This window comes from Poecile atricapillus, chromosome W (assembly GCF_030490865.1).
Source record: "Poecile atricapillus isolate bPoeAtr1 chromosome W, bPoeAtr1.hap1, whole genome shotgun sequence".
Taxonomy (NCBI): Eukaryota; Metazoa; Chordata; class Aves; order Passeriformes; family Paridae; genus Poecile; species Poecile atricapillus.
Genome location: NC_081288.1, coordinates 23,675,126 through 23,814,298, shown reverse-complemented (window position 1 = coordinate 23,814,298; position 139,173 = coordinate 23,675,126). Strand labels below are relative to the sequence as shown.

The 139,173-nt window shown below is 41.4% G+C and overlaps 3 protein-coding genes across 9 annotated transcripts; 1 reads left to right on the top strand and 2 right to left on the bottom strand.

The window, feature by feature from the left end:
* Window positions 1-52,796: 52,796 nt before the first annotated feature.
* On the bottom strand, window positions 52,797-92,043 carry LOC131591520 (cryptochrome-1). Of its 2 annotated transcripts, XM_058862315.1 has the most exons (14): window positions 91,570-92,042; window positions 69,293-69,401; window positions 65,912-66,054; window positions 64,342-64,526; window positions 62,871-62,959; window positions 62,159-62,299; window positions 61,752-62,063; window positions 59,191-59,342; window positions 58,881-59,083; window positions 58,027-58,128; window positions 56,894-56,986; window positions 55,656-55,727; window positions 55,449-55,556; window positions 52,797-53,467 (listed from the first exon to the last, which is right to left on the bottom strand). In XM_058862315.1, exons 1-13 carry the CDS (start codon window positions 91,725-91,727, stop codon window positions 55,453-55,455), a joined length of 1,863 nt encoding a protein of 620 aa, XP_058718298.1. In that variant the 5' UTR covers window positions 91,728-92,042; the 3' UTR covers window positions 52,797-53,467; window positions 55,449-55,452. The 2 variants fall into 2 exon arrangements, with proteins under 2 accessions (XP_058718298.1, XP_058718299.1); XM_058862316.1 differs by lacking the exons at window positions 55,449-55,556; window positions 55,656-55,727 and having other exon boundaries at window positions 91,570-92,043.
* Window positions 92,044-95,501: 3,458 nt separating this feature from the next.
* On the top strand, window positions 95,502-101,066 carry LOC131592048 (transcription termination factor 2, mitochondrial-like). The gene is made up of 2 exons (XM_058863299.1): window positions 95,502-95,750; window positions 99,664-101,066. Exons 1-2 carry the CDS (start codon window positions 95,687-95,689, stop codon window positions 100,869-100,871), a joined length of 1,272 nt encoding a protein of 423 aa, XP_058719282.1. The 5' UTR covers window positions 95,502-95,686; the 3' UTR covers window positions 100,872-101,066.
* A 3,141-nt stretch (window positions 101,067-104,207) lies between these two features.
* Window positions 104,208-118,590, bottom strand: LOC131592047 (transmembrane protein 263). Of its 6 annotated transcripts, XM_058863295.1 has the most exons (5): window positions 117,976-118,216; window positions 116,452-116,550; window positions 115,043-115,112; window positions 109,820-109,889; window positions 104,208-106,074 (listed from the first exon to the last, which is right to left on the bottom strand). In XM_058863295.1, exons 4-5 carry the CDS (start codon window positions 109,881-109,883, stop codon window positions 105,788-105,790), a joined length of 351 nt encoding a protein of 116 aa, XP_058719278.1. In that variant the 5' UTR covers window positions 109,884-109,889; window positions 115,043-115,112; window positions 116,452-116,550; window positions 117,976-118,216; the 3' UTR covers window positions 104,208-105,787. The 6 variants fall into 6 exon arrangements, with proteins under 6 accessions (XP_058719278.1, XP_058719277.1, XP_058719275.1 ...); XM_058863294.1 differs by lacking the exons at window positions 116,452-116,550; window positions 117,976-118,216 and adding an exon at window positions 118,446-118,586; XM_058863292.1 differs by lacking the exon at window positions 116,452-116,550.
* Window positions 118,591-139,173: the final 20,583 nt, after the last annotated feature.

Sequence of the window (139,173 nt, the reverse complement as noted above, 5' to 3'; positions counted from 1 at the left end):
ACAATACTATGGTCCGGCCACCTGGGCGAATGATGGCAGTTGGGGTTATAGAACCCCCATTTATCTTCTGAATCGGCTCATTCGACTGCAAGCGGTAATGGAGGTAGTTTCCAATCACACCTCAGAAGCCCTGGAACTCCTAGCAAGGCAACATTCTCAAATGAGGGCCTTTGTTTACCAGAACAGACTAGCCCTCGATTACTTGCTAGCTGAGGAGGGAGGGGTGTGCGGGAGATTCAATGAATCGGAGTGTTGCATGGAAATAGATGATTATGGCGAAACTATAAAGGGACTAGCTGCGGAAATCAAGAAAGTGGCACATGTGCCCGTTCAAAAATGGAATTCTATTCTACAAGCCTCTTGGTGGGACCAAATTTTCGGTCAAGGGGCTTGGTGGAAAAAGCTAGTGTTCTTTATAGGATGTTCAATAGCCGGAATCATCTTTTTACCTTGTTTAATTCCTTGCCTGATTAGGCTAATACAATCTGTAGTGCAAGGAATGCAAATTGCCGCCCTCCCAATAGATCCAGAAAAATCACAAGATAAAAGTGCCCTTCTTTCTAAATTACTGGTTTTAGAAGAAGAGAAAGAGAGTAATAAGGCATTAAGGGCCTTAGAAAAATTTGAAAACGAACATATGCTGACCACCAAAATTGACAATTAGACAAAGAAAAAATAATGATGGAAAAAGAATAAGAAAAGGATACTTTTCTTTAAAAAGAGTGTAAAATAACGAATTTTTAAATGTGATAAATTATTAGGTGGGGGACTGTAATAAATTATGGTTGTATTAAAAATTCGGAGTATATAAGAAAGATATGTTTTGTAGAAACAAAACAAAATATAAAGCATGGAAAAGCCTCTCCCCCCCCCCAAGTGGGATGAGGCTTTCTGCCGAGGGGTTGCTGATTACCAGCAACGCCCAAGATAACTAACCAAAACCGGCCCATCAACCCAAACAAACACACAGGACACGGACCATCAGGAAAACAATGACACTAGCTCGGGAAATTATCTACCTCCGGATCCAAGCAACGCCCTGCGGATTCCAGTGGGTAGAGAAACTGATCAATCGAAAAAGACAAGTTCCAAAAGAAAAGCTTCGCCAGACTCAAACATCTCTGTGTCGAAAAAGCAATCAGGGAAAACAAAGGAGGAAACCCGGCCAAGATATTCATCGGCACCAACCCGGATTCCACCACCCTGTCATGAAAAACTTAACTTTGCAACACACAGAGTCTCCTTTGCATGAGAGGAGACTCTGGCCGGACACAAAAATAATGTCATCATTCTAGGTCAGGAAATCCATTCACTGGACAATCAAGGACACTTGGTGAATGGAACTTGCCTGGAATTTTGGCCTGAGGACTTAAAAATCCTATAAAACCCCAATCCTGAGGATGCTCAGACGTGGATTTGGGAAACCTATACCTCCGGTGTAGACCCCTGTCCACCCAGCGCTGCGCTGTTCTTTTTATTGTGGGTTTTTATCGCTGTTTCTGTTTATTATTGTTTTTTTAATAAATTTCTCTTTGATTTTATCCCAAAATTGCCTTTGCATTTATAACACTCTACCATTTTAAGTAATTGCTTCTCTCTGTCTGTCACCAGTGAAATCCTCTTCCTACTTGGTAGTTCAGCAATGACAGTTTATCTTCTCAAGGAGCAGAATGCTCAGACTTGCTGGCTGTTTGCAGGGGTTCAGCCTCACAGAGTAACCATGCTTGCTGCATCCTGATGCTGTGAGGAGATGACAAGTGCTGTGGCCTCACTAGGCCCATGATGTGTCATGCCGTGCATCTGAATACAATCCCTAAGGGGTTGTAGTCATTTGTATTTGTTTTCAATTTAAAAGTCAGTTCTGATTTTGGAAGAAAATAAATATTTTGTAGGTTTTAAATACTATTCTTCATGGTACTGTTGTCCATGCAATTTTAAGAGGAACAGGTTCTACAATATGACATTTCCCTCTGGCACGTGTGCAAAAGGAAAGGAAAGATATAAGCCATAATGCTCTCTATTGTCCCGTCTCATGGGGTCTTCTTTTAAAACAGAGCAGAAGAAAAAGACTAGAGAAGGTTATCTTTAAATCCATTCACACCTCTGCTTCTTGCCAGCACTTCAGGCTTTCTTACATTTCTGCTATTAAAAAAGCATGATGTCTTATTCCCAGCCAGCACTATTTGACGATGGAAACTCCCAGGTAAAGACTTTCTCAGTTTTCCCATTTAATGCTTTTTTTTGCCATAAGGGTTTCTTTGCAGGTAGACAAAAACATTGCCATTCACATAGCTCTCCTCTGCACCACAAGCTCCCATCTTCACCGTGCACACTGCCACATCTGAGGTCCTGCTCCCAGGATGTCTGGTGGCCTCAGTACTACATCCACTCATGGGTGGGTGGGCTGCAAAACAAGCAGCCTCAGCCATCTCAGCAGGGAACAGCTCTTACACCACCACCCTCCAGGCCAGTTCCAGGAGAAGGGGATTTTGCAAACACGTTCCCTACATCACTCTTTTCTTATATAAGCAGGCAAAGATTTTTTTCCCCCCTTCCCCGTGCAATAACTGGGGGAGGTGTTAGTGAGCTGTAGGCCTACCCTATTGCAAAGCATGATTAAGAGACTAATAATTCCCTGATATAAAGTGGGAACTTTCTATTTGTAGACAAATCAAAAAAGAAGCCATTTTAAGATGAAGTTTTTTGTGGATTTTTTTTTTTCCTTCTGAAAATAAGAAAACAAAACCTAAAGATTTTGGCATAATATTTAAAGAACTGAGCAGTATAATGTAGTGTCAATCCCTTTCCTTTGTCCTAGCACTTACAACTTCTTTTGCTTGATTTCTCTTCAAAAGTTGATCAAAGCTCTGTATTTTTTTAGACATTACAGCATTCTGTTCATTCTTTGACTGACCAAAAGTATTGCTGAAATGCTCATAAATAAATTAGGAAAAAAAAAGCCTACACCCAGCTCGCCTCAAATCAAGTAAGAACCAGCTCCAGAAAAACTCATATTGTTTTAAATGCTTTTTCTTGCAGAGGTATCACATCACTGCAGTCTACCAGGTTCAACAACAATGGTACATGTAGCAACATATTATGCAAATTATTTTTTTTTCTAAGATTAATAGTAATTTTTAAAGATTAACAGTAGAGAACACTAGGCAACGAGAACTGGCATTTCTGAACTCTGGCATGAGGTGTGTTTCATCATTGTATGGGGCCCTGACATGGTGCAGTGAGGTCCAGGACAGGTCCCTGGTGAGTCAGAAATTAGGGGCACAGCAAGATGGGAAGATGGGAAGGGGAAGGCCAGGTCTGTGCTCTGGGGAATGCACTTGCACGAGGTTATGATTGGTTTCGGATAATTGAGGACTCACCCCGCAAGGGTGGCGGCCTCCACAGGAGAGCAAATATTTCCTGTGAACCCAGTGTGGCTTCTGAGTAGCTGTTTTCAGGAACTGGAAAGTTATTACAGACACCTGATTTCACACATGGTGAAGGTGGGAACAAATAATAAAATGTTTGTAGGAAATCTTTCCCTCTAATCAACCCATAATCCTCACTTTTCTCCACCCTCTCCCACTCTCTCTCACATTACTGGGAGTAGACAAACCGTTTATGTGGCACACAGATATTATGCTTTTTCTACTTTATACAACCAGCTACCTACTGTAGTTTCATGTAGTTTCATGTACTTTAAGAAATATGAGCTACCAAACTGCCTCTTCCAATTGTTGTAATTTCAAGTATTTTTTGCATTTGCAGATGCCTGAAGGGTGGGAAACAAGCGCTGCAGAAACAGTGAGAAGGGCTGGAAACCATTTTTCCCTCACATCAGAAGCTCTCAAATGACCTGTATCTCATTTAGAAACCTGTCAAAACACCTCTCCAAACAAGCAACTTTTTCTCCTTTCAGAGTTCCCTATTGTACATCTTGAAATACCTCAAGGCTGATGTCAGTTGCAAAGATAAAATAACATTTCCGGTACCTGAAACAGGGGCTGGCAGGGGCTCGCACTTGACAGCTGCTGGATGCTTGAAGGAGACTGTAAATAAAGAACAGGAGTTTACCCAGGTCGGGGAGGAGGTGCGGGTTAAGCACACACACGGTTTTATCCTGTAGTTACAAGGACTGTGGCTAATGTCATGAGGCTAATGATACAATTTGCCCTTGCTCCTGTCCCCCGCGGGCAGGGCTTGTGTGCTGGAAAGTGCCTGTAAGTGGCTGCTGCACACACGCTGCACAAGCTAGGTGGGGCCCGGTTTGTAAGCACAAATGGTTGAGGCCCTGGTAAAGACTAATCCTGTGATTTTCTTCAGCTGAGTTTCCACAGACTACCACAATGCCTCTCCACAGACTCACAATGCGTGAGGTTTGTTGACCCCGAGCACAGAAGCTCTGTGGTGATGGTGACAACCCATTGCCTGCATCTGGACTCCCATCTAAATTTCAGTCCCTGAAATAATTTAGGAATTTCCCTCCTTAGGAAAGTCCCTTTCCTTAGGAACTCCCTGAATCCTCACACGTCTTGGTGCTCATGGACCTGGACAAATCACTTTGTGTCTCTGAGCCTATACTTTCCAACAGTAAAACCGAGATAATTATCTTGACCTTCTTCATAAAGTGCCTTGCAAACGCTGGACAACAGCTGAGTACTATCATTATTATTATACAAAATAATCCATTATGGCCACCGGATGCCAGAGAAGAAATGAATGATGGCGGGAGTCCACATAAACACTGTGTGAGATCAATGCAGGCACTATTACAGTGTTGATCTGGTCTCCTAGTGTGTGTTCCCACAAATCCACATGGGGATGAAAAATCCAAACATATCTCTTGGCTGACAACTGAGTGAAGCTATGTTGCAGGGAGGAAAAAAACATCTAACCCCATTGCATTAACCAAACTACATAGTTTCTGCTTTGATCACAGAAGGAAAAAAGTTATTTTGGCCAAGTTTTCTGCATATGAAGAGAATTGTTTTCAGTTTGTTTTGGGGATTACTTTTGCAGATGAGCCATCTGAGTCTGATATTAAGAAGGCGCATTTAAATGTTTAACACTCTGTCAAAGTGAGGCACTCATCAGCTTTAAAAATTAAAAATTGTCTGGGAACAAAAGCACTGTCCTGCTTGCTGACAATGGGAAAGAAAAATCCCAAACTCCATGCAAGCTCAAAAGAGCACCTTCTATACTCCACTGAGCAAAGAGGCAAACAGGAGAATGAATTCAATGTTTTTCTAGGAAAGCTTCAGAAGAAACCTGCTTAATTCCATGCTGTGCTAAAGTCCAAATCCATTTGCTACTTTGTTGTTGAGAAAAATGTCTGCTTCCAACCCTCCCTCTACACACCCCAGACATCACCAGTCAACGCCCATTAAAGCTTTAGAGGATCTACCACAAAAGTAAAAGACGCTTAAGTGTAGTCAAAGAGAAGTGCATTGCTTTAATTCTTATAATGGCCCAAGTCTTGCATTTTTAACAAGGGTGTGTGACAGATGTGCTTCACCCACTGGTGAAGAGAGCAGCTGTGTGCCACAGGCTTGCCCCAAGTGGTGGGTACCAGGGTCTGCTGTGAGTACCAGCAGCCGTGATGACCCTGTTCTGCCCAGGAATGGAGCTGTAGGGATGGTAGACACTACTTGGCCTTTTCCAAAGTCCTACACTGAGGAAGAAGAGGAATAGGTATATATGGATATTTTCTTCTAAAAAGAACTGGTGGAGAAGCTTGGTGCACAGCCTCTGCAGTCACAGGGTGCTGCACACACTGCACAGCCCCACTGGCTTGGGCATCCAGATCAGCATGTAGAGCTGGACTCCCTGGGGTCACCATCTGTACAGCACATCTGTGGTACACTCACCAAGTACAGTGAGGCTGGCGTGGTGGCTGTCTTGAAGGACAACCTCATCAGAGTCCACACGACATTGCAGTTCAGGGAGCACTCACAGCTTGACACAGGCTGGTTCCTACGTGCCAGGGTGGTTATTTGTTCTTCCCGGGGCACTTCAGCTGCTACCTATGACTTTTCCAGAGCTGCAGAGCACAGCACTTAACTAATCTCCTAATTACAAGCAGAAGCCTTTATTTGAATGTGATTCCTTCTTCTTTATACTCTATGCTTTAAGCCTCATGATGTATTTCTTGAGGAGACTTGTTGCTCCTGGTACATTCTCATTTTGTGAATGAAAAATGCCCCAGTGACAGAGCAGCAGATAGAAGGACCATGTGTCTCAGTGAGGCTTTCAGTTGTAATAACCCATCACCTTAAACAAAACAGCATATAGCCCAATCATCCTCCAGAACAACAGGGGATGTGGGGAGTAAAAACCCAGGATTCAGATTTTCAATCATGTGGCCTAAAATCAGAGGTCCAGCCTGAGATTTTGTAAAAGCCTTGCATATTCTTCTTGGTCTCAGCTGTGGTTTTAAAAAGACAATTCATACCAGGAAAAAACATGCCCAGTATTGGACAGTTAAAACCTGCCACATTAAGAAATACAATGGTGTTTTGTCTGCACGTATCTGAGCATCCCTTCCCTATGAAGGCACCAAGTTCCTGCTCAGGATGTGTAGAATGCATTTAAACACTGAAATAATTTTCCTGCCATAGCCCAAGTTTCTTATTTGGAAAAGAGATGACATTTATTCAGTTGGTAAAATAATCCAGCAGCACATATTGTGCCCCCCTCACAAGTTCTGGAAGAAAGCCCAATATACACATTCTTACGGGTAGGAAAGCTTTTCTGCAGTCACTGTCAAAAGTATTTGGAAAGGGTTTCAAAATACTGGTATCAGCAAGATGCATATGCAAGATTTCTGTTTGCATGGCTCCAATTGCAGAAAGTCATGTAAAGTGGTAAAAAGGTCTTTAGTTACATGTTAGAAAACAAAGTGGTTGCAACAGGATTTAAAAGTGGCTTTGCTAATGGGAACCAGGCAGCTAATGTCAGTCCTTTCAGTTGTTTGACAATAGCTAAACCAGGGAAATTAGATCCAAAGGCAAATAAAATAACCAGTGCTTCACACACTCACCCTCAGGCACAGAAAATCTTCTGTTCCCTAGAGTATGTCCCTGCCCCAGCACAGTAATCCCCCAGCCACACTGGGGACACTGGTTGCACCACAAATGGCAGCAGAGAGCTGAACTGGTGGGAAAAATAGTGTGGAGAAAGCAAAAGGGGAAGGGGAGGGCATGAGCTCCACTCTGTGATAGAGTTCAGACCTGGGTCAGCCTTCTAGGTGGATATAGGCAGATGAGGAAAAGAGGGGAGCAGGAGTGAAGGCACAAACCTTCATTGTTGTTAAAACCAACGCTCAAAGCCCCAGCAAGTGCCACTTCTTGGACAGCCGTAGGTGGAACTAGGTGGAACCTCTTTTTGCAAAGCTGTCATCTCAATACAGATGATTTTGTCTCTCCTCTGATTTTCCCAGGTCAGGCTAGACCATGTTTGGAGGCTGAAGAGTGCTCAAGGAAACATTGCTCTCATTCATGGCTGTACTTTTCAGATCCTACTGTTACATCCATGCAACTACATTGCTAATGTAAAAATTCTCTCTCCATAATCATTTCTTCTCAGATGTTGCCACAGCAGCAATTTATTTTTTTTCTTTTCATTAAGAGGCACCCCTGTCATATTGGCTTGAAGCATGAGACCATTTAATTGAATATCTGATTTCTGGCAATGTCTGATCTTGGCTTCTTCCAAAGAAGTCTTAAATATGCTTTGTAACACATGCTACTGGGCAGCAATATCTTGTGGAGGAAGATTTTATTTCAAAGATGACTAGTGCTCAACTTGTTTTTGAGTCAATAGGATAAACAGTGTAATTGTGCATTTATTTTTTCTATGCAAGTGTCTCAAACTGACATTTCCAAAATTTAAACACCCTAAGCAGTGACCTTGGGGCAGCTAGGAAGAGCTAGATGTTTTGCAATTTTCTCAGCATCAAACATCTTTTGGCTGGCACCTCTACAAATGACCATGCATAGAAACCTAGAGGCAAATTGTTTAACAAATCAGAAAAATGGCTCAGCAACCTCCCCTCACCCCTGCAATGCCTCAGAATTATTTCTGTGTTTTTTTAAGGTGAACTGCAATATTTTTAAGTCTCATACTTCATCAAGGCTTTGCTCCTCCTTGATTTTGTATTAATGCAGAGAGTACTCAGTAACACTTTCCTCACTGTCTGCTGTTTGTTCCTCCTCTTATTCTTGATTTCACAGACTCTGGTTTTCATCTTCTGCTGAAATCTACAACACATTTTGTCTGATATACTAATACATATGCATCTATCTATCTAATCTATCTATCTCCCATGTTTTGCATTATCCTTCTTATGAGGAAACCAAGACAAATGCTCTATTCAAAGCAGTGCTGATTTTCCAAGCAGTATTAAGTTTCCTCTCTATACTATGAACAACGGATTTGTTTGCTTTTTGCTCTAATATAGCCACATGCTCTGTTTCCAACATTGACATACCTGTGTTCTTTCTGGGAGACTGCCACTAATTCCAGCACAGCCAGATGAGACTGCAGTGAATATTGTTCCTGACAGGGTTATTACTTTGTACTTAGAATGCTGAAACATTTAGAAAAATTATCCCAATTTCAGTGTTTATTCATATGGTATGACATTATTGTTCCAGAAGCAACACCACACTCTGCCATTAATCCTGTGTGACAGGGCTGCTCTGCTGTCCATGCTGATAGCATCTGTATGAAAAGGAAGAACAGAAGATCAAACCACACATAAACTGACTCCAGGGCTGAAATTAAGAATAATCCTTCCAATGAAACAATAAAGGTTTGGAAAGAGTTGACATTTTTAATAATGTACAGCCGATAAGACAAAAATGCGACAAAAGCTTCTCAGTTCAAAAATACACGGAGGAGTGCTGAAAGCTATAATGTACTGCTTGTTTAGATCATCCATAAAGGATCCAGCTTCTGAGAGAGGAGGTTCTGGTGAAAAAGCTAATTTTTCTGCTTAAACACTTTTCAGTTCTGTCTCCAACTTACCCAGATGCTGTAGGCAACCAGAACAGGGTGAAGAATAGATTTTCAGCTTGAAGCTAGTTCTAAAAAAATTTTAAAAATTATAAAATAGTAGTTTGTGGATGAAGCAACTATTTTGTATTGTTTAAACATTTTGGCTTTGAGCATTTAAAACTTTCAAAGTGAACCTGAAAAATTTTGATATAAAGTTGTGGCAAGTCAGAGGATGTTGAAAATAATGGTCCAGCTGCTTTGAAGTTTGGGTGCTCATTTCTCCTCCCATTTTGTGCATATGAACAATTTGACTAAGCTGATAATTCAGTCTCCAAAATATTTTTTTTTTTTCCCCAGAGAACCTCTGGCTATCAAAATGTCAACTCTCTGTGTAGCAAGCAGATACAAAGGGAAAGGTCTCCCACTTGTGTCCCTTTAAGTTGCTCAAATACTCCTTAAAACTGTGATACCTAAAACCCATCACTTCAGTTGAAGTACATACAGTGAAAGCAAAGTTACAATGACTGCTTTATACTGACAGTAATTTCTGACTACTGGTATCCACTTGCTGAGCTGATGTAGAAAACCATAATGCTTCAGGAGGTCCGTTCAATATAAAGCTCTGTAAAGACTAGTTCATAAAAATCCTCCCTTTCAAGAAAGAAGCTTCTTGTGAAGTCCACAATGAAGAGAACTTATGCCTAGATGGGCAGAACAATTCCTGTTACAAACACCATCCCGACTCCATCCTATCCTCCTCCTTGCACAGCTCTCTGTACCCTGGGAGAGCAGGAGATGCAGGGCCAGGTCAGTGCAGCCACCTCTCTCCTTGAGGAGTAGCAAAAACAGGAAAGTCCCTGACAGGGAGAGCTCCCTAAGGCACATCTAACTGTAGGAATCATGTACCTCCTGGCTGGATGTGGGCAGAGGTAAGGCAAGCATACATCTCCTCAGTGTACCCTAAATAAGCACCACTGCTGTGCCTCGCCAGTAACATCCACTGCAGCACCTGCCTCCAATGTAACAGGCCTGAAAGCAGCCAAGTGACTCTATTTAAAACTAAAGTGGAAAGTACAAAGCTTTGAAGTCAGAAGGCATGTAACGAATTCAGCAAAACTTTATATTTCAAAGCCAGTTCTATTTGCAGAAGCCATCTGCCCAGAGAAGAGCTCGAACATGCACCTCTGACAGGAGTCAAAAGAGTTGAGAGAAACAGATCTCATTGAGGATGTTTCAGATCATCCATTCCCATAATATCTGAAATGTCACTTTGTAGTGGAGCAGCTTCCATCTTTATATCAATTACAACATTTACATCCAGCTCCCGCAGTGTTGCTGGCATTTGAAGAGACTGTCCAGTCCAGTAGCTCCCAGCAATTTCTAATTAGATATGCCAATAAGACATCACTGCTTGTTCCTCCTAATGGTAACTGTGAGCTCTCTGAAGCTTTACGTTAAGCTACTGTCTTACTTATCCCTCCAATGATCATTGACCTTCCTCTGTTCCCTTGCCAGCACTCAGCTTTTAAGCCACAAATCCAGAGATAGCTCCATCCAGAAGGACAAGGGGTAGTGTGATGTGCAGCCCTTTCTTTCACAGGGCAGGAGCACAACCCTTGAGCTAGGTTGTCTTCACAGGCAGCAAATGCAAACCCACCCTTGGAAAGAACCAGCAACAGAGATAGCTTCTCCCAGCACCATCTTCCCAGAGCATCCATCAGCCAAACTGTTCTGCAGCATGCAGGGGCTTATATTTCTACTGCAGGCAAAATCATTGTGTAAAGCTCAAAACAAGTCTGTTTAAGAATTCCCTCTGATGTCTCTGGTCTTTCATATGACCCATAAGAGTCATTAAAATTCTTTCTGATAACTGGTTTCCCGAGAGCATAAGAGCCAGGCAAGATCAGCCAGCCTCAGACTCTACCAATATTTCTCGTGGCTTAACACAGACACTAAGATAAGCCTGGAAGTCATCTCTGAAGCTAACCTATGTCTTAGACTTTGAAGATTATTCCATTATTCACAAGGAAGCAGAGAAAACCAGAGGTTATTCCCCTGAGAAAAGGTTGAAAACCATCACTGGAAGTTTACATCAGCCAAAAAAAAAGTTTGGCCATGGCTGATGGTTCTAGCATAACTTGGAACTGTATGAATGCTGACTGTCCACAGGCAGTGTCTCCCCAAACCTCTCCCCAGATGCACTGCTGGCATTTACAGACCTTGTAGGATCATTGCTGTCTTTGCTAGAGAAGAGTGACCCTAATAGAGACAAAAGTTACCATGGAGAATGGGGAGGGTATAAGCCAGCAGAGAGAGAGAGATAATATGACTCTGTAAGCCTTATTTTATTAGAAATCATCTTAAAAACAGTTTCCTCTTATTCCCAAAATCTTTACTTTCTTTTACTGCTCACTGGATGCAGTCTATTGCAAATGTATACAGTTCCCAGTGGTGTAGTGTTTCAGCTCATCAGAATATTTAGTGTATTTCACTTCAATATATTCCTGTCAAGCAGCTATTTCTTCACCCATGGGTTTGGTTAAGACATTATCAGCCTTTGCTCACCTGCACTCATATTTATGCCTGTGGGAAACCAGGTCTAGAGCTCTGCTGCAGCACATCACAGAGCCCTTCTAGGAAAGGCTCTCTAGGATGTGGAGGAAACAAAGTGCAATATGCATCCTTGATAACCTTGAAACAGAAGCTTTTAGCCTCTGCAGCTTTGTCAGTCCAAGAGACTGCTTTTCTGTGACTGTAGCTGTGGATGAATGGGGGGGTAGAGATCCTCCACACTGTGACAGCAATTCAGAGGGGTGCATCAGAGCCCCTGTGGCACACAGATAAACGTAACAGTTCAGTGCATATAACCAAGAAGCTGAAATTAGGTTGCAACCACTGGCAAACAATCCCACCTCTGATCTTACTGTGACTCCAGGAGAGCAAAAACTTCACACTTACACACAGCTGCTCTGGCTTCAGCTGGGCTCTGCATCCAGCTCTTCCTGGGTCAGTGCCTGCACAGCAAGAGGAACAAGTCTTCCAAGTCAGCTTTTTCCTAGTCTCAAAATAGCTGTTGTAAAAGAAAAAGCAGATTCTTTACAAGCAGTGACAATTATTATAATAATAAAAAAAATAAAACACCACAATAAACCCACTGGTATTCACATAAAGAAATTCTAACTGCAGCCTTTCATTAATACTGCCTGAATTAGCATAGCATCCCAACAGGATTGCAGACCCCATCTGAGCCACGTGGTGCCTTCTCTACCTGGTGTCTGTCAGGACAAACCCACACAGGTACAATCACCTCTAAAATGCTGAGGCTCAGGTGCTTCTCACTGCTTCACAATTTCTATGTCCATCTTGCTGGAGGACCTCCCAGGAGCCGGTAGAAAATCTGCTGTGTTGCTGCTGATGCCTAGTGATAATTGCCCACAGAAGAGGCTGCTTAACACGGCATAATCCTCAGCCCTTTATCTTAAATTTTTGGGCAGTAATTTCTTTCTTGTTGTTCTCAGTTTTTTGGGGGCTAATTTATTATCTGGACACCTTCACTCAGCAGGTTACCTCCTTCCAATTTTGAGGCCAGCTGTTGTCTTCAGAGGCACTGGACAGCCAGATGGACTGAGCGATGTGCTCGCCTGTTTAACACTGTGCTCTGTCAGCACTGCTTTTGGTGAAGGGTAAGACAAGGATATGGCTAACACCAGTGCCTGCTTTTTTCCACCTTTTCTTTTTGAAATGGCAACCTCACACATGTTATAGGTTTATTCCAAGCTGAGCATTTTTTATTTTTCCTTCTCAGAAAAAACCTGTGGCAGAGCAAGCTGATGCCTAAATTGTCATTTCTGGCAGTTAATGCATTGCTGGGTTTTAATGCATAGAGGTGGGCACTAGAAATAGGCTCCTTTCAGCCTCTGAATTTTATGTGGAAGGATGGGAGAGGGAACAGGAGCACAAAAACCTGAAACAATTTCTGAAGGTGGAAAACAGTGGCAAGTCCTAGTTCAATAGTCAGACCACGGCTGTAAGGGGCAAAGGACACTTTTCCCAGGACAAAGCTGTCTCACCATGGATGCCGAAATGTTGGATTTGGAATCCAGAGTACTTGCTCCCAAAACTTTTTAAGCACATACATCAAGGAGTCAAGCAAGTAAAATCACAGCTGCCAAATTATTTGTGTTCCAGCAATATACAACCAAAGTGCTAATACATACCAGCTGTACCTACATGTCAGCTTTTTTGAAATTGAGGTAATTTCTTTGCTGTAGCGAGAGGAGGAGAAGGTCAACAAAGACACATTTATTCCAAGCTCTGCACTGATAAGAGGTCTAGTGCAGGCTGTTAGTTCTTTCCTGCTTCAGAAGGTCTGAAAAAGCAGGAGCTGGACTCTTCTTCAGCATAACCTGACATTAAAATGGCATTCTTCAACTAGTGCCTGCAATAAAACAGCATTTTATTACTGAGAAGGTGTGCTCCCAGAAAGGATCAAGGTCATATGTGCTGAATTTAATGACAGAAAATGAGCTTGTGACATATTACTTGTGCAGAGTTAACTTGGCCAAGAGATAATTAATGGAAGATGTGTAGTTGAGTTCCGTGTGCTGCTTTGAAAGTCTCAGGCTTTAATTGGTACCGTTGGCTCTTGTAAAATAAACTGTGCTTCTGATCCAGCTCAGAAATCAAAACATGGCATTAAAAAAAAAAAAAAAAAGAAAAAAAAAAAAAAAGAAAAAAAAGAAAAGCATTTTACTTTAAGGAACTGGCCTTCTGATAAAGTGGTTTTAAAATTCAGAGTGTTTTAAATGGGTTTCTGGCTTCCAGAGCTGTTACTCTCCTCAATGTTGTGTTATATACTCTCTGATTTCCCTGCCATGGCTCATACTTTATGTAGCTGGTGACTCTTGGTGACGCATTTTGATGCATTCAGCACAACCACACACTAGCATGAACCAGAGCTCACCATATTTCTGGATGTGGAGCTTGAGTAAACATGGACCTGTGCCCAGACAGAGTTGGCAGTGGCTGGAAAACCAATACTGAAAGTCTAACGAGAACTGGCAAAAAATCTGCTCTACTTGAAAACATGGCACTGGAGCAAAGCTGTCATCTTTCAGTGTACTGACGGCTTTCAGGCAGCCTAGTTTTGGTGTTGGTAGCAGGCTCTTCCCATTTCCTTGGCTCCTTCCCACTCTTCACAGTCACTCAGGAGCCATTTCCACAAATCTTACTTGTGCACCCAGATCAGACAGAGCTGATAAGGAAAGAGAGGAGGATCTGATAGCAGAGTATCTCTGCTGCTGACTCCCTGTGTGGCCTCATCACACCACAGCTCAATTTCTTCCTATAAAATGAGTAACAGCACTTCCCCACCTCCAGGGGGAATTGGGAGGATAAAAACAGCGACAGCCACAAAGTGCAAAGTTATTACAGCCATCCATCCAGAGTGACTGTCAGTTTCAGCACGTAGGCTGCCCTCAGACACAGTGCTGAGAGCATTCCCAGCAGCTGCCCTGTTGGATGGAGCATGTGTCATGCTTCTCTGGTATAGGTGCCCCTAGGCTCAGAGGGTTGAACCTCATACTAGCTATATTCTGTCTCAGAAAGTAAGCCTCTTTCATTAGGTTTCTTATTTTCTTCCAGGAGAAGGCAGCAAAGGAAACCTCCACCACCTTGGACATACTGGGAAAAACTGAGCATGGGATCACCCCTTGCTCTGTGACCGCCCCCTCCCCTGATGGGGAGAAGCTGAAAAGCCATACTGAGAGCCATACTGGAAGTCTCTGCTCCTCCCTCCTCCACAAAAGCAACAACTAGGTGTGGAAAGATGCTGTCAAGCCCTACACCACATCAGCTCTTGCCACAAGTGCTCCCTCACTTCTAACCACCCTGAAAGGAAGCACAGTGTAAACAGTGTAGTAAGATCTATTCCAGATGCCTGCTGTGGTATATCAGGAGATTAACATATTAACTCTTAAAAGCCTTCTAATTTTAAGGAGAACTCTGTACTTCAACTGAAGTTTTGCAGAGATCAGCAAGTTCCTCTGATGGTAGGGAACCAGGGAAACCTGTTAACAGCAGACTCTATGGATAATTGAGAATATTCAATGCTACTTTTAAAGTACTTTGGATTACAATATTACATGGGTTAGTAATACTTTTCTCTTAATCTTTTCAAGCATACATTTGCAATGGTTTGTTTATTGCTAGGTTTTGCCTTGCAATCTGAGATAAACACAGGCTTTGCTCCAACTGGAGCTACAACTAAGCAGATTAGGCCAAGTCAGACATGGCAAGAAAGACTGTGGTCAAATATGTCTACTTGATGCAATAAGTTTGGGGGGGTTTGGGGCATATTGTATTACCAACAATCTGTCATTAAAGTACTACTTGTTAAAGAAACAGAAAATGAAACAAACAGCTCTAATTGTACAAGGACCTGAGGCAGACACCAAAATGACCCATGGGGCAGGGTGAGGCAGAAGCAAGTATACAACAGAGGTCAGCACAGAGGACAGGAGGGATAAACCTCCTGAAATATCCAGGACTGGCACCATGCCCAATATATGTATCCTGAAGCCTCGCAGGCTTCTCCTAAAAACAAGTTTCCCAAGTGACGCTGCATCAGTTGGACTGTGCTGCTCCAGGGCTGAGTAAGGAGAGCAGCCTGCCTGTGACCAGCTGCATCTTCTAGGCAAAGGGAAGGAAGAGGCACGTGTTACACCTTTTACACCACAACTGATTTGTTTCCTTGTCTTCCACCATGCCATGTGCATACTCTGACCGAACCCTGCAGAAACAGGCAGTGGCAATAAATGCGCTTTCACAGCCAGCCGCTCCCATGCCCCCTTCACTTGGCCAAACAGACAACATACATGTCTTTTTAATTATCAAGGAGCAGTCACAAACAAATGCTATAAAAATCTGGCTCTGAAACAGTGCTCAAAGCTAAAATTAGCCCCAGAGCAATTGGGTGTTTAGGCGTGTTTCCCACTTTTTTCATGTAGCTATACTAAGCAGCAAGAAAGCTGGTGGAGCCAGAGAGCTGGGAACATCCCTGGTGGAGCAAAGATCTGGCTGCTAGGGGTCTGCAGTGGTGGCTCTGGAGGAGCTTCTCCATGCTTCTGGGCAAGGAGTGCTGGACTAAAAAGGGACACATGTAAGGCAGGCTAGGCTGTCAGGGAGCCACAGCAAGAGTAGCATGACATGGCTTACAGACACCAGAGTCCCAGCTTGCCCTAGAAACCCTGCTCTTGGCCAGGTGTGCATCTGCACTCATTCCTGAGCAGCACCACACAAAGCGTCCATGTGGGACAACCACCTCAATTTAAAAACACAAAATCCAAACCAGTCAACAATTCAGGAATCCAGAGGGGCTGCTCTTCCTCAAGGCAGATTTCTTTTGAAGAGAACTATTAATATTTCCTCCCCAGTCTTGTCAACAATGGTCCAGGCAAAAGCTGTTTGGTTAAAGTAGGTTGTTGCCCTGGTTTTGTCCTGTCCCTTTCACCTTTACATCACATGAGGATGATGCATATTCCATTTCACATAAGCCCAGAAGTACGCGAATGATTATGTATGACCAGCGACATATATAATTGTCTTAGATGTAGGCCTATAAATGATTCATTAAGATCTGTATCAGCTGATTATTTAATGTGTTCTGCTAATTAAAACTTTGTGATAAAGACAACTACAGCTCTCTGTAATTATGCCTCTGGACAATGCGATGCACTTCCAACTAGTATTTGAAATCCTGGGTGTAAGTTGACTCCTAAAGTAGGGTAGAAAAATATAGGTTAACTACTTTGCTTAATTGCCCTTCGTTACTAAGATTATTGTAGAATTTCATTGTACAACTCCTTGAGACTCTTCTGTGCAGTGCACATTACAGTCACCGTTAAGTGACAATGCTGTACACTGCATTATCCTTTTGTATACCTGAGAAGCTTGTGCGGGGGGGGGAAAAGGGAAAAAAGGACTACTTCAGCTAGAAGGAATGTGTCTGGCTTGGCTTATCTGGAAGGGAGTGGACCAAAGAAATATTTGAGGAAATGCAGTATTTTACCCTACATGATCAAATTTGGTATTTCATGCTCAGGCTAGAGATCCTGCTAAGCTCAGTGTAAGCTTCTCCTGAGTAAGGTCCACAGATCTGTGGTCACCATATGCTGGATACAGCTTCCAGACGGAAGAAATACAGTGACTCAGAAAGCACATTAGGCCCTGTTTCGTTGGTCAAAAAGGAAGTTTCACTAAGTTTATGTCAGCATAACTAAGCAGGTCTAACTCAGGCTGTCTAGTCTTTTTCTCTCAAAGTATTTTTGATGTTGAAGGGAGTATGTCAATATATGAAACAGGTAAGAACATTAAAATATTTTTAAGGATGGCTATCAATGTAATGAAACATTGGTTACAAGTGATAAATGCTAAGTAAAAGAAGCTTTTCCTAAGAAGCTTATGCTAAGAATGTAAGTCTTGCCCCACTACCAAAGGACTTCATTAAGTGTCATCCTTCTAATCTCATTGGCAGTCTGATATCACCACTAGGATAAACATTAAGATCAGTCACCTCAGTGGCTCTTCCTCTGCAACTTCTGCTTAGTTAGACGCAATGGGAGATGACTGCCCCTGTGTCGACACTTGTCATCTCCCGTGAGGATGCTCAGCTGGCTCCTGTCATTGTCAGTCCAGAGCATGTTTCACCCAGGGGAATGACTCAGGTATAACTTGTTGGCTCTTGTTAGCCATAGAACATTGCCTAAACCCTGAAGTCTGCATCCCGTGGGAGCAGTGCACTGATCTCATTTCTGGTTAGTTTCTATAAACACTAATTTGTGAAGACAAAACAAAAACTGTGGAAGATGTATCTATCAAAAGCATTTTGGTCCCCAAAGATGACCTGGTATAGTCCATACCACTGTGGCCAGTACCATTAACTCACCAGTGAAGAAAAAGCAAGAAGTAAACTCTGTGCTGACCATACATGTTTTCTTCTCCCTGCTGTTTTTTTCCAGCTTCTCATATCCAGCCTCATTCATGTGGTACCACATCCTTAAAAGCTACTGAAGCAAAGAGCTAGAATGCAACAGAATGGTAAAGTCTTTGACTATAACTTTGCTTTGGCTATGAAGGCTTTTACTGACTGATTTGTGCCTATAATAGCATAGGAGTAGTATGTAAAAACCTTGAGCATATTGTATAAAAAAAACTGATGAAGCCAAGTCTCCTACCTGTGTCTTGGTCCACTTTACAGTGCCTTCCCTGTTTACTTTTCAGTTACTCTCAAGATAGAATGGATGTCCTCAATCACTGTTGTCTCATCTTTTCCATGTGTTGATGTCTAAGTTTTAAGTTAAGCTCTTCAGTCATTTCTGATTACATTGCTGATAGCAGCCTATGGTGATTACTCAGGGGAGCACTCACAGTGTAGCTTTCTACACCATGGGAGAATTTCACAGGGGCTGTCTCTCCGGTGATCTTCTTTAATTAAACTGATAGGAACTTAACTCTGGTTGAGACTCCTACTGATAGTTTCTCAAAAGTGATTCAGACTGGTCAGTCTCAAATAAAGAGGTGCAGACCAAGTGAGTGTTTAAGTCTCAATTTTCCCATAAGACAAAAAAGTTTACAACAGGATAACTCCGTGTGTCCCAGCTCCAGCCTGTGATGGCTGTAACAATGCCAGCATATTGTAATAGTTTGGAGAGAAGGATTCTGGGCCTAAAAATGAGAGAGATGAAGCTGAAACTGTTCAAGAATTCCTCAGCAAGTACCAGCCTTGCTCCGGTCTTTGAAAGATGTCTCAGACAACTTTGTTCTTTCTTAGGACCATCTTGCAGAGTGGCCCCACTGACCAGCAGTGTTCCTAGCAAGAAAAATGATGTAGTGGACAACACTCCAAGGTTTTACCTGTACACAACTCGGCGCCATTTTCCAAGCTATTTGTATGACCACCTTAGCAAACCACCCAGGACAGACAAGAAGCAGGTTTTATGGGGTGATAAAATCCAGTCAAGTCCACCCTGACCTGAAACTATAAGGTCAGCCAGAAAGTGTAAGTACAGCTTATCCCTGTCAAGCCTCACACTTAAGCAACATTTTAGAGCAGTAGGTGCCAGTGAGTGAAGGGCAGGCACAGACGAGGATCAGGCCTAGCTGCAGTCACAGGTGCATGGCTGGATGTGGCAGTGCACAGATGGAGTATAAACAGGGTGTGCTGGCACCTGGAACAGCAGCAGGATCACCTAGAGCCTGAAAAGACAGGGAGGAGGAGAGTCTGAGGAAGAGTCTGCCTGCTACACAACAAGGGCCAATCACACATAGAATGGACACGTGCAGCCCTGAGAGGGAAGAAGGGAGATTCTAACATCATTTACGGAGCCAAGGGCTCAGCGAACAACTCACAGCTGCAAACAGCCTTGGTGCAACTCAAGACTTGCTGTGCTTTTCACCTTGCATATCCTCTGGGTACCGCAGCACTGTTGGAAAAGCCTCAAATTTCCATTGCAAAACCATTCCACTGAATAGCAGTGGCACTCAAACAGAGAAAATGCTGGTTCCCACTTGTGCTGCAGCATTTACCTGCAGCCTCTGGGTGACGTTATCCTGGCATTCTCCTCCAAAAGCAGGTGGTTACAGACATTGACTGATGGTACAAAATGAGTTATCATCTCCCCTGAAAATATATGGAAACAGAACAGGATTAGCTGTTTTACCCCAGGGGCCATGAGAAGAAATGGGGTCTAATCCAGAATTAGAGTGAGTGGACTCTAACAATAGTAGGCTACAGGCTCTAGGTCTGCATGCTGTCTAGTACAATGTGGCCATAATCCTGCTGAGGCCTCCAGGCAGCACTGCAATATGCATCATCATAATAATGAGTTTCTAATCCCAATCAAGTGCCCAACCCAGTAGGCACCGCCTGACTCACAGGAAGGATTAGCTGACAGATGTAAACAGTAGTTGTGGGAGTCGCTGTGTCCATTATGCAATCCTTTTATGCTGAGTTTACAGAAAGAGCTGAGAAAATTAGAAGCTTTTGCTGAGAACATAAGTAACTGAGATTTTCAAATATAAGTAATGGGTAGTCTCGTTCTTCAGCCCTAGGGATAATCCATTGATACAAGTGCACCCCATTTCTACCTCTTGAATCAACCAGATTAACAAGGACAGGGATTCATGTTCATACCATGAGACAATAAAGACAAGCTACTTACAAGATGATCCTCTGAAGCATCCAGATCATGACTGCCTCTTCCTAGGTCCTGATTTCTTTTATCACAGAAGCATCTCTGTCACAAGTTGGAACGTGTGGGAGAAGCGGGGGTGCATGGGGAAAAAAGCAACAGAAATTAGAGAAATGAACATTTCTTTATGAGAATAAAAAAAATTTGAGATCAAATAGATGTTTTTCTATTAAAATGTGTGCTACTTGTCTAGAATTTCATTCCAGGAATATATGAGAGCTGGCATCTAGGAGACAACCAGAATTGCTTGAGTTACTGTAATGCAAGAAGAACTCATTTGAGGACAGACAGCTCTATTGCAGACCACATTCAGAGACCACACTGTGAAGTTTCACCAAGCTTGGGCTTCATCATTCACCTCACAAGGGAGCTGCTTAAACTATCCCCCCAGTTTGAGTGAAGGTGTATTAAAAAGGAGTCAGTTAGGAACAGTCTTCAGGTCTTACTTTTAGATAATTACGAAAAAAAAGAAAAAAAAATTGTATTTATTAATTGCTCTTAGTGTTCAGCTTTTGTAATTTATGATGTTTTCATATAATTTGTTTCTAATTTTGACATATTTTCCATAAGAAAAACAAGATATACAATAATAAATCAGACCTAACACTTACCATTCCAGATTTTTTGGTTGAGGAGACAAAACAAACTCTTACAAACCAGGGGTTGCTGCTACCTTTGTCTGCAGGCATAAAGAAAATCAAGGGGAATTATGTGTGCTAATTTTGTTACCTTTCTAAGGTTTGTGATCTCAGAAATCCTTAGGGGTTTTTTGAGATGCTCCCTCTCTGTCAGTTCCAAATAGGAAACGTGCTCCATGTGCTTTCCTCAGATGAACAGCAATTAACAGTGAAACAACAATTATGATAAATGATGAACAATAATAAAACAATGAAAGGAGCAGTAGTTCCTGCCTCTCCATTTGCCTTTTATGCACCATCACAGCTTACTCCTTTTTTTGACCAAGCAGGACAAATACTCCAGCACAACTGAGGGCAGAGCATTTGTGCCATGGACTTCAGCAGCAGCAGGACAGGGGAAAAGCAGAGCTAAATGAAAGGATTTCAGTGTGATCTGGGGCCTGTCAAAGAGCCCTTTAAGCTTTGCATTCTGGGTGATACTGGAGTCAACAGCAGTAATGAGCACTTTGTTGGTCACATAGTTGTGGTCATGCCTGTTGGATTTGTGTGGGGGCTGCTGTCCTGCACCAGCATCCTTGTCAGCCTCTGATCCATGGGTCAGCCCATGAACAACAGAGTTGATATTAAACTCAAACACGCACCGCCAAGGCAATAGGGGGAAGGGATGACAGCAGTGCTCTCCCTGGGAAAGTGCCCCACCACTCCACAGGATGGACCAGTGTAACTGTAGCTAATGGAATTAGGTATTGAACTGATGTAAACATTGCTTACTGTTACAACATGATGAAGTTAATATTGCTTTGGGAGGAAAGATTCAATTTGCTCTTCTCTTTGTGCTTCTCTTGTCACTTTTCTCATATGTTCACGTGCTCACAAGACAGGCTTTACATAGCTATCTGGTTTTGGTAGGTTTCAAACGACAAGTTTTTGAGGTGTATAACAAGCCAGAGACTGCTGTTTAAAGCAAGAGTACTTTTGCAGAACAGAAAAAAACAGCAAGAGAAGCATGGGCTCAAGTAGCTGTTGCTGGATTGAGCTGTTGGCCCTACTTGACCCAAGTCAAAGGTTGCTCCCGGCCAGTCCAGTACAAAGCCTCACACTGGCATAGTGCTAGGCTCAAGTACACAAAGGTTGTTGAGAATACCGAAAGAAAGGACTGGGGTTGCTCATAAAGATCTGGAACTAATATACCTAAAAGAGCAAGAGTAATCAAATGTGCTGTAAGCATCCATCAGACCTGCAGACCATTTTCATACCTGTAACAGCAAGAGAATAAGAAAAGAATTTTGTCATTAACTGTGAGGTTTAGCAAATATTTCCTTTGCTTCATACTGAACAATGACAGTGATTTACTCACACTTGAAAGCAGAGAAGTTGCTCCTTACATGTAGTGCCACCCAACACAACAGGTACTTTGACCATAACTCTGTACACCAGAGCATCCTGTAATTCATTTGTTTTCCAGAGAATGAAGTTGAAGGTTGTTGCTGACTGTGCAGCTTATTCCCTGTGCCCTTTTCCTTTCCCTGTGTCTTATTTCTAGGTAAGTAATAATGTAGATTATTTTTGCCATTGCTAGAATATCTTTGTAATGCAGAAAAATTAAATCCATCCATACCTGTTTGGTAAAGCAGAAGAAACCTTTAGAAACAAAGCAGGGCCTAGTGGTGGGAAAAGCCAAATATTTAGCTCTGATCACAAGGCTGCAGAAAGTCAAAGAACGTGAAACCAGACTCCAAGAAATGGTCCTTGAGCAATGAACAAGAACAAGACAATGCCAATTCACCACATGAGGAAATTCCTTCCTATCCCAAATGTAGTCAGAGCTTCAGCAGCATGTCTGGGAGCAAATATCATTAGGGCTGATCCAGCTTGTTTTTATCCAGGCATGACACTGGCACTCAAAAGATGATGTTGGGTTTTGATCTCGCCTTTTAACAATTACACAAGGAATCTCCCACGGCAAAAAAATTCCAAATAGTGATTAACCTTCTAGGGCAAAAGCCAGACTTTCCATGTGTTTGATCTAAATTCAGTTATTTTTTAATTTCCAGGAGTGGCTTTTTTTCTTCCTGTCACTGCTTAGTTCACATATATTCAGGACCCTGTGTGGGTCCTGAAGACCTTCAGGAGATGTCAAATCCTAAATAGAGATCTGAGGTTCAAGAGGGGTGAATATATTTAAGCTGTGAAAACATGTTTCTGTAAGTGACAGCACAGCTACGCAGAAATCTTGAATATGAAGTAAATTCACATACAAGGAATGTCTTGTGGTTCTCAATGGAGTCAGGTTGCTCTTTTAATTTCCATTCTTGGGGTGGTAGTCGCTGCTCCCTGGCAGGGAGAGCAGCTTGGGGCTACTACTAGATGGGCCTCCTGGGGAGTCACTGAGCACACTAGCTTTCAAGGAGTGCAGCTGGAGTCGAGGATATTCAGCACTACAAAGGATCTGGTCTTTCAAATGTTTTTCACTGATGCAGGCCAAAATAATAAAAAAAAATCAGGGGTATCTTGTTTATATATTGATGTTTCCCATGTCCAGGCACTTTATGATACTTACAATGGTCATATAAACTGCTCCTAATCTGATTTGGCAAGCTGGTCCAATGATTCCTGCTTCTGATTAAAAGTGTTTCCACGCTCGCTGAGTGAAGGCTTAACTCCAGTTAAGCCCTTGTGTTGAAGTGATGAACAGCAGACCCAAGAGATCATTTATAGATTCCAAATCTGGTTATTTAGTGGTACTTGGCAGAAATCAACTTCACTGGCAGCAGCCGTCTGCTGCCTACCTCTCTGGATCCACCTCAGAAGACAGATAGAAACTTTCTGGAAGCACTGGTTGTACCAAGAGTATGGGAGCAGCAAGCTGGGTCAGAAATTCCGTCTCCATAGTCATGAGGTAAAAAACAGGCCTCAGTTCTACTAAAATAAGCAAAAACAAAATAAGCAGCATTCTTCAGTCTTCTTGTAGTTCATCATGTAGCGTGGCAGCACTGCTCTGTGTAACGAGACTTCTCCCAAACCAAAGCTGCACTAAGGTATAGCTGTAGGGAGACAGCTCAAAATAGCAATTTGGATAAAAAGCTACAGACACTGCAATAATCCAAAATCTAAGTAATAGATGTTCAGCAGGAAAAATGCAGTGAGAAATAACACAAGCCTGACTGAGCACTGAAATAAATTGTTACTGCAGTCAAACTACCTTGCCTCTGTTTTAAGGTGGTTCAATATCATGACCAGGAAACAAATCTAAAACTGTGGGCAGGTAAGTGTGATCAGGGTTATAGTTGGCTTATTTTACAAAAATTTAAGGTTTAGAGATGTAAGCATAAATAAATAAATGCAGATCCCGAACATTAGCTAGCAGGTCAGAACAACATTACCCTACAATATATTTGTAACATGTTTTGACAAGGCTCTTCTCAATTTTTTTTCCATTGCCTGAGTTAGTGTATTTTCTAATTAAAAAATAAAATATCCTGGTGTACGGTGGGGAAAAATCTGATTAAGTCCTTAGGAGATCAGGAGAAGGGGATGGGTGAAAGAGCAAGTCTGCTTTCCTACGTATTTTATTCCATTCTTGATCCCAAATATAAGTTATATAAGAAATATATAAGTATGTGATCCCTCATCATATTAGCTATCTAAATAACAGGATGGATGAAAAGGAGAGAGCAGGATGGAGCCTCTACCTTTGACTTGAGGAGCAACTCCAACTATGGAGTTGTCTGGAAGCTGGTAGCAAAGAGATGTCCATGGAAAAACACATCCCCTGGGGATGACACTAGTGTCATGGCCAACAGCAGTGTGGAGAGAGGAAGGAGAGGGAAACATTACTACCTGAATTCAGGAGTGCAAGTAATCACAAGTGTTGCCTCTCAAGTTCTCAAGTGCATCCTGCAATAGTATCTCCTTAAAACCAGACACACTGAAAGAGCCACGGTTCCCTTGCTCTTTTTGGGCTCTGCCTTCTTGCCAAACTCCCATGTGTGCTGAGCTTCTGCATGTGCTAACGTCTTTGCTCACCACCAAACCGGCAGGAGATGGGAGCAAGAGGGAACTCAAGGGCAAAAAAGCTGATCACAGCTGTACCAACATGGTCAACAATGGATGCTGAATCTGCTTGTTGTATACCCACTTAGCCTCCTATGAGACCTCTGTGTCACATTGAGGACATTGTCCTATTTCAGCTTAACGTCTTTGTTTTCATTGCACAGAGTGGTGGATTTTAAGATATGGGAATACTGCAAATGTCACCCAGGATCTTTCTGCATCACTGGAGTTCCAACATAGGAGAAATCCTTTCCAAGATATGGATTCTTCTAATCTTTTTTTGCTCTTCAGAGAGGAATACATACAGAGCTGAATGTTTTATTATATGCTAAAATAAAAAGTACATTAAATACTTAATTTGTGCTCTAGGATTCATGAATTCCATTTTAGTCCCATGCTGTCATTTGGAGCCAGCCTGCCTTGTTCCTTCCAGGGCTATGAGTAACACTCAGGTCCAGTTTGTAATCCTGGTCTCTTGCACATGTTTCCTGACTGGCATCATTGGATCCAGGAGCTTCAGCCTCCCCAGGGTGCAGAGTCCTTAGATGTTCATATTCAATTTAGCTATCCAGGAAACCAGCAGGGAGAATTGCAGACGCTTTTAAAAGTGTCTTCCAAAAAACAAAACCAAGTTGTTTATAAATTACAACAAGGAGGTGTGCAGCCATGGAAAAGCAGAGCACTGAGCACATCTGCCTCCCACCAGGTACCCATGCTGCCAGGTCCCTGATATTTACAGGAAACCCAGGGAGTCCAAGTCTCCTACTTCTGCCTCTTATTCCAGAGAGTCCCAGTTCCTTGGTGGAATCCTTTTCTCTCTAAAACAGTCAGCCTGTGGCACTTCTGCCCACTCCCTTTCTACTGGGATTTTCCATGTGCCAGCCCTCAAGTGGAAACACTGACAGAGTTATTTTGAGTCTATGACTACCCATTGCTGCCAGGGATTTTGTCAAGGTGGGGTGTGCCTGGATGGGGTAGGGGGTACCTTTATGTGCCTTGCTTCAGTGTCTGAGACTGAGCTGGTTTCCTGGCGCTGAAATCCTCACAGTATTCTCCAGTACAGAAATGAATTCATAGACTGCCACTTACGCTCTGAAAACCCTCACTGTCTTTCCAACTTAGGTAATGGAAAATGGAGAAGTTCTCAGAATCTGCCTTTTCTACACAGGGTAGGCAGTGTACAAATTGTACCCTACTGGTTTGGGATTTAAAACCCATATTCTTCTTAGTTGAAACCATACCAGTTTTCTACATATAATCTGTGAGAGCAGTTTTTGATCAAAGATGCATTCCCAGTAAATCCCCCCCACCAACTTGCTGTAGATACCCAGGGTGGTATGAATCCTCAGAGTGTGTGCACTATAAATACAAAACAGTGGAAAAATCCCTGTGAAGGAAAAGTTAGTACCCTGTTTATATTTAGAGCTAGTATTTCATGTAAGCTGTGATGTTACAAAGTCAAGTGTGTGTAGTTTTATAAAGACATTTCTCCTTGCCCCTTTGTACATAGCTTGACAGAAGCAAGAGAAAGTCTCTGACAGATGCTGATGAAATGAGCTATCTGGTTACAGAGCTGAAATATTTGGAAAGGACACAAGTGAGAACAGAATTTATTGCCTTTGTGAAAAGGGGATTTAATTTCTAAACTATCCACACGTGGCAATGAACAACCTTGTCTCTGCCCTCTGGTGACAGCCTGCAGGCACCATGCAATTATGATTAAAGCCTTTTATTGTTTTTGTCCCAGATTAGATTAAGTTGGTATTTAAAGATACAATTTTCTAATTGTGTTGTCACACCAGAACAGAGACGTGGTTGTCTGTGCACTTTTACTGAGGTACAAAAAGAAATCTCAATGCTTTGAGGTAAACATGGCTAGCAACACTCCTAATTTCGAGGAAGAGCAGAAGAAGTAATTACAATTCTTCTAGATTATTATTAATTCTTAGTGTTCTGTATAACTGGGAAAACAATTTTTAATGAGTTCACACAGCTACTAAAGACAAGGCAGGGAAGAGAAGGCCACTGCTCTATGCTTTTAGTGCTGCTTACAGCAGAGATCCTTTCCAGCCACAGCAAGGTCAGCATCCCTGCTCCCAAAATCATGCCACCTTTGAGGTAAAAATAAATCATAATCACTTACACTAATCCGGATAAAAATCATACTGCTTATTAGCTGTATTCCAGTATTACAAAGCCAATGGGTCTGAGTGTGAGACAGACCTAAGAAATGCTGTCAGAACAAGGAAAAGATGAGAAGGAGCTATCCATGAGTACTTCCATGTATCTAACATTCCTGATTTTAAGAAAAAGGACCAAAGGTGACAAAAAACAGCTAATTGTTCAAACAATTTCAGAGATAAGGGTATGAAGGAAAAAAGAGACAAATCAGTAAGGAGGTTGAGATGACAAGACAAGGAGCACCAGCTTGAAACAGAAAGTGAAAAGGAAACATTTTTATGAGTCCTGTTTAAATCCCTCTTCCTATTCCAAAAAGCAGTAAATGGCTCGGGGATTTCTCCAGCATACCATGTGCCAGGTAAGGCCCAAGGGATTCCAAACTCTGTCTTACAGCACTTGCACCCCACTTAGTCTGGGGATTTTGTATAGGAGGAAGACTTCTGATTTGTTTCACAAGTTTTGGACAATGAGCTCCCTGATTTTTTTCCTGTGTGGATACAGAAAGTCACCCAATAATTGAAAAAAGCACCTTGGTGCTGTGAAAGCACATGGAAGAATTGCAGTGGTGTTTCAGTGTATAATTTATCCAAGTGAATGAGAGGTCTACCAGCAGTCACAATGGTGCTACATAACAAAGCCAGCTCATGCTCATCCAGCAAACAAGAGACCAGAGCAGCCATAGGCTTGCTGCATATGGAACCAGAGGCACCAAAGAGCCTTATATCAAAACAGCTTTGGACAACATTACAGGTTTGCTTTGGCTTGCATGGGCTTCTGCTTTCAATCTTTTGGGACTGACTGTGATGCTTCCTACACCCATTACTTTCACCCCCCAAATTGTGCCAAAAGGACAATATGGCAAGATGTCAAATCTAGTGCATCATGTGTAGCACCTGCACAACCAATTGGACTCACTGCCCGCTTGCCCAGCCTGTGTAGCCACACTGCAATGTCACTGCCTGGACAACATCACGCTCAGGGGTTAACTTCGGCTGTACTGGCAATAAAGCAGTACCCCAAATGTGGAGCTGACCTGGATGGATACCAGTGCCTTCTGCAGCACAACCCCTCCAGAACCTGATCATTTCTTCTAATTAGAACGCCTGGCAGATGTGCAATGTTTTGGCAGAATTTGGCACAGTGTTTTACATTGCTTCAGATTGACTGAGGGAAGCAAGTGCCACCAGCTGAGCAGATCCCAAGGCGTGTCCATCAGCAAAAGCAATTCTCTCCAATTAGCAAGTCAGCCCCCAAGGCTCTGCAGAAAGAGAAATTTTCTACTGAAAATAGAAAGAGGCTGAGCAAGAGCTCCTGGTCCTGCCACCACCAGCTGAGCCACAGCAAGACGGGGTGGGGGGTCTCTCAGAGGCAACTCCAGGAGCGATTTAGGGCTGGGACCAAGGAAATCCCTGCTGTTTCCCCTGCCTCCACTACCAGGCTCACCAGTGACATCATGGGCCCTTCCTTACCCCCACCACTCTTCATCTTATATATCTATGGGAGAAGATCCTCAAGGCAGACAGTGCCTTTAATATGAGTGTTTCCAAGCAAACCTGTCTGATAGTGCTTCCAAGGAAAACCAATTTCAAATGGAGCCCCCATGTATTGTTACACAACCTATTATGAATGATCCCAACTTAAGGTGATGCAGAAAAAGACCCTAACACCCATCTTAAAGAGACAAATGGGTTCCCAGTCCTGTCCTGCAGCCTGTAGTCTAGGCAGACCTGGGTGATCTGCATTTTCAGGAGCAGAACATGTTTACTAGTTTTTAAAATATAAAGAACAAACATTTTGTTGACTATTTCAATGTCATGTTTCAAACTCTGATTTGGGAAGTGGGTTTGTGTCATTTTTAAATAGAAAATGCTTGAGTTGCTCATGAGATGCTGAGAGTCGTATAACATGCAGAAAATCTATCAAGTCCCCATAGAAATTGGGATAAGTGTGGCTCCAGAGCTTTTTTTAAAAGGCACTTGAGAACAAGCCTTCATAACAAGCATTGCTGAGAATCTGCAACTGTCACAAAAGGGAGTGGAAATACATATAGTATCTTAGAAGTGTCTCTCTGACACACTTAAGAACTAAAGCCACAACAGCCCCTTCAGGGTAGTATCTCTTGAAAATCTAACTGGAGTGATGTATTTCATATACAGGCAGAACATTCAGCTTCTCTTCCCTTCCTGGGCTCTGAAAACACTTTCTTTATACCTGTCTGGATTTTCCTTCTATTTCTTCTGCTTTTATCTGCTTTGCTTCTGCTCATATACAGTCCTATTCACGTGGTTGGCCACCCTGAGCTTTAACTGGGCCTCAAATTATTTTTTAACAATCTAGCAAAAGATCTGAGAGAAAAAAAAGTGGCTTATGAGAGACTTAACACACTTAAGAATATTAATTTCATGGCTCTAATGGATTTGTCCTAATAATCACAAGCATCCAAATAATGATGGCTCTTCCTCCTTCTCCCCCACCCTCATATAAAAAGCAGTGAAATTAATGGAATCAGTGGTTCCACAGATTTACATTTTCTGTTCCCTATCAATCCTCACTGTCCTAGCAATAATCAGTTCCCACCCTCTGCTTCCACTACCATATGGATGGGCAAGATGCTGGATCAGCATCAGGTAGACTGAGCTATGAGCATAGATCCCCTTGGTAGATCCATGGCTGGGTTCAACTTCTTAATTTAATGAGTCTCTTCATAGATCTGCTGAGAACATATAGTTAACTTTGAGACTCCTAGATTTCTCTCCAACTCTGATGGATTTGGCCAGTGGAATCAAAATTTAATGGTGGTGTCAAACAACTAAGTGTTACTATCCTGCCACTGTGGGCTGTAAAATGTGTCCATTCCATGAGTGAGGGGCAAGCTCCTCCACTCCTCCAAGGTGCCCATATCCCTTCATCTCCTTCTACTATCCCTCCTCACACAGTGGGTTACACTGCTACTGCAACTACTGTTTCTGGGAGGCAAGGAGGACTCAGGGCAAGCTGTGAGCAGGGTGGCAGCAGGAATCTTCTTGAGCTGCTATTCCCACTAGGTATGACCTTCCTTCTCATGCTCTGTGAGTCTCACAGCCCATTTTTGAGTCTTCTGACCGAACTGGGTTTGCTCCAAGTGGCAGACACCTGCACAACCCCCACTAATTACACTGCACAAATAAATGCTTCATACAGAGAAAATTAAGGAGGAAGGAATTAACTCATCATCCTTCCCAGCTATATTAACCAAACAGCATCCCTGGCAATGCCTCCAAGCTTCAGGGCAATAAAATAACCTGTGTGACCTGGAGGCTACACAGCTGCTGACAGGAAGCACTAGGCAGCACCTTGGGTTGCTCCAAACTTTTTAACTGGACAGCTGTCCTGCCCAACTTCAGTTACAGCACTTTTCTCCGTGGGAAGAAAATCCCCCTCTTATCCAGGGTGAGAAGGGTCTATGAGAAACTGGCCTTGGAGGCAACCGTCCAGGATGACCTCCACATTCCCTAGGCTGTCTGATTGATACCCCTCCACCTCAATATTTAAGAGCCTAGGGTTCTTAAGAGTTTACTTTCCTCTTGAAAAAGCAAACCCAACTTCTCCTACTAGAGCACAAAGCTTCCAGCATTTGAAAAGCAGTTCAGAAGAGACCCCACCCCACAAGGCTGGGTGGCTCCAGTACCAACATGGTTTGTGTCTGTCCTGGGGGAACGTGGCCTCTTTCCCTGCCTTCTTCTCTAGCCACTGTGCTTCCAAATGTCATATATTTATAAACATAACAAAACGTCTGAAGAACTACAGAGAAAGAGGCTTTTGGAGGATGAAGTACAGTACAGGAGAAATGTGATACAATAAATCAAGTTTTGCAATATAAAAATTCTCAGATTTTTTTGGCAGGTAAAGAAATAAAACTTTGCTGTCTCAGAGGGAAAAAAAAAAAGGTGTCGTTTTAGACATTGCTAGTCCCTGCCCAGGATGAAGTTAGGTACATAAAAATTCTTGAGGTATTTAGGAGAGCAAGCAAAAGCCTTACCTGGGCATAGGTTTGGAGGGTGAAATCATGGTCTGTGCAATACAGGTCAGGGCTGGGTGCTCTCACCATTGGTCACTCAAGCAAATGGTTACCAAAACAGGCAAATACCTGCAAAGTGTTTCAGTGAATTGGCATCTTACAGCAATACAGGTTGCAGAGGGCAGATGAACTCTAGGCTACCAGAGCTTGCTAGTGGACATGGTCCCCTCACCTCACAGTCTGCAAAGGGCTCCCAAGAGCCTCTAGCTGTCCAGTCTCTGATTTAGAGCCCAAAAACTGCTGCACAAGCTTCTGCATCTGCCATCTGCCTCTGCCAGCTGCACTCAATAAGCTTGTTCAGGCACCATGGGCTCCTAAGACCTGAGGTCTGAGGGTGAGACCAAGACTGCAGCCCCTTAATGAGAGCTTCAGTCACCCAGGGATGCTCAGATGTCTGAGGGGCACCTGGACACACACGCTTGTTTCTGCACAAATCTGCTTGAATGAAAAACTTGGCTGTTTTCTCCCCACAACAAGCAAAGAAAATTTGAAGTGGTCACATCAACTACAGGGAAGGATGGAAAGAAAATCTCAGACAGCAACACACATCCTAGCTGATTGAAATCCCTGAGAAAGTCACCTGCCTGGGAAGGGCATGTGCTGCATGTGACACATGTGAGAAACCTGGTTTTGCCAAAGAACAAGGACAGTGATTCTGGCATAAGCTCAGATATTTCTCCTTTCCAAGGGCACCTGTTTGGGAAGCAGGGCCTGATTGGTAACATAAGAGAAAGAAAACAGGAGCAAAAGTGAGAAACCCTCCCCAATACTTGCAGGTATAGACACAAAACATAATTATGCATATACACTCTTTAATTATTTCATACCCTTAAAATGGGGAAAGGCTATATTAAAAAGATAACTTTCTTTAAAAAAAATTGAAGCATTATTTATTGTGGGTTTTTTTTTTCTATATTTAAAGGATGCTCTTTAAAGGTTCCAGGACTGTAAAAGAGTCTTTGACTTTTCTGTCTCTTCCTGTCTTTGCTTTCCACAGCTGGGAGAAAAATCTAAGGGCTTTAAGTAAGTTTAAATATGAAAGTCAAAAAATGGCTTTGAAAATAAGCTGTGAAGGAACACTCTGTATTTGAACTCCACAGAGAAAATTAAAATCAAGGGAAAATGTAGAGCTGAAACTGTAATACATCAAATTTTTACATGTATTTATATATATATATATTTTTCAATCAGAGGACTCAATGTCTTACAGATTTCAATGGGACTTTTGTTTGTGTAAAGATGGAAGAACAGAGCTCTGTTTCACCATGGCTCTGTGCTTTGTCTCCTATCTCCAGTACCCAAATTTTTACTCCAAACTGTGGTAGGACATTCATCTCACAGAGCAGCTGAGCTTGTGTAGGATGGGAGCGTTCTCCTTCGTCTGGCACCACCAGTGCCTAAATCCCAGCTCTGCTAAAATCAGTGGCAAAACTGCTCTGAGAGAGTTTGCTTCTCACTGCCAGGCACACACAGCCACCTTGCTGACCCCCCAGCACCCTGCCAGGGCCCCTGCCATGTAGGATTAGTTGTGCTTGTGCTCACAGGGACTGTGCCTTGGTGGGTTTTCTCACCTAGGGATGAGACTGCTCTTGCCACAGCCTGAGCTGCCTTTGGACTGGTTTCCATCATCAGCCCCCAGAACCAGGCTGAAATGAGCAGGGCTGAAGCTGAGCGGACATATACCAACGTCAGGTGGCATCCCCCAGTGACTGCTTTTTCCTCCTCACAACTTATCTGCTGACAGCTGCTTGAAGTTCTCTGTGGCAGGTTCATCATTCACAACCACACCAAGGTGAGTCTTTCCTAGCAAAACCTGGTGAACACCAGTCCCCCAACCCTCCATGTTCCATGTCCTTCAGCACAAAGTACAACATCCCACAGCACAGAAGCACTCCCCTGCAAACAGCCCTAACTCAGCTATAAACGACAAACACACTCTGCAGGTTTTCTAACATATTTATGTAGCCTGCTTCTTCTAGCCACCGAGTTTTAAAATATAGCCCATCACTACAACATCTGAGCACAAGACTAGACTTGGTGCTGCTGCAGACCCAGTGCAGTGCTCTCCTTTGGGGTCAAAGAAAATAATTTATAGACAACAAAAGATTGGACAGAAATTAAGGGAACAGATAATGTTTCCTAGTAACTCACAGGCAGAGGAAGGTAATCCCTGCCACTTTTACTATTGTGGTTTCTAGGTGCAATGAGGAGAATGGCTGGAAAGAGTCTGTTTTAACAACAGTACTCACCACCAGCCAGAGAGAGGAGAAAATTGTTGAAGCTTCAGTCAGCACCTCACAGCTTTCTCTGTTGCATGCACAGGGCTCCAGGGGACACAGCAACAAGTGTGGAATCACAAAATATTCTTTTCCTCTCTGTTTCTTCTCCAGAATCTCTCCGACCTCAAAGAAACCTCTTGCTTCCATGCCATGGCTTTGCCTCCAGGAACAAGCACAGTACCCACCTGCATAAACCATTGTGGACTCCTCTGCTCACCAGGACCCTGTGAATGCCAAGTGCCTAATTGCAGTATTTTTCCTCTTTTGTAAAGGCAATTCTTGTTCTACCTGGATTAACTTTCAGAGAAAGTGTGGGACCTCCTTTCTATCCTTGTCTGTATCTCCTCCAATCATAGACAGACCATGGCAGTGCCTTTTGCTTTTGATTAAAAGAGCTTTAGGTATCCATTAAATGGCACTGACCCTGTTTTTATCATCTGGCCCCACTGGTAAAGCTCTCTTTTGGGAGGCAGCATCCCTCAGTGGAACTACTGTAGCAGCCTTCCATCACCGGAGAGAATAATTCTCCCGAATAAAAGCTAAATGATGGAGCAAGACAGAGTGGGTGTCTGTGTACATAAACATTAGAATTTGTTTACTAATGCAAACAGCTCTCAGGGTGAGAGGAAAGTAGCATAAATATTCAGTTAAACATTTATCTCAGTTAAACATTTATGCAGGATTTACATATGATGACATACACAGAGGTGGTGTTTGCATGGGTGACACTATTGGCAGTGTTGGATTTTTTAGGAATGTTTTCCCAGAGCATTTTTCTTGCCAGGAGAATTTTTAGTGAAATTGTGCGTGCAAGTGTAACAGATCTATCATTCACATACAGAGCTGTGCAATTTTTCTTCCTTCTAAAGAACAGCTTCTTCCTGTATTTACAAGTTATTAATATAGGAGGTCCTATTCCTGACACTTGGATATAGCTTCTCAGGTTTCCCATATGGGTTCAGATCTCTGATGATGTAACCCAGTGAGGTCAGCACATAAAATTGGAGGGAAGTTAGCAGGTTAACATCCTTTTCTTCAAACAACAAAGATACTGCTTCTATTTACATATTCCCCTAGAAAGGTAACCCCCAAAGCCAAGGACTCCCTTAGAGCACTTACTGCTGCTATTACAGCACTCTGCTAAGGGTTGAGAATGGAAACCTCAAATTAACCAGAAGACCTGGTTAACCCAAAAAATCGCCAAAAAAGTTTGAATATTACTTCTCTCAATTAAACTGAGATGTAAATTAGATAAATAATACAATTATCAAAACACAGAGCAGAATTCAAAAAAGGACCTCATCTTTACTAACTTACATTTTACTTACATGAAGGTGTTCTGATAGACAGGATATTTTGCCCAGAGCCTGGGGTAGGATACTTCAGGAAAGTTAGGTCCCACGTCAGTCACATGCTTGAGGATTCCAGGTGTGCATTTTTCTCATCAGCTGTGAAAGTCACCTGCACTACTGAATTTACAGGTCTTAAAAATCAGGGCCTGATTCTGCTGCATAACCAACCTCCAGTCTCTCAAATTTATGATGCAAGGATTCAAAAAAAAACATTTGTGGGATAAGTTTACCATGACAACCTGAGATGCCTTTACATACCTTCTCATGACTGAGTCCTAAGGGTCCCCTTTTTCATTCTCATCCACAGGTAGAGGGAGAAACTCCTCCCCTCTTTTCTTTCTGACAAGGACAACTGAAATGCATCAGGGCTCTCATGACTCCAGGAGCTGCAGCTGTAAAAAAAAAATGCACAATTGAGTGCACACACTGAAACCATGAGGTCATTGTGAGAAGTGCCATTTTTTCTGGTCCAACTGCAATTAATTGGAACATTGCTACTGTTTTCCAAGGCCAGCAGGACTGCCTTTTCCTGCCTGCTGAGCTCTGTGGCAGGTGAGTTTCAGTGGGATGAATTCCAATTTAATTAACAAAAAACAATTTTCTTACAGGGAGAAAAAAAAAGAAAAAGAAAAGAACAGCCCAGACAACAAACTGTTCCTATATTTCTCTCAAAATGAAAATATACATCATATAGAAAACAGAAAGGTAATACAAAGAAACTTGGCTACCTTCCACTCCTAGGAGATGCTAGAAAGCCATTTGATACTATATTTTAAAATACCATTTATACTAGCACTGGATACCTTAGTTGTAGGACCCCATAATGGATGGATGTTTTTTCTCTCATTGAAAAGCATCCATTTCCTCTCTTAGGCCACAAACATAAATATAGAAATAGATCATTCTGAATTGGTCTGTTAACGATTATTTATTTAATGGCTAACCACAGTGTCAAGCTACTAATACATAATTTAAATGTCTCACAAATACAGCACTTAGTTTTCAATTCATTCTCTGTACATATTCAATAAACTGAGCATGTGAAAATAATAAAGGAAGTGAGGCCTCAGTTATTAATTCTGACAGGGTTCACAGTCCTTCTAAATGTGTCTTTATGTTACTTTAGCTTGCATTTGAACATAATTATCGTGACAGACATGGCTTCAACCGAGCCAACAGAGCTTTAAAATAAATACTGGAAGCTGCTTGCTCAATGACGATGCAAGGTCTGAGTCCTGATCAGGCAAACATCCCTATTTCCTTCAGTAACCCCAGTCCTGGCATGGCCTGGCAGGCTGAGGGTTCTTTGTTAGCCAGCGTGAGGGTCACCAGAAATGTCTGCAGGAAATAAACACCCAGCCTTGAAATTCAGCTTTTGTCATGCCTCCACTTCTTCTTCCAAAGCCAATCTGGATTTGGGGCCTATTTGTCCTTTGTACAGGGGTGAATGTCCCTGCCATGCCCCACCCCCAGAGGAGCAGGACAATTTTTCAGACTTTCTGCTGAAGTCCCACAGGACCATCTGTGTAGCCTGCTCTGCACAGTTTCAGTAGTTACGCTAAAACTCTCTGCAAGTGAAAACATTGCAGCCCACACACACTTACACTAATTTAGGCTTTACCAGGGGATCCATTTCATATTGCAATTAAAAGCTACTCTAGCATGCAGCAGTTTAAGAAAGAATGCACCTTTAACACTTAAATATATTGTATCATGCTGCAGGAAGCCAGGTCTTCCATGAAATCTAGTCTGCTTTGATTAATAATTGATTTTTGCACAGGAAAGAAAAAAAATCCCAAAGACACTCTTCCTATTGATCTGAAAGACTCAAATAAATGAAACAGATTCCAACTTTTGCCTATGTTTGTTAACTATTGATAAAATGGCAGTACTAAGTAGAGGCAGTCATAGGTACAAATGTAAGAATGATGATAGAGTTTTACACTGCATCTGGTTCAACATCTTGAAAACCTTATTTGATGTTGAACAGCCAGAAAACCTGTGTATACTGACAGTACAAGGTTAAGCATATCTTCCATACGAATTGCAATGTATGTTAACATACAAGAAGTAGTGGAAATTGTGCAGGCACTTGAATGACAGAAAGATAAAGATTTGGGGTCAGATCTTGAGCTGGGAAAAGAAGTAGTTTAAAAAGTACAGTTCATTAGTCTGACCTGTATCATGTACAACTTTTTCAAACAGATACTGGAGAAAATAATACTCAAGATGCAGAAACAAAAGGAGGCCAAAAGGCAATGTGGTTTTAGGAAAGGCAGATAACATTAGACTAAACTTGTCTTGATCAGAGAAAAGTGGTAGATGTAATCTTTGGACTTTGCTTACATTTGACTTAGGCCCACATGGAAAGTTATCTGTGGAGCTGGAGAAGACGTGGGTTGTTTTTTGTTAGTGGTGTGATGCAGCACATTTGCTTGTTTGTTTTTTAATTTACTGCCATTGCTCCAGTTCACTCCAACAGGAGACTAGTCCTCTTCGAATTTCAGCAACTTTCACTGAGTTTGCAGGCTAGGACACTGAGCACTGATAGAGGTTTTTCTTCAGTCGGAAGCTGCCGTGGCTTCTCCTGTGGCTGATAGCAAAGCCAGCAGGATCTCAGCAGCACCTCGGGCTCAATATCGCCCAAAGTGTACAAACCTGGGGAGCTGCTGGAAGATTTGCCTGGGTAAGAAGCAGAAGTCTGCTCCATTTGATCTGTGGGAGAAGTTTCAGGGCCAAGGTGAGGGGATTCTAATAAGCCAGCAAGGATGCACTGGGAGGGCATTTCCCAGCAATGAATATTTGATTAGAAGAGCTGAGAGGCAGAGGCAATCTATAAAATAAGACTGATGAGTCATTGACTCTCAGTCTGTGCCTTCCTGTGCATCAATATTTCTACTGGAAGCTCACAAAATTAAAAATATTAATGGGTCAGATTTGGCCCCAGAAGTTTTGAAAAAAGTTGCAGAGTTATTTCCACAAAATAATTTTATCTTTCCAGCTACATTTAGCTAGTGGCAAGTACTGCTGTTCTCCAGTGTTTCTAGTCCCATTGCTTCTTCCCAGGTTTAAATTCCCCTTTCAGACCAAATGGCCTGTATTTGAGAATGGCTCATTTAGCATACATGAACATTTATAAAAATGCCACTGCACACAATTCTCCCTAGCAGGACTACAAAAAGGAGCAAGTCTCATATGAGAAACATTACGTACTGTCAGAGGGAGAGCAAGTCAAGATGTAGAGTGACATCAACAAATCAAACTAGCCAGAAGCACAGTCCATTCAAGGCTCTTTTTCCTTGCATTTCTATGTCAGGCTCATGCCTACTGCAACACATCAATGGTAAAAAGTGAAACAGAAAGCAGATTTAAATATATAAGACTAGTTTGGTATATGAAAAACAGTTAAAGTTGGCATTGCTCAACTGAGAAGTGAATACGTTTCACTTTTATTTACTTTTTACTATAGCATTGCATGGGACAAAGCTGAAGAAAAAAAGCAGTAGTTTCCATTCACTGGAGAGATCATTGGGAAAGACAGGTATCCATTCCAATAACTGATAAATTAAAATCTGAAGATTATCATGTTTTGACACACTGTGTTTCCTTTTATGTTGGATGATTTCAGCCTGCCATTTTACACCTAAGAAATTATTCTGGGTGGAGAAGCCTGGGCATGTACAGGTCACTCCTCGAATGACTGATATGAAAACTGCCAGGCTGTGCTTTGGTTTTGTGGAGTTGGTAAGTCTGTTAAATCTAGTGATTTCCCACATGATTATGGATAAGGATTTTAGACTAGAATCTGTGTCTATGCCTGTGCCAGGGCAGGTATGAGGGGTGTTGCACAGTCATCACCATCTTGCAAATACAGTTACAATGAATAAATTAATCCAGTGACATCAAAATCCATTAGCATTTTATGCTGACTTTAGTACAGACAGGATCAGTCACCTTACTGCCTATAACCTACCTTACAAAATAAAGAGATACAAAAAATTAATTAAATCAGTGATGAAACTCCTATGACTCTGGAGGCTTGGGAACAAGCCTCTGGTGTGAAAAGCCAGCAGGATACCTTCTGCAGGAAAAACTAAGCAGAATTGCTTTTCACTCAGTAAGCAGTAGAAAAGCAACAGCTACTAGACAGCCTCTAAGAAGCTGAGTGTACAATTGAATCAATACTTTCAGTTTTACACTCTTACACAGGCAGTGGATAGAAAAGTTTATATTCCAGTCATGATATCTGATGGCTCAACAACAAAGAAAAATGAAAAAAAAAGTTAAAGAAAAATGAAAAAAAAACCCAGAGGCATTTAAAAATTCATTGGGTGACAGTGGGTACCTTGTCCTTGTGTAGGAAATGCTTCTACTAGAGAGACTTTAACAAAATTAATTAGGTCACCAGAAAGGTTTACAGGCTACATTCAGTGAGATAGCAATTTTCTTGAAGCAGTCTGTTGAAATAGCTAGCTAAACTCTATACAGAAAAATCACTTGCTGGGTACATCCCTGCAGATTAAACACACTGGGTAGAAGAAAAAGCATTTAAAAAATTAAAATCAGTCTTCTTGCAAACAGTGAATGAAGAAAGTCCACCCATGCTACATCCCAAACTTTAAGCATGTGCAGAAGTGCTGTTTATGTCACTGAGAAGCAAGTCTGCCCTTTGAGCAGTTCAAGCCTTTCAGAGAACAGGCCATCCAGTGACATCCAGGACTTGCCCTCTGGAGACAGGTGACCTGTGCCTCTACACCACTTCTGGCTCAATGCAGGGTAGAGGAGGCTGTGGCACCCTTGGGCTGCTGCAGACTGCAGGAAACAATGTGGGACTCAGCTTACAGCCACTGCTCGCTGCTAGTGAGCAAAAAACAAGGGATTTTTGTCTTGCTTATCCTATATTATGTACAATTAAAACTGGTGGTAAATTATCTGGCTGCATGTCTATTGGTGATTGAGGGGCTACAGCAGCAACCCAGCAGTGCCCTTAAACACATGCTTAGATTTGTCTCTAGTAAATCATACACCTGTTCTGCTGCACCCCACATGCTGTTCTGCACTTTTCTACAAACCCCTCTGCCAGGTGAATGAACTCATTCTGTTAAGAACACTGCATTCAGAAACAATGGCTTAGATGGGACTGCTCTTCCTATGGGCTCTCAGAGAGAACAGGTAGGGCCAGCCCAGAGGAGATGAGAGTGTAGCAGAAAGTAAATACTGTGCACAAGAGCAAAGGGGATGGTACATTGTGGACCTCATTTTCTGAGTCTGAGAGAGTTTTCAATCTCTCAGTGAAAATTCCTCTTCCCAAGGGAAAGTTTCTTGAGAACATTTCTCTCTCAAGGACTGTTTTTGTAAATAATTTATAGTTCTCAAAACAATATTGTACAGCTGTGAAGAGTGTGTTTTTTCTTGTTCCACCAATGGGACTAGAGAGGTGTTCCCTTTACCAATCATGTTAAACCTGTATTGGAACACCTCATAAAAAGGAGCCAAAAGGTGACAATAAAGCCCTACTGATGATCCTCTTTCTGCTGTGGAACTGAACTCACACTCCTAATTTCATGTCCAACAGCGACTGTACTTCATCTTCAATGAGTGTGACAAATGGACATCTTGGGACCCTGTATGGTAGCACTGCATGATGTCCTATGGCTTTACAAAGCATAAATATGCTTACCTTTTCTTATTTTGTCAGGCATGTCCCGTTTTCAAAATTGACTTGCAGTGAAAGCCTTTTACAGTAGCTATGTAATTTTTGAGGATGTAGTCTGAGGACTCCATCATTTTTGAAAATTTTATGTGAACCGAATTGCTCGTGAATATGTGAATGTAGAAAACTGGACAAAGTCCCCATGAGATGCGGGTTAGTGTCTTATGTGGACACAAGCACGGGGATCCTGCTTCAATTCAGAAAAGTGCTGCCCATCCTGAAGGTGAACCTTTGCAGTTTGAAGGATGTCTGGCTTGTCTACAAGAAGCAAAATGTGTAATTCTTTAATGCCTGAAACTGTCTGCAGAGTAGTCAGCAGACCTTAGTGTTTCACAGCAGCTGACAGCTCATCTCAGGGAGCAAGGGACTTCAGTGATACCTTGATAATGCTTGACTTATTTCCAAGGGAAAAAAACCCTGTTTTATAAAACACTGATTAAAAGCAGAGTTGGGTTCTTAAACTGACTCGGCCCAAACATCAGGAAAAAACCCAAGTGCCATAGATTGAAAACTCTGACAAAGCTGCTGCAGACCAAAGCAAAGACATAAGAACATTAAGCCATCAGTATTTCAGTGACTGGCTTTCTTGCATCGGGAGCAGCAGTAAAACATCTGCCTTATACAGTGCTGCACTGCATAACATGGAAATGCCTTTGGCACAAATGTCCAGTGATCTGTACAGTGTGGGTACTGCACACTGCAGTAAAATAAATACTGAGTAGCGAAAAGGGAAAGCTGGTGGCTGTTTTCATATTACCCCTCTTCTGTGGACATATTCTTCCCTTTGGAATGTGCTGCTCCTGGTCAAGGCTGGCCTGGAGAGCCCATATTAAATGACATACATTTCCCTAGTCAAGCCCAGGGCAGGACACCAGGTCATTTCAGAGCACCTGCCTCAGGTTCATGCGTGACTATGTCTTCTCTTGGATTGTTTGTCTGTGACTGTTGTGAACTAGATGTGCTCTGAACTTCCAGCAGAGGCCTTCCTCTTAGTAATTTTGGCAGGGGGAAGCCAGCTCTCTGCACTCCACGGTGCTCTTGTGCAGGAGCTGCAATTTCTTGTGGAAGCCTCTGCAGCCACCATGCACATCAGCTTTGCAGCTGGTCCCACACTCCCATGAGAACAGCTTTGACACACCTGAGAGCCCCAAGAGAAAGGATCTGTGTGGAAGCTCCTCCAAGACAAGACACCAGAACCCATGCTAGTCATAGCAGGCAGAAAGTAGCTCTAAAAAACTTCCCTGTATTCAGGAGAGCAATAAATCCTCCAGGTCCCACAGTGATACTAGGAAAGGCTGAAATCTGAAGAGTGAACTCAAATATTTGCTTTGCTTCTAGGCCCAGAGGTCTACTGGAACCATCCTAGCATGTTACCTCTCTTCAGGTGGTATCTCCTGGCTCTCCCCAAAAGCAGCACATTTCTTCAGGTGAGCTGGTACGTGGCCAGAAATATATTTTTTTGGTGCTGAAAACCACCATGTATGGCAGGTACCACCACTTCTTCCACACATGTGGTTCACCCTATGGCAGAGCCCAAGTACATTTAACACCAGGGATGATGATTCAACCCTTAGCTAAGGCATGTGGAAAAGTGCTCTCTGCAGCAGCTGCTCCTGGTAGTACTTACTGTTCCCTTAGGGACCAGTGTCTCTCCGTGCCCAATGCCTCAGTTTGTGTCACCACCAGCAGTACACACAAGGTGTCCCAGAAGACCAGGGATGCTGGGCAGCCTGAAGCCAGAGCACAGTTTTCAGTTTGCGTGGCACCACTTTACACTTCTTGGGATGTTTTCTTCACTGCACCACAGAGTCTCACACTGCAGCAGAAAGGAAAAGAGCAAAACAAGACACACAGTTTTACAGCTGCCACGGGGAGAAGGCATTTTGTGCCCTGCTTTGGCAAACTGACTCAAGGAGTTGGAAGAAGAAAGGCAGAACAGTAGATGGGATTCTGTGCTGGATAGTGGATCAGCTAATGGAGGGAAAACAACTCTCTGAGTAAGAAGACTGAGATGATTATTGGACATGAAGTGTGCAAAGAAGGTCAATAACTAGAGGACAGTGGGACAGTAGAGGAGAAAGAGGTAGTAACCAAGACAGAAATCTGAAGGTTTGGACAAAGTCTTTTAACTACAGAGCAGAGAGAAAATGCAACACAGAGCTGTGCTGGAAGAAACAACAAGGTCAGGAAACAGGAAAAAATTCTCACAGGATTGGCTGACATTCCTTGTGTACTGCTGGTACCACACAGACATGCTCCACAAACCTGTCATAAGGCAAGGTCTGCCCCAAGATCACCTGCTGCTCCAAGGGGAGCAGCAAGCTTTCTTTGGCTGTCCCTCAATGCCACTTTCTCCACACCTTGACATTTCTCAGTGTGCTGCAGCATACTGAGAGTTGATCAGCCTCCAGCCCTCCAGGGTAGAAAAGACTTTAGAGAAGAACTAACACTTCTCTCCAATTCAAGGAGAAATAGGCATTGTGCTAGTGGATACAGTTATGGTGTTATGACCCATGCAAAGGCAGAAACCTCCCAGTGCAGCGTGGTGGTTTGTGGAGGACTCTGGGAGAAGAGATGAGACTGGTTTTGTTGGGGCGCTCTGGAGAGTCAGCCGTGCCCTCCAGCAACGAGGTGCCAAACAATCACTGCTGCTCCTTCCAGATGCTGGGGGGGTGAGGGGGGGGGGGGAACCTTTGAGTGGAGAGTTAATTATAGGGGTTGTATTCCATTTCCTACAATTAAGGGAACCCATCTGCAGAGATTTTAATTAATGGAGATCTTATGGGGAGTTTCAGTTTGGCTGGAGGGTTTTACTGGGTGTACTCTGTCTCCCTGGTGTTTTCTGTAGTTGTGTAGTCATTAGCTTTGGCCATTAAAGACAGGGAGGCAGCAATAAATGAGGAACGGACAACACAATGATTTCCATACATAGCAGATGGACATATTTGCCTGTTCCCCTGATTCCCACCATCTTTCCCTAATTAATACAACCACTAGCTACAAAAGTCTTTTATTTTTAAAAAAATGTGTGGATGGTACAATTCATGTGCATGAAGCCACATTTAAAAATTAAATGAGGACATTTCACTCCATATAATATATCAAATATAAACAGGCATAGGATGAATATTAGAAATAATTATTGAAATAAACTCTTTTTCTATCTAAAACATTTTCATTCCATTTTATTCTGTGTTGCAATTAAAACTTATCAACATTACTATTGATCTGTTTGTTTTTTCCCAGCATTCTTTGGACATAACCCTCCTTCTTGGATAGATTTTTTGTTTTGCTTAACCTACTGTGTTTCTCCTACATACATCTTGAAATGAGCAGTTCTTTGAAACAAAAATTAACTTAAATCATATATGTCACACTTATCACGAGCCTAAGGCACCACAATGCACTGAAGTTTGTGCAGCCATGAGTGTGTAACCAAAAGCTCAAACCACTGGGCATCTCCTCTTGCTGTGGGGACTTTGGGTCTGGCATATGCACATTCCTTCATTCATGAATCGACTGAAAGGTACCACACTGCTGGCTCCTGCTGTAGACTACTTAGGTTTTGCTTGGTTTGAATTATATTCCTCATGCCCTAATTATTCCTTGTTTCCCCAGACACAGCTGAGGGTTGGGAGCTGCCAGGCTTGCTGGCCAAGCAGGGCTGGTAAAGCCATGATGTGAAGTGGGGAGACTGAGCCTGCCTGGTTCACCCTGCTTGCAAAACAATGTCCTGACATAAAGAAGACATCAGGTCACCCAGGAATGACTGACTACCCTTCGGAAGATTCCATTACACACTGCCTCCAGCTGCATCCTGCCTATCCTAAGATACAACAAAGGTCTGGGAGTGAAACCCCTGCCAAGCTATAGAGGCAACCACTCTGGCTTCTAGACCCTGCATGTTAGATGCCACAGCCCATATTCACCTGTCTTGCACCCAATCCAGACATTCCTCCTGGGCCCAAGCCTCAGCTGTGTGGGAGAGGTTGCTCCCTCTGCGAGGGTCATGGAGCTGGAGGAGGCCACTGCTGGGTGCTGTGGTTCCACAAATGCAGCTGGAGTAGTTTCTCCACTTATATGAAGATGCTTTGACTTTCTTGCTGACTGGAATTTAGTTCAGTTCCTCCTAATTTTTTTCCCATTTTCAGAGACCATTTTTCATTCACTATCTGTAATGAGACATTCATTCCACAGCAATATCCAGTTCATCAATCTTTCCTTTCAAGAGCACTGCTGCTTTTACTGACCCTCTATTTCTTTTATATACAAGGCCATATGCACACACTCATATATATGTGTGTATAGAGAAGATTTCTTTCCTTCTGTCTTTTTGTTCTTTGCTGTGTTGAAATTGTTCGCAACATTCTTGTAATTACATGGTCTTTGATTACCTTATGGATTTATTGTTGCCCCCAATACTGTCTCTTACATGTCTCTCAGGAAAAGTATTAACAACTTTCCTGTTATTCCCTTTCTATGCCACTCCTGCTTCCTGGCTTTCCAGGGGGATCTATGTATTCTTGCATAATTTTCTGGTGAAATGTGCTCTGCAGCAGTGAAGAATATCCCTTCTGACCTTCAGAGAGTTAGTTTGAAGAAAAGGTGGATCTTTACTAACCTCAGATTACCATTTAAGAGGCTTTATAACATCTACCCTCCTAACAAGGTCTAACACGTTGCTCAGAGCTCCACCAGACAGCTCTGCTTCCTCTCTGTGCTCACTCAGCTCCTGGTGCAGTCATTCCCAAAGTTTCAAAGCCAAAAAGCTTTACATATTGTCTCCTCTCCGTCTCAATGCCTGGAACAAGCTGTGGTCGCCCTTACTACTCAGTCAAGCGTTACTGAGAACTCCACAGAGAGACAATATGCTATGCAAACCATCAGGCCTTTGGGGGTTTGAGGCAGGGAGAAAGGCAACTTCTCCTGTGGGAGCAGTGCAAAAAAACAAACCAGCTGTCTGGATTGAAATCATGAGCAATTAACAGTAGTTTCAACTACCCAGAACAGAACTTTATAAATATTTGCAAATTACAGCCTACCTATTTTTGCATGAAGAGTGGCAACCCGTGAGGGAGCCCTCCGTAGATCAGAGGGGTGTCATCTGAGGGAATTCTGAAGGTCAAGGGTTCAAGAGATATTTTGAAATTAGCTTCTTAATTAGAAGCAGCACAGTCTAGTCTGCTGTGTGTAGATGGGCACAAGAACTACAAATTAAAATTAGAGAGAGAGCTTGGAGAGAAACTCTGCCAGCGACTTCTCATCATAAGACACAGCATGGCAGGGATTCCAGCAGGAAGAGATCTCACCCCTGCCTGCCTCCAGCATCCAGTGGAGACACCACAACCGTCAGACTGCAGTGAGCATCGGAGGAAAAAGGACCCATCCATTTATACCTGTCTTGGGAGAAGAGATTGGCTTGAAAATGAGTGCTCTTGCAAACTAGAAAGATTTCCTTGAGTGGGGGTGGGCCTAGGTCTAGGTTTCCTTTTTCAGGCACTGGATAATGAAAGAAACTTACTGATCATAATATTTATCACATTAAAATGCATCATGTCATGATAGCTGTAGAGACAGAAACTCATCCCAGATCATCTGATAAAAATAGTTACATGGGGAATGGAATCCACCACCACCTCGGTGAAGCCACAGGAATCTCTTTCCATTGTAAATATGCTCCATACAATGATGCCAGCTCTCGCAGGAGCGATAGTAAAACATAAATCACACTAACTCATAACAGCACCCACCAAACAATGCAAAAGGGCTACAGACTGAGGCTTGGCTCTGCCTCCAGAGAACTCTCTAAACTTGGAGCATGTGCTAGGGCAGCCAGAGGAAAGACTCCAGGCTCTGTGCACATCATGGGGGGAAGACACAAACCTGGGACACAGACTTCACAGAAAAGTCACACTCCTGTGTATTTTATTGCTATCCTGCTTATGGGGAGATGGTTAACACTCAGTGTGCCAGCAGAGGCCCAAGTAAAGAGTTACTAGATTGAATCTGGGCAGGAGCTACACACCCATGGCACCTGTGTGAAAGAGGCTATGTGCCTATCGGTGTTAGATGAGAAATAGTTAGCTCAAAACTGAGACTGACTACATTTGGCTGTCATCAATTATTTAGAAACCATCTAAATCTGATTTAGATCCTGAGGTCAGGTGTTCAAATTTGAAAGTCTTGGTGTATTCCCATCTCCCATGGCTTCATTTCTGGCAGGATTTTTCCACATATATTAACAACAGCAGTAAGAGGAGAGTGTCTTCTTTCACCAGTGCACATTCTCCCAGCCCACCAGTTCCAAGGGACATACACATGTAGCCTGAGAACCAGCCCAGGATTTTTTTGGAGTTTGCAAACTGTGAATTAAATGAGAGCTCATCAAGCAGTGCTGTTTTCAGTGGTTTCAAAATTGCATTATTCTTTATCTGGATCTACAAACACAGGTTTGATTAGGCCTGTAAGTACATGACAAAGTGCCTTGCAATACAAATTCTACACCTTCATAAAGATTACATTTCAATAATTTTTCTTCTATTCACAGGCCTCATTACTTTGGGTGATATTTTATGGTATGGAGCATAAAACCCCAACAAATATTTCAGAAAATACCTTCAAGTTTGCAGTAAGGTGATTTTGCCACTACCAGTTGTGAGTTAATTTGGGGTTTTCACATGTTTATGTTACACTTTTGGCATTAAACCAGAGGATTAAACCAGTGCTTTCCAAAGTGGGACCATTTACAGGCTTCTAAGTCTTGTCTGGAGCCCACTAAGAACCCCATTAATGGAAGGTGTCTCCCAGCAAGCTGCTGTTTGCTCAAGACCAGGCAGCTACAAGACACTAAGGAACAGTTCTTAATTCTCCCTATGGTGACCTGGGCCACAGTGGGGCAGGGAGGAGAACCATAGGGAGAATGAAGAACCATTCTCGGAAGCTGAATTACTCTGAGTGACTATAAGGTGTTTCTGCCCTGCAAGTGGCTTTTGTTGCACAGCCACCTCAGTGCTCCCCTTGCTACCCAGGAGCAGAGCTGCAGGATGTACTTATACAGAGCTCTGCCAAAACCACACAACACCACAGCCTCTACAAGCATCTAAAATTCCAGCTTTTTCACCCTCAACACACATGAAGAAAAAGCCTCTGATGAGCTCCAGCTTCTCAGGCAGAAGTCTAGCAACAGGAGCCACAGCAGAGGAGGGGACCCCTCATCAGTAAGTGCTTAGTAGCATTTGAGGTCACAAATAAAATCAAGGCCTGACTGCACTAATTGCAAAAAAATACACATATGCAAACATTTTGCATGAGGCAAGACAGTCCCTTAAGTCCCAGGCAAGCTCTGCTGAGCACACGAGAAGGATGCTGAAGCACCCAGGGCAGCTGCCCCGCAGAAGGGAGAAAAGCCCAGTGTGCTACCCCAGAACTCTTCTTTCCTGGAGGGGCTGGCAGTAGAACTGGGACCAAATCCATCAAAATCCACAAGCACTTGGAAATCCCTATGCAATGCAAGTATTTTCAGAAATTTGTAACATTATTTAGCACCTAGAATACCTGAAAGGATTATTTCCTCCCCTTCTTCACCCTCTTAAAAAAAGGCTTATGTTTTAACATAACAATTATCCAGTTAGCCAAGGCATAATGGATGGTAAATTTATCCATAAACCTGTATCTACCAATGGACTTCCATTTCTTACCTTTTATTTCTTCGTTCCTTCAGATGGCAACTTTCCTTGCACCATCCCTTTAATTGTCCTTCTTCCATCCCTAAGAGGGAGGCTTCTGCAAAAATCCTTTCCTACTTCCATCATCTTCCTTCCATCCATTTCCCAAGCTTCTTTGTAATCTCCTGTTCCTGGGTGTGTAGCAGCCATTCTGAAGTCTGAATGCAATATCATTGATGTTTGTTGGTGCAAGCCATTCCTCAGAACAGGGCTGTGTTTCCACCACTATCAGGTAAAGAGCACGTTGCTTAAAAATATTGCTAGCTTGGTCAGGGTGAAAGGTACTTGATAAAAATGTATGGTCCAGATAATTAAAAACCTTGTGATGACCACATGGTCTGAAGCTCTAAAAAGACAAACAGACCTGAAGAAAATTTTCCCTCTCTGCAATTGCTGCTTATAAATTGCTCTTATTAACTAATATGCCTATTGGTTACTCCCAGTCAGAATAGTCATAGTTAATAAGATTATCTTCTTGTGTTTTGTGTAATTAGCAGGGGTAGGAAAAGCAGAGAAAAGTATAATTTACCTTGCATCAGGTGCACAAGTTTCCACTTACCACAGATTCTTGGATGCAGTCCTGCACATTGGCCGCACCTTGGCCTTTTGCAGTTTTTCTTTAAGAGTTCTGGATTTTGAAATTTTCACTAAGACCTCTTGCAAGCAAGCATACCAACAGCATTCCAAAGAAAGAATCTCCTTTTGAGTCTCTTTTCCATTTATTTTATGCCTCTGTTGTCTTTTTGTAAATATATATTGAAATCAACTCTACTTGCATTCTTTAGTTTAATACTGAATTAATTTTGCATTTGCGGTGCACAGTATTCAAAAGCAGGAGCTTAGATCCCTTGAAATCAACATTAAAATTATTTCTCTATGTCTGCTTTTAATTTCCTTGTGCTTTTTGTATCAATGCAAATTCCCCCTCTACCCAGAAATTTTCACCGCTTTTGAAACTTTAAATTTCTGGGGGGAAAAAAAAAAAACTGCAATAAGCATTGGAGTTGAAAGCTGAGGTAGTGAGTGAAGTAGTGTGAGAATTTCATTTGCTTAGCCCTTTAAGGGCAGCAATTCTTGCCCAAAGAACGCTTTTCTATTGGAAATTAGAAGCACGAAGAAGAGAAAGGAGGCTCTCTTTGTCTCCTGCTTAATCTAATCTAATCTAATCTAATCTAATCTAATCTAATCTAATCTAATCTAATCTAATCTAATCCAGAGCAACACGGCTGCCAGCAAGAGCCTGTCCACGAAGGCTTTGGGAATGGAGAGATCTTTACCTGAGTCTGTTTAGTTTCTGATGGAGCAGACAAGAACCTGGATCTCAGGTGTCCTGGCTCCATGCTCTTGTCCAAAAAGCCTCCCCGGGGCCAGCAACAGCCCAGTAAACATTTCAAATAGGTAACAGCTCGACCATACTTAAGAACTGGCTTTTGGAAACAATCTCTAGGCAAAGTGCATTTGAAAAAGAGACTGTATTCCTGTGCAGGCAAGCACACACGGCAGCGTTCCTGAAAAGCAGCTTCCAGAGTAAGAAGAGGTTTGTTCTTTCCCCGGGAAGCAGAGGGTAGCTATTATGCAGCCATTCTATGATTTCCACGTATTTTCCCTTCTCCGGAGTGCTTTGTCACCGCAATACTCGGGCTGACGAGGAGCTGCTGTCGCTCCGTGCCCAGGCCCGGGCTCTCCCTCACGGCCGCGCTCACAGCGCCCCCTGCCGGCCCAGCCACAACAAACCCGCGCTGCCCGCACGAATCCAAGGCCAGGAGCTCCCAAAAAGGTGAATTAACTCTGCCCCAGCCAGCACCGCACAAACACACACCGGCAACCTCAAGGGCTTTGAGTTTTAACTCCTTTTGTTCCCCTCCTTTCAAAAACCTCTCTACTGGTAGCACCAGTACAAGACGGGTCCCACAAAATTCCTTTGCAAACACTGAAGTTCTGAATGCTTGAAGACACTTTTAAAACTTTTTTTTTTTTTTTTTTAATCCCAAATATCCCCTAAAGTTGTTCCTGCATGCTTCCAGAGTACGTTTTTTTGTTTCCAAAAACCACAAGTCTGCAAACTCTCCTCTCCCCATCTCCTACCAGACCAGGGAAGGGCCAGCTAAATCCCTTGGGAACGGAACTTTGAGGCGTATTTTAAGCTCCATTTCTGGAGTAGAGATCTAATAAGCAACGCCATCCTAGCCCTTATTGCATACTGGATTTATAGCACATGTCCTACTTCTTGAAAAATCACAAGGGGGTAACAGGGGTGTGGGGAGAAAAACCCTATGTCGCAATGGTTTTAGCAATTTTTAAATGTGCAAACAAAGCCTTCGCCCTTTATTTATTTTTGTGGTCACAGCACTTAGTAGGTTGGAGGGGAAGAATATGAGGCAAAGGGCTTTTATGAGGCTACTGCTACTCTGTAGGCAACTTCTCTCCTCTCTCACACTAAACTAATCACAGACTCTTTCTTCCACCACAGTCCTGACACCAGAACTCCTTCAAGCCAGCACACAAGTGAAACAGCACTCTCCACAGATTTCTCCTCTGCAAACCCAAGGATTTGCCTACACCAAGTAGAGGAATACTCACTTCAGCACTTAAGAATGGGGGAATTAAAAATAAACCGTATTTACTTACCATAAAAATAAACTCCTTAGGAAATTTCTTCTTTCACCTATTAAACTTTTACAGTGGTTGGGGGAAGGTAATATTTAAGCAGAAGTTCTTATCTTGATGAAGTTTCTCTGTGGGAGTTTCATATCCTAATCATTAAAAAAAATTTAGGTGGAATATTTAATTTAGAAGGTATGGTTTTATTAATATAAGGTTAGCAGAAAAATTTAGCATTATCTTGACAGAGTAAAACATGTCTTAAGGCAGTCTAGGCCTATTTCTTTTTTCCTATTTTTTTTTTCTATTTTTAAGACGACTTAAACAAAAAATGAATTGTTTATTCTCCTTATTATGTATGTTCCAACCCTTCCATTTTACTTGGATTGATCTGTGGAAAATACCTAGCATCTGCTTCTCTATTCTCACCACTGAGTTTTTTCATCAATTTCAAACATTGTCTACCTCAATAGACATGCCTCTATTTTCTTAGTGGTATTTTTGATTTTGCCATTGTATACAAATCAGTATGTAGAGATATTTACCTTAACAACTGTAATCTACAATCTAGCACCATGGTAGTTTATTCTGCCACAAGAACTCTGCTGCATATGCCATTAACCCAAAAATCTAATCTGAATTTTAAACCAGTACACAGAAGTGCCCCTTGTCTAGAAGTCACCCATCTGATACTAAGAATAAGGTAATTAACTCCTCTTGCTGTAGAATTAATTAATAATTAATACAAATAACAAATTAGATGCTGGGGAAGTGCCATGGGAAGGGACCTGAGGGTTGATGGCAAGTTGAACACGAGCCAGCAGTGCCCTGGCAGCCAGGAGGGCCAACCCTGTCCTGGGGACATCAGACCCAGCATGGCCAGCCAGGCAAGGGAGGGGATTGTCCCCTCTGCTCTGGGACAGCCTCACCTCCAGTGCTGGGGGCAGTTCTGGGTGCCACAAAATGAGAAGGATCTAAAGCTCTCAGAGCCCAAAGGAGGGCACAAAGATGGTGAAGGGCCATGAGGGAAAGCTGTGTGAGGAGCAGCTGAGGTCAGTTGGTCTGTCCAGCCTGGAGGAGACTGAGGGGAGACCTCACTGCAGTTACAAATTCTTGTGAGGGGAAGAGGAGGGGCAGGCACTGATCTCTTCTCTGTGGTGACCAGTGGCAGGACCTGAGGGACTGGCCTGAAGTTGTGTCAGGAGAGGTTTAGGTTGGATGTCTGGGAAAGATTCTTCACCAGAGGGTGGTTGGGCACTGGAACAGTGTCCTCAGGGAAGTGGTCACAGCACCAGCCTGACAGAGTTCAAAAAGCATTTGGACAATGCTCTCAGGTACATGGTGCATGAGATTCTTGGGGATAGTGGTGTACAGGGCCAGAAGTTGGATTCGGTGATCCTTCTGGGTCCCTTCCAACTCAGGATGTTCTAGGATTTTAATTTGGGCACCCATTCAAGTAGGAAATTGACTTAGTAATATGCAAATTCATATTGCTTCTTCAAAGATCTTAATGGTCTGAGAAAACAGATACAACTGCTCACAAACATTTGAGACAGTATTGACTGAGCATTCATGGAAGTCTGAAATCAACAGCCTCAAAAAGCAGCAAATTAAATGCATTGCAAGAAAGACTTCACAGCTATCAAGCAAACTGTAATTATAGCTGGGAAAAAAAACCAACCCAAACACCTAGATTGTGAAGGAACACTTAATAAGTACATTGGTGAAAACCCTTTAATGGTCAGAATACATACATGCAGTTCAAAGAAAAATGCCTGGATAATTTGAATATTGTTTTGCTTCAATATCATGAAAATTGGAAGTAAAAGGTAATATAGTTCACTGTTTGCGACTTCCAGATTAAGTCTAAAAAGAGTATTTCTCTTCTTTCCTGAAATGATTCTGTTTGGAAATACAAGCAGGAGCAACAGAGCACACAAAAGACAAACATATGTATCTATATATACAATTTTCTTTTATTAACAAGGTATGTCATTACTGAACAAGGCAACTGAGAAATACAAGGACTGGACATATACATGAAAATCTTACAACTTGACTAAAATTGGCATGTGTTTTATATACAGATGTGATTAATTACGGTTACAACTCTACTGTATTTGATTAAACACAGTCCTAAGCACTTACATTATGAAAATATGACGTTGATCATACAGAGCTCAAATATGGAATCTAAAAATAATAACAATTTAAAAACTTCCAACTCTCTATTTTCATCTGTTTTTCAGAACAGCACTATAGCTTTTCCTACTACCATATACATGAAAGATTATCAAAAATATATTGATGGGTCTATCACTAATCATGAATATTTATATTTACAATAAGTTAGCAAATTCTTCACCAAATACTTTATATACAAAACTCAATTTGCCCTTTGTGAAAGAGTCATTAAAAAGTTAAAAACCATAGAAATGCCAGTTAGAAATAATGCATTCCAAAAATTGGACTTGTTTACAACAACTGAGAACAATTGAAAATAATTTATGAAAAAGTATGTAATTTTAGAACATGAACTCTCACAACACTTTAGCTCCAATACAGAGTAGCAGGAATTTTGTCCCATGTGTTCTTTGAGTGGAAAACTTCTCTTCCAATCAAGCTGCAAGAAAAAAAGAAAAAAAATATTCTTAAGCAGTTTGATGTGAGTCTTTGAAGACAGAAGTAATTCAGGGGACCAATATTGTTCCCCCCCTTCTCAATGCAGGAAGCCCTGTCCCAGTCTGTACTGGCCCAGATACTCAGAATTCTTATTTCTCACCTTAGAGGCTAAAAGGACAAGGAAACAAAATAAGAGAAACCCAACAAAAGCCTCTGTACGCTGTACTTTAGTGCCATTCAGAAGTGCACAACCTTTTGCCAGCAGTGTTTTTGAGTATGATCTTGGCTGATGCTTGTATTGACTATAATGCTTTTGCAGCATGCTTTGAACACCCCTAACAAAATCATCTTCTCTGCCAAACTAAAAACCCCTCCAACCTGTCTCTCAATTGAAAAAGAGCTTAGACAGGAACCAGACGTTCGCTCTGCAGGTAGTTCTTCTACACAGACACGAGCACCTAAGGAATTCTGCAATACAAAACATGGATGCTGAATGAATCTACACATACTAAGGATTAGACAGCTACTGAAACACAGACTCTCTTGGAATTATGTTCCACTCAGGTCCATCCAAGTAACAGAAATCAGTTTGACAACACAGAAGCAGTTTACAGGGCTTCCAGTATGTGAGAAAATAGCAGATGGATCACTCACTAAGGTCTCAGCTCACTTCCTCAGTTGACAGCATTATGGAAACAACGCTGTGGCTCTGCACTGAATCAAATCAGTACAACACAATTGCTCCTAATGCACCACAGTAACTTTGACAAAGTGCTGCCACTGTATAACAAGCAAAATTAGATCTTGCTATCAAAACCAAATGAAGTAGACTGAATTTCCCTTTTTATCTCTAGAGATGATAAATGTATCTCCTAAACTTGTTGTATGAATTCCCTGTTTTCCAGTTCCAACAATGTCTCTCCATGTGCTATTATCTTGCTTGTTGTGCTATTCTTATTTATTCTTCAAATTTCACAATGAGCAATGCTCCACTTGGTTTTTTTAAACATCTCAGTCACCTTTAACCTTTGCAGCTGTACTCCCAGTTTTGAAATCCTGTCCCCTCTTATTTCAGACAGTCCTCAAGGCTTTTCTCCGTAGTAATTACTCTTTAATCTTATTTCTTTTCAGGCCATCTTCCATGTTCCTCTCAAAACAAGCCTACTGAGGGAAGAGGTATAACAATTTTGGCTTTCTCTTTCCTCTATCCTGTTCCTAACTTTATCCAAAAACCACAATCAACTTATCTTCTCTGTGTTAATAATTTTACACATAGAACACCTCCTTCTCCAGTTTTCTGCTGCTCTCTCCACATTTTCACACCTGTTTGTGAGTATCCATCTACAATGCCCTCTCCAAATTCAAGTCTTTTTCATCACAGCTTGACAAACTTGGGCAGTCTGAGTAACCTGCTTCAATTACAGACCAATGACAAAGGCTCACATCTTCAAATCTTATTTGTCCCTACATCTTCACACTCAAGAACCACATCAGCATTTTGCACATTTTTGACAGTATCTCTCTGAAACATGTTCTGATTAGTCCACTTAGACATGTAAACTAATCCAGGCCCTAAGCTCTTCCTTTTAAGTTGTCTTAGTCTCCTGATTCAGGTCACCATACATTCACACAAACAATGCCACTAGCACAACTTAAGGTGAGATGTGGAAGCAGAGAGTAACTGAAGCTACATAAGCAGCTCTGCTAATGTATTAAATCCACAGTTTATCCATCTTCCCTTCATTAACACCTGGATCTATGTCTGATAATCTTCAGTCTGGCTCTATTTTTGCAACTGCTTCCTATCTCATACTTCACAAACTCTAAGAGCCAGAATTTCGTACTGTCTGTTTGTACAGTCCCCAGAAAAGAAGTATTTACAGCAATAGTTCAGGATCCTTTGCATTGCAGTGACATGAATGTTATCACAGACACAAAATTTGTACAGAACTTTGATAACTTTAAGGTGCCTCAGATCTTACCAGTTTAATTTGTGCTCTGTCGCTGGACTTTTGGTCCAACGCTCTGAGTTTCTTCTTCTGGATTTGGGCGTTTCCCTGCACTAATGCCAGTACCAAGGGCCGTTCTTCCTGATAATTTAAAATCAGTGTTTACATTAAGACTCTATTGCACCCTTATATATCCAAGAAAAGTGTTTGGGGTTTTTTTGTTGTTGTTGTTTAAATTACCTGCTTGCAATAAGTGTGATTGCTGATTGTCTCCATGAGCATAGTGTAAGATACTACTTGCTTGACAGTAACCTGTTCAGATACAGTAGATATTTATTATACTACAAAAAATTAAGAGCTGCAAGCAAGTGTAAAATTATGTTCTTTACAACAACAAAAAGGAGCCAATTGATTTATTTTCCATCATCAAGAAAAATCCTGCCAGAAACTATCCTGAATGCAGAAGAGTTCTTAGGCAAAAGAAAAATAAGCCTCGTGGTAGTCTACAGCAGTTAAACATATATGCACTTATATCTGCAGAGTGAACAACATTTAGTGCCTACATATTTATGCATTATATTTGCAACAAGCAGAATGCTTGTATAGCCAAACATTTAAAGTTGTTATAAATTTTAACATTACTTCTGCCAAGTCTCCTTATCCTTTCTATTATTTTGTTATAGCAATGTTAATGAATCCCTGGCATAACTTAGCTGTGGAAAAACAAAAAAAGCAAGTAACTTAAAAGAAAGAGGAGAACTTCCTTCTGATTCATGTAAACTATCTACTGGCAACCTTGAAACTGAGTGTTCTGCATGAATAGTGCAATCAGCAGAAGCAGTTGCAAGGTTTCTTGTTCTGAACAGTTGTCGTGTTCCGGTAACGTTCTGGGTGCTTAAACAAAACACAGATTACAGCCTTTCCTGATCAGTAAACACACCACCTCTGTTAAGACTGCAAAGAAACAAACAGTTGGGTTAAATTTCATTGCAAATTGGATCTATCACAAACCACAGCTTAAGGTTCTGTATAGTTAACAAAAATTTGGTTCTACAATTAGAAACTATCCACACAAAACTGTGGAAATTAATTATATATGGAAAGAGTGGTAGTGAAATCAGGGAAAAGATAACATACGATTTTGCTATCCAATACCCAAGGTGAACTTCTGGTTTTCAGTTTCTTTTAAAGTAGCCTAGGATATTGTTTATTAATTTTTGTTTAGTCATACTTGTGATCCCTCCCACTCAAAACATACAAATACTTCTCTAGATGAGCACTTTAAGGATAAAAATGACAAGATAAGCAAGTCCACGCTAAGAAATAATTTCTATGTTTCAAGAACAGAAACAAGGTCAGTTCATGTTGTAGACAGCAGCTGTCACCCAAAATCTATCCATGCTATTTTGATGTTTTGTCTGGTTTTCCATAGCTGCAAGGATTTGGAGATCCTCTACAGACAGGCACTGTCATAATACCTTGCTGCTGAATTCCACTTGTTCCTGTATGAGAGTCTCCCAGGGCACATGACTGAACAACAGAATGACCATCACCAGTTCCCAGTTGAGCTCCTGGAGAGGCAGGGAGAAGAGTTAAACATAACAGAAGGTACAACTCCAGTTCTGGGATCTAAAATGTGGGGGGTTTACCCCTGTCTTCAAGTGATAGGCTGCTTATTGTGGCTTTTAAACTTTCTTTTTCAAACCACCTCATTATAGGTCCAAAGCTCTAATAGTTTTTGTCTTCCAAAATTCACTGAACTTCCTACAAAAGGAATGCATTTCTGATGTGAAAAGCTTAAGTACATGTATACATGAATGCATTTCAAAGAGAAAAGAGTGCACATAATGTTAATTTTTAAAAAATAAACCCTTCTTGTTTTATACAGGTCCTAAATGTATACGAAACAAAAGCTCAAGCACCCAGCTTTAAGGAGTTTATATTTTAAAGCTTTAGGAGAACTGTACTGGCTAAGAACAGTAAGGTCCATCTTCCTCCACAATCTGCTTCTAACCTTGACTAAAGCCTACGAAGAATATAAAACCTGTAATAATAACTGCAATAATACAGATTTCCAGTTCTGCTGTATCATTTTATATTGAAGAGTCTAAGGTGTATATAGAATTTAAGTATTTAAAATACACCATGGGTTAATTCAATCTTAATACTGTTCTTATTTTTATTTTGTAGAAATAAATTCCAGTATGTAATCTAATACCAGCATTAGAAAATTTTAAAAGTTAATAATTCTCACTTGAAAGTTCACAAGTCACTCCTTATTATAAATATCAGGATGCTTATGCACTTCTAGGAGAAAATAACATACAAATGCTTTTGAAATCAAATTGTTTGATACTAGTTAATAAGTAATTTTTGGAGGGGAAAAAAACATAGGTGAAAAATATTTGCGTACTTGAGATAAAAAAAATAATTTAACAATGTCTATATACAAATACTACCAGTGAATAAATTTAAAAATATTTGTGATTTGCACTCAAAATTGTCATATGAAAGCAGTTCTTTTTTATAATACAAAATGGCAAGGGCATTATAAAAGAAGTTCATGTAGTTCAGTCCCAATAATTCTATGTATTGAAAGAATTTGACTGACCTCCTGTACTAACACAACCAGAAATGCTTTCTCCTGGTGAATAGCCCATTAGGCCACCATTTCCATTTCCATTTGGATTAGAAGGCACAGTTGCAAGAAGACCTAAAAATGAAAATAAATATATTTAAGAAAGATAGCAAGGAGGGGAAGAAAAAAAAAAAAATCAAGTGCAGCATTCTGTTTCCCTTGTGAGAGCAAATTCTCCACCCTCACATCTTGAGTGGTTTATTTTATGACAGAACACCTCTCTGTCTTGCCTGTTCCTGTTTCTTGCCAAACAATTTTAGTTCACATTTACTTAACTTAAATTTTTCTACATCATATTCTGCATCGCTTTTCCAATATTCCTTAGTTACACATATCCAGTGTGTTGAGTTTAAGTGCAACAATTAATATCTGAACATACTGACTGCTCATACTTTCCTGAGCAGTACAATGCACCTGGTTGAGGTGCAAAGGGGAAGAATCCACCAGGGGCTGGGTTGGCACCTACTTCTGCAACATCATTTGCATATGCAGATACAGTATTGCTGAAGTTAGAAACCATATTAAATTTCTAACCACTGCTGCTAAAACTTAACTGTACGACAGTTTATCAGAATGCACAAAAGGCCCAGCTTAACAAGAACACTTCTAAACACCCACAAAAAAACAAATTCAGGCAATATTTTGGACAGGTACTCCCCTCAAACTCTTTCCTTTCTCAGTTACATATAATATTTACTTGGATATGAACCCTGGTCACCACCCTGAACTTAGACCTAATTCTCACTGCTATGAGACTAAATTATTAATTGCTAGAAGGTGAGAGAAGTTTTAAATAAATAACTAAAGCAAATATTCTATAATCATACCCAGTCCTCTGTATCGTGAAAGCTGCTGGTAGATCTGTTTCATCCTCTCAATATTCAGACGGCTTGCCTCTGCATGGTTTACCATTGGTTTGGGATAATTAACTCCTATAATACATTTTGCCGCCTTCTGGATGCTCTCTGGGGCATTCCAGGGATCATAGATGTATTTTGCAGGGAAACCTCTAAGTACTGGCAAATAACGTCTTTAAAAAAATAACAAAAAGGTAAAAAGGTCATGTTAAGTATAAAGTTGCTAGATAATTTAAGCAACCCATGAATCAATCACTGCAATTTCTGGATTGTGAGTTACCTGATATAATCCCCATTTGGGTCAGTTCTTCTGCCAAAACCCACTGGGCAGTAGCAGTGAAAAAACTGCTGAAAGAAGGAACTACAGGACAGCCACATCCAGCTTCCAGCATTCACACTCCAATCTGCATCAAGTAACAGCTCTTCAAAGACCTTAAGAAAGCAGTGCAACAAGTTAGTCTGGGCATGGCACACCTTCAGTACACCTACTTATTCAGCATTAGCTCCTGAGTTTCTGCTTTAAGCTCTTTTCTACCTGGCAGCATTCACAGAATGCTCAGTATGCAATTACAAATGCCTTAATACCAAACTCAAGAACAAAAGAAAAAAATCAAAACCAGGCTTTTATCATGTAAGCATCACAGGAAGCTACACAATCTTACATAAACACATCCTTGAAAAATGAATCCCCAAAGGATGGCTGGTGCCTCATGGCTTCCAAGTCGCATTTGCTGTTTTCGGAATTGCTTCATCACATCACAACTCAGTAAGCTTTGCAAACTTCCAGAAAACATACAAAAGGAACATACAAAGTACATTTTGAACTCAAATTGCTGGTCTGAATACCTCAACTTCCACACTTTTCACTATGTGAGGAATCCCAAGAGTAGAATTCAAGAGTTTCAGGGCAGAACAACATGCAGAAGTTGTGCTCTTAAAGGCATATAGTTAATCTAGCAAGTCACAGTTTTGAGAACACACTCACACTCTTGGAGGCATTATGAACCACCAAGAACACTGAAGGGTGATGTTACAGATAATGAATTCTGGTCTGAAGACCAAAAAAAAAAAAAAGAAATCTTCCAAACACTGTAATTTTAATTTGCTACCCGATTACAGTTTAAAAAACCCCCAACAAAACATGAGAAAGTTAAAGATATATAAGGGCTTTACTTTAAATCAGGAGCTCAGTAGCTGTGAAACATTGAAGCTTCCAGCACTGATTGTTTTTTCATCTTCAACACAGACAGTACCAATTTGTATAAAAGGAAGTCTATCTCTTCAGTCAGATCACAGCAATGCAGACTGACAAAAAACAGAGCAAAGCCTCATTCTGTGAAGGACAATGCTCAAGGACCTTTTATAAAAAGAGTGTACCTAGAAGTAGTTTTAAGAACATATACTTATTTAATACATATTTTTGCAAGTTCTGATTTCCATTTCCAAATTTTCCAAAGTAACCATCTGTCTTCATGCTAAGGCAGTAAAAACTCAACATCTTGGTACTGCCATCCAACTTCAACTAATACAATTCCTATACAAGGTCTAAGTAAGGTAATAATACCATTAAACAATGATCTCTCCATCTTTCTCTCCATATACTCAATAAGGCATTCATTCCACAGTATACAGTGAATAAGCATTACAAAAGTATCTTTTAATAAATATCTGCAACTACTTGGGAAAAAAGTTTGTTTTGAAGAACTAGGATTTATCTTAAAATGCTTTCAAAAAACATTTCAAATAGATGGTGACTCATAATGCAACAAGATCTTTAAACAGGAAGTGTGTTAGCACACAATTATTCCACTAGATGCTGCCATGTAGTAAGACTTTGGAAATAACACCACATGGAAGGCCAGATTAACTTTTGCTACCTAAGGAAGTTTGAGTTGAACCTATTTCCACTGCACAAGTTTGGGGCCTTCATGTATCTGCATTATTGAAAAAGTAAGAGCAAGCTGCCATGTATCTGTAATTTACAGAGTAATTTATCTGTAATATACTGAGTTACCCATGTATGTGAATCTCCAATGTCTGTATTTGTGAACTGCAGAAGTAACCAAATTTTTTTAAATTGAAACGTGTTTGCTTACAACTGATTTGTTAAGAAAGGAAATTTCCTATGATTATATACATATAGAAGTATGGGGTCAAAATCCTGATGTAAATTAAATTTTTTTAGATTTCAAAAATAAAATTCTCCGATTCTCAATTTTTCATAGATTATTATTATTGCTCAGTAAAAGTTATGCTACCCTTCTAAAAATGTAAAATTGATTCAATTAATTAGTGAGAATAAATTATTCCATTGTTTTCTTCAAAAACCTGACATCTTAAATTTGAACTTCAGCATCTTATACTTGCTTAAAATTAACTGCATTGAGCCTTCAGCCAAATTGTGTTGCCTTTACTCACAGTTCTAACACTGGGCAAAGTGACAGAAATTGCTGAAGGGACATTGTCAGTTTTCTCTCTTCCCCTTTGCAGGGAAGCAGATCCAAGACATGAACAGAAATTATTCATACACAGAATGACTGGGAAAGAAATAAATCTAAATTACAATAGTTATCCATGCTTACTTGTCAAGATTTAACAAGAAATCTCAAATTTAAGAGAATTTCAGACCTATTTTGACTGCAAGAAACACTCTTAACGTTTCAGTAAAAGGGGAGATCCAAGAGGAAAAATTTCAGCACACCTGGTTTATCAGAACTGATTTAGTTTTGCCCACAATTTAAGGTTTAAAATCCAACTTACAGCACACACAGTAACAATTCTAGGATGACTATCTGAAACTTTAACAAGTACTTTAAGAAATTCAAGAATAAGAAACAATACCTTCATTCCTTCTTCCCAGCTAATCCAGAGGTCACCTCGAGTCAAAAAGCATGCTACAGCATGCCGGGCTAAATGGTGAATCCAACCTTCCTGACGAAGTTGTGTCATAATTGCATCAATCCAAGGAAAACCTGTCCTGCCTTCTGCCCATTTGGCCAAAGCCTCAGGATTCTTATCCCATGGAATTTGAACACAGATAGGATTCCCCTCCATTTTATCAAACCGTGGATTGTTAGTCGCCGCTGTGTAGAAAAATTCACGCCATAACAGCTGGCCATAGAGGGAGAGGGGAGGGGAGCTGTTCTTTTTTACCTGAAGATCATCATTAAAGAAAAACATTTTATTAGGAGAAATAGGGGAAAACCATGTCATTTAACAATATATATCTGACTACACAGAAGTCCTACCTTTTTGTACAGATCCGTTAACTTGAAGTAAAAGAGCCGACAGGACAAACAGCCAAAGCGGAGGTAGGGACTAAGCCCCGTAGGGCTTGCCAGGAGGGAATTTGCATTCATTCTTGGTCTTTCAAAGTTTGCTACCCAAGCCTTAAAAAAACAAAAGAAAACCCACACAGCAAAATCAGACTAGAGGCTACAGAGAAACAAAGGGGGAAATCACACATTGTCTGTAACTGAATCCAAACACTGGACAGATGGTCAGGTCACCTACGATACACAGGTGCTCCTTTTGAAACAGCAGAATCTCTAGAAGGTAATTCAACTCAATGCAGAAGGCATGGACTGTCTTCCAGAGCTATTTGTGCCTTTCTTTTCAATACACTAGAAACCTAGACAACTAGTGATACATTAGTTGTCAGAGGAATTCCCCTTCAAAATTATAAAATGTATGCTTCAAATAAAATTACTTCAAAAATAATTTTTTTTTTATACAGAAGAGTAAAACAGACTATCTCTAAAATTCATATTAAAGATTATCTACTATAATCTTTAAAAAATAAACTATTGATTTATATCATTAACACCTTGAGTTCAAGTTTGTGGGCCTGATTTTTTCTCTAACACGACTTGCCCAAATCCCTTTAGGTTTCGCAGTCTAATTTAAAAAGAGTAACTATGTTTCCCAGATATGTCAGGCCTGCAGTAATCTGAAGCATACCTTTCGCTCTAAGTGTCTCTCTAATCGTGTGAGGGCTTCAGTTTCTCCCCCTGGCCATACTGCAGAAGGCAGACCATCTGTGTCAAAACCTGAAAGACAAATTGAAACAAGGAAATTGCTTGTTTGCTTATTCTGCAAGGCAACAAAATTATAGCATATTGACACTTGACTACTGCATCCTGAGAAAAACCCTAAGGTGGACACATGAAAAACTGTGCTTTAAAACAGTATGCAACCAAGCCTTCCCAAAGCACATCCAATACCTCTAACTTGCAGCAAAACTCAAGTTTTTCCTTTACATTTATATTCATATACATTATAAATTTTAGATGTTGGTCTTACTTCAGTCCCAATTCTTCTGGTGATGCAAGGTGCTTTTTTGTTTGGTTGGCTTTTTTGCTTTTTTGGTTTTTTCCCCATGAAGTGACCCCTTTATCATTTTCCAAATCTTCAATATGCAAGCTATCCTAAAACCACAACCTTTTTTTTTTAATTATTACTAACAAGCAACAATTACTTTTGTAATTTACAGAATATCTAAAAACTTTTCCACCACAGTAAAAATGTGAGTGCCATCTTCAGAACATTCCTAGATATCACTGACCTCAACTTAACTAACAAAGATTGTTAATCTGATGATAAACATGTACTTGAGCCACAAAAGAAAGATAAAAAGAAGGTAATCAGATTTTTTCCACACCCTCCCACCTGCCCCAAGATTGCTCACCAGATGCATGGGAGAACATGTCTGCCTATAGCTTAACCACTGCATAGTGAGATCATCTTTTCTTATAAAGGCATTAAAAACCAAAGTCTATTCTGTGAGAGTTCAAATGGACTAGATAGGGCAGTCACAGGTTAACCAAAATCTGTCCAGAGCCTTCTGTTAGCAGTTTGGAGGTCATACCACGTTTTCTTGTATTTTGGGATGTGTGAGGAAACAGGAAAGAGATGAGGAGATTCACAGGACCACAGCTGATACAATTGCTTAAAATTTCATTTAAAGAAATCTAAGACTTCCCCCCGCCCCCCCAGAACCTTCTAAAGTAATTAACTGTCTCATTACTATCTTTTTCAGTATATCAAGAAAAGAGGGCGCTTTTTAAAAACTAGTTTGTTAAACGACAGATTAATGACCTGAAGCACAAAGATACAAAGTGTATTTAATACAAAATGAAGCATCAAAGACTATTAATTAGTAGCTTAATGATTATTTGGCACCCTGGGAAATCAGCTATGCTGTATTACAAGAAGCCAAACAATATTTAGTATAGTTCGACCTGACTTCTCATTTACCAGAAAACAACCAAAAGTTAGAGTCGATTATCTTTTTTTTTTTGTTCTTTTTGTATGCCATAATTGCATCAGGTTAACAATTAACCACTAGCAGGACCTCACTTCTTTTAAGTATCGTGCTTTTAGTGGGAGATTACATCTTCTTTCAAAATGTCAAAGCAATCTCAGAACATACCCAGCTCTTCAAGTGATGGCACACCGTATTTCTCATCATGGTCATCAGAAACTGGAGTAGTACATTTTTTCATTACTTCTGGGGTTATAGTCTCCACAGGCATCTCCAGGGGTTCCATTCTACTAATTAGGGTCTGAAATCGCTTGTAAGTAAGAGGAGGCTGTCCTCCATTTAATTCTATTATTCTGCATTAAAGAAAAAAAGAAAATACCATGTCAATAATGACAATAGTATCTAACAGTTTTTATTATAAAATATACACACCTACACATACAGAGAAATATCTTCTTACCTCTCTCCATCTTACAATCCCAAATATACAGGGTAATCTAGACAGTTAGAACTTTAAATCTACCATCCTTCTTTCCCCACTAGGGAGACACATAAATTAACTGTTTATAACCAAGTAAATTTTCTTCATGCCTGGGTTACAGAAATTCCCTTGTGAAAAAGGATATACTGAACACGGACAGTTCAAGGCAAAGAAAAGACTAGATAAGTAAAGCAGATAGAGATCCTAGCTAAATACAGAAGTATCAAAGTCACACACAAGGCCATGGTATTTACATTCAAAGAAATTCACTTTCCCATTCTGGTATTGAGAACAGTACTCAATATTAGAACTACCTTAATATATGGGGGGAAAATTACATGTAGCTTATACACACTGACTGCTGTAAAAACACAGATCCATGTTTTGCATTGCCATTTTAAATAAATCTGAAATCTTGGAAAAAAGGAAAACTTTGAAGAAAAATTTACAAAGTGATAGATGAAACCAAATGCTTATTTAGCAGGGTGTGTGGGTGGGAGGGAAAAAAAATCAATTTAGAATAAAAAAGAAGTCAGCTATTGGTTTCAAAAAGTAAATGCTTCCAATTTCACTGCCCTCTCATGTGTCTAACAGTCTCTTATATACCAGCTTGTAACAGAATAAAATGGGCAGCTACCACAATAAATCACTTAATGTTACAGGAAGACAAATCATACTTGTAACTAGTTTGTGGATTATGTTTCCATAATAGGGAATTAACCTAATCCATTAAATAGATCTGTGGAAAAATATAAACAAGACATTAAATAAGGCAACACAGGGATAGCAAGCAATCTCCCATTACTTATTGAATAGATATTTGGTAGGAAATAGTTCTTAAAAAAACTCAAAGGACTTTCTCATAACTTGTGTACAAAAAGTGAAATAAAGACAAACCAAACAAAACAACTAAAGAAAACCAGATGTTATTTGGGAGAAGTTACAGGCATGTTTGAGTAAATTAATTATAAATGACAAGTAATTAAGATGAACATTATTTTCAAAAGAACTCCAAATTAAAACTGCATTTCAGATATAGTTACATACCATTTTTTGGAGTTTCAAAATTCTACTGAGTATGTAATAAAATTTGGATGGATGGATGGATAAAAGCAAAACCTGAATTTGCAGTTTTTCTAACTATGAACTGTTTGGTGTGGAAAGTAGCCCAGAATATACAAATAAATACTACGTAAAATTCCAAGGGGTTTTTCCCACCTTTTTTTAAAATCCAAGGTAAATTAAATGGTAACTTACTTGTCTAGGTCATACAATGTATGTGAAATTCGAACAATGACCTCCACTCCAGCTTCACTGGCCAGTTTCTTGATAGCTGCATCTCTTTCCTTCCCAAATGGTTCTGAATCATATTCAATTGAAAGTTTTGCAATGTTCCATTCCTAAAACACAAACCAAAAGTGTGCTCCTTTAGCAACTCAGCTGCCTGATGGAGGGTCAGGGAAAGGAGAACTGGAAGGATGGGCAAAATGGAACACCAGCTATTACCTGTGGATAGTTATCAGAGATACAGAAAGAGCCAAAACACATATAGCACCCAGAATAACAAAAATAAAGTCAACTTTTTGGCATCTAAGTAGCTATCAGGCATAAGAAAGGCTCCATCTGTCCTATTACCATGGGTGCTCACTGTAATGGAACAATTTCCATGCAAATTTTGAAAACTCATCTCTAACTTTAGGATCCACATACCTTAAGAGAAAAGGAAGGTGACAAAGGCAGTCTTCTGAACGTGGATCAGCAGAAGAACCTTGCTCTGTAGAAAAGCTTTTTACTTAGGTCTGTTAGCTTTAGCAACAGAACTGAAGTTTCAAGGGAGGAGGGGTGGAAATACTGTCCCACCCTATCATCAAACACTTCCTTTACCTTTTCCAAATCCCTTCTCCTCATTCAGACAATTTTCAAATTCTTAATTAAAAAAAAAAAAAAAAGAAAAAAAGGCCGTCTTCCACAAAGAGAACACTCTTATGCCTTGATGTCTAATATTCTTTATGTCACAGATGCTGTTACCAAGGCCAGCAGTCACAGGTGAAGAAAAAGAAGGGAACAAAGGGATCAATAATGGCAAAGGCTCCTTCAACAGTAGGAAGTTGGAAAGGTAAAGTATGAGCAAGATAATCCTAGAAAGTTAGCATGTCAGTCAAACTCAAATACCTCTCTAATTCCTCAGAATCTTAATGACTTGATTTAATACACCATAATATTTCAGAGAATTTGCTTTACACCAGAGACAAGGGCACTCAGTGCTAATCACCTGGGGTGCTATTTCACTTCTGAACTCCAGCTCTCTCCTAGATGAAGCCCAGCCCTGAGGACAGATGATTCCAAGGAGTCTTTGTAACAAGGCTGGGATCCCACCATCCTTAAGTCTGCCAAGACTAAGCCAGCAAGCCTTGAATCCTCAAGCAACCTCCTACACCATCACGTAACATTTACTTCCCATTTCATAAATGTAACAAAACCACTGTCTGACAAGTTGCAGCAGAAACTTTTCTAAACCCTTCCTTCCTCTGGCTTTTTGCAAAGAAGACCATAAAAAAACGTGTCCAAGACACAGAGTCACATCCCTAAGGGAGTCAAGAAACTGAGACAGCTGCTGTGTAATATGAATACACCCAGATCACATCAGCATGAGCCAGGCAATTAGAAGAATCATGGACACAGAATTTTACACACATTCATACTGCCAAACAGTTTTAGCAACACTGATGCATTAAAAAAATTAGTGATTGTTTCAATTTTATTTTCTTTATTAAGCCAAGCCCAAAGAGGTAAAGACAGAAAACAGACCAGGACAAATTGAAGAGGATGAGGCAAGAACAAGCCAAAACTTAATTGAAATGAAAGAGCCTAAAGGTGTTTGAGGACTTTTATAAGGATAAAGATAAATCAGTGTCCTGCCTTTTGAAGGAATCCTTCAGACAGTGAAAAGGAGAGCCTTAACAAGAAACAGCTGTGATACGTTCATTCCCAGGAAATCCACAGATACTGGCAGGCTCCTGACACCTGATAGGGCTCTACAGAAGTTCCACTATCTCCTACCTTAAGTTAATGACTTAACTGAAGTTATTTTTCCAAACTTAACTGAACTTATCTTTTCCACATGTGTTCGTTCAGGGTCAGGATCATGGCTCACCTTTGAGACATTTAATAGGGATGATCTGAAAAGCTTTGTTCAGTGTTATAAGCCCTTCACTGCACTGCACTGTCTGATGTACAGCTACTGCTCTGGCAAAAGAAGTTGTGAGATATAATTATAAAACACAGATGCATGTTCCAGGTATATTTCTGCCAAAATGAAAAAAATCCTCAAGAACTGCAGTAACTTGTTTGAGCACAGAGGACGTCCTGAAAAGCCCCTCAGTGAACCAATATATGATAAAGACACTAACTTGAGGAACCAGTGAATATTTTTTTTTGATTGCTGTACACTATCTATATTCCAAAATAATTTTCTTCTCAGCACTAAAATTAATATTCTAAAAATGTGGCAATCCAATGCTACCAGGCATAGAAAGATCAGCCTAGCAGCAATATAGGAAACAGAAGCTGTCAAAGTAGCCATTAAAGTATTTAAGACTTGTCACAGGTTGCTCAAATCCAGAAGGCAATACACAATACAAAGACCTTTGCTTCTATTTAAATGCAATCAAACTAAGTTTGGCAGACAAATACAAGCTTGAATATCTGACAGGCAGGCAAGCAGCAGCCAATGCCACACTACTCTTCCAGGAAATTCTCCACTGAGGGGAAATTAAGGAAAGACCAGCAGAAGTATCATCCAGTTAACATTTCACAACAAAAGCACAATAATGAAGACAGAAATGTGAGTTTGGGTTGAGTTTTCAGGTTGGTGTTGAAGACTTGGGAATTAAAAATAATGAACATAGGACCTCTTTGAAAAAATGGATATTTCCTTTTGCTTCCCCCCCCCCCCCCCCCCGTCTTGTTTCAGTCATCTCAATTCAATCAATCATTCTGAAAAAAAACTCTTCAAATCAATTTGCCAACTGTTCATTTTTTACTATACTATTATAGCATTACTACCTTAAATACACAATTATCCATAGACAACACATTACTATCAGTAACAATCACTCACAGCTTTAATTTTTTTCAGTAAGACCCTTTCCCACAAAAGCTTGAAATTTCTTTGACTAGAAATTTCTTTTAACAATCTTACAACTAGAAAAAAGCTTATTAAATCACCTTTAACGGCTAAAAAGCAATCACAGTAGATGTTTGGCCTAAATAAAACATTGCTTTTACAGGTCAGGCTTTGAATGTGGATTCATGTGGGCAAAATTTTATTTCAGTACTACAAAGGGAACTTCTAAAGGAAAATGTAGTACTATACAGTAACTACAGTTAGCAAATGATTTGAAATAAATTCTGTTTCTGGAAATGGGTGAAGTCTAAAAGCAACTCAGCTCAGTTGGTGATACGTACATTAGAGATGAAAAATTCAAAACACAACCTTAATGAGAAACTGCAAGGATAGATCAGTATTTACATGAATAACTTGCACTGAATGAAACAGTACAAGAAATACCCCTAGCTGTAATTAGTTTGTTGGTCATATTTGTGGATTAGAAACAACAACTGCAAGGTGGCATTTACCTTAAAGAGCCTGGGGAAAACATCTGCTGGCTGTCCACGGATAACAAACAGACGTGAATTTAGTTTCCGTAGATTGGCATCAAGATCCTCAAGACACTGAAGCAGGAATCTGCAAGAATTCAGAACATTTACTTTCTGAGGCAAACCAGATAATTTTACAATAGAAAAAGGTAACTAAGGAGAATAATCAACAACAATTATCAGACCTTGAGTGCTTGGTACATATTTTAGTGATGCATGCATGTTCACATCCTAATTACACTTGGCTTACAGTGGTATGACACCATGTAATATCTTCCACAATACATAATCATAAAACCAAACCACGTTGTCATTTCAGTTTTCCTCTCAGTGTTATTCACCTCTAGAATGGACTAAAACATAATCTAATCTTAACTAAAACTACAAGTCTCTTGTCATTCTAAAGACAGAAAACCCCTACCCTACAGAAAAAAACCCCAAGGAACAAAGAGATAATCAGCTGTTGGCACACTGCTGTTAAACTTAATCCAAAACCTTCTTACAACACTGAACCGTTACTAAAAATGGCATACCAGAGGAGTACACAGTCATGACTGTGGCCTTCATTTATAGAAACAGCTCTCTACGTAACATATGCATCTTGGCTGTAACCTCACCTGAATTATTTAATGAGCAAATTAGCACAGCAGGCAAAAAACAAAAAGGGGGAGAATGGGGTGCTGCAAATCTTCAAGTGTTCCAAGGAAAAAGGTAGTCGCACAAAGAATGCTGAGACAGGTTCGCATACACAAAGATTTAGTAGTAGATATAATAACTAAAGTAACTCCAATAATTAAAGTGGTTTGGGGAAAAAATAAAAACAATAGGAAAGAGGAAAAAAAAGAACTCTACCTTGCAGCCAGCTGGAATGAGAAGTGCTAGGCTGTAGTGCCTTTCCCTTGGACTCTCTCCAGTCTAACAAGTGGCTCTTCCATAATATTTTTCTTGTGGTCAGCAGGTTGAGGGAGGTGATCCTCTCCCTTTACTCTGGTCTCCTGGTGAGACCACACCTGGAGTGTTGAGACTGGTCTGAGTCTGCTGAGTTCTGGGCTCCCTAGCCCAAGAAAGACTAGAAACTACTGGGGAGAGTCTGGTAGAGGGCTACAGAGATGGCGAGGGGACTGGAACATCTATCTTAAGAGCAAGGGCTAAGAGAGCTGGGCCTGTGTAGTCTGGAGAAGAGATGACAGAGGGGATCTTATCAATTCATACAGAGATCTTAAATGCAGTGTCAAAAGGAAGAGGCCAGACTCTTTTCAGTGATGCTTAGCAGCAAGACAAGGGGTAATAGGCACAAACTGAAATAGGAAACTGCATCTGAATATAAGGAAAAGCTTTTCTGAAGGTGACAGAAGACTGAAACAGGCTGCCCAGAGAGGTTGCAGTCTCCTTTCCTGGATATATTCGAAACCCATCCTGGACATGATCCTGCTCCAGGTGAACCTGCTTTAGCAGGGACAGTTGGACTAGGTAATCTCCAGAGGTCCCTTCCTACCCCAGACATTCTGTAATTCTGTACTAACAATATACATTTCACCAATGTATGCTCAAGCCCTCTCAGCCATTTCTTCTCACAGTGCTGTTGGCACTCAGCAGAGCACATGCTGATCAGGGCAACTGCTGAGTCAGTGCCTGCTGGTCATCAACTTCTGTGCTCACAGATTATTGCATCCTCTGCCATAAAACACAAGCTACACCCAAAGAGGGGGGAAAAAAGAGACAATTCCCACACTGCAGTCCTTTACTCCTGAGAAATCCTGCTGTAATGACACAGTGCAGGTGTCAGGCCACAGCGATAACACCTCTGGAGCAACCACCCCAGAGCACGGCAGGGGAAGCAGTGCCACGACCGCTGGAGACTGTGCCTGCTGAGAAGGAGCACAGCTACCACGGAAGGGCAGCAGCACCTCTGCAAGTGCCCACAGTGTTATCAAGACAAAGGTGCTGCTGAGCAACCAGATTTACTAAAATCACAAGTTCATATGCACCAAGATTTTTAAAACAAATCCTAAAAGGTAACCAGATACAAAGAAATGAACTAATCAAAAATGCCTAATTTTCTCACTTTGCTCAGTTTTGGAAAAGCTCTGCGATAGTTAGAAAAGAAGAAGAAACTTCTCTATACTCATTTATCTAGAATGCAGGAGTCATTTTAAGAATCAGGTGAGAGTTGCATATGCTTCTATTACAGAGAACTTGAGCCTCATGTTCCCATGACAAAGCCAATTCTATGTGGATTCTGAAAATTACAGCTTCATTTTCTCATTTTTAAACTTGGAATGACAGACAATATTCATTAGTCTTATCCATGTGAATCTCACTTACATGGACCATGTGTGCTCATATATACTTCACAAATCACTAGGGAGACAAATTGCAATACTGTCCTGGATACCTTTGGAATAGTTGTTGTTGTTGTTTGGTTGTACGGAATTTTGTTGTTGTTTTATCTAAACTCATCTCACAGAGTAGAGGGAAAGGTTATAGAAAGAAACTGGTGACATGAAGTATTCATAACTATTCCTGTATTTCAGGAAACTTGATTTTTTTCCTATTGGCATTTCAGTTCCCTCTATATCCCTTTTCTCAGTCTTTTTTCTTCCTATCTGACTGATCACAATATATAATCTCTAGGCTGGACTTGGCACAAAATCCTATTCAAGAAGATAACATACACTGACCCAGTCTCCACATCCAAGATCCCTAAACTTGCCCTTAATACTGTTTAATCTCCATTTGTTGGTTCCCCAAATCCCCTCTATTATCTCTCTTATCTCTCACCACACTCCAGCATTTCAATCTCCATAAAACTTTCAGGTACTTAGCAAAAATAACAGTGTAGATTCACACTATTAAATTGATGTAGGAAGAGAGCAGGAGGGTGGCCAGAGGACAACACTTCCCCTTACCTCAGCAACAACCAGTACAAATTAAAACCAGCCCAACCACAACTTGTGTTGCAAGACTCACAGAAAGCGCATTATTCAAAAATAACAGACCAAATCAAACCCTAGTGACCCTACAATATCTAGAGAAATAGCAATGCAAAAGAATACTGCTTTTGGCTTTCAGAACACACACTCAGCTCACAGTTACTCAGAAGAGGTATGCCATTTTTATTAGTCATATTTGAATCTTTCAGTTGAACCAAATGTGTTTTAACCAAATTTGATGCAAATAATACATTTTTTTTTCATCAACTGTGTTTATACTATACCACATTGAAAGGCATTTTTTTCATTAAAGTGTTAATAGAAATTGTCTAACATAAAAGCCTTTACACAGATTCATAGAATCATAAAATAGTTTAGGTTGGAAGGGACTTTTGAAGGTCATCTAGTCCAATCTCCCCTGCAAAAAGCCTTATTCAATTAAATATGAACCTTCTTAAACAATCACTTTTAAAAATATACCTTACCAAGAAAGATAATAATTGAATCAACGACTTGTCATAAACAAAATTTTCACCTCCTCTTTTTCTCATTAGTACCTCTAAAACTTGCAGAAGCAGCACAGCATCTTTAACTGAATGCAAAATTACTTGACCTTTCTCTCTGAAAAGATACACCAGAATGCTCACAAACATGTTCCTTTCACAGTATAACAAACCCAAAAATAAATGGTAAATTAGTCTATGAATTAAAAATTAATATGAAACCTCCATCTCACAGAAAGTATTTTGTTTCAGAATATGAGCTCTAGAGGCAAAGTTTCTTCATAGCACCTATGAAGTAAGAGCTATTAGGCTTGAACTCTACTATACTTTATACCAGACTCTGGCAATGAGAAGATATTTAAATCTCTCCCTACAGTAACAGGTCACGTTCCTGAGTCTGCAATCTAAACAATTTTTTTCCCCTCAACCTAACAGTCAATGGGAAAGCACTTTCTTTTTCACTTTGAATTAACTGCATGAGCTGTAAGACTTAATTGAGACAAAAAAAGATACCCAGATAATTTTTATGGGATTAGCGTATCAGTCCAGTTTTCTGTATCTAGTTTAAAACATCCCCCGGGCAAACCAGAAGGAAAGGTTCACTAATAATTTCACAGTGGCAAATGATGTGAGGTACAAGTGACATGACAGAGGGAGACAGAAAGGACTTACTTATTTTAATATGGGAAAGATGCTGATGCAAAGCATACCAGTCTGCAAGCAACATTCATAGACAGCATTACAGACATTTTGCCAGAGATATCAAATTATAAAATTTAGAACTTTCATGCAAGCTGATGAAGAATTCATTCTTTAAAAGACATGCACATACATAAAATCTTAGCAGTTGACTCCAAGAAACTCCACAATCTTCCCTGTTGTCAATCATACAAGGTAAGCTTAGGGTCTAAAATACAAACTAATTGCAAGAAATTGGCAATAATTGCAAAATACAGCTTATAATTTCAGCTACCATGCAACTGAAATAAACTGATACCATCAAAGCAGCTATTCAAAAACTTCAATAAATAATTGTTAACCATTAATAACAGTTAACCATTAACAAAATTACTTAAAGCAAGCACTAAATCACACACTGTTCCTGGTTCTGCACTATTAACGTGATTAAAGACTGTCCAGGGAAGAAGTCAGGAGCAGTCTGTTAAAAAGGTAACACTTTTATTCAGGGAGGAGATCTGCAAGAAGGATACTTATAGACACACTATTTAAGGCTACCCTTAAGTCTTGTTTGGGGTTATTTTTAGGTGTAATGAACACCCAGAAATCACATATATGCATCCTTTCAAGTACAAAATGAGGGCAGTTGCTGGGAACTGAGGGGACTTAAAACACAATGACTTCTCTTGCAGGTGCTATTCACGTCTGAAAATGCTAGTGTGCTAAACCATTAAGAATAATTTTTCTGAACTAATCCAGATTCTGAAATTAACCATTAGCAGGAGTGTTAGATTGCACAGACCCACAAAAATATAGGAATTTAGCTAGGCCTCCTCAATCTGAAAGGAAATTTAAGAATTTGAGTGAAAAGGAACAGTGCTAAAACTTGTTCTGCTGCTAAGTTTGATTAATACATTTTACCCACATCTGGTCAGCTTCCAGCAATCCATCCAAACTTGTGTTTAACCTCTCTTATTTAAATACCTTTTATCTATCCACTAGTCCTCACACCAAGCCATTGATTCCCATCAATAGAAAAGCTCAATCAAACAAGATACTCATGTTGTTATGGGTATTTGACTGCCACCCAGACTTTGTCTATCAGAATTATCTTAGGCAGCCTAATATCTGCTAGCTTTATTACCCTGTTCAATTGTTTCTTCCAACAATGCTATCAGATATTTCTCATCTTTCAGAGTTTAGTAGAGCTGTATTCAGTAAAAAGAAAGAATATTATACACTGTATAATACCAACCACATTTTATTAGAGGGAGTATAATTTACAGCATTAGACTCTAATGTATCAGTCGCATAAATCATGTACCATTTATTTCTCTTCAGAGAGAGAGCAAGAGCACTTTTCTTTCACACTTAGTTTGCCATATGTTTGATTAGGTTATAAGGAGATTTCAGTACATATATACAGTATAAATATACATCTCATATTAATTTCAACAGGAATAACAATGTGAATACCAAATCAAAAACCAAAACAGAGTATGAGGTACTGAGAAGCATCTCAATGATACTTGATGTCCCTTTATACCAATACTTAGTATTTTACCAGTATATTTTCCTGTTTGATTGTCACTAACCAATGTTTGATTGTCACTAACCAACGTGTCTTAGTGCAAGCAGTATATTCTTACGAAACTGTAAGAAGATTAAGCTCAGACAGGATTTAAGTGTTATGTACACTCCACAGCATCCTTTGGCAGCCAGCCACAGTAGCATTTTCCTGTTACCAAATCAAGGTCACAGAGGCATCCCTCATTGTACTGCATTGTTTCAACAAATCCCACATCCTAAAATGGTATACCATAATACATTTTGCAAAGGTAGGAAAATGTTCATGTTATTCAACTCTAAATACTTAAGTGAAGTAGCTGTGGGAGTTAATTAATCTCCTGCAGGGTTGCTCTACAGTCAGCAAAGAAAAAACAGCTCCTTTAGAGAGCAATTCAGGACTATAGCATCTTTCATAACTTAGTATAGCTGATCCACTTGCAAAAACGAAACCAAACATTGACCACAAATGCATCACTTGACTTTTTTCCCCCTAATATTTACTACTGTTATAAACTTTAAGCAAAAGCAGAGCTGTGACGGAGAACGAATGCAAGATACAGCCAAGCCCATGTATAGCTGTAAAAGAGGTTCTCTGGGGAAAAAAAAAAGCAATTCTTTGAAAACAGATGAAAGAAAGGGCTTTGAACAACAATCAAGAGAAAACCATGTTTAAAATTTAATCTCTCCAAGCTGAGTCGTTTCGGGTGCACCTTCTTTGACATTAAGGAATAAAGACCATTTCAGATATGGAGTGGGAATAGAACATCAACCACAGCAAGCAATACTGCTCTATTAGGAACAACAAATTCATTTGAATCAAACCTAGCTCACACTGGGTACAAAGCTAGCACTTCCTTACATATCATCCTTCATTCATTTCTTTCCAGCTGAATTAACTTTTCAAGGTTAGCATTCCCCAAAGGAAGGAAACACACCATTTTTTTTGTCCTATTCAAAAGACATTCATAATCTCCCACAGATGAAGGAAGCAGGGTAATAGGCAGGATTACAAAACTTTTGGAGAGCTACATCTGGCCACTTCAAGCACCTACTTGGAGGAATCCCATGGGTTAAGACTCCACAAGTTAGAAGGCTCCAAGGGAGTTGATTAATACTCAAGCATCCATTTGTCCGAAGCTAAGGACCAGTGCATGCCTATTAGTAAGAAATCAATTAAAAGCATCAGAAGACCTGTATGGATAAGCAAGGAGCTTCTGACAAAACTGAAACACAAGAAGAATATTTATGGAATGTGGAAAACAGGACAGGCCACTTGGGAGGAATGAAGGCATGTTGTCAGAGTATGCAGGGATATCACAAAGAATACTAAGGTCCATTTGGACTGGAATCTACCAAGGGTTGTCAGGTATGACAAGAAGGGCTTCTTCTAAGCTTTCCTACAAGTAGCAAAAGGAAGACTAGAGAAACATGGGCTCACTGCTGAATCAAGTGGGTGTCCTGGTGACAAAGCATACAGAGAAGGCACAATTAGTAAATGCTTTCTTTGCTCAGTCTTTATTGCTAAAGCCAGATCCCAGGAATCCCTGAGCATGGAGGCAAGAGTGAAAGTCCACGAAAAGGAAGATTTCCCTTAGGTCAAGGAATATCAGATTAGATGTCCTTTAGTCAAACCTGACATCCAGAAATCCATAGATTATGATGAGATGAACCCATGAAAGCAGAGGGAGCTGGCGGGTATTATTGCTAAACCATCATCCATTCCATCATCTTTGAAAGGTCACAGAGAACAGGAGAAGTGCATGAGAGTACCAGTGCAGGTTAAATGTTGTCCTGCTGAAAAGTAGCTCTGCAGAGAAGGACCTGTGATTCCTGGTGGACAACAGGTTAAACCAGGAGCCAGCAGTGTGCCTTGCTGGCCAAGAAGACCAGTGGTACCCTGGGATGCATTAGGAAGAGCACTGCCAGTAGGTCAGGGGAGATGATCTGCACTGGTGAGGCCACATCCAGAGTGACGTGTCCAGGGCTGTGGCAGGGTATGGCTGGGCTGCCCAGCTCAAGAAAGACAAGGAGCTCTTGGAGAACGTCCAGGGGAGGGCTACAAAGTGGATGAGGAGACTGGAGCATCTCTCTAATGAGCAAAGGCTGAGAGAGCCAGGCCTGTGTAGTCTAGAGAAGAGATGACAGAGGGAATCTCATCAATGCATTCAACTATCTTAAGGGTGGTGTCAACAGGACAGGGCCAGACTCTTTTCAGCCATGCCCAGTAACATGGGCATAAACTAGAACACAGGAAGCTCCATCTGAATATGAAGAAAAGCATCTTTACTGTGGAAGTGACAGAGCGCTGGAACAGGCCCCAGAGCAGTTGCAGTCCCCTTTCCTGGGGATACTCAAAACCTACCTGGACACATCCTGTGCAACCTCCTCTGGGTGAATCTGCCTTAGCAGGAGGGGTTGAACTTGATCTCCAAAGTCCCTTCCTACCCCAACCACTTTTTGATCCCATGAAATAGCATTATGAAGTTGGTTTCTATTTTGTGACCCATACATAACAGCAAATGGTGTATTTAGCTTCTGTGAAGTCTGGATCTTAACTTCACATTCAAAGGGCATCCATTACTCACCTAAATTATTCCCATATAACTTGAAACGAACATCTCAAATTACTTCATGTTACAAAGGTCAACCTGCTGGTGATAGAAGACTAACAGGCTCACAGCTTCCTAAATCTCTCTCTTAGTGTCTTCTGTTCTTTTATGTACATATTCTGTGTTTATTTTTTTCCAATCCTCTAATTCCAATCTGATAAATCAAAGTCTTTATTATTTGACTTGAATTCTTTATGCTTGTTCTCTCCGCAGAGAAACTAGTTGGATCCATAAAGGAAAATCAAGAGCAAACAAATTGTACTGGAGACAACTGGGGAAATATAACCTAGAAGCAAATTGCAAAATTAGAGTTACTTGAGAGTACAGACATGGTCATACATAAATTTAAACCACCTTATTCTCATGTATCCAAGTTCTCTTATTTAAATTAGCAGCTCTTAAGGCTTGATGTAATTAAAAGAGAGCTGGCCTGCTTTATAAAATATTTCAGCCACGTTATTTTCAGCAATCTAAGCTGTCCATGAGAAAGTAACAGCTAAGGCTCATTTCAAAAGAACAAGCACAGTAAGAGAACTCCAATAAGACGGTCTTGCAATCTAATTCTGAAGGACAGATTTTATACTGCCCTTTATTTACTTTAATAAAACCTTCTTCCTCTCCTTAAATTAAAGGGACCTCTTTAAGGTTAGAATTAGTGCTGGTAAAATTTTGTAGCTTTATGTTTCCTAGAAATAAAATACTGGCTTAAATAAATATATTTCTCAACTACACTGGATAAATTGCAAATCCTTAAGGTACAATCCATTATTTCTGGCTTCCCATATCTCAAAAATCTATTAAACTAATAGAAGAGAATTAAAGATAGAGATGAAACGCTTTAGTAAGCACAGAAATTGGTAGAAAGTTCGGAAAAAAAATATCCAGAAGCTATTCTTGGAAATCTTAATTAAAACTGACTGGTGCTCACCTCATGGTGGTCAGACTTTCAGCATTGTCTTAACTTCCCATTGCTACTATTATAAGTCCAAATGCCAAAATATTCTGAACTGGTCTTTCAAAGCTGAAATTAGTCATTTATAGCTGAAAACAAGGTAAACTTGATGAAGATACAATCTGTGTTTTGAGTTATAATCATGTAGGAAAAAAACCAAAACATTTACCCCCCAAGCAGATAACTGAAACACAGATTTGTTTATCAAGGTGTATAAATCGTGAAAACCTCCACTTTGTCCTCAGCTATCTCAGGCTGTGGGCAGACTAATGGAGGTATCTCTTCACCTCATGATGCAGAGGCTGATGCAGGAAATGCAAAGAGCTCAGTCAGGTAAGTCCTGGAAAACAGAGCTGAAGTATAGCTTAAGACACAATAGATGAAATAATACAAATAACCTCTAGATAAACATGCTATCTATCCGCCACAACTTCAGCAGTTCTCTGCAATATTGAAAGTCAGGACCAACAGAAGGTACATCACATGAAGAAACTAAACTGATCTTATAAAGTTACATAGTACAGTTAAGTAGAAGACTCTGACAACTAAGGGGGGATACTCAACCATCTCTGCCCAAGTCACAGTAGTTTAGTAAAGAACTATTTCATGAAGACTGAAACCTTTACCGTAACAACTGTACTTCCACATCTTCCCCATCTGCCCATTCCTCTTAGAAGACAGAAGTGGATTTCCAAAAAAAATGCACCTCCTAAGCACCAGTGACAGTATTTTTATTACTTTGTTGAAAGAATTAAGGTAGACAATTGGAGAACATCCTTTTATACAGAATCACTGTACTTTTTTCCAGTTTGCTTGTGTGAGGATTAGAATTAATAGCAAAAGAGAAGACTCAGACAACAACACTGCCAATTTTAAAGGAAAAAAGGGGGAAAAAAAGGGGGGCAAGCACCAAGCCCACCTTCCTGAATGTGGATAAACTTTGTTGGATACAAGTAGTATATAAGCAGTGAAATATCAAGAGAAACCGTGAGCATTCCAGAAGAGTGGTACTCATAGAATTACAGACTATTCTGAGTTGGAAAGGACCCACAAGGATCACTGAGTCCAACTCCTGGCCCTGCACAGCACCATCCCCAAGAGTCACACCATGTGCCTGACAGCAATGTCCGAATACTTCTTGAACTCTGTCAGGCTGGTGCTGTGACCGCTTCCCTGAGAAGCCAAAAAATGTTTTATCCTCTTTTCCAAGAAAAAGGTGGTTCTCTAGTTTGTTTGTTTTAACTCTAAAGTTATTTCTATAGACAAGAAGGCTCTGAACTCTGGAAACATAATCACCAATGATAGGAATTATTGTTATGCAGAACCTTCAAGAAAAAAAAAAAAAAAAAAAAGTCCCCCATTAGAGGTCACCCTGAACAGAAACAAATCTTATTTGCTTTAATCCTACTATATCCAACATCAGGGGGGCAAGACCACGGGGTGGGGGGCGGAGGGGAAGGAGGAAGGCAGCAGGAGTCCACAAAGCATGCAGTTTCCATTGTTACATATCTCCTAACCTGATCATTTCCTTATAGCACTTTCAAGAAGAACATTTCAATATGAATCAACAAAAATAGTTTCGTAAAGTAGGTCGTTGCTGCAGCAACGGGGCGGCTGTTTGGACTACTCCCTGCCACAATGACCTACTTTTCCAGTTATATGTAACCGTGGTAGTAAGATCCGAATATTCCTTCCCTATGGAGCCGCTCCGAGAGGATTCCTGTACCACAGCTGAACTTTATTCCTAACAAGGACAGAGAAAGGCTGCATTTGAGCAGGTAAAAGCAGCGGGTCGGTTCTGCTCCTCCTCTGTGTCATATTCAGAAGTGTCGGTGGCTAAAGGTTACATGAAAGCCAATATGTGCTCGGAGCTCAGAAAGTGCCACGGCAGCGCTCAGAGCCGGAGGAGCCGATAAAGAATGGAAGGGAAGGTGTGAAAAGGAACAGGCGCTCATGGACAGCGCGTCCCCTGCCAGACCCAACAGCTGGCACACAAACAGCCTGTTCCTGCGCCACCATCCAAACACAAGCTAATGGACACCGGCCTTTATTACAGCTCTAAATTACATTAAATCTGCATAAGAGAAAAACCCTGGTGAATTGCAGGTAAAGCTCACGTTTTTAAACCCTATTTAACCCTGCATGCGCTGGAGAGGGGAGACACAAAGGTACCACACAAATCCAGGAAGAAATGTTGGCAATTACATAATTTCCTGTTTACTGTTGCTGTCAAAACCATCATTTTTCCTTATGACAAAGGAAAAAAATACCTCCTGTTAAACTAATAAAGGAAATAATTATCTCTGTAGAAATAAGACTACAAGACTTCAAACATCAATCACACTGTCTTGTATTTTGCTATTTTTTGATCAGTGTATTCAATCCCAAGTTCAATGTATTCAATCCCAAGTTCAAAAGCTTTCATTCAAGGTAAAAGTAAAGAGACAAGCATAAGAGACAAATATTTCCAAGCAAAAGAAAACTCATTCCAAGAAAAGACAAGCTAGGCATTACCATGTAGTACATCATAATTAAAAGTCCACTCAACAGAACGCTTCTGACAGATAATGAAGACCATATGCAGAGAAGCATAAAAATGAAGAACACACAGAAAAGCTCTCCAAAGCTTACTTTACCTTAGGTATTCTTAAAATTTCTAAGTTCAGCAGGAAAAATACTGCAACTGGTGACAATATAGTACTGCAAGTGGAAAAGTTTTTGGAATTTTCCTCACACTTCCATTTGGGAGCAAGCCAGTTACAATGACATAACTGCTCCTGAAAATCTCACACCCTTCAAACAAAATAGTAAAAAAATACCCAAAAAGCCTAAAAATTATTTTTACTTTACCACTGCACTTGACAAGCCATAGAGCAACAACTGCAAACTGTAGCATTCTGGGGTTAAGACAGTCTAATAGAAGAAAAAAAAGTACAGAATTAGGAAAAGAAATAGGAAAGGCTGCTGCCAAAAGAGCAACACATGGTTACTAGCAACACTTTCCAGTTTCAAAGTGTGACCTCCAATACCAAAAATGCAAGTTTCATTGTGCTGTCTCATATGGAAGCAGTAAAGAATTGGAGTAAAAATTTCTTCAAATGCTGCAAATGCAGCATTGAAGAATTTTGCTTTGACAAACACAATGTTTCAGTGTTGGCATTGAAAAAGAGAGGTTGGTGGAATTATATTCAAAAGAATGCAGAAAGCCAAATTCTAAATTGCAAAAATAGAAACAGCCACATTATCCCCCAAAAACTCATGATTTTCTTCATGGTTTAGAAGAAAAACAGACTACTGCTGAAATACAGTACTCCTCAACAGTAAATTTATTGGCAACTAGCTTTCAGAAAAGAAATTTCAACCAAGTAAGAAAACCTTACTCACTGAAAAGCACCATGACTGAATGATGAAAATTAATTTTACACAGGTCTCTGCAGTTTACAAAAGCCTTGAAATAAAAGGGGAAAATAGAAAGCAATTAAAGCAGAACTGTCAATATCACAGCAACTTACAACTTTTCCCTTTGTCATAAACTGAAGAAACTACATACTAGGAGAAGTTTCGAGGTCATACAAATGAAAGAGTAGGCTAGTGAAAAAAATAAAAAATTAGTCTCTCATAGAGCCCTTTAAGGAAGCATTCACAGGATTTGGGAGATACTGAGCAAGAGCAGTAAACAGCAAACAGTTACACTGTCTAAAAAGAAACATGGATAAAGCACAGTAAACTAGACTTTACCAGGCCTGTCATCTACTGAAAAGTAATGAAGGAAAGTCATAGGAATTATCCCTAGGCAACACAAATAAAACAAATAATTCAGATGCCATCCTTGGCTTGATCACCCTCATTAAGACTTGGATGGCTTTAACTTTTTGAGTTCACCAATAGCAAGGCTTACAAAGAACAAAACTGAAATGCAACCTCCTCCGCCAAAGACCCTTCTCAAACCTGGATAGTAAAAATTTCTGTGTAGAATATTTTCTTTTAAATGCATGTCTCAGTTTTGCAGATGTAGTCATGCTTCTCTCATGAGACAGGAAAAAGGGAAAAATATTAGGTAATCTCTGCTAAAAGCCACAATGTTTCCTTCAACTTTAAGACTTCTAGAAAAAATTAAGCTTGTTTAGTCTCTAGAATATAAAATATAAAGGAGAAAGAATGAAAAGAATCACTTGATGTCACAGGATTTACGGACAGAAAATTTCAACACAGAGAAAACTCTATAGAGAACATAGCAAAGACAATATTTAGTCCATTTTTCAATTAATCCAATGTATTAGAAATCAAACCAGTAACTATTGTCAATGCCAGTTGCTCTCTAAATGCGGGATCACAATTGTCTGTATGCTTCCCCAATACTTCAGAACTGCACAAAGTGTGAAATTGAGGTAAGTTCACCCTGGTGTTCTGTATCTTCAGTGCACAGCAAAACTGCAATGGTCCATTTAGATCATGATCATGTTTTATGAACTGTACAAGGCATGAAGTAACAAGCAGCCTACATGAAGAAGTTGCCTATTTATTTATTTCTCTGATGCAAATTACCCTCCTATTTCTGCTCTTTCAATCACTTTTTTCTCTCAATTGCAGCACAGTTTACCCCTCACCGACAAGGTCAGTAGAACTCTGGCACAGAGAAACAAAAAAAAACCAAAAAAAACAAAAAAAACCCCAAATCTTCAAGCACTGAATTCCACAGATTCCTTACTTTAAAAAAAAAAAAAAAATAAAGCATTTCTTAGCTTTGGATACATAACAGATAGAAAAATCAAAGTTTTCATTACAGGAATTGTTCCTAAGTAACTTGTACTGTATATATTTCATCTCCATCACTGAAGAATTAATAACATATATTCATACTTCACAACTTCCCCATTTGAGCTTAAACAGATTTTTTTTTCCATATTTCTGGTTTTAATTCTGAAGGGGTAAGGGTTTGTGTTCTGAAACGGTACAAACCTTCAGTGCAAGAATTTTACAGCCTTTGCTATTCATGTCCGTGAAAGAGCCACAAACATACAGACGTTAAAGAAGGAATACATGAGAGTGAACAGGAAGGGAAATGCTTCTCTATAAATTAAGAAACACTGAGATAAAGTAAATTTCTAACACAGGTCCAGAAAATTTCTCTAGTTTAGTTGTAGGAGGAAGCAATGCATAACACAAAAGTTCAGGTGCACATCACATGCCTCTTAATACAGAAATTAGATATGCAGGACACATCCTAACCAATGTTCAATGGAAGAAATCCCTTCCACCTCTGATAAAACTGAACAGGTTTTATCTTATTGCAAAAAGGTTGTTGCACTAGCACTTTGCAAAGAGATTTTAAGCAACAGTTTGACACCTGAATTTGCTAATTTACTTCCGAGACCCTGAGTATCACAAAATTCTTATTTCCTATCCAGGTTTACCAACATTGAATTTTAGACCTTTCCAATACTAAAGCAATTTAAAAATAAATAGTAAAAAAAAAAAATAAAATCAAAGTACAGAATTTATCAAGAAAAGTGCATATTTTAGGAAACTGTTCACTGCAGCTCACCTACTGTCCAAACTAATGCTAACAAAGCTCATGTGTTGTTTTTTATTATCTCCCCTAGTAACTGGAATGCACTCCAATTTTTAACTGCTCCCCACAGTATAGACACCCATGCAGACTTTTGCCACAGCCATCTCCACTTACACACTTCAAACAGAGTACTGTAATATTGACCTGCCCTTTCCAGTCTATCCTTCACCTCCACTGAAGCTTTATTCCCTTACAAAAAAATCATTTACACTCACTAAACTCCAAAGCAGTGAAAGCAAATGCTTTATGGTGACCTGAAAAACAAATGGAGGCTTCAGGGTTAGAAGAACACTGCAATTATAGCTCACCTCTTGACCTAGATTGCAAAGAGCAGGAAAGCCAAAAGTACACAGAAACACACAAACTAACCTTGCTCCATATTAAATTAAGAGTTCTGAGAAATCTAAGTGAAATGTACTGCACCAAAATGCTATGAAGTTCTTACCCTGGTAATCAAATCCAGTCCTTTTCTAGGGGTAACCAAAGGTATGGCTATTAAACCTGCTAAAGTGTGATAAGCAAATTACTAAGCCCATGGAACACACAAAGCCACATACTCTTATACTACTTACACAACTCACTCATGCTCAAGCTGACTTTTGCCTTTTTAGGTCACTGTGGGAAAGTCACAAAATTCCCTAAAGCAAAGGGTTTCTTCCAGTATACAAATTCATAACATCACAAACTTTAGTGTGACTTCTACATTGAAAAAATGGCCAACTTTGTTGGCAGCTTGACCTTCCTCCTATCACAGGTTATATAACTAACCTGAAAACCTGCCAAGCACTGAGACACAGTATGGAAAAGAACCACTTCTGAAAATAAAGGTTTCCATGCTGCAAGATAAACTGCTAGAAACTGAAAAGTTCAGGCAGTGCACAATGATAAACAGACTTTTCTGCAATATTTGCATAATATATTTAAAGAGTAGCTTCCATTGGCTTGGATAAAGACATTGTCTCAAACTTTAGGAAAATATATTTTATTGTATTAAAATGATCAAAAGAGAATGATAATATATGAAATAACTTGTTTTGAAGAATTGATGTACAATTCATTGACACTGACACATACTGATCAGTTAAGGAAAAAAAAATTATTCTTGTTTGCCTAAAAAAAGCTGCTTTCACATCCATCACAGATGGTGTTTGTTGGGGGTTATCACCCTCCCCCATTTGCGACCAGAACAGGAAACACTATGAGACGTGGACAGATTACCTTGCGCTACTCAAATGAAGAATGTAATCTATTGATACTTTCGTAAAATAAAACAAAAATAGATTACTGGTCCCAAGAGAAAAAAAGACTAAGAAAGTCCTATGTACTTGTTTCAAAACCACACTTCTCCCTTGATATTCAAAGTCCACATACTATTACATATCAAGAACACATGACCCAGATCTTCTCTGGACATCTTCAAACCTGTAGATTAGTGATGCAAAAACAGGTGTCTAAAATCTCAAAATTTCTTGATCTGGCGAATTAAGACTCCTTCAAGATCAACCTCGGAGTCAAAATCCAGATTGTATAGAGGCTCACTATATTTCTTCTGGCCTATAGTAACTGCTATTTGGAAAAACCAACTTACTGAGCACGATTCAATTTGCTATACCACCTGCTCCCCCCATACAACCAGCGCAGTCTTCTTGTCCGACTGAATAACAGTTACATTACAGAGTCTGGTGATACAAGATAATTCACGAAAATAAGGAAACAAGCACAGTGTAATTTCTCAGCTAGCAGGCTTATTTCTCACATTCTGACAGTTTGACAAAAAAGAAATTGCATATTTTCCTGGCACAGTAAAAAGGCCAATACTTATTTTCAGCAATATCATTTCAAAGGGTGTCAACAAATGGTAAACCACAGGAGAAACCAATAATCCCCTTCCAAAAAACACGTGCTGGTTACTGCAGACATGAGCAATGCAGGCCAAGAGTGATATGACCACTGTAATCTGACTCAAATCCACACTGCCACTGAAAGAAATGGTACCTGCCCTTCCCACTCTTTGCCTCTTCACTACTACGGTGACCTTTTTGCTGGCACAATCTACCATAGAGCTAATCACACCAAAACTGGTCATTAATCTCTTTTGGACAGATTGATGAGCTAAACTGGCTCACCACAGGGCTGTGTGCTATCATACAAGGGTGGAACCTTTCATCAACAGTGCAGGATTAAACCCATGAGGACATACGTCAGCGTGCTTCAATGACGTACATTGTAAATCATAGGGCTAGATCATATAACACAAATTATAGAGGGAGTTGCTGAATTGCAGGCACTTTTGGGGTAAAAAATGTTTTTTGTGGAAGACAACAGGTGAGCAGCCTAGGTGTGTGGCACTGCGGGGTTTCTCCGGACTAACTGCAGGTACCACAGAGCTCCCAACTGAAAATGCAACTTCTGGAAACAAGCTATAAGACTTTTCATAGATTAATCACCCTCAATTTAATGGGCTGGGTGAACAGTAGTGCTCCAAGTGGCACACGCCACTCTAGAGCTGAAGCCACTCATTAGAGGGTATGATGGGTTGCACTGGGTCTGCATGGCCAGGTTTTGGTATTGGGGGGCTACAAGGGCTCTCTGTGAGAGCTGCTGGAAGCTTCCTCCACCTCTTTCCAGGCCAATGCCAGAGGGCTCCAACAAGGACCTGCTGCTGGCCAAGGCAGCGCCTCTGGGGTAACCTATCTGACAGGAGGAAAACGTTCTTGCTCAGGAGCCACTGCAGACAGAGAGGAATGAGAATATGTGAGAGAAACAACTCTGCAGACTCCTAAGTCAGGGAAGAAGGAGGGGGAGGACACGCTCCAGGCACCAGAGCAGAGATTGCCCTGCAACCTGTGGTGAAGACCAGTGAGAGGAAGGCTGTCTACCTACAACCCATGAAGGACCATGGCAGAGAAAATGAGTGTGGAGAGCCCTCCCCCTGAGGAAAAAGCAGCAGAGACAATATTTGATGAACTGACCAAAACCTCCATTCCCCATCACTCTGTGTTCTTCAGGGATAGGAGATAGAGAAAACAGGAGTGAAGCTGAGCCCAGAAAGAAGGGAGGGGTGAGAGGAAAGTACTTTAAGAATTTAGGGGGTTTTTTTGTTACCCTATTCTGATTTGCTTGGCAATAAATCTATTAATTTTCTCCATGATGGTAATGGCTGAGTGACCTCTCCTTGTCCTTACCTTGACCCCCAAGCATTTTTTGGGGGTTGTATTTTCTACTCCCTGTCCAGCTGAGGGGAGTGATAGGGCCCTTGGTGGGTTTCATGTTAAATATTTAATAAATCAAATAGATTTTCATTCTAAGTGCTACACAAACAATAAAAACCCAAAGGGATGTTTTCATCAGGGAAGTCATAAATATCTCTGTGCATTCCTTACTATAAGCATGTCACCAAAATTAACAAATTATAAAAAACAGATTTTGTTCTGCCTGAATTACATATATGAAACTCAAATCACTCCTATATTAATTCTATTAACAAAATTTTCACACCAATCCCACACCCAACACCTCTATTGGACAAATCATACCTACATAAGCTGAAACTGTAAGTATATTTACAAAACCAGATGCACAGAATAGCAAAATTTAATAGATACTACAGAAAGATGTCTAAATATTAACTTTTTAAAACAAGTTCACATATCAATAAACTGCAGTGATTGTCCTGGAAATCAAACTTTTTTTTCCTCAGATTTTAATTTTTTATTTGCTTGAAATTTGAGTGTGGGAAAAAGAAAAATATCTTTTTTCCTTCTCCAAAATCAATACCACTATCAGCCATAATAGCAGCAGCTAACTTTGAAAGATCTTGAACACATCACTATTCTCACAAAATCTAAGAGGTACACAAACCAAATTATATTACTCTTATTTTAAAAGTGAAATCTGTTCTCTTCAGGAATGGTTAAAAAATAAATATAAGGACTGAAAAGATTAAACTATTAATCTTTATAAAATCAGCTGTTGCACACCAGTGTTTTAACTGTCACATCAAAGACAGACCTACACACTCAAAAAGACAAACTAAAAGTAAATTATTACCTAAAGTAAATCCCTATGCAGCAATTAACAGAATGTTTGCATTTCTTTTCAGGTACTGTGATCAATTGCCACTCTGTACTAAAACCAGGACTAAATAAAACTCTCCCCTAGGTGATGTTGTTAAGCATGAGTTTCCATTCTCCGTAATATGGAAAAGTCTGTGAGCACATATGAACACATTTTTTCAGAAGTAGGTAATGGTAACTTGTTGGAGTATGCAAGTTACATTCTCTCTCTGCTTTGTTGACACAATTAGATGCAAGCTAATTCTGGTGCCTAACGTTTAAGGGCAGCTGACAAAATTTTAAGAGAGCTTTAGTGTGATTTTAGCATTTAGCATCTCCCTCCACCATTTCTCCATCACCTTTTACTGCACCAAGTAACTTCTCTCTCTCAAGTGTTGATCTGTGAACAACACTGTGAACTCATCCCATAGAAAAAGCATGTCTCAATGAAAGCACATCTCGATTTATTTGACAGCTTGAAAAAAAGGAACAATAAGAAGAAACAGAACAGAACCAGAAAAAAATGAAGTGAGCTGAGGGAGGTCCTGGCATTTGTTACGTAGCATTCACGAATTTAGAACAGGTAGGCTGAATGCCAAGAGAAAGGAGGTCAGTAAGACCATGTGACTGCTTAGTAATTAGACTTGCTCAATAGTGCAATTACACAAAAATATTAGTTCCTGATTGTTACATGACTGTTTAAAGAGAAAAGTTAATTAGAAAGCACCTATATATTAAAGATTGCTATTTACCAGATTTAACACACATTTGTTAATATAAACAGTAACTGGTGGCTCTGCAGAGTGACAATATTCTAACAGGAAACTAAACCTCCTGGTTTCTTGTATTCTTTCACCATTCTTCATCACGTAGATTGTGTTAGTCATAGTTTGACAGAGGAGAGTTTTGCCCAGGGCACCAGGACTACAAACACTTGGTGTCAGTCAACTCAAATTAAGAAAGGGCCACTGTAAATTCACACCAGGAGGTTAAATTTGACTCACCTTCCTAATGCTGAAGGGCTTCTGCTCCAAGTCTCAAATAAAATGTTTTTGACTAATTCAACACCCTACTCAACAGGCATGTAAGCACCAATTTTGCTCATATCCAGCAAGTGAAAAAGAACATAAAATGTTTCATCATTTATCATGACACTCATGAGTGTCAAATGAGACTGGCATATCAAAAAACATCATCATAGATCTTGTATATGCTTATTGGGAATATATGTGTCTGCACTGTTTAAAAATATCTCATTAAAACCACTGGAACCTCAAGTAGATTCATACTGAACTAGTAACTGTCCATTTAAATAAAAAATTATTGAGAGGAACTGTAATAAACATACAGCTTTAGCAGCCAGTTATTCTATAAAGTTACTGTACTTTTAAACTTGGAAAAAAAACCCAATAATCTCACAAACCAGGCAGCAGGGTTTTTTTACCCAAATACATGTGCACCATGTGCCTTGAGGGCATTTGAGTGCCAGGAGATTGCTTGAAGTGCTTTGGACAGGGGAGCTGTAATTTGCCCCAAACTCAATCCCTTCAACCAGCAACTAAAACAAATCATTTTTCTTTGAATGCAAAATGCAGTGGTAGGACTAGCTGCCTTCTAAAACACTGGAAACTGTTAAAGTAAACCAACCAGCAATCTATCACACACAAATGTACTCAAGGACTCTATTAGCTAATGATCATATTACACAGTCATTGAAGAACCAGGGCAATAGCACTGAAGACATGAACTTCCTTCTGCTAGAATCAAAGTTCACATTCGTCTATCATTCACTAACTCAGAGAATACAACCAAAAACTGTTCAGCATTTCAACTGCAGGGCACATTAGAGACCTATAAAGTGTTCTTAAGACATGTGATTTCCTTAACACTTAGAATTGTGCCAATTGTCCACCTTCTTTTAAAACTTAAGTAGCTGTTCACATTTCATCCACAAAATTAAGACTTCTGAGCTTCCTCATGAATTCAAAATGTTATTCAAAAAATTCACCCCTTCAAAGCTAAAGCTATTTAAAAGTCTGTCATAGAAGAAACAGACACCATGAATCTCAGATAAGAGAAGTATAACAATTATTCATAAGTTATTTTTGTCAGTGAAAAGGAAATAACCATCAAGTTCACAAAAAGCATCTTTAGCATTTCTATCTCTTGAAAACAAGAATGTAAAGAAAACCTCTCAAAATTTGAAAAAAATAGAAAACCAAAACCTCCAGAAATAAGTCATCTGGTTGGTAAAGTATTTAATAAGTTAGGATACAAATTATTAAACCTGAAAGGAGTAATCCTTCAAGTGAACTCAACTGAAACATGAAGTATCTAAACTTTGTCGTTCTTCCATGACCTAGTGTTAAGCCAAGTTTCATTATGCTTGTTCCATAATTAGGCAACTTCTCAGCATTCTAGTCCGGGCATGCAAGTTCACGAGCATTTCAAGTTCCTGACATTGGAGGGACAGATGATACACAAACTCTGCTGCATTATCAACCGTTTTATAAGGGTAACAATTTTCAGATTCCTAGTGATGTTTTAACTAATCTCACATGACAAGCAAACACATAAGTCCTATTAACCTCTGCACACATTTAGCATGCAAACGTCAGGCACAGCTCCACAGTAAAGTTCATTTTTATATCGGGTAGGAAGAAGAATTACAACTGGCTTGACGGTGCAGGAACAAATCTGCATGCTCCGGAAAGGGACACCAAGCCAACCAAAGTTCAAGAAGCATTTAGCCAACGCTCTCAGGCACACTGTGGGTTTCTTGTGGCTCTTCTATGCAAGGCCAGGAGCTGGACTCCACGATCCAGTGGGATCGGGTCACTTCCAACTCGGGGTATTTTGTCATACCGTTCCGTGCAGGAACGCTACTCTGAGAAAGTACTTCTGAGCTAAGCGAGCAGCTTCACAGTTTCTCCAGGACGGAGTCGCCCTGGGCTTCCCGGCTGCCCAGAGTTCCTGAGATGGTGCAAGCCCTCCGGGCTACTCCCCACAGGGTTTTCCCCGGCAGCAATCCCGCTCTGTGCACCAGCGCTCGGAACCGCACGGAACCGCCGCCTTCGGGAGCGACAACAAGCGCTGCCCTCCCCGAGAAGCCACAGCCCACCGCCCCGCACTCTGCCACGGCCTTCCCGGTTCCTTCCTCCCCGTCCCTCCCACGTGCGCCGCGGGAGCCGCAGCCCGGGCCGGCGCTGGGCTGGATATGTAACACCGCCGGGCCCGCGGGGAGGGAGGGAGGGCGGGAGGGCGGCCGAGAGAAGCCGGCGCTGGCGGCGGCCCAATCGGGCGCGGAGGGGAGGGGATGGCGGGGAGGCAGCGTGACCGAATACATAACGCGGAGATTAGTGCCCCCGCAGCGCCCCGCACTCACCGCCACCTGTTGATGCCCACGTTGGAGGAGCCGGCGAACCAGGGGTCCAGGATGTAGACGCAGCGCACCGTGTCGGCGCCCTGGATGCATTCCCGCAGCGCCGGGTTGTCGTGGAGCCGCAGCCCCTTGCGGAACCAGTGTACGGCGTTCACCCCCATGCCGGGTGCGGGCGCTCAGCGGGAACCGCCGCCGCCCGTGGGGCCGCTCATGGCCCGGCGCCGCCGGGCGAGCACGGACGGGCGGCGGGGCGGCCCGCGGGGCCTCGCTGCGGACGGCTCTAGGACCCGGCGGACACGGCGGGAGCGGCCGCCCGGCGGGGACGCATCACCCCGCGGAGCCCCCGCGCCGGGGAGAGCAGGGACGAAATGTGGGAGCGCTGGATCCGGCGGTCTCTGCTGGGCGGTGACGGCGCCCTTCCCGCGGAAAGCGCCGTCCGTAGCCGCTGCCTCCTCCTCGCCGCTGGCCCTGTGACTGCGCCGGCCGCTGGGCTGCGCCGGCCACTCCGCCCCGCCCCCCGCCGCCCATTGGCCGGCGCCGCTCCCACGTGACCGCGGCCCCTCACGTTTCTGAGGTGTGTTCGGTACCGGCGGCGCGCGGGGGAAGGGAGGCCCGGTCGGGCGGGCGCGCGCCCGCGGCGGGGAGGGAGGCAGGCGGCCGCGGGACCCGCGACCTCGGCGGGAACCGCGGCCGCCGGGGCGGCGCGGGGTCGGCGGGCCGCGGCGGCGGGGGGCGGGGCGCGGCTCTCCGCCACCCCGCCACCCCCCCCCGTGGCTCGGCGCGGCGGGACCCGGATGAGCACGGGGCCGCGAGGCGGCTCTCGGTGGCGCCGGTTCCGCCGGGAGGCGCAGGCGCGCGCGCGCCCCCGAGCCTGTTACGTATCGCGGCCTGCGCGCGCCCGCGCCGCTCCCGTCACCCGGCCGCTCCCCGGGCCGTGGCCGCCGGCCCCATCCCGCGGGAAGCGGGCGGGGGTTATGTAAGCGTGTGCGTAGGGAGCGTCTCCTGGAGCAGCGGAGCTCCGGAGGGCCCTTCCAGCCCTGACGATTCTGTGACGCGGGCCGAGGGCTCGCTGCCGTCGGGACGTGTTGGTCAAAAGGAACCCCCGGGCAAGAGAGAGCCGAGCGGCGCTGCCGCACCCAAAGAGGCTGTCAAGCAGCAGAACGAGTTAAAATGGTCCCTCTCGCACCGTTAGTAAAGTCATTACTAAAAGGTGAATTTCTCACGCCTGTTAATTACAGAGCTCAAACCACCGCCTGTGTGCTGCCAGCACAGCGGCTTTCCCTGGAGCTGATCCTTGGCTGCACCGGAGGCCAACGGGGGCATCGCACTGACAGGATTCAGTACAACCCTCTGGAGCCTTAACAGGGCAGCTCTAGTTGCAGGTCTGAAAATAAACCTCCACCTGTGGATTTCAGCTCAAATCTACAGCTTCCAGAGTGCTCACGGACAAGTGGGTAGCAACAGCAAGAGTGGTCTCATTAGAGAGATAAAAGGCAGTACAAGAGAAGTAAAAAGGCAGAGGATCCAAATCAGCAGTAAGGACCTTTCTTAACTTCGAAAATTCCAGACAGTACTTTAAGAACTGTCATTTTTCTTTCTCCTAAAATATTTTTTCTGCTAAGATGCACAGAAAGTAGAAGTCAGCAAGAAGAGACACAGGCGTCATAGATTTTTTCCCTTCATTCTTTTCTTTCCTCACTTCAAATGACATAATAAACATAGTAATAGAATCACAAAATCATTTAGGTTGGAAAAGACCTCTGAGGCCAACTTTTTACTGGCCACCACCATCTCGGCTTGGCCATGGCACTGAGTGCCACTTCCAGTTGTTAATTGAACACTTCCACAGATGGTGGCTTCATCGCCTCCCTGGGCAGCTCATTCCAATGCTTAACAACTCTGTCCGTGAAAAACTTCCTCCTGCTGTCCAACCTGAACCTCCCCTTGTGCAGCTTGAGGCTCTGTCATCTCATCCTGTCACAGCTTACCTGGGAGAAGTATCACCACCATCAGGCCATACCTGATGATCAAGGTATGCAAAAGCCCCAGCCATGATTAGAATCCCCTTCTGCTTGGTCTTATACAAAATTTAGTTTTAAAAGGTGTAGCACGTGGAGACTGAACAGTTTTTGACTGCTGACTTTAACAATAGCATAGATTATGATGAATTTTTCAGTTATCACTTTGTTGTATCTAGAAAATCATATGCCACAGCTCATCATTCTGATCCAAGAAGAACATATAGGATCCCATCATATACCCTTGCTGAAACTCAGAGCCAGAGTAGTGGGGTCATTGTAAAGTCAAACACTGCTTTCTCAGTTAATACAAAGTACATTCTTATTTGCCTGGTTGTATTATTATTATTATTATTATTATTATTATTATTATTATTATTATTATTATTATTATTATTATCCAAATATTTGATAAATAATTTTCAAATAAAAAATAAAAAGAAAGTTCAGTAGTTATTAACCACTGTCCACCAAGCTCATTTGAATTCTATAATTTTTGAACACACTAAAGAAGTAAAATCCTTATTTTCAAGGAAAGTCACTTCACAACACAGCTTTTATTTCAAACATTTAAATTGCTTTTTCCTACTCATTTTGTGTCCTGCTAGCTCTCCACAAGGCTGCCACACTGAAGATAGCCCTGAATAAAGTCCAGCATCAACCAATCTGCCTTCTTGGAATACTGAGGTTGAAACAGCCCTTCCTCACTAGACCTTGTGGTTTCTTAAACAAATTGCAGCCATGAAAAGCATCAGTGTCTAGGCTGTTTTGTTGCTACAGGCTAAATAACAATTACAGTATATCATTAGCATATCATTATGTCAAAACACTATTTGTCTCTATCTGGCCATGCCTTCTATGCGAGACAGTTTGTTCTTGACTCAGAAGTGAGAGAAAGAACATATTAATGTATAATTAATATTGTATTAGGATATATTAATATATAATAGATACAGACTGTATTAATTAAAATGTCAGATCTCAAGGGAAGAGCCACTCCAACTTAGCTGAAATAGAAAATAGAATGACAGTTAATCAAAGAACTCATACAAGTAAACCTCTCTACAGTGTTCTCTTGTGAATAACTTTTTTTAAACAATATTGCAAATTTATCCCAGACTGTGAATGCAAAAATGAAGAGACTGGGGAGAAGATAGAAGGGAAAAAAGATAACACGGAGGCATGAAATGAAAAAAACAAAGAAGGAAGTATACGGTACATTTTCTCTTACAAATTAGAAGCTATTTTTTTAGATGCATGTTTTTGACATCATTGTTTGCATTATACTCACAGACTTCGTTAACTGCTCTTGGAACAGCTGTTATTCAGGAGACCAAGCTTGAACCCTGCTCCTAGAGCAAAGTTTCTTTCTATGGCATTTCTCTTCTTCATTAGCTCTTTTTTACATCGAGTACAGACTCCTGAACATGTAGCTTACAAAAGAAAGGTTCACATAGACGACAGCAGTGATTTTCACTCTCTGAAAGATGTGATTGTGCAGACTTGGAGTTAGTTAAAAAATCCAAACACCTCTAGTAAAATATTTCTAGTCTAGAAATCATTTAGGTGACTGCTGATTTGTTACTCTAGATGAGAAATATTAGTAGACATGGCTAAAAAAATTAAGATAGAGGAAGATAGCTCTCACCATCACAGCTCAATGAACTTCTGAAAAGCCACCAGCAAAGCAATATAAGCCAAATGACTATATGTAATTGTGTAATAAGGCAGTGTCATATGAAGAAAATACACTGGTGTAAGGCAAGCCTCCGATCATGATGTCGGTGTTACTGAATCCAAAGGATCATCTACTTCCCGTCAGAGCACAGGCACTCAAGTAGTCTGACTTTCAAACGCTCCGTTCATTGCTATTGTATTACTTAGAAATTTTTATCCAATTTTTTTTTGTTTTTTTTTCTACTTAGCCCGCTACTTCTCTTTGCAAGCTGTTTTAATCCACCGGCCTTTCACTTTTCCGAGCGCCGGCCGGGCCTGCTCCGCAAGCGCTGGCCCGGGCAGTTCCGCCCCGGGGGAGCCCGGGCCGGCTCCCGCTGCGGGCGGCCACGGCCCTGCGGCTCAGCCGCGCCCCCCGTGCCCGGCACATGGTACGTGCCGGCGCCCCCCGCGCGGCGGCGGTGGAGCGGCCCGGCGGCGGCGGCGAGGCCGGTGAGCGCGGCCGGGGGCGGCGGGGCCGGCACCGGGGCGCGGGGGCAGAGGGGCCGGCGCGGCGCTGAGGATGGCGAGGGCGGCTCCGAGGGATGCGCGGCAGGGGAGGGACCCCCGGGTGCGGGGCACGGCCGCCGGTGACTGCGGCAGGAGCGGCACTCGGGGCGGGATGGGCCTGCGGCTCCCGGGCTGGCTGCAGCAGAAAATCCGCCTCCTGCCTCTCCGCCCCCAAGCGGAGTCCAAAGGGTGGGAAAGGGACGGGCCGAGCTGTGGGAGAAGGCTGTGATGGAGACCCTTGTTTTGTCTGTGCTGAAAGCACCGCCACTTAATGACCAGTGGTTTAAATAGTGCAGTGCGTCCTTAAGCACTTTTCAAATGTCTCTCCTTTCCTGGATGTAAGAAAAAGCTTTTTCCCTATGAGGATAGCTGAGCAGTAGAACATGTAACCCACACAGGCCGGCTGGGCTCCATCCATGAAGGTTTTAAAGACCTGACTGGACAAAGCAGCCTGGATCCTGCAGACCCTGCTTTGAGCTCTTGAGGTCCCTTCAAACTTGGATTATCCTAGGATCCTCTATATTATTTTCTAGAAAGCTTTCTGTTGGTCTGGCATATATTTTATAATCATTTACTTCATTTCCACCACTAATGCAAAGCAGGGATTAATTTTTTTGTAAGTGTAGAAGTGCAAACATTTACTGTGCATTAATCTAAAAAACTGCAACCTCTGACCAGCCCAGATTCCTTCACAAACCATTCAAACCCTGTCTACACTGCTATCTTCTAGGTAGATACCTACTCTTCTTGGTTCAAAGTTCAATCTAGGCATTCAGGAGTTTAATTTAATTTTTTACAGCCTGCTAAGTTTCCTATAATGAGAGTGGTAGTGGTCAGCAGCCATACTTGTTGCCATCTTTACGGAAAGATTTTGTGAACAATCTAGCATGAGTAAAAGTTTGGGTTTGCTAATTTTAAAAAAAGTGATACTTGAGTCTCAAAACACACATTCAGAGATTCACATGGGTGATAAATCAACCAGTTGATCCTTGTAGCTATTTCCTATAGAAGATTTACATAGAAGTCTCATTAAATAATGAAACTTACAGCACCCCTTTACTTCGTATATGCATGTCTCTGCTAGTGTGCTAGCAAGCAGGATCACAGGCAACTTCTACATTAGCTCACTTCCTTATTGCTGTTCTAACACTTGGTAGTGAGAGGGTGCTGCTGGCAGTGCTGCAAGCACCTTATCTGAGCTGGCTCAGTTTTTCTTCTTAATCTCTCAATTGCTTTACAATCCCCACAGCAATCTAAGTATGTAAAAAGTTACAGTGGAGTCCTATGCATTAGAACATGCATTAGATCCAACCAGAGCTTTAAGAGAACTCTGAATTCTTGAAAGCAGTTACATACCCTGGAAATGTGATACTGTCATCTACGGACTTGGAAATACATCAAATCAATACTCAAATCTTCTTGGTTTCTACAGAACTCCAAGACATTCAAATCCATTCATGTTATTTTGCATGTTGTAGTTTGCATTGGGCTTTTTTACAAGGACTCCTGAGTACCCCAGTCAAATGAGTTTTGGCAAATAAAGTTTTCCTTTCTTTTACAGTATTCCGTGGTTCTGATGATCCTCACAAACAAAAGGGACAAATTGACTATGATGCCAGTCATTTTCAGAAAATGTAAAGCTTATTTTAAATAAATGTAACAACCATTTCTATGTCAGATTTTAGAAGAGCACAATTTACTATATCAGAATTTTTAAAAGGTTCTATAATAGTAAAAATTACAGTATTTTAAGGGACTGCATTACTCTCAAAGGAATTTTGTTTAAGAGCAGGATTATGCATTAAAGTTAGTCATGGATATTTTTCCAGTTTGTACTTTGGAAATATTATTTGACATTCCAAACAATTTTAACAACACTTCACTTTGCTGGCCACTTCTAGCTAAGCTGAAGCATTAAAGAAGAAAACCCTGATCCTTCAGAAATTTGGTTATTCTGACTGGACCCACTAAACTCAGTAGAACTACTCAGAGTGCTCAGACACAGGCAGTTGTGTCAGTCCTGTAGAGGAGAGATTTAGTTTGCAGCCAATTTTTCAGGACATGGAAAGGTCAGCAGACAAAACATCTGTGACTTACCTACACTTCCAGTACTTCCAGGGTTACTGGGAAAAATCACTTGTTCTGTTGTGGGGCTTGGGACAGCATTTCTTAAGTCACAAGGTGTAGGAAGACAAAACCATCAGCCCTGGGATTCTGACACAACCAGCACATTAGGCAATTGGTTTTGCCTTAGAGGTGTGAAATAATACTAGAGAACAAGTTATCAATAAACAGCTTCTGTTAATAACATAAGTGTGCATATAGGAAATTATGTCATAGTCTGTTAGTTTATGATGTAGTAACATAACAGTAGTCCACCTCAGAAGCAGAAAAAAAGCAAAGGTACACTTTCTTGAGATGAAGGATTTACATCTATAAAATATTTAACTATACCTGGCAACTAGAAAGAGGACCTACCACTAAAGTTCTCTAAACAAACCACATTATTTTCGTAGAAGATGGGCTCGAAGGAAAATTCTAGGGCTCTTGTGCAGCTCTGTGACAGGTATTGAGGTCTGTTGGACAGGAGATTAGGCTGCGTGATCATAACAGTATTTTCTCTCCTAAAAAACCCCCAAAAAACAAAAACAAACAACACCAAAAAAAACAAACAAACAAAAACCCAACCGAAAGTAATTTAGCAGTGCTCAGGTAGGTATTTTTTGAAGCATGCTATACTTAGGGAGAGGTGAAAGCAACTGTCCAAATGTTCTCACTTTCAGTTTGAGCAGTTTTAAGCATGTTACCAGCAGCAGCTATTTGCAGGAGTATTGCAGAGATCAGCAGTTCTCCCTCTCACAGTCAGTACTTCCAAAGGGTCGTTATGAAAACACCCCCCAGGAAGTTAAAGATACACTTGATGATATCTTTCTTTGATTGCTGCAGCTCCTTTGCCCCTGCAGAGCAAGTGACAGTGCATGTGCTATTGGTGATAACTGGGCAGTGAGTTTGGGCAAAGGTGAGGTGTGGGGTTGGCCCTGTGGACTCCAGCACAGCCACACACCTATTCCACAAGGACTGCCTCCAGAAGAGACCTGGAGGCAGAAATAAGGCATTGGTGCAGGGAGCAGCTGTAGCAAACTAGGTGCTGGAAGAGGTAGGTGAAGGCCTACAAATGTTACTGTGTACTTGCTTCCTCCCCCAAAATACCACGGTGCTTATTCAAACTCAATTAACACACTCGGCTGGTGAAAAACACTTACATAAAGGTTCATGTGACTTTTTTTTCCCTTAATTATATAACGAATGATTTCAAAATGAAATTATGCTACAAACTGCTGCTAATGCAGCACTGCGTGGTGGATCTCTGACACATGAAAGAACAACTCACACTCCAAATAATGCTTGAGAAGTTAAAGCAAATACATTCATAAGAACTAAGAAAGAGATTTAAGCTGCCATTTTTTGTTAATTTAGTGGGATTGCTGTCAAATGAAGTTGCATGAATCATTTTCCTCATACAGTGTGAGTGATCTAAAATGCAGTAACAATATTAGCTACAAGAAATGGCTGACAGTTTGGAGCTTGTATGACTGCAGGCATTGATATGGAGAGAGCACTGCCCCACATCAAGTCTGTTGCATCCATGTAACTCTTCCAGTAATGTATCCATCAGAACACTAACCTTTCAAAAATAGTCTTTCCCCCTGCTTTCATGTGAAAGCTGGATTTTGCACTAGTAACTAAAACCACTCTGGAGAGTAATTTCTTATGCCAGTTCTGTCTAAACATCGATGATCTTGACCATTACCTCCTTCCTTAAATGTGTTTTCTTACAGTTGTTGTGTCTCCACAGGACTGACTTCCATGATGTTGAGAGGAGTCGCTCACGGTGCAAAAGACACGTTCACTCTTCTGTTGACAAGATCTCAGAGCCGTAACCCAGGACCGAAGCTTTCATCAGTGTGGCCTGACATAACAAACAAAAGCTTCCTAATACATTCCAGTAACACAACTGATACCAAGTCAAAAGAAGAAAATAAAAAAACCCTTGAGAATCTCTACAGTTTGTCAGTTGACATAACGAAGATACGCAGACTGAAGGAATGGGTCCTTCTCCAGGATGTGGCCTATGTTAAAGAAATTGCTGGTATCTTACAGGAAATGGGAGCAGACGAGACCACTGTAGCCAACATTATAGAACGCTGTCCGGAGGCAATTCTTCACACCCCAGCAGAGATAAACTCTCAAAGAGCTTTATGGCAATTAGTATGCCAGAATGAAAAACAGCTGATTAAATTAATAGAGCAATTTCCAGAATCTTTTTTTACTACTGAGTATCAGCAGAACCAGAAGGCAAACATACTATTTTTTCAAGAGCTGGGACTTAAGAATAATATAATCACCAGGTTCTTGACAAGTGCACCCAATATTTTCTATAACCCTGTTGAGAAAAACAAAACTGTGATAGAGACATTACAAAGAAATTATTTAAATTTAGGGGGTTCTGAAGCAAATATGAAGATCTGGATACTGAAGCTATTGAGCCAAAATCCATTTATTTTATTAAATACTTCCACCACAATCCAGGAGAACTTGGAATTTCTCCAAAAGAATGATTTCACTGACCAGGAAGTCCTACAGCTGCTATCCAAACTTAAAGGATTCATTTTTCAACTTAATTCTACCACTATGCAGAAGAGTATTCTTTTCTCCAAAAACACCTTCAAGTGCAGTGATCAAGAACTAAAACAACTAGTGCTGAAATGCCCAGCCCTTCTCTACTATTCTGTTCCGGTTTTGGAAGAAAGACTTGAAGGACTACTGAAGGAAGGTATTTCTATAGCACAGATTAGAGAGACACCAATGGTGCTGGAGTTGACAACACAAATCGTTCAGTACCGAATTAAAAAGCTCTCTGCATTAGGATATGATATAAAGAGTGGAAATCTAGAAAGCTTGAATGGTACTAAAAAAGATTTTGAAGTTACTTATGGTAAGATACAATCAAAGAAGGAGAGACCAATTTTTAATCCTGTTGCTCCTCTACACATTGAAGATTAATTTGAATGCTGTACTTCAAGTTATGCGAAAGCAAATTAAAAGGGAAGTTGGTTCTTCAAGAAGAGATGGAAGAAAAGCAATCTTAATCAAGTCTGTAGTCTTACAATGTACTTTGTCCAGGAGGGGGTCTTAGGCACAACTTCAGTGTACAATTGTAGTATTCTAATGCTTTCAAATAATATCATAGAAGTTACAGTTATGATAAAGGTTGCCTTTTCCTAAGAGTACCTCAGATGTGACATTTTCTTACCTGATGGGGCATTAACTGCCTTAGATTTTCAGCTCTGTCACTGCACAACACCACAGCCCATGGTACTGATTAGCACAATTTTTATCTGAGGAAGACAAAAGGAGGAATAGTATTTTTCCAGCAGTGTTCATCAATCTGCTGGTTCACTGTCTTCAGGAAATGCTCTTTGAGTTCTTTTCCTTATTGCTGAAGTAGCTTTAGCTCCTGGATCCTGACCTTCAACAAGACTTGATTTCTTGGACAGGAAAGCCCTGTCCTAAGCACAGGGGTGGGACATGATGGTTTTGTATTCACTGACTGCTATGGTAAGACTCCAGTATGTTTGTGTACAAACCACAACGCAAAGAAGCCACAAGATAACAACCTTTACATTTCTGAGATGTCAAAATTTTTCCAAAAGGTCTGGAACAGGAGGAGATACATTTCTTGCTATTGTATAGTCCTTAATCTCTTCTAGCAAGGTTTGGGGACAGGAAAGATTAGGGAGATTCAAGTCTCAAATGATTGTAGGAGAACAGAGAATGTCATGCTTTTCTATTAGGTGCATCAAAACTCTAGTCTGTAAACCACTGGTGATTAAACATGAGTACCAGATTTGCAAACAGCTGCAACAGTTTCTAAATATATGGGTGGCACTGCTTCTCAGATAACACCATATGACAATTGGCGACAAGTGCTGGCTTTCAAAATAGTAGCTATCAGACAGTGTTTAAGTTCTCAAGGGATTTGATTTCTTCTCATTTATGGACTGTGAATGATAATATAAAATAGCAGCATCACTGACAATCATTTCAACAGAATTAGGATCATCAGTGACTTTACTTCTCAGACTTTTTCAAGTAGCTATTCCACACATATTCCCTCTTGACAACAGTATAAAAACCAGCTACACACCACCCTCACTCCAGGCATTCTTCAACACACATTTTGGCAGCAAGTCCAGGCCTCCGTTTCTTAAAATGTGGTTTGTAATTGCTGAAGAAAGCTGGCATGGAGTTACTGGTCCAGAGGGTGGGCTGAAAGAATGATGATTTTATAAAGACTGCCACATTATCTGCTGTGCACTGGGAAAGGGCTGGGAACACCTGGTAGGAGCAGTCTCAAGATCTCAGCAGCTGAAGGTCTTACACTGAGCACTCTGCAGGCAAGTGCAGACGTGACAGGCGTTTCTGGGGGGAAATACCACTCTTAACAAGAGCACGTGTGACAGTGGCAGGAATTCAAGAAGGGGATGTATCACCATTATGAAAAAAATCAGGCTGTGGTACCAGGCTGTGTCTATGCTGAATCTTTCAAAACACGTTATTTTTTAAGAGGAAACTGGGAAGACAGCCATATTAAAAATTCACAGGAACTTGCCTTTGTCACTTTCTGACTGTCCTTCTCTGCTCAGCTATTAAGCAGACCACAATATTAATCTGAATTCAAAAGCCTCCTTCCCCTCAGACACAAAGGAGCATGTCAGCTCTCCAAAGCTCTTACTAACACAACCTGTAACTGAGCCAGAGACCTGATTGGTAGCTTAGGAGGAAAGGAAAATAAGAACAGTATTTTCCCTGAATATTTAGTTCTATCATTTCTACAGGTATCTGTTTCTAAAAAGTTCTTCAAACAGCTTATTCCCATCACTTAAATTATTTCCAGTGGCAAGAGAACAGGAAAAGGATGTATTTCCTTAACTAACTCACAGCCTGAGTTATCACAACTAACTCACAGCACTGAGTTATGCATTCTGAATGTTTCAATTTCTCTTCCCCTTTCAAAATAAAAGCATGAGCAGAAATGCTCTTATTCTCTACTACCAGATGAAGTCAGTCAGTCCAAATTCATAACTCAATCCTGGGAACTGTTTCTCTCTTCTTCACAGGTTTCATTTGCAATAAAACCTCAGGAAAGCTCCCAGTCACCAAAGCATTGTATTGCTGAAGTACTCATCTTTTGTTACTCACAGTGACTGTGGACCAGGCTGTACGTAAGCCTTTCACTACCTGGAGAGCAGTCAGGCATCCCAGCTGCCTTCATAAACATTTCCCCTTTTGAAACAGGGACTGGGAAAAGGAAAGTGAAATAAAGCTACCACAAAAACAATCCCAAGGCAAAAGAACAACCTCACTCCCCCAGAAAATTTCAGTTCCATATTGCATTCAGCACACTATGATCTTAAAACTGGGTATTCCCAAGCATCATTGACCAGGGGAAAAGAAAATTAGTGCAAAACATTTTGTGCTGTGTCTGTGCACAGTTTATACACTGAAGTTACAGCTTTTGTTAAGAGCTGGTTGGTACTAAGTAGATATAAATAAAAGACACTCTGGAGTGTGGTACTGTGGGAAGATTTATACCTAAGGCATAAACTTAGGTTTATAAACTAAGGAAGTTTTCAAATGTCTGAAACAGCAACAATTTAATGTTTCACAGGTGGCAGGACAGAACTGGAGCAAGTTTTTAAGATGAAGCAAGTTTCATAAGTGAATGGAAAATACACAGGATACAGGACAAAGCTAAGCTCTTTGAAAACTAAAACCATATGCCATGTTCAGTTACAAGACTCAACAGCTACAGGATATGTTAAGAACAAAACATAATGAAGTGTTGGCAACTCTTAACATACCTAACATTGCTAATCTCAGACCACACTTGTTTTGCTCCAAGTTTCAAAGTTTAAAATAAAATAATTTAGTAAAAAACATGACTATGACCAGTTCAGCATTTACAGAAAAACTAATAGGAATAGTTTGGCTGACTGTCACAAATTATCACTGTGCTCCAAACAGGTGACTCTTTTTAAAAGAGTTCAGTGGCAGCACTTGGGGAATATTGCTATATTGGAAATTGCATGGGAGCAGACCATACTATATTATATGCTGCAGCAAAATTGCCTCTGATATGCAGGCTAGCTCACATCTAGAGCTAACTGGTACCTCTAACAATACTATATTCTATGCAATTTGCTTTTGACTATAAAAAAAATAGTTAAAAGTCTTCTATTTATTGCATCAACTTACCTCATTACACCCTTGCAGCAGATCAGAACCAAGCAGCCGGTGCACCTAACAGAAGGAGCAGACACCACTTCCTGGGTTTTTGCTGTTGAAGTACCAATGGCTCAGGAGATTGGGTGACTACAGTACCATAATTGAGACATGGTGTACTTTCAACACCCATGAACAGAGGATTAAGTTTGACAAGTGATATGTTTCAGGTTTTTTTCATTTTTAAGAAGTCCCCCTCATATAACCTTCTAGTACAACCACAGCCACTGAAAAAAGTAAGCGTACAAGTTCTCCATAGAAACACAAGTTTTTAGAAAATACTGCATACACAACATGAACAGACGCCTTCCATGGGCTTCTAAAGAGGTGACATACCTGCAAAAACAGTACACAAATAAAAGATCACAAATGGTTTCTATTTTAAGGCAACCTCGCGTTGTGCCATTACAAGTGCATTTTGCCTCACATGCTGCAGAGGATGTACAGGTATTCCCATTTGAGGTGTCAACATTTGGAATCTGTCAGTATACAAATTACTTGAATCGTGTTTCATTTTTTTAAGGCCTCATCTACAGTTTTTGGTTTGTTTTAAATACAAGTATTGCATTTTACTCAAAAATCAAAGTGGAAAGTACAAGAAACGTAGTGAAAATTTCCTTGCATTTGCCTAAACAGAGCAAAAAGCTAACCTGGTGTGTCACGGAGTTGAGAGAACAGCTTTGCTAGTTCTTCAGTGGTTTCCAGCTACACAAGAATTCCTAGCCAGTTAGACAGCTGTGCTAGATGACCACAAACATCAGCCCAGTTTCCACAGGCTGTCATTTTTTCTAGCGTCTATAAGAAGTTCATTAGAAGCAAGGTCTCACTTGTAGGAGATAGATGCATATTATTAAATACACCTGAGATGAAGCAATCACATTTTCAGTAAAAACTGACAAAGTTTCAGATATAAGGATTTATAAAGAGCCTAAGGCTCATTCTGTAAACTGTACTGAAACGACAGGACAGTTCTTTACACAGCTTCACCTAGTAAAAAGGTATTTTATTCCAGTAAGGCGTTAAGATAGTTCACTCTTTCTGAGACTTTCTACCATGTTGTTAAACTTTTACACTTCTATCTCCCATTCTCATTTCCAATTCCTGCACACCTCCAGTCTCTGCTCCAGTCTTCACTGGCAGAATGCAGTCAGGAATAGTTTACAGGCTGCCTGTACATAACCAAGACTGGGTATGTCCAACAGTGCTTTTACACAGCTGAAGGATCCTTAGCAGGAGGATGTGGAAACCACTGAGAACAGTAATTGGCATCTCATTGTATCGATGGCATCACAGAGACTACCGAGTTTCTACATTCACATTTTAGTCCAAAACTGCAGAAGACGTACAGTAAATAACTATTCAAATACGTATTATTCCTTCAGATACACTCACTTCTATAGTTATCAAGTGTAACATTTCACCAGATACAAAGCTTCAATCTAGGCTCTAATAAATCCTCATACGCTGTGCTAGCCAAGCTTCTTCTGTCCTTTTCAGATGAAATCGAGTTACTTGCACAACTCGTTAGAAGATAAAGTGTCTAAGACACATGGCTTCTCATGGTCCCAATCTTCGCAGATTTTAATGCCACTGATGCAATATTCTGGAGAATTGAGTATGTCTCAGTTTTGGTTTTAGTCGGACTTGTCCTTTTTCTTTCCTGTTAAAGGCACTTTACTTGCAACAGCAGATCCTACAGCTGTAACGCCTCCAGCTACAGCAGAAACACTTCCTTTCACTAGACCCACTCCCATGGAAGGCACAGATGTGACTGCTGTTTTGGTAATTTCCAAGCTCTTCCCTCCAATCCAAGCAACGCCCCCAATCGTGGCACCGACAGCTCCCTTTGTGACACTGAAGAGGCCACCAGTCACACGAGAAAGCATGCCAGCCTGCTGCTGCGGGTGGCCTTTGAGTGACCCTAAGGGAAGAAACAACAAGAAAATCAATCTCAGCACCAGAATTTAAGCATTTTCTAAAAACATTACTCAAAAGTATTTCCTTTTCTAGCCTAATAGCCATTGCACACAGCCTATACTTACCTTGCAGGTCGCTCTTCTTGGATGATCATACAATACCTAGTTCCAAATAACAAACAAGAGGGAAACCAAGAAAAAAGCAAGTGGAACCACAGTGGGCAGAGCTAGGGAATAAACAGACATGAAATAAAGAGGTGAGGGAGTCAGGAGCAGAAATAAGACACTTGGAGGACAACTACTCAAGGAGGCAGCAGGAAAGAAAAACCAGCCCTGGATGCACGGGAGACCTCTGTCCAGCCACGCCAACACAGTGACTTTCCACTGCAACATGCCTTAGGAGAACCAGCATAACAGGTCTGTCCCCAGCTCCCTCACTGCCCACAACTTGCATCCAGAGCACAGATTCCAAGAGTCATGTTCCAGCACCCATATACTACAAGATGAAAACTAGGGTGAGCAATTTTCCATGCACTGCCAATGCATTTGTGATAATGCCAGAACTCAGAATTCATTAAAAAACTGTAAAGGTCAGAGTTCCTATCTCATACCTGGAATAATTCAAGCAAAAAATGCCACCTAAATGAGAGAATTTCCTACAAAGTTGACAAAAAGGGAAAATAAGGATATGGAATAGTGAAGCCCAAGGAGTTGAAAATACCGAGTCCTTCCAGCTTACACTGGTGTCCTATTTAAGAAATTGATATAGATAATAGAAACTGAAAACATAAATGACAGCCTTTTACTTAAAGCCATGTAATAATACCCTTGCTGGTTCATTCTAGGCCATCAGCTTTCAACATGGACATTTCCAGCAAAAATGCACTGCCAACACAAACACACAGAGAGCAGAATTTCTATTTACATACAGAAATCCTTTAAAGCATCACACGCAGAAGGAAACATGCAGAGTCTGCTATAAAATCCAATGTCTTGGATTATTCACTAGAGGATTCTTGTGATGAGACTAATAGAACTTGTAACAAATTTGGTCAGAAACTGTTTCACTTCACTTAACTGGTTTGCTGTCACCGGGGTAAAACAGGTGTGAAGTTTCATCCCACTGAATTTTAAGATCTGATTTCACTGAATCAGAACTGATGTAAGCAAGAACTGATCCATCATAACTAACTTTAATAAGAGAAACAAACAAATGTAATCTTTACGTGGTTTTTTTTTTACCTTACTTCAGGTAGTCCTTTGATATCTACTCTATTTCACAGGTGTAAATACAGAACATGATGGTGTATAAATAACTTCTGGTAATGGCTGGCACATTCTATTTCCATCCTGTTTGCATTGTCCATGAGGTCTAACAAACACCCAGTGCTGTGAAGTTTTACTGCCAGTTGATTTCTGTTGTAGGACACACATCCCTGGTCTCCTTTTCTCTAAAGAGTATGTTTCCAAAGAATACCAGATCATGCCTAAATCTAAGGAGATTGGCTCAGTCACTTAGACATGGTGCTGATAACACCAAGGTTGTGAGGTGATCCCCATGTGTACCCTCCACTTAAGAGTTGGGCTTGATGATCCTTGTGGGTGCTTTCCAACTCAGAATATTCTGTGATTTATGGAGCACTGAGAAAATGACATAAGTTCCCTATCCAGGAGTTGGCTCTACCAGGCTATTTTGCAGCCAGCTTCCCACTGAAAGGAATCCAAGAATAAACAAGAGTTTGAATGAACTTAGGTTGCAAAGGTTGGTGCCACTTGCAAGACAGAATTAGAATAGCACTACTCATAAAAAGCAGGAGCACAAAAGCTTCTTCCACGCATCCTTTAAAGCTTGTTGAGCATGATTTGAACAAACTACAACTATTTCTGTCTTAAGGAAAAAATTGCAAATTGGTTTTGGAATTGAGCCTTTCCTTTAAGGAGTATTTTGGCAGCCTGTTCAGAGAGATGATCTTGCCAGCATTGATCTGGTATCCTTCCATCCACATTTGGCCGTCTTTCTGTGATGGTGTAGGTTTATCATATATATAAGGCCTGGCAGAACATTCAAAATGGGGTTGTTTTTCAAGGGTATTACAATATTTTAACTAAACTTGTAAGGCTTGAAGCACGCACGTGAAACAGAACCAAAAGGAAAAAGCCTCTTCAAGGATGGAGCTCACATTAAGATAAGCTGTGCTTCATTCTATTCCCTCTAACTTTCATACACCAACTTTCTCCATCTATTTAGACTTCATATTCAAAATAGTTGTTGTCATACTGAAAGAAAACAATGTGCAGAAGAAAATAAGTCTTAGCTGCTCACAGATTTTAAGTAAAACTTTGGAATACCCAGTGATAATCAAATTCTGCTGGTATGCTCTGAATCTGGAAAACCTAGTGAATACTCTAGGAAGATAAAAAAATACCCACTTGTTTCATTGCCTTACTCAATAAAGAAAAAGTTCTAGTTTTCACACCACTGTTCACTTTCTGTGCATGATGTTTAACGTGTATAAAACACAATTAAATCTTTAAGGCAAAAAAACCCCTAACAACTAAGCAAGCAAAACCCAGCCTTAAAAATTAGACTTGAAGGTAACATATTAAGGTGTAGCCTCCAATCAGGCATTTGCTATCAGAAATGCTTCTGGGATCGTAACACCAAAAGACCAAGGTTTTTGTTCTCATACCATACTACTATAACAAGTATAATCAAGATGAAGAATTACTGTTCCACGAAAACCTATTTTTCCCTTTCCTCTCATTTTCTTCTACTTGTGTTTCTTGCCTAATAGCTGTTAAGAATAGAGTGAGCTACTCCAGTGCTTTCTGCTACAGTTAGTGGATAATACTGTTCTTCAAATGAAGTAAATTGTTCAGTTATACAACATAAAAAAGCTGAGGTGAAAAATAACCCAGACCAACAAACAGAACTTTTAAAGGCCATTATAAACTGAAGAGCAATGAACCGAGAGGAATCATGACTCACCGACCTCTACATCCAACACATTTGGTTTTAAAGCAAGAGCAGACGGAACACAGACAACCTGTGCGCCAAGAATTGCTTTTGATCTAGTATGTTTCCAGTCACATTATGCAAACACAACTCTGCTCAATCCTGCTAGTCCACAGCTTGGAAGAAACTGCTCATCTGCAACTGCATTTCCTCTGCAGATCTAATAGCAAATTTAATATTCAGTTGGTTCAGGAGACCACGATGTCACTGCATTAACAAAGTGTGTGGTTGTTTTTATGAAACTATGAGATTGTGAACAGTTGGAATCACTTTTAATTGTATGGTGGAAAACAGTCTCCAGAAGCAGTAATGAAATTCTGTATTTTTTTAAACACATCTTGCATAAAAGTCACATGCACTATGAATACATCAACATGTCAAAAAATGAAGCTGGCTCTTTCTGTCTCATATAATGAATAGCAGAAATAAATACCCATTAAACCAATTCATATCTCTGGAAACTAATCTGCAAATTAAGTCCTTCAGTAACTGCCCATCTTCTCGATAATTTATAGGTACAGTTGTTTACTCAGTTATATTCAGTGGCCTTTTTGTAATCATGATAATGCAGAAGTGAACAATAACCCAGGCCCATCTAATCCCAGGTTGGTAATTCCAGTTTGTTTACTGTTATGTAAAAGAAAGTTAAAAGTGTTCAGCTTGCAGATCCATTTTTTAAAGAGAGAGCTGACCTTCTGATTAATTTACTTCATATCATGAAAACTAATACATACCTTCTGGTGGTTCATCATGAAGGTATGATGGGACTTCCTGTTGATTTTTGTCCATTTGGTTCATTATTGCCTAAAAAAAGAAATACACATGTGCTATACATCTCTTTTGGCAAAGCATAAATGTAATCCATGAATCCAAAATTCAAGTATTTTAAGTTTCACAAAGATAACTTTTTCATTATTAGATAAGCTAGCAGGTTCTGTCAAATGCTACTTTTATTATCAGACTGTGTTTTTGCATTCTTCAACCAGACTCAGTAAAGGAGCTCTCCACCACATCAGTAGGCTTGGTGAGAGCTGCCACACCACACCAAGTGCATCTCAAACCTAAAAATCAATCAGGAAGACAACAAGTAGGAAAACAAAAACAGCTACTGCCATACAACAGCTTATGTTTAAGTACTGAAAAAGAAAAGCCTAGCAATCATAGAGGTGGTGGCCACTAGAGAAACAACAGCAGCAGGCCTGTGAGATCTGCAGGTACCTGGAAAGCTGTTTAAAAAAACAAGTCCTTCCAGCATAATTTGAACAAATGCTGTGAAAACAAGATGGAAGAACTGCAACAGAAACACAGGATTTATCTTGTCACAGAGCTGCATAAAGGGCGCAGTGATGACAGCAGAACTAGATTGTTCTAGCTCTACCCAATCTTCCAATAGAAACATTTCAGGGAAGATTTCTTTACATCAGAAGCTGTTTCCTAGAGCAGTTCTAGAGAAGCAGTCCCTGACAGGCAAAGCATAAGAGAAAGCTCAGCTTTCTCTCAGCAGAGCCCAGCAGCTCTGCTTTACAGAATTTTTCCTCTGGTGGGGAAGAAAGTAATAACCAGTCCAGATTTCCTTCCTGCTTTCCTCCCCCACCAAAGCATGCCTTGATATTAAGTCCTGCCTCCTCCCTTGAGTCCTCATGCTAATCTTTCTTTCCCTCCTCAGCAAGCACCAAGGTCAGAAAAAGGAAAAACAAGTCACATTACACCAGTCAGCATCCTTCTCTCTTTCTGCCAGCAGTTCTTAGTACCCTTCCCTCTGTACAAGTCTTTAAATAATTTAATTTCTTCCAGGAGTCAACAAGTGCCACAAAAATAATTCCCGCTTCTCTTGCCATGCCCAAATCTCACTGTACATGCTCTGGGTGAGAAAGCAGTGGCTGGGATCTGAAGAAGGAATGCGGAGGCAGAAGCAGGTGGGAAGACTCATCTGGAAAATGAACTAAAACCTTCACAGTACTATTATGAAATTAAAACATCATGATAAAAACTGGCACCCACATACTAAATCATGGATCTTTGGATGAGAAACAAGCCTAAACTGAGTAATAAAGAGCCCAATCAGCACTAAGGCTATCAGTTCAGACCTCAGAAAGGACAGGTACCTTTATACAAGAAACTGAACAAGAAAGCAAAAACAACCTACTGCCAGGATGGCAAATTTGACAGAAATGCTGAACAAGTGCCACTCAAAAGCCAGAAATCCAAACATGCTAGCTAAGAAACAGGAAAGTATCACATGATATCCCAAGTTGAGAGGAAACCACAAGGATCACCAAGTCCAACTCCTGGCCCTGCACAGCACAGCCCCAAGAATTACACCATGCACCTGAGAGCATTGTCTAAATGCTTCTTGAACTCCGTCAGGCTTGGTGCTGTGACCACTTTCCTGGGGAGTTGTTCCAGTGCCCAGACACACTCTGGGGGAGCCTTTTCCTAATACCCACCCTAAACTTCCCTTGACACAACTTTAGGCCTTTCCCTTGGGTCCTGTCACTGGTCACCAGAGAGAAGAGATCAGTGCCTGCTCCCCCTCTTCCCCTTGTGAGGAGGTTGCAGAGTAGCAACACAACAAGTTGGAAGATTAAAACATGAGGGCTAAAAGACAACTTTTAGAAGTATCAATTACAGAATTTGTTATTTTATTTAATCACAAATATGGGGAAGAAAATTTTAAAAAATGAACCTGACCAATCACAGGGAGTAAATGAGGACAATCAGGTTCTGAGAAAAGACCAAGTGCAGATACTACATGACTTCTTTGCATTCACCTAACACAAGCTGGAAGAAATACAAGGTTATCACCCTCACTATGTGAAATTCCACGTAGGTTTGTTGCTTTTCTCCAACTTGAAATAATATAAAGCACTGTAAAAAAGATTAGACAGAAGAAACTGACAGGCCTGACATTATTCAATCAAAATATCTGTATCAAGATGAAGCAACTATGTTCCTAATTAATATATGGCCATTTTGGTCATGAAGATGATTACCAGGAACGTGGAAGGAGTTTAACCACTGCCTTAGGGAAAGTCCTAAAAAGAGTAAAATAAAAGTCAGAACCTAGCAAGTCTTAATTCAAACAAAGGAATGAAAAAGTGATCAAAACAGTTTTAAAGCAGACTCAATGGGGACAAATGAGTAAAGCCAGAGGTAAATTATTTTTCTATAAAGAACTACCTCCATGAATTTATTTGTATCTAGACAGCATGTAACTCCTAAAAGAACACAAGATGAAATTGCTTGTTTGAGCTTCTGAAATGTTTCTGTCAACAATTGCACATAAGAGATTCAGAAAAACTATCTAATCTTAAAAGGACAGAGAAAACACTGCCAGGGATTATTAAGTTAGAGGGGAGCTGGAGTAAGTTACCAGTTTTAGACACAGGTAGAACACTAGAAACCATCACGAGACTTCACACAAAGTTTAGTATTTCTGCTATTAAGAAGGTATTGGGTACAACAACATTAACAGCAGACACAGCTCAGAGGAAGCCCCTGGAATCTGCTGTACAAGATGCAATACCAGTATTTAATTAAGACAGGACCTGTCCAATAGATAGACCGGCAGACAAGAGAGGTAAGGATTGCTTTCATAACTCTCCACAGTTTAGTTTAGACTGTTAGGTTTGGTTTCAGCTCCTGCAAAGCTAAATGAGCAAAGCAATGTAATGGCAGGGGAATTTCACAGCAGAATTTCTAGTCTAGTCAAAAAGTATACTGAATATAAAAATATATTGAGTACAAAAAGAAAAAAAAATAGCAGCACATATAAAATCACAGCACTATATAAAAAGTGGTTCAGATTGGCCAGTCCTTCCCATTACCTTTCCTTGAACCTCAAGGTCACATATATATAATCTACATGCACTGGTTTAACACAATTGCAACAGAAATACTTCACTCGCAACTAGACAGATCCCAGTGGTCTTTCTTCAGGCACTGGCAACTTGCTACTATCAAACCCCAGAAGTCAACAGAGAACTACTACATCTGAGAACAGCAGCTAAGGCAAGTTGGTCACAGTCCACCACTCTTGGTGGAACTGAATTTGTTCCACGCAGAAGGGAGTTTCAGGGGTTTAGCAGATCAGAAAGTTGAAAACTACTGTTTGATGGGTGCTTCTACAGGTGCCTGGAAGCACTCCAGGGATGCTAAGTGCGTGGTTAGACTGGATGATCTTGATAATCTCTTCCAACCTTGATGATTCCATGATGCTGCAAGATGTACCCAACCAGCCTGTACTAGATTTTACTCACTATTCTATGATATCAGTGCAAGCAAAACCAGAAGCATATCACTGTCAGAAAAGGCTCACAGCTTGACCTGAAACACAACTTGGCACACAAGATCTCACAAAGCACAATTCAGGTACTTTTGTTTTTCTGTAGAAGCTCTCCAGGGAATTCCAGAATCAAGACCAAGATCCAGCAAAGGACTTCTACAGAAAATTTTCAAATATCTGCATTACAGTTTGCATTACGCATCCTTGTATCCAATTTAATACGTCAGAAGAGCTGAAGGACTGAAAAGCGATGCAAAAATCCTGTGTACTGAACAGGGTGCAGCATATCTGGTGAACAGGATATGCACAGGAGCATGTTTTAAACCTGGCTCCCTTCCAGAGATTTAAGATGAGTATTTCTATTGACTGCAGGTCAAAGGCCTGGAATAATTGCTTGGCGGCAGATTACTTCATCCAGTCTTGAGAACAAGAGGGCAGGAATACAACTTTTTTCTTCAAAAACTGGAGACAGAAATACAGAAACCACTCACTACATTTTGCATAATACCATGGAGGTAAAAGCACTCAAGGCCTCATTTGTCCATTAAGATCTAAGCTTGTATGTCCTGCTTTGCACCAGAGGCCCCTGGTCACCAGACTGCAGTGTATCCTAAGGGAGGATCCTGTTCAAGCCTCCCCCTGAAGATGTGTCCCCAGAAAGAAGAGAAAACAAAGTTCTGAGAGCCAACAGAGATTACAACTCAGCTGAAATCGAGGGCAGTGACCCAGAGATGCAAGCGTAAGACTTTTGTGCAGTGTTAAGTCATTCAGACACACTATAGGTTAAGAAACTTTGGAAACTTTGAAGCTGCAGATTCAAAGTCCCCACTATGCACTGAATCATTATTCACAATAATTACCAGCACTGCAGGCGTACGCAACAAGGCAAATACTTATCAGAAACCTGAACTTTGGAACTCTTCTCATACATTCTCAGAATTTTCTTCAAAGTACACTAAGACTGGCCAAAGAAAAAAAAGAAAAAGGGAAGAAGGGAAGAAGAAAGCAAGCAAAAAGATCTTTCTTTTGCATTTTCATCCTGTGATGCCAAATTCAGTTGTGTCACTGCAGAAAAGCCTCCAGCTTCATTTAACATCTTCATTAAATGATGACACGGAATGAAGCAGGATCTCCATGAGGCCCAGCAAAACTCATAGGGACATTCATGAAGCAGAAATCTATTATATCACTGACACACTCCAGTTTTCTTCTTCATCTGTCTTTTCTCATATCAAGAAAAGGAAGCAAATCCAGATCTTAAAAGAGATTTCAAACAGGGATAAATGTAAACTACTTCTTGGGTTTTTTCCTCCTGCGTGCTTATGAAGATGCTATTCATTCAAGAGATAAGGGATAACTTATCTTTCTTAGCAATACATTAAAATAAATTGTAGCCTTCATACAAAAAAAAAAAAAGATGGAAGTCACTCAACTGATTTTAAAGAAAACATTACTTCCATATTTTCAGAATATGAAATACATAGAAAGCTTAAATGTTTTACACTGTTGTACAAAAAAAAAAAAAGAAATTGTTTATTAGAGGGTTTTTAATTCAATAGCTATTTGTAACATTAATAGTGTTATAAGATCCTGAATGAAAGAAGCTCTAGAAGTAACGGCACAGCTACAAGTACATTACATTCACATCAAAGCTGATTGAAATAAAACTTACCAAATATATTTCTTGAATATGTTGTGAATATTTCTAGTTAGTTGTTTCCACAAAAGTATTCTGCATACACCTATGAGAAAGGCAGAAGGTTAATGACATCTTAGGGAACAGTGACTGTCACATACCTGCCATGGGTGTACATTGGGAATCAGGAATACAAATCCCCACAGTATGGAAGAAGCACACCTGGCACGGCCTTAAGATGCCACATTTTTAGAGATTTATGTCACCAAAACACCAATTCCTTCTGGGCAATGAAGATTTTACTTGTTCCATGTGCTGCCATGAGGATTGCTATGAAGCACAACAATCCTTGTTAAGACACAAACGCTCCTTAATGAGCCTGCAGTTCTTGGACAGTAATTTGTGTAAAGTTTTAGCCTTCAATCAAGAAGTGGGCTCTAACCATTACAGATGTAACTTCCCAAGTTTCAGCGGATGCTCTTGGTGTCTTTCTGCCTTTACAGACAAAAAGCCCTTCTGTCTTAGCACAGCAAACCTGGCCCAAGCAGCAGCCAGTGAAAACTGGTTTGTTTCAACGCCACTACTCAGATATTTGTGGGCAGCAGTGAAACGACCCAAGGATGGGGCCAATTTCAGCTGGCAGTTTGATGCTGCTCTAGACGGCTGCAGCAGCAGCCAGTGCTGGAACTTCCACCTGACAGAGCTGCAAACAAATCCATTGCCCTGTCTTGTTCCTTCTGGCTACCAGCTATGCAGGTAGAAAGCCTGGCTACAGAACTGATGGAAAATAAACAACCCTTGACACATGCACAGCTCTTCTTCCCCTCTTCCAGCAGCTGCAGCAGATTTCTGAATGAACTTGATGTATTTCATGTACATGGAAAAAAAATATTTTTAGGTATGATAGTTTAGGAAAGAAATTTCTGGAAGAGCAACAGTGCTCTACTCTCCAAATTAAACAAGGAAATAAGCATGAAGCCAAAAAAGGTAATCCCACCTATGGCTGCTCTTCAGGGTACTGCTTCAAGCTGCACAAGCAACCCCTCACTATCAGCTTTGCTGCCTTACTCCTTGGATTAGGGCTTGTAACATGTCACAAGCAATTGTGCTCAGTGCTCTTAGTTCTCGCAGACACCTCAGAGCACAGCCAACATGGAAATGTGTGTTTCAATTTGCTACTGCATGGGAGAGTTGAACGAGCTTCTGCAAGAAATGTTAGTGCTAACAGCACTAAAGTACAAAAACAAATCAAGGCACGTAGCTAAAAACCAAGAGCATAGCTAATATTTCAATAAGCCTTCAGATTAAAACCCAAGTTTTAAAATTCAGATTTATATACAAAGCAAGACTGGATTGGAAGCAAGCATGCCACAAAAAAAGGTGGATTTTCAAGTAAAGACCACAAGAAGTTGATCAGAAGTTTTCAGGTGTGAACTACAACTTACTTCCAAGCCTACAGCAGGATGGGCTACAACTTCCTCCAAAGGAAGTTGCCATAAGTAAAGTATGTAACAGGCTCACAGTATGCAGGATACTGAACACAGCTGGAAAGGTAATGCAACATATCTGTATTAAAAACCAAACACGTACCACAATTAAAAGCAAAAGACAAATATAGTATCTCCTGCAAAAAAACCCCTAAACTCTGCCCAGGACATTACTATGATATCTACCATGGATAGAGAATCCACCATTTCTCCATCACTGTCAACTGAAAAATAGATCAGGCTCCAGAAGAAGCTCTACAGAACACCTGATGTCAGCAATCAAGTTTTCTCTGATGCAATGATTTACAAGACATAAAATCAAAGGTGGCATGAAACAGAATTTCCCTTTTCTAGTTCTCCAAAACTGGTTCCTAAGAAGTACATGGTTAATTCCAGTAAGGTGCATGGCACAGCTTCAGAAAGACCATGAAAACTCCATTTTACCAATTTTGTCATCCTCTGCCTCCTCCTAGCTCAGTTTTCAGAAGAGTTTTCCTCACGTCCCCACTTCTTTTAATACTCTCCTAATGCCTGAGCTCCAGATCAGTCTCAGACCTGCTTTTCCAGAAGACCCTCAAAGACAAAACCTGGCCGTGCCTAACAGCCAGCAATAAAGGAGTTTCTGAACTTCCTTTCCACCTCGGCTAATGAACTAATCTTTTCCCTAGCATCCACCACCTGTTTGTTGGCTCCTACCTGACATTTAGATCTGGTCACTTGCTGGACAAGGACCACTTTTCAGTCTGCACTTTTGTAGTGCTGTCCATTTCTAAACTGAGAAGGCAATACTAACTTTTCTGAATATTCAACCACAGCTTAACAGAAAGCTTTACATTATATCCTGGATAATATTTACTGAGCAGACTTAAAACTGATGCGCATACACAATCAGCACTTACATGCTATATTAAGCAATCTTGTACGTACCCCTCTAGCTGCATTCATTTTCACCCCAACTCATTCAGAGTTGTCATTTTTACCCCAATTAAATGAGCAGAAGGAAGCATTTAATTGCATCCACAGAAGCTGTCTCTGCAGTTCATACAGTGACCAGAACCAGGCATACGGCTAAAACAACTTGCCTTGATTTCCAGGCCACACCATATAAACGCCTAGGCTAGGTGGATGTGGAAAGCTAAGCTGGTCTCAAACAGCTCACAAAAAAACTCTTCATACCCTAGTCCATTAAGCTGGACTCTGGAGATGTGGATGAAACAAAGAGCATGTTACTACAGCAAACATTCGAACACAGCAAAGTTCAAAAAGAAGAAAACACAAAACAAAGCTTCTCCTGGGTCGGAGAAACTCACGAGGGAGAACAAGACCATCCAGGAGCCAGGCCGAGGCGAGCACGGCTCCCTCCTAGGTAGGAGGTGGGACCGCCTCCTCCAAGGGAGTCCGGCTCAGGGAGAATGGCAGCGGTAGGGCAGAGGAGCCCACCTTGCCTTCGGTCCCGCACCCGAGAAGCCGCCCCCCGCTTACCCTCGGGCGGCCGAAGCCCCGCAGTCCCCGCCGCGTCCTCCCCTCGCAGCCACCTGCGTGCCCGGCGGAGCTCCGGAGGCGGCCCGGCAGCGACCCCCGCCCATATCCCCGGCCGGGCGGGCGCGGGCACCGCCGGTATCTCGGCGCAGGGCGGCGGCACTGACGTGGCAGCCAAGGCCGCGGCGGAGCCGCTACGCCCGGCCCGGCCCTCCCGCCCCGCGGCGCCGCGGCAGGAAGCACAAAGGCGGCCGGGCTGTGCCCGTGCCGGGGGCAGGTGGCGGTGGCTCCGCATCCCTGACCCGCCTCTCCCGCCGGCAGCTCCGCCGGGGCGCGCCGGTCGCTCTGCCGCCTCCTCCCCTCGAAGTTCCCCATCCTCCGCGGGGTGGCAGGGAGGGCGCTCGGGGGTTGCCCGGCTGGCGGCGGGGCCGGGGGGCAGCGGCCGCTCATCGCTCCTTCACTCCCTCACTCACCTCACGGCTCGCTCGGCCCGCCCGGGCTGCGCTCAGACTTTACTCCTCCGGCCGTCCCCGCTGCCGACGTGGCGCCCGCCGCCGCCCGCCCTGCCGGCGCCCGCAGACCCCGCCCCAGCGCCCGGCGCGGCCCCTCGGCGGCCGGGGGGCGCCGCCGCTCCCGCCCCCTGCCCGCCCCGGGGGTGCCGGGACCCGCCGGCCCCCGCCTCCTCCGCCGCCGCCGCCGCCGCCCGTGCCCGCTCCCTCAGAGGGGCCGCTCCTCCCGAGGGCCTGCGCAGGCCCGGCCCGACCCCCGTGGACCCCACGGGCCGGGGGGCACGTTCTTCCCGCGGGGCCGGGCACCGAGGTGGAGGAAGATGCTGGGTAGGGGCAGGGCTGAGGAGAGAAGGGAAGGGGTGCCGGCGTCGCTGTAGCTGACCGAGATGTTTCGGGGTGCGGGCGATTGGCTTTTGGCGCTCAGTTGGGCTGGGGAACGTCACGCCGAGAGGTCCTGGTGAAGAGGTGACCCCTTAGGGCACCCTGCCCGTGCTGTTGGCACAACGGGGAGGCTGCAGAAGCTCCCTGCAGCACAGAGTAGCACAGTCCGACACGGAGCTGCATCCAGTCCAGTGCCAGCGGCGTCTTGTGGAGCCATGACACTAATCCTAAGGACTTAGGTTTATATTAAGCAATATTTACATTGCACCCTTTATCCTAGCTACTATTTGAGTGAGCTGAGCTTCTTACATGGCAGCTGTAGAGAATAAATTTGTGGTAATCATAGTTTAAGGGCATGGCTTTATAGGTAACTGCGCCAGTGAGGACAGCTGGGGAGATACAGGTTTTATGATGCTCACCCTCTTCTTTGGGACCTCTCCATGTACATATCTAAGGATCCCTGGGGAAGAACAGTGACTTTCAAGTTTGTTAGACAAGGAAATGCTAGATGGCGAAGAGAGAGAGGAAAGTCACAGGTACTTTGAGTGTAGAAACTCAAACAGAACTGCTCTCAGCAGCAGAGGAATATTAACTACCTTATTGCATGCTTCATGAGTTTAATAAAGTTATATAGACAAAATAACATCTCTGCTTCCTCCTCCATTTGTGCATCAATGTGACCCATCAGAGCAATGCTGCATGGGCTCAGAGGTGTTTGCTGATAACCCCATATCAGCAAAGCCAGGGACTTGGTGTTCCCAACCTGCTTAACGAATAACATCCTTATTCTCTGTTTTGGATCTGAATGGGTGAAATCAAAGTGGGAGAATCCAAGTGAAACACTGAGGATGGTGTCTGGTAGGGAGCATACCATGGATTCTGTTAGGATATGGGAGACACCCAGAGTGCACAGATTAGTCATGTTCTTTGGAAATAATACTACACAGACACACAGGAATTCTGCTCTGGGATCTCAGTTTCCATCTGGGAGGCTGCAACTCTCTGAGCTCAGTGTTTGCAGAGAGTGTTTACTATTAAGTGTTTACCTGCCTGGTTCTAATAGATGAGACCTGCAACTGTTGACATCTTTTTGGTCTTTGAGATAAGGCTATTTTCTTATAGCTGCTGTTCATCCTTTGCCCTAAGGCCCAGCCGTACACGGTGCTTTCTATGCATGTGGTGCTCTGCTTCAAGTGCAAGGCCTGAAGCTTCTCTTGGCAGCAGAAAGAGTTGCTGCTCAAGTATTTTTTCTGTAATAGAGGTAATCATCCATAAACTTTACAGCATGAGGCATCGAAGGATGTCCTACCTCCTAGTAACTGAAAACAGAAGGCACCACAGAGATTAACATCTTTTCAAACACTGGGAGACTTAGGATAGTACAGGACTTGGGTCAGTCAAATGTTTTGCTGAGCCAACAGAAAGAGCCAACTTCCTTGTAAAGCCACAGCTACAGAGAGAAGAGCCTCACTGACAGGTGTAATAACTGAAATAACTTCAGGCTGACATCTCTACAGACAGTAGAAAAAAAATGAGCAGTGTGCATGTTGCTTTGCTAAGCCAGCACTGAAGCTGAACGAAAGCTTTTGGTTGCAGAGGTATTGTTATCGTGACTATTTTTGGCCTCATTTAATTTTTCATTCATTGAACATTTCATTGATAAACAGGGTTAAAGATGGTCTACTGTTGGCATATTCAGAAAAGACTTCAGTATTATTGAATCTTTCTGAGAAATAAATAACATGCTTTCACTGGAAATAGCATGCAATTACCTTCTTAACAATTTTAAAATGGAAAAAATAAAACATTCTGTCTTCCCCTGTGGAGGAGTGGTTCCTTCATTTAAATTATAGGTTTTTACATTTTGTCTGGGAATGTACTATAATTATAGATGCAGAAAATAATTGAAGTAAGGTCAAAATATATACATTTTGTATTCTTTTGTGAGGATTGTGGTTGCTCCTGCTGCAGTAGCTGTGGGGAGCTACAGCCGGAGTTGGAGTTTCACTGTGTTGGATTCGATGTAAACCTAGGAAAGAGCCTTAAAAGAAGTCCTTCTCTCTCAGTACAGAACTTTATTTAAAATGTGACAAGTATCTCCTGAATTCCTCAGCCATGCAGTTCCATTCTCCTGTTGTACATAGCTGCTGTGAAAAGGCAGAGCCTGTGGGGTTTGTGTCTGTACGTGTCTAGTGAAGTCTACAGATGTGTGACTGACAACAAACTCCAGCTGAATTGTTTGCTTATCAGCAGGCCTGAACAGGGAAGGCAACAGGAAAGCTTGTGAGATGTGCTGTTATATTTGATCCATTTCTAAAGATTCTAAAGCGGAGCAGGCAGGGGCAGAGATGGACCTTATGGGATGCATCTCCTAACTTGTATGCCATGGATGTAAACAGCTCCCCACTGCAGATCCATGCCTGTGGTGTAATGGAGAGGGATTAGGGAAAGACTGTGCTTTTGCAAATTCCAAATATAAATCTACCATGGAGCTTAAAAACGTGCTCCCTGAGTAGATAACCTAGGTTAATAGTGCCGGAAGGAAGGAGAGATGGAGGGAGGTTAATATCTAACATTTTTTTGGTAGTGAGGCTGCTGGCTGATTTACTACTGACAAAACCAGGCAGGGATGAAAGAGCAGCATACCCCACTCAAACATATGTAGTGTCTTCATTGCATATGAAGAGATGTGCTTGGTTAAGCATGATGCATCTTGTCTCATAGGAAAGGAAACTGTCTGCTAGTTCTGGGCGACTGTAGCATGCAAGGTAAGAAACTCAGAGAAGTGAGTTGGTTGCACAGTATTTTTGGCTGAGCGGTCAGGAAATAAGACATCAAACATTCTAATGAAGTACCACAACACTTCCAGCTACCAACAAAAAAGCCAGAGTATCATTGTTTGTTACAGAGTTAAACTAATACAAATTGTGAATAAAAAATAACAGATTTTAAGTCTTGGACCCTTAAGTGTTCAGAGGTATCTTTTTTGTTACCTGTGCACACACAACTTCAAGACATTATCAAATTATAATTATATAATTAAAAAAATTCAAGAAACATGGTTTTGTAGATTGTAGTCAACTCATTACTGAGCCATTAAGAAACTGGTTCCAGCAGCAGAACTATTAATGAGTTGGTTTCAAGTAGAGTGTGTGCATTGTGATTACTTGGCACTCTGCCTCAGTTTAATTAAGATTTTAAATTTACATAGTGCTATTCAACCATGTGTTGCACTAGTGTTTACAAAAGAGAATACATTTAATAGTCCTCATTTTATAGGTCAGGCCATGGTGTCATTTTGGGGTCAAGGGACAAAACTGAAGCCACTCATCCCCTGAAGCAGTCTGGATCTGTTGCTCAACCTGCAGGGTGGCATTTCTTCCATATGACTGAGAAAATGATTGGGTGGACGTTAACAAACCCTGAACAAAACAATTACAATATTATTTAGTAGAACTACAGTACCTAGTTTGATGCATTCGTTGAGATTGGCAGAGATCACAGAAAAGCTTCATATCTGTAGAAGTGCAGTGGCCAATTAAAAAATTTACCTTTGACAGGAAAATGATCAAAGTAAATGAAGTGGTTTCTCAGAGCCTTAAAGAAAAAAGAAAGATAATCACATAATAAGAAAGACTATTGTTCCTTCTGTCACACTGTCTTCATATTATCAGCAATTATTTGATGTTCTAATCTTGCAAGCCTTATGAATATGAGCAGTCATGAGTAGCATGAGCAAAGTTTGCTGAAACAAATGAGCCTGGAAAGGTCAGATCCCTGCCTTGAATAAACAGGTACAAATGACAATATTGCTGTTTAATCTCCTAGGTGTGGTGTGCTGCATAGAAGTACAGCAACTCTTGTGACTTTACTCAGTTTTAAAATGTCCTTCTTGCTGTTTCCCAGCTGCATCATCTTCTTCCTAGTGTGTTTTCATAAGTTTTTTTTCTCTGTTTTATGCAGGTGGAAGGTTGAGTGAGTTATGAGTTGGATGCGTGTTCACCCACTTTCATAGCGTTAACTTCCAAAGAAAATTGTTGGCATGGGAACCTTCCCCAAGAGGTTGACATTTAAAATAGCATGCTGTGCTTAGCATGAAGTCACTCCTCAGGTTTATCTCTACCATGCCTCCATTTTTGTTATGAAATAAAACATTATCAGATTTACACATCTACACAGCAAGAAGTCCTTCCATGTTTTTGAGGTTACAAACAAAGCAAAGATAAAACCCAGGTATGTGAAGGCACTGAGAACCTCTTTCCTTGCTTTCCTCTCCCAAGAGGTCTCTCCAAAGCTGACTGGATGCCTTCCTCCAGTTTAATTAGACATTCAACTCCTTGCTCTGCTTCCTTGTTCTTCCCAGTGGACCGATGAAACATAAGCATTTGGAAAATCAGGAGCGACCTCCAGATTTTGTTACAGCTATTTAATTACTGGGTTATAGCTGAGCAAATGCTTTCAGGTACTCTTGGTACCTTTCAGAGGTGGCAGCATAACAATAAACTACTCCAGAATGTCTTAAGGTTCAGTCTGATCACTGCAAGCTCCTAATCAGGAGAGCCATCAGCTTGCCACTGGCTCTCAAGTTGGGCATATCACAGTAGTGGCATAGCAGAGACTCTTTTTGCTGTTACCGTGTTTATTCCTACAAATGAAAGGACAACTATGAAACAGAGAATTGTAAAACAGGTGTGGGAACACTCACAAGAAGTACCTTAAAAACTATTTTGAACTGCAAGTCACCTACTTCAAATACAAAGTTCCTTTTGATACTAAGGAGTGAATACTTCATGACACAGCTTTCTAATGCTGTGCCTGATCTCTGCCTGACCACTCTATACTGACACAGTTGGCATATTGAGGGGATGAAAGGAACATTCAAAAGTAAAGGAAACCATGTGATTTTACAAACCCCAGACTCAAGCCTCTGAACTTCATCAAATACAATTCCATACAAAACTAGGTCTAAATTCTGCACAATAGTTTTGAACCCTTCTTTTCTATTTGGAGTACAGTTTTCTTCTTTCTCCTGATTTTTCAAATCAAACCCTATACTTCCTTTAATTTTCTTTTCCTATTTAAGAAAAGAATAAAAATACCAGTGATGATGATGTCAGCATAATTAATTACTTATATTTTAAAGCTCTGACTCACTCCTGTAATGCAGTTAACAGTCTATAGAAGACACAGAACATGTTTTTTTAGAGTGAAAGAAATGATGGGATTGCTGTCCTCGCTCAGGGGACTTTCCAGTACCACTATCTGCTGAGCTCCGTGTGGAGCAGGGAGAGGCTGGGTGTCAGAGGTGCGTGTGTGCGGTCAGCCTGAACTCCAGCAGTGCGAGCTGCAGCTTTGCCAGGTCCTGCCATGGGTGATTTGGAAATTCTTGTTGTGCTAAGAGGTTGAGGAGTGGGAAGGTGAAAACACAGCTATGGGCTTGGGGTTACAAGGACTTACAGAGTTTTTATCTGCCATGCAATGCACTCAGTGACTTTGCAGTTCTGCAATCCTTTTCCCTTCATTAGTCATATCCCTTTGCTGACCCCTCATTAACCACTTCCCATCATTAGCTACACTGCTGGCTCTGACCCTGTTTTGGAGTTTGAGCACTAAATAATGATTGGCTTCTCAGCGAGCTTGGCTCTGGGTCATCACTAACAACATGAAGTGCCTACAGTGAAAAAGAAAGAAAGAAGACGTCTTTCTAAGAACAACTGTGGAATGGCGAAAGCCTCACAAGAATGGATCATCCTTGGAAAAAATACAGTGTATCATATCCCCTGTGCATTATGGAGCTGGTGCCCTTCATGCATAGACTCAAGAAAATTAAACATGTAGAAAGGAATGTTCTGACTACTTGTTGATTATGAAATGACAATATGATAATTCTGATTACAAACTACAACAACACTCTCTAAATTCACCCTAGCATTTTTAGGCAAAACCATCTAAATAAGTCCCATTTCTATACAGATAAATTCACACACCTTGGTCACACACCTTCCTCTTTGGGAAGGTTCCCAAGCCAACTGTTCCATCCACACTGACATCTTACAGAGTCTGGAGTAATGCTATGGAAAGAGAGAACGAGTTGCCTGTAAATCTTAACAGCTCATGTTAAGCAGCAGGCGTGTAAGGGCAACCTAAACCCTTTCAATATTTGGTATTTTTCAGGTCCTGTGAGTTTGGATGTCTGTGTCAAATTTGGAAAGGCTGTGCCCTGCACTGCTGCAGCAAAGGTCACAGACCCAGAGAGATTAAATCTCCATGGCTACATCTGGCTTTGCCCTGCAGCATTGCATGTGAAACAACGGTCTAATAAACTTACATGAGGATTAGTACATCTAAACATGATATTCAGCAAAAACTGCAAGCAGAGATGTCTTTTATTCCTAAATCACTACACCCTTATGACGTAAAACATTCGACAAGCCTAACGCTGAAGCACAGGGATACCCATTAAAGGAGAGCTTATATAATCTTAATTTAATTTTTCTTCTATTGACGTGAGTTTAGACATGGAATAACGTGAGTGGTTCATGCCAATGTGAAAAATGAGATCTGACCATCCACATCCATCTTCAGGGTGGATGGAGGGTCATATTCCTTAGTGCCAGCAGATGGCATCCATACACTTTGGCATGCCTGCTCCACACTTCCCACTGCAGCAACGCAGCAATTTCCCTTCACTGGAGGGGCCCTAGTCCGTCACATGAGAATATCTCCCAAACTGGTAAAGAAAGTTTGTTTTCATAAGGGTTGGAGTATTTTCTGTACGTTGTCCAGCCTGATATATTGGTGGACTGGGAGGACTAGATTTGTTATCTCAGAGATTAAAACTGAAGTTAGATCTCACAGAAATTAATTACTACATACAATCTGTCCATTTGCAAGACATTTTGATGGAAGTTGGGAGGTTTTCATGCAGGTGCTCTTTCATATGAACTTTTCTAAGCTGCTTCATTATTCTGAGTTCTTTGGATTAAGCAGAGTATAGATATTATCTAGAAATCCTAAGATTTTACTAGCTAAATAATTGCATCATTTATTAAGCATTGCCATGGACAGTTTGCTTGGAGGAAAACAGCACAAAGGTGCTTTAGAAGTAGTGTTTCAAGAGTGAATGTGAGACCAGAAAAGATACTATTGTGTTCCTAGTTTTTCAAGATTCACAGAAAACAGTAGGAAATAGCTGAGGTTTGACTGGACAGCTGATTTCCACTTGCACAGCAATGAAACTCAACAAGTGGAATTAAATATTAAAACAATTTTGACATGATGAGGACTGCTGATAACATACTAGAAAGCAAAATGATTGATGGATCTCACAGAAAACAGAAATATTCCAATAGACAAACAGAGCATTTGAAACACTTGTAAATGTAATATGAGAATACATTATTTCTGCCCTCTCTGTATCTTCAAAAGAGCACAGTAATGAGGGGGACTTAAACTATTCCTATTCTTTTGAGAGTGAAGATTTCACTAACTTTAGTGAGTTCCAGGTTAGACTGTACATGAGCACAACTCACAAAGTCAAATGCCAGACAGGAAAAAGAGAAAAGCTGCCTCGAACTTGCTGAAGATGTGTCTTGGTAAACCCAGTGTTAAGGTAAAAGCCCTAAGTGGAAAACCTGTGATGGAACAAAGTGAACAGTGCAATACTTGTATGTAGAGCTAGATGGCTGCAGTGGCACACTAAGGATGTCCAGATTTGCCAATTCATTGTGGATGTACTTTTGTTTTGTATTTTGCTTCATGTAAAACAATCTTTTCTGTCTACATTTTCTTGACATTTTTATTATGTATGAACTCCATCTACTTTTGTCCTCTGTTTCTTTTAAATAAAGTTAATGAGCTTTAAGATTTGCATCAAGCGGCTTTGAGAAATGACAATTTTAAGCTGAGACTATTTAATTCTAAAGTAAAATGTTCTGTCTGTATTTTTTCAACATAGCTCCTTCTTTAACTACAAAGAACAGAGAGAAGTTAAAAAAAATTAAGGTAACTACACATATTTAGAGAAATATCTTTTTTTAAAGGACTTTTCTGGCAGGCAACCTGCTTTTGCCATAATTTTATAAACTTGCAGAATATTATCTCTTGGGAACTCTATTATTACCTTAGGCAGTAAATTGGCACAAAAGAAACTTAACAAAAAGATGAGCAAAGTGTTGGCGGGTGTGGGAGGAGGAATACATCTTAGTAGCTTACACAGGCATTTCAGAAATTTTTTGGGGGAAGGGGGTGTTCTGTATTAGTTTAAAAGATTAAAGTTTGCAATCTGCACTAGAGGAGAGTTCTTGCTTGAGTCTGTATACCAAAGCTGGCTTTGAATTGAAGAACTGTTGTAATTAGATTACTGTAAATACAATAAGAAACTCACTCCTGGTGGTCTGGGGAGGAGTGTCATAGGGCACTGGAGAATTGTGTTGGCAGGATTTGGGACAGTTTGACTGAAAGCAGAGAATACAATCTCAAAATCCTTTTAATCTTGCCCCCACCTCCCCAGTTCTTTGGGGATTTGTTTGTCATTAAGTAACAGTCAAAAGATTAAGGAAGTATAAAATGACATTAAAGCTCACAAGTACTTCTATAAAATTATCAGTGCTAGCATAGTCTTCAGCAGGGTTTGCTTCTGCCAAGACTGTCTAGAGCCAGGCAAAATGGAAAGAAAAGAGGCAAGCAGGCACAAAAGCAAACGCCGCGGACGTGGGCTGCAGTGCCCGTTGTGTGCCTGTGCCGCGAGCGCGGGGCCTCGCGGAGCTGTTGCTATGTGTCTGGGCTCAACAAGCTTAAACTTTGCATGGCCCATGCTAAACTAATTTGAGTCAATTTGTCTACATCATTTCAACAATCATCCTGTGCATTTTGTATCGTACATACAACACTGCATGATAAAGGCCCACCGAGCAGATGCCGACTGCTCATTCTGCCGTGGTCTGGCTGTTGCTAGCTCTTCACCATGGTTTCTCCATATCCTAGTGACAATGTTAGTTTTTCCATGTTGAGGTTAAGTCTGTGCCTGGCTAGTTAAGACTTTTCTTTACAGAGGACAGCTCCTATAACAACTGCCAGCTCTAAGCATGACCTTTAAAAATTAAATGAGGGAGTGTTAACTGGAGGGGTTTTTTTTAATCTCCCAGGGGAGTTCAAAGGAATACAAGGAGATTTTGCAAGCAAAGTTTTAAGCCTGGACAAGAAAGAGACACCAATATCAGAAGATGTTATCATGGAAATCTGATCTAACCTGCTTACAATTAAATAGTTTCCATGTAATGGGTTTTGAGTCACTTGTAAGCATGTACTTTCTAAGACAGTTTTATTTTTGAAATTGAAATCAAACAAGAAAAAAAAAATTAAAGCAACTCTACTCTGTGCCTAGGTAATACAACAGGACTGATCTGCAGCCAGTGCAAATCAGTATAGCTGCAGAGGGAATTAACTGTATGATCCCATTTTCTACCAGCTAAGGATTTAGTCTTTGAGAGCATCATGTTTGGAAAACTCCAGTATTTGATGAGTAAAAGAGCACCAAGGAGCAGTAAAAATATACCACATTCTCATGTGTGGTAAATCCCTGCAAGAGGCATTAAAGTCCATGTATTCTGTAGGGAGACAAAGCCTATAATTAACGTTTTTATTATTCTTGGATTGGCTTGATAGTTTCTCTGCAAACCTCTGCTGAAAAAGGATTACTTGGTGGTTCTTGCCAATTTGGAGCCCTGGATAACTCCAGGGACAGGGTGGTTGTTTTTCTCTCTCTCTAATGAACTATTGAGCATTTTTTGCGACATCCACTAAGTGTGGCAGCCATTTTCCTCTAGCAAACTTTTGAGAAAATTTTCAGTTTTCACTGTGTTTCCAAAACAACATAGCTCTGCCCAAGTTGTCAAAATCTTATCTGGGATTAAACTTTACTGGTTTAGGGGCTTGGGGATGGGGGGGGGGGTGTCCCCTTTTTTTCTTTTTTTTTTCCTTAAACCTAAGATATTTAGGGTAACGTCTCTGAGTTAACCAAAATTTTATTATGATGAAAAAGAATCAAGGATATATTGTCTAAGGAGTCACTTTTTCCCTGTCACAGAAAATGCCAGTGAAATCTCTCAGTGAGGTCCATATTTTGGGAATTGTTCTAATGCAGAGGCTTTTTTTTCCACCCCCCGTATTTCCTCTCCAGCTGATAAAACCAAAGAAATGGGAAACATGGACAGCTCTAAAAAAGAGCTCAGTGACTCTTTTTAAAATGCACATCCTCCAAGCATGCACTCATTGCATTCTGATTTGAATTTTAGGGCTCAAAATAAAGTTCAGTACTTTATTCAAATTCAAATGAAGTGTGCTATGCTCTGGCAGCCTCTAAGGATGTAGCAGGCCTGCAACACCTCAGAAAGTGGAGGGGGCAGCAGGAGCTTGCAGACTAAATCCTGGCTGCCCCAGGACCAAGATATTCTAAAATTTCTCTTTTCAGGCAAGCTGAGCAGAGAAAAGGCGCACATGAAGATCCGAGATGTTCCTTCCTAGAGCGCTACAGCTAACAAAGATGCAAGACAGAGCTGCATGTTAGAAAAGCTGTGTCTGAGTTTGAGCTTCCTGCTGATGGTGGTGCTGTAGGAGTGTTGCAGAATTATGGTAGTTCCTGAATTTTGGGTAGGGGATTGATTTAGATGTTGAACTTCCCTACAAGATTCAAGGGAACAAGTGTCTGCCACTGTTGATAGAGTCACTCATGCGAATAAAAGTGAGCTGATTGCAGAAAGGTTTACCAAGATACTGTGAAAAACAGTATCAGGAATAAATCTGAATCTAAACAACATGGGTTTATAAGATAAATGCGGGAGATGGTGAGTGCCTGAAGTTAAAAAAAAGGAGCTGGGCACTGCCATGACTGTTTCACACCTCAGCCCAAAGGGTCACCTCTGCCTGAGCCTTGGCTGTAAAGCCTTCTGGGAATCAGAGGCAGAAATTTGCTTCCATTATTTCAGAGGGATAACTGAAGTGAGAAATGTTAAACTCCACCTTTTACAGTTCATCTCAGAACACATGTCACATGTTAGAAAAATCTTCTGAGCATCCATCTCCTCCAAGAACTACCCAAGCACAATTTTTACCTTTATTTATAATGCTTTTTCACCCAGCTTGATTTCCCAGACAGTCAACAACAGAGAGGAAAGCAAAATCAGGTTCACGCAGGAGCATTAGTTATTAATTATTAATCTACAAATTATGCAACATCCATACAGCTTGTCAAGAAAAAGGTGTCTGGCCTTAGCACTGTGCTAGGAGCTGCAGGACCCAGCTCGTTCTGTCCCTGACTTACCCCTCCTGACGTGGGAACAGTCACAAATGTCAGGACAGAAAAGGCAAAAATTTGCCAAAATTTTCTCTGAAATGGATGAGATCCCCATAGGGAGTCATGGGCTGCCCAAGCCTGTCTCAAACAGCACTTTGTTCCAGGGGGAGCAGCCCTGTGAGAGTGCCAGGGCTGTGCTGGCCTTGCTCTCTGCTCTGGGCATCAGCTTCTTTAGCAGATTAGGAATACACAATATGATGGGGAACATCAAACCCACGAGCACAGATCTCAGCAGAGAGCTCTCTCTGTACCCAACAAGGCTAAGCTTTATGCTGTAAACGAGTTCTAAGTGCTTTTCTGCCAATGTCACAGCCAGCTTGCTGCAGGCCAGGCTGCCACTCAAAGGTCACAGGGAGATGGGGACAGCCCTAAGCCTCCAAACCACAGCCAACCTTACCCCAGGGCTGATGTTGAAATCTCCAGTGTGGAAGCACTCCAGGCTGAGAGAAGGTTGTCCATCCATTGGGCATCTCAGCTGCCCATTGTGTGAAGCAGGGGCAGGAGCCTCCTAGGAGCTCCTGCTGCAGATCCTCATGGGAGAAGCAGTCCAGTGCCAGAAGGAAATGGACATCAGCCCTTGGGCCACAGTACTTCGGAGGTATTATTGCCACAGGAGCAAGTGGAGCTGGTTCTGCCAAAAAATGAAAACATGATGAGTACCTATGAAAAGGGAATTTGTTTTCACAGGATATTGCTCTTCTAAATGATAATGACTGCTCTGAAACTCTCACAGAATATTGGTTTTTTTCATCCAAGTTGTCCTTACCTTGTAGCTTCAGTGTGACCCCCCACAATGAGCGGCAGTTGCTATATAAGCAGTACCCCTGTCTCCACAGGCACAACCATGAGGAACAGATGCTGTTCTTTGGGGTAAACTGAGTTACCAGAATCTGGTTTTATGGAACAACTATTTAACCTGTTGATGCCATTCTCTTTTTGTCATACAATGAGCATAAAGCCACGCAGTTTTGCACAATAAGGCTAAAGTGCTAAGATTTTTAATGCTTCTTAAGGTGCCTAGGCCCGGTCTAAATGTTATACTGCACCTTATCTAGGGAGAAAAGTACTCCCAACTTTTCCCAGGACTTGCAGAAGAACCCTCCTGCATTGAAAATCCCCAGCTAACCAAAGAATGACTTTTTCAGTTAGTGGCAGCCAAAGCCAAGAAACAAAACAAGGTGGGAGACTCCAGCAAAAGCTCTGTGTTTACTGCTGAGGGAATGAGGCAAGATGGGGGAAGGATGACGGTGCTTTGAGAATGCTGAAAGAGAAAGGAACAGTATTTTGTCCCAAAATGGCCAAACCTAGGGGTTTCTATTGGCCACTGCTTGTCCTGTCCCACAGATAAAGTCAGTTTTTAGAAAAAACACATTTCTGAAATTTGAAATTCCACTTGGCATCTCTTGCTCTCTATGCTAAGCTTTAGCAGGGTGTGTTGCTATTCCCAAGTGCTGGGCCAGAGCACGCCCAGCACACTGCAGTAAATGTGTTCTCTGTGCTACATGCTGAGCACCAGCACTGGTCTTATTTACACACACAACCCATGACAGCTGAGCTGTGTAAACTGCTTCTAACAGTTCCTTTCCTTTCTTTGTTCAAACAGACAATGGTCTTTGGAAATTTATTTTAATGCTGATGAGACAAAATTGTAATTTAATTTAAAAATTAATAATTCTCCCTTCCAAATCCCCTTTATCTCTGCATGTGTAGTACTTAATAGTTTATCTATATGCCTATCAAATTCTTACTGCTCTGAAAGAATACAAGTGAGCCTTTGCTTGTACAGAAGATTGGGAGAGGGAAAGGGGATATGGCTCCTCTCTTCATTCCCATCTTGAAGAGAAAGGACAACCTTTGGTTTCCTATGGACCTTCTTGACAGCTTTTTAGACCACAAGACAGAAAATTAGGAGCTGCTTCTGGGAAGACCTTTGTGATAAAGAATGCAACACATGAAACCCTGCTAATAGAATAAATTATAAAGATACAACTTAAAGTATCTTTCACCTTAAAAGTTACTTCTTTCTGTTTTCTACATGGACCCCTCCACACCATCTTTTGTGGCAGCACCAGCGCTGAGGAACTTTGCTTCCCAGAGGATCAACCCTCTACCCCCATAGCTGAGGTGGATGCGCAGCCTGCAGTGACGTGAGCCTGATCTCACCTAGGCTCCATAGCCTTTGAGTTGGCTCCTGTGGATGAAGGCAGGCAGGAGGGAAGGGCAGTGCTGGGCAAGCTGAGTAAGTTCTCTGCCTGTCTAGAGGGGATAAAAACCCAAAGGTTATTAGGGATTTAATAGGCTGAGTAGAGAGGATGGACAACCCAGCTCAGCTGGGTGAGACCTTGCTGCCTTGGATAAGGAGCCTGCATGGCTGTGGGAGCTTCTTAGTGATGGGTCAGGTCACTTGGCATCTCCCCTGTCTTTACAAAAATTACCTGTGGGGCTGAGGGCAGTGCAAAGCAGCAGCTGAGCTGCTCTGCAGGTGATTCAGGCCTTGACAGGTAAAAAGGTGTTTGGGGGGACCAGCAAGCAGCACTAGCGGAGCTGTGGGTACAGACAGCACCTCAACCACTGAACTGCAGAGTTTTCCTTATCCTTTCACCTCTCCAGCTTCTCTTAAGCTAACTCCTGGATTTATTCAGCCCCATTTCTCAGATATACAGAAAGCATTTTCCAAGGCTTCTACCATTTTACTTTACAATTTTAAAAATGGCCTTCTGAATAAACGAAACAATTAATTAATACTACAGGCTATACAGTAGGACCTAGCATGTCAAATTATAAATTAATTGAAAACATTTAACTTTGAGAACAAACACCCCCATCACACACACACCCCCTTCACCCTGAAAAAGGCAGCATTAGAAACATTCTTGTATTTAGGTAAAAATGTGAGGCCTAAGCAGTTAAAAGGCAATGTGCTCTAAAGCCTCCCTAATCTATTTTCCTCCAATTCTTTCCACCTCTAAGAAGCTTGTGGAGTTAGTTGTCGATTAACATTCAGGAAGATTGTACTCTGTCTCCAGTTCATTGCTCTCTTGTTGGCTTATTGTTATTCAGAGCCCATTTATTGTAGATGAGCCATTCATTTTCCTCTAATTGGATGGGATTGGATTTCACTTTCATTGTTGGATGCATTGAAAACCCTGGAGGGGCTACAGGGATCAGCCCAGGGCTGGGGAGATTTAACTTAGCACAAAGTTTAGGTTGCAGCTGAAAGAAGCTACAATTTTTTTAAATTTTGGGTTTTTTTTATATTCAAATGCCTCATTGCTAGATTTGCAAGGTCTCCTCTGTGACCCCAAACACCTTATTACATACCATACTTCTGGTATTTTTATGTAGTTCCTCACCAAAGCATTCAAGACACAGGGATTGTTAGGAAGATTTCTGAGCATCAGAGACCCAACAAGGGCTTTGCACCAGCGTCCCTCCTTCAGGATCCAACTGGCTGACTCCTCCAAATGTTTGGATTAAATCCTTTCACAGTTCTGGGACCTTGCACTGTGACATCCTCCCCTGACAATCTGCTCAACTTCCTTTGGGGCGATACAAGAGTCTGCAAGCAGAAGTTATTATCAGATCTGCACGCTACAGTTACTCATACCACAGATTGCTCCTGCAGCTGCTGTCCCCATCTAAGGGTGAGCTGAGGGTGGAAGAGCCTGCCCAGTGCAGATCCACAGCCTGGCATTGTGGCAGAGACACAAGTCTGGACCAAATCCCTCTTAGCCACCTCATAACTCGGTCTGAAGGGTTGGCAGCAAAGCTAAAAAAACACCTGGGCACCCATGTGTGTGCGTGTGTGTACATCTCTCTCAGGTTCTGCATAGGGGAGCTCCCTTCCCAGCTGGAAACACAGGGTGGCCATGGTCACAGTGTGGGCAAGGGTGGCACAGTCACTCTGAGCTCCTTGACTGCAGCATCTCACATCTCACCAGGCAGGGGTTGCAGCAAGGCAGAACAGCCCTCCTTGTTCACCTGGATAAACATCTGCTGGGAGCAGGCCTCAGGATCTAACTACCAGAGTTAAAGGCAGCATTAGAATTAAACTCAAGGGCTTCTTTGTCAGAGAAAACAGGTCTGTGATCTGCTGCAGGTTGCTCTGGAGTCAGTGAAGAGATGGGAAGCCCTGGAGGGTGAGTGGTTCCTCCCAAGACATGTCTCATGGGTGGGCAGACCTGCTTTTGATAGCAAAGAAGCCAGGAGACACCTGCCTTAGGTGCAACTCTGAGCTCTAGCACATCCTCCAGATGTGCATCCCTAAGCTCACCTCTGAACATCATCTGGTGAGGTAAAGCCAGGGACTGTGTGGGAGAGAAGGGAGAGGAAAAGGCGCAGAGAGGAAGTAGAGAAAGCCTACTGTGGTGCATTGGCAGGGTTAACATCTGGCCTCCTGCAGATGTTTGTCTTATGGGGACCTGGGGACTGGCTGAACTGGGGTATTTGCATGGGAAATTCTCCAGCAAACTGCAAGCATGTACTGGAGCCTTTCCGCTGGAGGGGGCCTATTTTGCACCTCTCTTCTTGGGCACAGATTTTCATTAAAGGTGGGATGGATGCATCTCCAGCACCCTCACTGTGCTGACAGATGCATTTTAAACTGGCCAGCAGGTTTAAAAACACCAGAAGGCACACGGGGAAAGGATGGGAACAGCCATGTGCCTCCACACAGTGCTGGTGTTATGAGAAGGATGAAACAATTACCAAAGGAACTGTTGAAAAAGACCGTCTGCTCCTGCACACAAGAACAAGCAAAACCCATTTCCTACAAATCTGTGCCCAGATCCTGATAGCACATAAGGAGGTACCAGCTTGACTTAAACTGTTTTTCCCATCTTATAAAGGCAAACCCTTCCCTCCCCTGTCCCTCCCTCCTTTAGTTAAATTTTAGATGACTTGACACCTCTGAGAAACCCACATGCAGCGGAAGGAGACCAGCAGAGAGCCGCAGAGCCTGGAGGGAGACAAAGGCACCCACACACCATGTGGGTTGAAAATCAGAGAACTAGCATTAGTACCAAAGGTCAGGCTCTGGCTGAGACACAATATATTACCCACTAAAACTGACAGACCCAGAAATGAGGACAAAATCCAAAGGTGCCCGAAATTATAAATAAATATTAAAAACAAGAGGTAAAGTTTCACCTGCTGCTTGCTGAGATTTTTTTTGTTTAGAAGAACTGTGGGAGACACCATATGTGAAAGGCTTTAACATGAAAACCTGCATTAGAAGTAGCTGGTCCAAAGCACAGACATTTTTAGGGTCTCCAGACCCCTCACAGCACACAGAACACCAATGACAGCAGCAGGCAACGCTGCCCAGGTTCAAAAGCCAGTTGACCAACAAAGAGCTTAAGATGATAGCAAAGCACATCAGAGCTCAGTCTGTCACTTCAGTGCCCAATCATGCACATGAAATACTACTTTGAGCATTTTTCAGCTCCATTAAATAAATGAAAGCTTTACATACCTTCTTCCTATACAGATATTTGGTGGTTGTCAACCTTGGCTCTTGGTGGTTCTTGGTGTCTCCAGACCCCTATTAAACAGTCTGCAAATGATAATTAAACAAAGCAAGTCTGTCAGCTCAACAACCACTATCCCAGGCTTGCAACTCCCCTGGAAAATTGTGCTGGTCTGCAAGGAAAAAGTTACAAAATTCCATCTGCTCTGGCTCCCACACAGCCTCCTCTCAGCCTTCCCCTGAGCATGCTGAGCAGCACGATTGTAAATCATCTCCCTGGGTTTTCCAGGCCTCTACAAATCCATGGGTTATGGGCAGGGAGCTGGCCACAGTCATGGTCTCTCCAGCACTGTATGGAGTGATCAATCTCCCCGTGGCAAGTGTCTCTTTCACACACTCCCCGTGCAAGGACTGTGCAGCCTCTGCATAACTTGTTGGCTTTGACCATCACACACCAGCTCTGTGATATCTCCAGCCCCTTCAGGTTGTTTTCAAAATCATTGAGTCCCCCAGGGCCACAGGCTGGATGTTTTCCTTTGGAGAATATTCTCCAACAGCAGCTCCAGTTCAGATACTGCTGAGTTACTTTACAGTCATGCTGCATGTGCCACACCAGCTCTGAGCATTATTTCTCAGAACATGATCTCTAAGTCCAGCAGGGCTCATGTGTTCCCACCTTCAGCCCAGCTGCAGTGGGACCTTTGCCTGTGGAATCACCCCAGCCCACAGCAGTGAACACATCAGTCATATCACACACTCAGAGTTTAGGTATTTCTCTCTTCTTTTTCTCCATTTTTTCCCAGCTGTCAACTACAAAGAAGCAGTGGGACTCACACAATGAGTCACTGTCACAGGCAAGGAGGTTAGCTACCCTAAATCAGTCCCAAGACTGACTTGGGAGGGGGAATCTCTTAACTCTTCTGTCCTTGGGCACAGCAACCTTTCAGTTTTTCCTCTTGCAAATCAGCCAAGCTAAATTCCACTCTTCTCTGGAGAAAAACAAAGCCAAACTGGTCATGCCACAAACACAGCATCGCTGGGAGGTACTGATCTCTAATGGTGCAAGAGTTTTACCAACTGAAATCTAGCAAGAATAGTAAAAATTATGGCCTTTTAAAACTCTTTCAAGCAATTACAGAAGGAAATGAGAACTTGCTATGCCATTTTAATGCCCTGCTGCTTTAGTAAAAATTAGGCATGACTGTTCCATTTAATTTCAGGATTTTTTTCAATTTTCTGATTTTTTATTTGTCTTCAGTTACTTATTTTTCCTTCCTTCCAATTTTACAGAATTTGCAGAGGTTAAAGGGCATAGATACACAAAAGTAAAGGAACTGACAAAACAGATAACTCTTTTTTTGCATTTGACTACCTTTTCCAGATGTTCCTGAATGGGAACAACACACCAGGAAAAAAAGGCCTTGGATGAAAAATAAATAAAAAAGTGGTGGGAGTAAAGGATGACAGAAGTGGGAAAGTGAAAAAGAAGAACAGACAGTTCCTCAGAGCAGGATATCCCACCCCACACTGCATCTCTTCCCACTGCTGAAGCAGAGTTTATTTGCAGGCTCACCAGCTCTCCTGGCCTCACCTGCTGCCAAGGATTTATTTTCTAGGAAGCCTCTTTCCAGGCCCAGAAGAGGCAGTGGGAATGCCTGGACCCTGGTCTCAGCAGGTGGATACAGCAGCTCTGGTGGCACTGGTGCAGCCAGGCCATGCTCTCAGGACACCTCTGGGAAACACAAGCCACACTTACAGAGGCGTTTTGCCTTAGGCTGGGAAAAACTGCCTTCATCTTCCATAATTATCCAAGAAATGACAATGAACAAATGGCTCCCTGCCACTTGTTATTTTGTTAGAAGTTTGCCTCCATGCAAACCAGCTGCCTCATGACCTGGGGAATGAAAACTGCCTGATTCTTGCAGGTTTGCACCCAATATTGCCATTTCCTCACTGCATTAATTCCAGCTGCCCATCCCTGCACCCCTTCCAGCCCTGCTGTTGCTCTCTCCTTGCCTCAGGAGTGGCCCCAAGCTGTGAGTCTCAGTGGCTGAGCACAGGCCATGGGGACAGCCCAGCCTGGCTCCCCAGGGAAGGACATCCACCATCACCCCGCTGCCCTTGTGTCCCACTCTTGCTGCTTTGACATGAATAATTCCAGCTCCCCTTTTCCCTCCCTGGCACAAAGCTGCCCGCTCCCCCAAAGGCGGCAGCGTGTAAAAGTTGTTGCATCTCCATTAAACTGTACGCGCTCCGCCCGCCGGCCGCAGTGCACTTCAGATAATTCTTTGATGCAATATATTTTCCAGGATAGGCTTTTGTTTTCTTTCTTGGCTGCTCACCCTCTTTCTGTGGTCAGTTTTGCTCATTTCTCTTGTAAGCTGTCTAGAGGCAGAGAAAAGGCTTTCAGTTTTAAGCAGTTTCCTTTTCAGTTCCCCTTTATTGAATTCCAACCTCCATTTTTTTTTTTTTTAAGCATAGGGACATCATTTATCTTGGACTTTAAGTTGCAGGGGCCTTCAAGGGGCTTCTTTTTTTCTTTCCCAGCTGCATTTGTTGACACACAGTCAATCTGTTTTTTGCCTTCATTCCCCCTCTTCCCCCCAGCAGGCCATAAAGTATCGACAGCTGTGCCCTTTATTAGCATAGCCATTTTAAGCACAACAAGGGGGAAGAGACTAAATATATTACTGCCATTACCTCTGTCAAAAAGTGACAATTTTAAAACATTTTAGCTTTTCACTGGGAAAGCCGGCAGCACAAAAGAAAGTGCTATAATTTTATTGTAAATGCTTTTTAAATATGGGTCACTTGGCCATAATCAATAGAAAGGATGAAAAAGTTCAAAGCTTGAGAACAGTTCAGGCAGATAGCAGAATTTTTTTTTTTTTTTAAGGCATGTCTTTAAAATATGCTAATTGGGGCAAAAATACAACAGTGAGAAGCATGCAAAATAAGATCTTGTTCCTGGTGGTTTTGTTTTCTTTACAGCTCTGTTCATGCTTTTCCCATCTACTTATAAGTGTGTTTTTTGATTAGACAAGGGCTAACACCCACAGTCAGCATCTGTTACAAGCTCTAAAATGTAAAAGAAGGCTAATGGATGTCCTGAAGCCTGATGGTCTTGGCTGCTTTTCTTTTAGTTTGTAATGGTTTCATCAGGCAAAGAGGAAGGGGCAATCTCAGCAGGGTTTATTTTGAATGGCTTCACCTTCCTCTCCATTTGTGAATCTGGAGTGAATCTAGAAGTCTTTTCTGTTATCTGTCCTCTAGTTACAAATTTTGCTGGAGGTTTCACTTTGTTTTTCAAATTTCAGATGTATATAAAACTTGGCTTATACTAAGGCAAGTTGTTAAACAGGCTCCCAAAAGCAAAGCTGCTTTAAAGAACCTGTTTAAGCAGGAAGCCCATGAAATCCTGCACACAGCATTATACAGCACCTACCAAGGGCTGTGATGCAGCTTTTGTCTTGTGGTGGTTCCTGGAGGCC

Excerpts from the sequence above, each read along its gene's own strand:
- LOC131591520 (XM_058862315.1), bottom strand. The coding sequence starts at position 91,727 with ATGGGGGTGAACGCCGTACACTGGTTCCGCAAGGGGCTGCGGCTCCAC. Across the intron at positions 66,055-69,292 it reads TTTTCCCCAGGCTCTTTAAG|GAATGGAACATTGCAAAACT; the intron begins GTAAATGCCACC and ends TTTGTGTTTTAG. Across the intron at positions 55,557-55,655 it reads ATCACACTTATTGCAAGCAG|GAAGAACGGCCCTTGGTACT; the intron begins GTAATTTAAACA and ends TTAAATTATCAG.
- LOC131592048 (XM_058863299.1), top strand. The coding sequence starts at position 95,687 with ATGGTACGTGCCGGCGCCCCCCGCGCGGCGGCGGTGGAGCGGCCCGGC. Across the intron at positions 95,751-99,663 it reads CGGCGGCGGCGGCGAGGCCG|GACTGACTTCCATGATGTTG; the intron begins GTGAGCGCGGCC and ends GTGTCTCCACAG.
- LOC131592047 (XM_058863297.1), bottom strand. The coding sequence starts at position 109,883 with ATGAACCAAATGGACAAAAATCAACAGGAAGTCCCATCATACCTTCAT. Across the intron at positions 106,075-109,819 it reads TCATGATGAACCACCAGAAG|GGTCACTCAAAGGCCACCCG; the intron begins GTATGTATTAGT and ends TTCTTCCCTTAG.